This window comes from Cololabis saira, chromosome 5, assembly GCF_033807715.1.
Source record: "Cololabis saira isolate AMF1-May2022 chromosome 5, fColSai1.1, whole genome shotgun sequence".
NCBI classification, from domain to species: domain Eukaryota; kingdom Metazoa; phylum Chordata; class Actinopteri; order Beloniformes; family Belonidae; genus Cololabis; species Cololabis saira.
The window spans coordinates 36,086,142-36,202,818 of NC_084591.1; the positions used below are offsets into that span (position 1 = coordinate 36,086,142).

At 40.3% G+C, this 116,677-nt stretch overlaps 5 protein-coding genes and 1 non-coding gene across 14 annotated transcripts; 4 read left to right on the forward strand and 2 right to left on the reverse strand.

Annotated features, from left to right (window-relative positions):
* Positions 1-2,993: 2,993 nt before the first annotated feature.
* Positions 2,994-10,953, forward strand: slc28a1 (solute carrier family 28 member 1). The gene is made up of 18 exons (XM_061721860.1): positions 2,994-3,198; positions 3,456-3,535; positions 3,635-3,711; positions 4,050-4,141; positions 4,237-4,426; positions 4,508-4,649; positions 4,877-4,990; positions 5,421-5,495; positions 5,577-5,657; positions 5,759-5,839; positions 5,975-6,100; positions 7,612-7,742; positions 7,834-8,002; positions 8,649-8,846; positions 8,966-9,047; positions 9,129-9,227; positions 9,312-9,417; positions 9,541-10,953. Coding segments are annotated over exons 1-18 (1,965 nt in total). The 5' UTR covers positions 2,994-3,197; the 3' UTR covers positions 9,662-10,953.
* Positions 10,954-11,484: 531 nt separating this feature from the next.
* alpk3a (alpha-kinase 3a) lies at positions 11,485-23,373 on the reverse strand. Of its 2 annotated transcripts, XM_061721857.1 has the most exons (15): positions 23,297-23,373; positions 22,715-23,005; positions 22,335-22,367; positions 21,835-21,956; positions 21,332-21,449; positions 19,700-21,194; positions 14,810-17,306; positions 14,463-14,610; positions 13,847-13,974; positions 13,718-13,753; positions 13,359-13,633; positions 13,191-13,279; positions 12,882-13,099; positions 12,744-12,792; positions 11,485-12,655 (listed from the first exon to the last, which is right to left on the reverse strand). In XM_061721857.1, exons 2-15 carry the CDS (start codon positions 22,852-22,854, stop codon positions 12,319-12,321), a joined length of 5,685 nt encoding a protein of 1,894 aa, XP_061577841.1. In that variant the 5' UTR covers positions 22,855-23,005; positions 23,297-23,373; the 3' UTR covers positions 11,485-12,318. The 2 variants fall into 2 exon arrangements, with proteins under 2 accessions (XP_061577841.1, XP_061577842.1); XM_061721858.1 differs by lacking the exon at positions 22,335-22,367.
* A 1,479-nt stretch (positions 23,374-24,852) lies between these two features.
* On the forward strand, positions 24,853-31,808 carry malt3 (MALT paracaspase 3). 4 transcript variants are annotated; one of them, XM_061721862.1, is made up of 15 exons: positions 24,853-24,954; positions 25,136-25,196; positions 25,315-25,439; positions 25,616-25,754; positions 25,846-26,021; positions 26,193-26,289; positions 26,770-26,805; positions 26,937-27,140; positions 27,850-28,027; positions 28,153-28,227; positions 28,388-28,515; positions 29,676-29,825; positions 30,182-30,336; positions 30,942-31,058; positions 31,159-31,808. In XM_061721862.1, exons 2-15 carry the CDS (start codon positions 25,154-25,156, stop codon positions 31,483-31,485), a joined length of 1,950 nt encoding a protein of 649 aa, XP_061577846.1. In that variant the 5' UTR covers positions 24,853-24,954; positions 25,136-25,153; the 3' UTR covers positions 31,486-31,808. The 4 variants fall into 4 exon arrangements, with proteins under 4 accessions (XP_061577846.1, XP_061577848.1, XP_061577845.1 ...); XM_061721864.1 differs by having other exon boundaries at positions 24,864-24,981; XM_061721861.1 differs by having other exon boundaries at positions 24,886-24,970.
* A 726-nt stretch (positions 31,809-32,534) lies between these two features.
* Positions 32,535-32,606, forward strand: trnah-gug (transfer RNA histidin (anticodon GUG)). The gene has a single exon. It is a non-coding gene; the product is annotated as a tRNA-His (tRNA).
* A 2,288-nt stretch (positions 32,607-34,894) lies between these two features.
* Positions 34,895-97,640, forward strand: LOC133444245 (FERM domain-containing protein 5). 3 transcript variants are annotated; one of them, XR_009782708.1, is made up of 16 exons: positions 34,895-35,304; positions 76,873-76,977; positions 79,047-79,089; positions 79,809-79,887; positions 82,624-82,721; positions 83,356-83,479; positions 84,220-84,307; positions 84,516-84,604; positions 85,807-85,870; positions 85,993-86,084; positions 87,786-87,860; positions 88,557-88,625; positions 88,810-88,916; positions 93,160-93,512; positions 96,598-96,740; positions 96,832-97,640. XR_009782708.1 is itself a non-coding variant. In XM_061721866.1 (15 exons), exons 1-15 carry the CDS (start codon positions 35,203-35,205, stop codon positions 96,688-96,690), a joined length of 1,581 nt encoding a protein of 526 aa, XP_061577850.1. In that variant the 5' UTR covers positions 34,895-35,202; the 3' UTR covers positions 96,691-97,640. The 3 variants fall into 3 exon arrangements, 2 of the variants coding, with proteins under 2 accessions (XP_061577850.1, XP_061577849.1); XM_061721866.1 differs by having other exon boundaries at positions 96,598-97,640; XM_061721865.1 differs by lacking the exons at positions 96,598-96,740; positions 96,832-97,640 and having other exon boundaries at positions 93,160-95,004.
* Positions 97,641-97,717: 77 nt separating this feature from the next.
* Positions 97,718-110,180, reverse strand: blm (BLM RecQ like helicase). Of its 3 annotated transcripts, XM_061721870.1 has the most exons (22): positions 109,859-110,180; positions 108,386-108,446; positions 107,692-108,295; positions 107,455-107,590; positions 106,487-106,590; positions 106,232-106,346; positions 105,483-106,138; positions 105,072-105,248; positions 104,446-104,564; positions 104,119-104,232; positions 103,883-103,981; positions 103,640-103,788; positions 103,420-103,526; positions 102,885-103,045; positions 101,609-101,804; positions 101,329-101,519; positions 101,098-101,242; positions 100,801-101,000; positions 98,730-98,922; positions 98,498-98,620; positions 98,231-98,423; positions 97,718-98,148 (listed from the first exon to the last, which is right to left on the reverse strand). In XM_061721870.1, exons 1-22 carry the CDS (start codon positions 109,951-109,953, stop codon positions 97,959-97,961), a joined length of 4,128 nt encoding a protein of 1,375 aa, XP_061577854.1. In that variant the 5' UTR covers positions 109,954-110,180; the 3' UTR covers positions 97,718-97,958. The 3 variants fall into 3 exon arrangements, with proteins under 3 accessions (XP_061577854.1, XP_061577853.1, XP_061577852.1); XM_061721869.1 differs by having other exon boundaries at positions 98,231-98,420; positions 107,692-108,446; XM_061721868.1 differs by having other exon boundaries at positions 107,692-108,446.
* Between the last annotated feature and the right edge of the window lie 6,497 nt (positions 110,181-116,677).

Genomic DNA, 116,677 nt, shown 5'->3' on the forward strand with positions numbered 1-116,677 from the left:
TAAGTATTTAATTTAAGAGTATGCTTTAGTAAACAGTAATGTTTTTAGACCTGATTTAAAGGATCTACAGTTGGAGCAGACCTCAGGTCTACAGGAAGTTTGTTCCACCGGTGAGGAGCAGAATAACTGAACGCTGCCTCACCTTGCTTGGTTCTGTTTTTTTTTTTTAGACTTTGCTCTTGATGTTTTATATGTTCATATGTTTTATTCTTCTTTTATTTTGCTGATTGTATGTTTATTATGTAAAGCACTTTGGTTCACCTGTAGGTCGATGTAAGGTGCTATATAAATAAAGTACATTTACATTTACATTTGTTCTCGGGAACCACAACAAACCAGATCCAGATGAACCTCAGGGGTCTGGGAGCTTCATAGGAACTAACAGATCAACCATGTATTTTGGTCCAAGACCATTCAGTGCTTTGTAGACCAGCAGTAAGATTCTAAACTCTATCCTTTGGAAGCCAGTGTAGCGATTTAATGAATGTAGACAGAATTAGAAATGTTTTACTGTGTCCCCCCACTCCCTGCAACTTTAAAGGTGTACTGTAATTAGGCTGGCGTATATGTTTCAATGTAATATAATATTTAGATGCAGGCCGTTAGATGTTTCACATGGATAGAATTCCAATAAATGAGGAAATTTAAGGCTCCCTAAGGGTAATTTATCCTAGCGCTGCTGGTTTTCAGCATTCTTGATCAAATATGTTTCTTAAAGGTCTTGCACTGCACATATATTGGTTAAAAAAAGAAAAGAAAAGATTAAAAACAAAAATTCACCTGATACGATTCATTAAATGCATTCCCTTCGGGATTAATAAAGTATCTATCTATCTATCTATCTATCTATCTATCTATCTATCTATCTATCTATCTATCTATCTATCTATCTATCTATCTATCTATCTATCTATCTATCTATCTATCTATCTATCTATCTATCTATCTATCTATCTATCTATCTATCTATCTATCTATCTATCTATCTATCTATCTATCTAAAGTATCACAAATTTGCGCTCCAATCCACAGTGGCATTCACTGTTGACCTTATTATACTGTAAACTCATCATTGTCAGTTTATATATAACACAAAGCAAATAAAACAACCAGGCACAAGCTCCTCTGTTTGTTTTCACAGACAGCGTGGATGCATTATATTAGGTATCCCGATAAGATAGGGGGTGTTTGAGTGTTTCTTTTTATTACTGAGGATATCCTGAGAAGCATATCTGAATCAAATTACTCAATGAAATACAGGGTAATATAATGTAAATAAACAAAAATCCGAAGCAGTCACTTTTAGACTAATAAGGAAGTCATGCCTCCTTGTGCAGTCTGGACCAAATTATTACACTTCAAAGACAACCGTGTATGATTTAAACTGTCGTGAATGATTTAACTTCAGCTGTACGAGTCATCACGTATGACACCAGAAACTCTTGTATTTGGACAAAGGTTTAAGTCAAGAGTTTTAAGTTACCTGTAAAACACAGCTGAGGGAGGAAGAGCATCACTGTGTTTCCCGTTAGTTACAGCGGGTTTGTAGTCAAAGAGCAGGAATTCCTGCTAATACAACCCTGTGTGAGGGTTAGTGCCATAACCCTCCTGACTGCTGTCACATACACAAGCGCACAGCCACAATGATGCTGTAAAACAAACATACCCATATTTATATTACATATATGCATACACATATTTATTATAAAACTTTACTTTACCTCAAATCTGCAACTTTTTAAACCAAGGCAGGCAAACCTTTGGCATTAGACCTTAAACATTCTGTTATAACTTGTTTGAAATTAAACGTAATTATTTAGTTTAGATGTTAGTAAATAATCAGAAATCTCAAGATGGTATGGCATATACTCAATTTTATGCTTCTGGATAAATCTATGCTGAATGTTATCATACTACAGAGGCTGAAGCTGGCCTTGCCTCTGGTGCATTTGTGTATAACAAGTGGTGACAACTTTACAACATTTAAACTTACAAACTGTCGTTACACAATATGACGGTGAACATTAGACACGTCTGAGGTTGCTGAGCCAGAGCATTTAACATTCTACTATTCGGTCTTTTATCAGATCATTAATCTCTGCTAATGGATTTCAGTCTGCAAGGATGTGCAAACACTCACCGGACAAAATAGACAGCCATTTCAAGCATGAATGATCATTTTTTAGTCATATTCCTCCAGCCATATTGTGCCCATATTGCGTGTTATGAGCCACAGAATAAAAGCACTTTGAAGACAAAAGGCTTTATGTGGCGTAGGAAAATGTGGATATGAGAAGCAGAAGTAGGGGAAACAGATGGTATTACTGGTACATCAAATCATGAATCATCACCCTGAAAGTCAAGTAGCCTGCAAACTGTGCTATGATATATCTAATTGAGCAACATACATACTGCATCCAATAGGCAATATCCCAGATCTTAATGTTTAAAGAGATAAGATAAGGTTATACAACTTCACATTGATTTAACAATGCTGGCTTATGAAAAGAAGACGTGAATCGGCAGCCTTTCATTCTAATATGACAGTACACTTCTTTTTTAATTGAATTGAATGCCTATTATTGTCATTATACAACGGAATTTTAGAGCTTCTCCTGTGCTCAGTGCCAAAACAATTAAAATTAAAACAACAAGTAAGTAAGTGAAAAAAAGCACAGATATGCAAAATATTACTATAAAAATAAAAAGTATAAAGTTTTTTTTATGGTAACTGTACATCTTGTATTTTGTATTTGTTCAGGATTTTTAGTACAGTCCATGAAAGAACAGAGGAACGACTTTGTTTTATTGTACTGATATAATTTTAGAATTTTATTGCCATTTACGTGGGTGTGTTTTTTTTTATTTATCATGTTATCATATCACCTTTTATGACTTATATGGAGCATGGGTGGATCACACCCTACGCTGGAAGAACTCTTTCCTGATTAATCAGCTATTACTTTAGCAGGAAATCTTATAATTTCTTGTTTAAGACATGTTTTGTCACATGATGCATTAAATCACACCTGATGAATGACACTGATTCATCCCCTCTGTGATATACTTACGGAGAAATCTGAAGCTGTTTAAAAAAAATAGCCTGATAGTTAATAAGGGCAGGGGCAGAGTATATTTCCCTGCTGAGCATTTTACAGCTCAGCATTCGACTGCTGGGTTTGGGAGAACACACAATAAGTAAGCCATTAGCTCTGTTTCTTCTTGAATTAACTCCGCTTCTTCTTGTTTTAAACCTTTTGTTTTGTTGTTATGAATTGGTGTTTCTGTGAGCCTTTTTTTTCTCCTTTCTGAAGATAACAGTTCAGGACTCTGTGGACTTATTTTCAAGTTCTTGTTTTTATCTCACAGAGCACACCGTGTTAACTTGTTTGGCATTCCTGCATGTTCAGGTTGAAACTGTTTTTTTCTGGACTTATTTATTTGTTATTTTTCAGTGGCACAGAATGATGTTGCACTCGAAAATGTAGTCTACGCCAATGGAAATGGAATCGACAACAGGGCTTTTGAAAATGGGGTATGTCTTGCTTTTTTCTTCTTCTTCTCCTTTTCTTTTTACAAAGAAAACAATGCAGTGTGATCTTTTTGTTTTCATAAAATGCCTGTATTTTTTCAGGACGACATTGTCACAGACACTGGCAGCATTAAAAGTCAGACTAGAAAAGCAAAAAAGGGACTGGGCTCCTACTTGAGGTCTGTCAGTGCATGTTTTCCATGTTTTCCAGAACTGATTCATACATGGTTGTGTTGGGGGTGTAGCACTCTTGTTGGAGTGCTTTATTGGGATATTGTAGATACAGAATGTAAGCAATACTGCATTTTTATAATGTACCTACAATACAGATGTTTTCTATGCCCCAATAGCTTTGATGACTGAAGATTTCGTGTGATTTGATAAAAAGAATTAACGGTCTTTTGGATGATTTAACTTAAAAGCAAATCTAAGACATTTCAGTCAAGATACTTTTTAGTCTTTCAAAATCATTTTTTCCTCTCATTTTAATTAACATCTGACTTGTTCTGCACTGCAGCAAAGTTTCCCAGCCAATAAACGCCACAGAAAACTACATCAAGGATCATTCAAAAACCTTCAAATATATCGTCCTGGGCATACTTGGAGCAGGTAATAATTAACGTTTGCTGTCCTACTGGTACTCGTTGATGGAAAAATGGAGAAACTGGAAAGATAATGACCGTTTATTCTTTTCTCCTCTGCAGGTTATGTGGCATACTTCATTGCAGCCTGTGTACTGGATTTCCAGAGGGCCACCGCTCTTGTGGTCCTCACTATTCTCGCTGTTGTTGCCAAATTGTATGAACTTCTTAAGACGCACAAAGGTGAAAGCATCAGCCGTTGTTTTAGACCAGCTGTCAGATGCTTTAAATCCAACTTGAAATGGCTGAAATGGTAAATCCATCTTAAGTTTTCAGTACCACCATCTGTAGCACGTTGACCACCGACAAAGCACCGCTTTCATTTGTTTTACAGGGTTTTTATCGTGGCGGTCTTGGCCCTGCTTGTGGTGTGGCTGGTTTTAGACACCAGTAAGCGCCCCGAACAGCTCATTTCATTCGGAGGTGTGTGCATGTTTGTCGTGCTTTGGTTCCTCCTCTCGGCACACAGGGCAATGGTGAGTTTTACTACGTCACACAGCAACTGCAATCAAGGGATGACTATTTACTTCAGCAGCATTTTGAAACGTTCTTGACCGGTCAGGTTATCTGTTGTATGTTTAGCTGAGACTTTGGATATCATTTTTATTATCTCAGGTTATACCTCAAGTGCTTCCATGGAATATGACAAGACTACATGGAGACTCCCTGATAAAATAAGTGTCAACCATTTTATTTTCTTTAGATATCATGGAGGCCGGTGTTTTGGGGTCTTGGAATGCAGTTCTGTATTGGCCTCTTTATCATAAGAACAGAGCCCGGGCTTATTGCTTTCAACTGGCTTGGAAAACAAGTACAGGTATTACAGTCTTTTAAGTTAATATAAATAGGAAAAAACGCACTTGACAGGAGATGTTCAAATATTTTCAATTACTGGTACAACAATAACACCTTGTTAACTTTATACAGATATAATAATAAAAGCTATTTGTACTTCATAAAAAAAGTTATGTTTATAGATTACAAATAACATTCTGTAAATGAGTGATTCATGCTCTTCTTATCTTTGGAGTAGCTTTATTATGCATATCAAGGCTGAGTCAGCAGAATGTGTGCACAAGCATGCGTCTTTTTAAAGTCTAGTTCAGCCTGCTGTTTGTATGAGCTGTAACTTTGGTTACTGGTGTGTAAAGTCTAAGGTTACATGCCTCATAAACTTGGGGTTATATGAAACTAACAAAAATTAAAAATAATATAACCCCAATGTCTTCTTTGTGTTGTAATCCCAGATATTCCTTGACTACACCAAGGCAGGGTCATCGTTTGTTTTTGGGGATCTGATCAATAACATTTTTGCCTTTCAAGTAAGTGTGTGATTAAATCTAAACATATGAACAATGACTCAGGAAAATACATTTCACTTTATCCTCTTAATCACTCCCTAGGCTCTGCCCATCGTGGTTTTCTTCAGCAGCGTGATGTCAATCCTTTACTTTTTGGGTGTAATGCAGTGGATCATCTTAAAGGTAAAACATGCCTCTCAGAACCATTGGCATGCTGCTGGAGGTCACGGCGTGGATTACTTATTCGTGCAGGGACAAAACGCCATGTGTTTTTCTCCAACTAGATCGCATGGGTAATGGAGATAACGTTGGGAACCTCTCCCACAGAGACCTTGAGTGTGGCAGGCAATATATTTGTTGGGCAGGTACTACCTTGGCAACGCAATTTTCTTTTCTTAGTTTTTTAAATCTTGTTGATGAGATAAAGAAATCCCAACTAACATTTTTTAAATCTACTTGGAATTACTTTTTTCCTGTTTGTGAATGTGTATGTGCGTTAGACCGAAGCTCCGCTGCTGATTCGCCCTTATTTGAATGACATGACCAGATCTGAGATCCATGCTGTCATGACGGGTGGATTTGCCACCATAGCAGGCAGTGTGATGGGGGCATTCATCTCCTTTGGGGTGAGATATAACTCTCTTTACAGGAGCATATTAAACACCTAAACATGGGGAGATTTTACATCCTGCAAGTCAAAGCCTTCTAAGAAAATATTGCCTTACTGGATGATCTAAACTTTTAAGGGAACAAGTAGACCTAAAACCATGCCAGTAACATCTCCCCTTCCCTGCTATAACAATGCTACTGTTCAGTCATTGTTAGTCTACTCATCTAAATCCATCCGTTCACCTTCTGCAGTTATGTACAAACATTTGACCACTTTATTAATGAAATCACACTTGAAAACTCATTTTTTTAAATATGCAATGTAAAGTCATTAAAGAACAAGTGTGACTACAATGGAAAAAAAATATAAGAAATTAATGGTTAATGAATTTAGCTGCTATTGAGGGTTTAAAAGACACTGCAGGTTATCAAGTGATGAAAGGTGAGCCCCTTATCTCATTATTACATGGTGATTGGGATTACAATTTATTTATGGCTTTAAAGAACACTTTAGTGTTGAGGAAAGTTGTAAAGTTATTTTAAAATATTATTATGCACCTTTACAGGTGACTGATAGCCGGGAAGATGATGACAGTATGTACAGACACAGGACAGACCAAGAACAGCTCAGAGCTGTGCCTTCAGTGCAGCACAAGAAATGTTTGTTCTCTCCTCTCGGTATAACCAAGAAGCAGTTAGAGATAAGATCTAAACCTCAACGTGCGTATGTGTTTTTCTTCTTCAAACGGGGCTAATAAAGTCAGATAACTGAAATAAAGGAATATTTCTGGCATACGAAGGAGTTTTACTAAAAAAGGTCGCTTTTTAAAATGTCTGCTCATAAAGTCAGTCAAGTTCTGTTAAAATGTAATCAAAATTACTGCCATAATCCCAAATCAAAAAAAGTGGAAAAAAAATAAAGCAATAAATAAAAAAGTTCATGAATCTATCCATTGTATTTGTATGATGCAAAAATCATTATTTCAAAACTGTTATAAACAAAATTGGGAGTGTTTTTAATTTCGATATATAATAAAGACTTGAAATGATAAAAATTAGGATTTTTTTGTGTATTATTTTACATGTTAGCCATTAAAAGGTTAATAGGCATAATTACTAAGACGTATAGGACTTAAGACTACATATTATTCAAATTTGCAAATCAGCATAAACTATTTTGATTGGTAAAAATGCTGTAAGGTCGAAGGAGATGTTTTACTACTTATCTTATCTTATCTTATCTTATCTTATCTTATCTTATCTTATCTTATCTTATCTTATTATCACATCTTACCTTAGTTCTTCAGTAAGCAGAAATAAGCTAGAAGAGTTTAATATTTAAACAATCAATGCTGATATTAATGGTGACACAACTTGTAAACAAACAAAAGACTATTAGATTAAAACAGTGTGTTAAGCAGTTAAAAAAAACGGCTTGATATGTGATTATTGAGTTCATGAAATTATCATTTTGTGTGTGTCAATGAACCAGTTTTGTCTCAAATCAACAATGAACTTTCCTCTACAGATAGATGCATCTTCATTGATATCGGCCTCCGTGATGGCGGCGCCGTGTGCTTTGGCTATGTCTAAACTCTCTTACCCTGAGACTGAGAAAAGTGCCTTTGATTCAAAGAAGAGTATCAAAGTGGCTTGTGGGTGTGTGTATACCTTTACATTTCATCACATTGCATCACTGACCTTGTCTTAACCCCGTTATTTTACTGGATTTCTTTTCTAATCTCTCTAGTGATGAACAGAACATTTTGGAGGCTGCTAGTAGTGGGGCGTCTGCATCAATAGGTCTTGTTGCTAACATTGCAGCCAATCTGATAGCTTTTCTTGCCATCCTGGCATTCATTAATCAGGCCTTCAGTTGGCTTGGAAGTATGGTGGGATATCCTTCAGTCACATTTGAGGTACGATGTATCAAATGTCAGATAATCTTGTGTTATTTTGTTATTTTTGGTGTACAATTTGGGTTGTTCAATTCAACGATTAAACGACTTTTAGTTTAACATGCATTTGCAAGAAAAAATATATGTAAACCTCTTGCACTAAACCTGTTTTCTGTAATCATTTGCAAAGAAATGTGATCTGATCTTCATGAAAGTTATAGCAAAAGACATACACAATGTGGTTGAGATGATAACACACAATTATAATTTGTTTTTACTGAAAGTGGCCATTAAACATTCACAGTGCAGGTTATAAAAGTAAGTAGATGGTTCTCCTGAGGTCGTTCTATAGCGTCTCCATGATGTTAAGTTCTAGGCTCCGACTGGGCTGCTCCCAAAGGCAGATTTACTTCTTCTGAAGCCATTCTGTGGCTGATTTATTTCAATGCTTCCGGCCAGTGTCGTGGACAACTGGATGCTTAAACACTGCATCGATTTCCAGCCATATGCAGATCAACTTTCGACTGATATCATCAGAGACATTGTGTCTGTCTATTATTAGACTTGCAGGAAACCTAACTAATTCCCAGAGATTCACACACTTGTTCTTGCTACTGTGTCTGTCTGACAAAATCCCTTAAACTGCACATGCTCTTTTCCTTCCTAGTTAATTTGCTCTTATGCATTTATGCCCGTGGCCTTCATGATGGGAATACCATACGATGAGAGCTTCACTGTAGCTCAATTAATCGGCACAAAGCTTTTCCTCAATGAGTTTGTGGCTTACGAAAAACTTGCTGAAATGAAGAGCAACAGAGTCAATGGACTTGATCAAGTAATTGGAGGTGAAATACAGTGGCTATCTGTGAGTAAATACTATTTATATGAGTTTTATTACAGCCTTCATTTATAAAGATAACAACAAGTTTCGGAATAGAAATGATTTTACATTATGTGGATAAAAATATTATTTCCTTGTTTCAGGTCCGATCAGAGGTTATCACCACGTATGCTCTTTGTGGGTTTGCCAATTTTAGCTCGCTGGGCATTGTGCTAGGAGGCCTGTGTGAGTATCTCTTCACAATTCACATTATCTTTGTGTTTTTCCCCCCCTACCTTTCACAATTGTGTAATCTTTTTCTTGTAGCTGCCATAAGTCCATCAAGAAGAAGTGACATCTCATCTATGGTGGTGAGAGCCATGCTCACTGGGACTTCTGTATCTCTCATCAATGCATGTATTGCAGGTACATGTGAAAATATTGATTTTAGCCCATCTCTAGAGCATTTTCTAGAGCAGTTTAATGAAATGGCTCTCACTTTACTTTCAGGGATCCTGTTTGTTCCACCACTCGACTGCGTGGAGCTGTTTAAGCTCTCTGCCTTCAACGCCACAGATGCAAATGTTCAACAATGCTGTCAAGATCTATTTCAAAGGTATGCATTACATATTTGATGGCTGAATTAACAAGACAAAATCATTGTAATGTTACAGTAATAGATGTTTAATCTTTGTGTCATGTTCTTAAAAGCTGACATCTGACGTGAATTCTTTTGCAGCGTTGTGTACAATGGGACCATCTGGTTCGAAGGATCGTGGAGCTCAGTCCCAAACGTCACAGAGTATTACTCCAGATGTTGCCAGTGCTGCGGCCTTATTGATGGAGCGATTTGTGTGTAGAGATGGGTAATGGAAAACAGTAGGCCTCAGGCATGAACATTTCAACAACTTTATGCTGAACTTGTTTTCAAGCTTGCAACTGCAATTGTCCAAGGTTGCCAAAGTTTCGACATAGTTTCAAATCTCTATTAGCATACGATTGCTAACTTTCTGAGGACAAAATCGAAACCTGACAATGTTGAGCAGCTTTTACAGACTTGTGATGAAACTGTCTGAGAGAATGAATGTACAGGCAGTTAAAGTTAGCTTCACGTGCCTTTAAACAGCAGAATGTACTGAGGGGCTACTGACGTAGGCTACTACATGCTCGCAAACCCCCATTTTTTTCCTGACACAAATCAACTGTATATACATGGAAATGCCACTTTGGCTTCAATCACAACACAAAATAGCATAAAACATTTTAAATCAACAAACAGGAAGTTCTGTTCATTTCTGACCATCTGCACTGCCGTCTGCTGTGGCATCAATTCACCCAACTCAGTCTGCATGAATCTGAGTTTAGAGGCTATTTTCATTGTTTCAAGTCATTTTAGTCCCCGACGTTCAGATTACAAACCAATACAGCATTTACACCCCATATCTGGGTGGCTATGGTGTCATGGGTAGTGTTGGTTATCGCAGGATCAATCCCCAGCGCTGTCACAGGCCAAAGCATGCCTGGGCAGGATACTGAGCCGTACTGTTCACTGACACTATGACTGGCTGCAGCACTCATTTGAGTCAGGTTGGACATCCAACCTACTGTATGTCAGATATACAAAACATGGTGAGCTGCTGAGGTGAGTCGTACAAAAGGAAAGGAAAGGAAAGTGTGGAGATGTTAACATATATGCGGAAATTACAGTATGAGGTGCAAATTTCTCACTGTCACTACGATATATGGTGATAAAATGGAAACATACATGACATGTCTTTGTGGTGAGACAAATACTACCTACTGGACCATTTGGAAACTTTCTTTGTAACTCAGTTATAAATACCTTTATATCCCTCATTTATAGTTCCTGCTCATGGGCCAGTGTCTGTTTTTATACATTTGTATATTTCTGTGACACTTTCTGTAAAAATGTAAAGCCTTTATGCATATTGTTAAAAGATGATTGTATCTGCCATGTATTATATTGTAAATTAATTTAAATGTAAGCTTTTATTTAAAGCCAGATGTTATTTCAAGAACTGCAACTATGGAGATATTCAGACACTGACATTTTAATGAATAAATAAAACTGAGGGGTTCTTTTAAGATGTTATTTCTTAAGCGATCTAACTATTAAAATATTTGTTGATGAACATGATTGAATTTGATTTGATACCTTTATTTAAAAAAACATAATGCAACACAGATATACCCCACCCCCAACAAAAATATTTAGTCCTTTCACTATATGAACAGATAAAAACACTGACTGTATTTTATGTACCTAATTCATATTATTTGAAAACCACTTGAAATATTTACCCCTAATTCAGTCCCCCCCCTCCCCTTAACTAGTAAAGCTTCATGCAGTATGGAAAACGATTCAACAGTTGCTAAAGTCTACAACTGACCAATCAGTTGATGAATCTTTAATGTTTAACCAAGAAGCTATTACAGAAATGCCTCAAGAATTCACAGCATCTTCGTGTAAAAAGGTTCCAGGACCTCTGTTGAAATTTAACCACGGAATTTGTGCAAGTCACGAAGCAACAGGGCACATTTGAATCTTTTTCTTGAACTCGTGGTTTCTACAAAAGATTGACCTGGTCACTGGAGACCAACTACACAACTTTTAAAAACTGCTATCTTCTGCTAAATTCTGTCAGTTGAGGTAAAACAGCAATCTGTTTTACTTAATGTGTGTTTACCTGCAAGTCCATGTATTAAGTCACTCCCTCTGACTTACTTTCATCTGACATCGTGTTGCTTTGAACACACTTTGCATGTTTTTGTGAGCTTAAGCTCAACGTAGGTAGTGTTTGTAGGTAATCATCTGCCTTTACCAGTTATAATCCTTTTGCAAGAGTTGTGATTCAATTCAATGGTTCAAGACAGCATTGATATGATCACAAAGTGCTCAAAATCAAGTGGAAGTTATGTCAAAACCTAAACTTGACACTGTTACCCCATAGCATGAGCTCAACCTTGCTGTGCAAAGAAATGCTGCAACGGCTGTTGCAAGTCTAACTGTAAATGTTGTCTCTGCACACAGAAATAATTGTGTATGCATATGTAGATATATTTAGTGACTGTGAATATACATATTTTACATGTCACCTAAATGACGACATTTCCCTTGGATTTAAATCTCGCTTAAAGAGTTTGTCTTTCACAGAGCGGATAAGACTCTTTGGCAAGTGGTTGCGGTGTTTTAGTGATTTTAAGTCAGTTCTAAGAAAATAAAGTATTTCTTTTCATTCTTCAAAGATAAATAGTAAATGCTACTGCGTGTTAACTATGAGCTACAAAAATGAAAAAAAAAACAACAACAAACAATCAATGTGCCTATTATTCCAAACATTCTTAAAAAGGTGGGGTTCCTGCAGAAAGAGATTTTCACAGTAATTGTCGCATAACATTGTATAACTCATAATTCTTTCTGTTCAAGTCCTTGTTGCCTGGGAAGATACAGGTAAAACCAAACCGTAATTGCCAGAATCAAAAGAAGTCTTTTTTTCTACCTTATTTCAACAACAGAAAGACTTTCAGCAGGACTTTTGCCGCCTGATTTGCTGTCCTTTGTCTCCTGAACCTTTCTCTGCACTTTTGGGCTTGAGTTGGCCTTTCTAGACATCTGAGGGCTGTATGCTTTCCGCTGGAGCTGTGGGCTGCCGGAACCCAACTTGCGGTTGAGCAAGGGGCTTCTGGAGCCCTTTATCTTGCTGGGCTGCTGCAGACTATCTGCAGTCTTCAGTGGACGTAGGGCAAGCAGTCCACAGTAGTAGTTGCACTGATGCTGTGTCAGGAACTGCTCAAACACTTCGGGAGAGGCCAATTCGGTTAATCCTTGGTATCTGAAAAATGCAGTAAGCAATTTTTTATTATTTTTTTATCATGACATCATAAAAAGAAACAGTTGCTTGTAGCGACTAAGATACAAACCCTTTTGACTTGGTCACAATTTTAATGTTTGAAATCTTTGTCTCAACACCTAAAGGAAAAAATAAGTTATAATTATAATAATAATATAAAACCTCTTTTTGACAGTCATAAGTCGTACGTTTTGGGCGTGGGGCTTACCTTCCAGCTGAGTGACGAGCAAATTACCGTGTGTCCACTGATGGATCCAGTGCTGGAAAGTGCAGCATTTCTGCTCCAGCTCTGAAGTGTTTTGTGTAATCAACTTTCCTTTGAGATCCATCATACAATATTTGACAAAGACGCCCGCAAGATCAGTCTCCACAGTGGCATATGGCACGGAGTTCCCAGGCCGGTACATCAGATAACGAGGAAGCACTCTGCAGCAGACCAGTTAACGACGGGATGATCAAAATAACTTTTTTTTTTTTAGTAATTGTACAGATACGATGTAAGAGATGTGATACTTACTCTAGTGAGAAACCAAAGTTTTCAACAACTCTTGCTTCAGCCGAAAAGATTTTACAGTATTCTCGGATCATGTTTTGGACTTTTAATTCCTGCCAAAACAAGGATTTTAATGAGGTCGAAACATAGAGAGCAATCATAATTACTAGATAGTTACAGCAAGCTTCTCACCTGCTTGGTAATTTCCATGTTCCTCTCAGTAAGGTTGCGCTCCTCTTTGGTGCCATAGGCAATGGGATTTCGAATCTTCATGATACAGGTGCTTCCAGACTCAAACACAGGATCTAGGCCGTAAATGACCTTGGCCCTGCTGGTTTTGTGAGTGCAGCCCTCCCCAAGTTGCAGTGTGTCAGTTAAAATGCGGCCAAAGTACTTTTCCCCCCAGCTGCCAGAGTCTGCCAGGCCTTTGGTGAACACCATTGGGGTCAACTCGATCTCCTCTCCAACTGTATGGAATGAGAAGAAGAACAACAATAAGAACAGTTGATGAGATACATGACTAACTTAGAAAAAAATAAAATAATAAATACCTTGAAAGTCGTCTTTTAGTAGCATTTCAGACAGAACTGTAAAACAATGAAAAAAAACCCACCAAAATTGGTAATTTTATAAATATAATGTTACCTTTGAAATCAGATTTTTCTATGAACGTTTCCTACTGTCTTCGCTGAGCAGGAAGTCTGTCGTGTCAGTTCCATATTCATTACTAATAGTACAACCATACACAGCACAGTCCTGCCTGGATGCTTGGACAATAGCCAGTGCCACTTGGCTTTCATCGCTTCCACTAGAGGAAAAACAAAGAAAGAAAAACAGATAATAATGAACGAATCAGGTTATAAGGCGAACATCAGATCTGTACCAACTTTCCCCAACGGCCCACACGGTGTCACTGTGAGACAGATGCTCGTGTTCTGAGGTCGCAGTCTGCTGACACAGCTTACATTGGCACATATATAGACTTTTAATGCACCCCGGAGATGGGAAAATGTTTGTGTCAGGTTACAGATTTTGTGTCTAGCCAGAGATTCGCCTCTCTGTGTCACAGCTGTGGGGTTCACAGTCACATGAGTTGGGCATCTCTGTAGTGAAAGTATGAGAATGAGGATCCTGTGATGAATCCTAAGACCCAAATAAATACCTGTTGCTTTATTGTTTTCACTTGAGAGCTGGTGTGAAGAAATCCTGTCACTACTTATAATAATAAAACAATATTTGCATTACATGTAGTTAGATAAGCCTTTGACAGTATTGGGAATCCGTAGGGGGATTTACCTTCTCTTCTCCTGGAGTATTTCCACCTCATCTTTGTACCACTTAATGGTGGAGTCACTGAGCACATTGAAGAACTGGCACCACAGCTTCAGGTGTCCAGAAGCATCCGGGAATGGCTCTCCCCTGATTTTACGGATAACCTGAGGAGCTGGAGGTAAAATAAAGAGAGTGGAGAGGGACTTGGTTATGGCACTCTGTTCAAACATATACTGCCATGGAGAGTAAAGATGTAAAGTTTCCTTCTCCTGAAGCCCGAAGTGATTTTTACCAAGAAAAAGCTAAAAAAAGGAGTTAAACACAATCTACAAATGAGTTGACCCACAGTTCTTACGAGTTAGAATCATCACCTTTCAAAGGGTCTATCTTCTTTTCCGCTGGTTTCTCCTCTTTTTTGGTACTGGCTGGCTCTCCTGCAGAAGTCTCCTCCACAACCTTGGGCACCTCCAGAGTAGCCTTTCTGCGACTCAGCAGTGGAGAGCGCCTCTCCATTGGTGGGGTGGTCTGTCCGGTGGAAGCCTGTAGCAAGGCTGCTCTGCGAGCCTGGCTTGGGGACATGTAAGGGCTGTCCTTCTTGCCCTCTAGCATACCAACCATTGCTGCCTCCGTGTCTTCTTTAGCCCTCGGGATGAAGATTTTGCGCCGAGCTCCGGAGGCCAACTCCTCAGGCGTGGCAGACCGTATGAGTGTCAGACTGTCCCTGCGTTTCAGACGCGGACTGCTCTCACAGGAGAGGGATGATGTTGGTGTCGAGCCTCCGCTGACATCTTCGTCTGGCTTGTCACTCTGACGATCGCTGACAGATATTACAGGGACAGCTGTCGCACTCTCATTGTCTGAGTCTGGAGCCGCTTTGGACATAAACTTGCGGAGACTGGCTGGGCTTAGTGATGGGTATGTTGGGGGTTTGGAGCTGAGTCTCTCCACAGACAGTTTGTTTTTTAGGAAATCTTCAACAGACACAGAACTATCTGCTTTTATCTCTTTTGAGGAGTTTGGCTTCAAGGTTTCAGGGACAGTGTTGTTCTCTACTGGTTTACCGAGTAATGGCACATGACCGCCAACTTTCGGCGTTAGAGGTTCATGAATTGCAGCTGGAGCATTTTCTCTTGTCTTCTTTTCAGATGTTTCCTCAGTGTTCTCTGCTCTTCGTGTCATTTCAGGCTTTGCGGTCATGTCGTGACCAGCACTTCGCATTGTTCCTCTTTGCGTGCCTACTGAAGTTTCTGTTTCTAAACGCTTGCTGTGAGGGGGCAGTTGGAGCTCCACATCACTTTCATGACAAGTGACAGAAATTGGTGGAACCACAAACAGTGGCACCCTTGAAGTTTCTGAATCTGGCTTTGTATTTGAAGCTTCATTACTAACAAATACATCACCCTCCTTGATGTCTGAACCCGAAACATTCATATCAGGAAAAGATACAAAGTCCAGCTGAGGGAGCGCTTCATTGGTTTGCACATTAGGTTGCTGCTGCTCAAGCATTTCCTGAGCAACTTCCTTCACTTTCTGAATATTCTGCACATCTCTCTGTATGGGGAACACCCCTGGAGACTCAGTCATGCTCTCAATTTGGATTCCTATATTTGACTCAAGATTTGCATCATGTTTTAGCAGATTAGTTGGCCCTGGCTTGTCTAGTGCCAAAATAGTTAGTGGCAGAGTGCACTCTTTAACGTCGGGCTCATCTATTTCTATTTTTGGGATTATAAAATGTTCATTTGGGCTCACATCTGAGACAGAAGTTTTAATTTCTGGGATGTCCTCGATCGCAGATATTTTGATTGATGGTGCTTTCTCTGAGGGACTACCAGGTTCAGCAGTCCAACCACTCTCGCTGCTGTTTTGATGTGAAATATCACTGTGTATTTCTTTAAGATTAACATTACTTTCATTGCTTTGCGTCACAGTGTTCGATTCCTTTGACTCCTCTACATTTAAGGGAGTCTTCTCTTCCTTTTGATACTCTAACAACAAACTCTCATCCCTCGTTTCACTGATCACACCCTTTACAGTGGCTTGTTCTTGTGTTTTTAAGCTGTTGCATACATTTTTCTCTACATTTTTCTCTACGACACAATCCAGTGCCTCTTTCAACTCCTCCACACTGCATGTAGAACCTGAGTTTGAACCCTGTATTACTTTATCATTGTGCACATCTGAGAGTTGCTCAACTACAGAAGGAGTGCAATCATGTTGCGTTTTTAGGTCACCTTTTATTAAACCCTCTGGTTCTGCAGTGAGCGGAAGTCCTACAGTCATTTCCTGAATGAGTGAAGTACATTTGGTCTCTTCTTTTAAATGGTTTGCCTCTGACTTGCATCCCACCACAGCATGAAGAGGAGAAAGCACCTGGTACGGTGTAATAGATTCACACGGCTCTATTCCGTCTTCAAGTAACGATGCTGATAATTTAGGAACCTCAGATCTGTTTATATCTGAATGTGGATGTTTGTTCAATTTCACTTCAGTTTTCTCTTCTGCATAAAACTTGTTGGAGAAACAGTCCTCTTCTGTGACAGGCTCTCTTTCTTTGTCCATCTTATCTCCTGTTGTCTTCTCCTTTTGCAAAGTACCACTTAGCACTCTGGGGCTATCTTTTGCTGAGCTGAAACTGGGAGGGGGAGTCCGGCGCTTTTCTAAAGTAGTGAAAGGGAGGTTTAGGGCGCAGTCATCAGCAGCTGGAGCGCTGGCATGTGGCAAGACGGATTTGTTTTCCGTCGTAGGAAACTCTTCTCCTCCAGCCTGTGGTGGAGGCTGCGGTACAAACGCAAGGTGCTCCAACTCCTGCTGCTGCATCAAAACCTCCTTGATAACAGAAACGACCTTAGTGTCCTTGTCTTCAGCCTGTCAGACGATAAATGAATAAAGCATTTCATCATGAGCACTAAATTTGCAGCTGCAGCAGTGGAGGCAGATTTTAGTCATTATGGAATCAAAATTAGTTATATATATTTATTTATGGCAAAGAAGCTGTACATTAAAAAAAAAAAATCAACGCTTCAGTTTGGAGATTTATAGTAATTCTTTTGAAGTTATTTTTAGATAACTTAAACCAGTGGACTTTTATGGTGTGACACATTCAGAGTGAGAGAGATAATACTACTAGTAATCAATACATAATTAATGCAACATGTCCTAGAAAACTTTATATTAATTGTACATCCCCAACAAACTAGAGTCACAAAGCACTAGAGTCAGTAGGCAGGGTTAATCAGACGTAAACAAGCAGTGAATAACTTTAAGATATGCGGAATGGCTTCTGTTAGTCAATATACACATGCTTTATGACCTTTCAACTAATTTTAGGAACCTATTACATGCGCAAGTCACGTGCAAGTTGATGAAACCAAGCATGTACACATACTGTATGCTTAGAGTTCAATACGATGCGTAAGTGTGTCAATGGTTTTGTTCTTTTATATTCATTTTAGTATCAACATTCCTGCTACGTTGAAAGCTTTGTATATTTTCAAAGAAGCCAGAGAAGGGAATACCCCTCTCTGGTCGACCAAGGTGTGTTGTTTACACAAATGCTTATTGAACAGTGAGTGAATGATAAGTCGTCGCTGTGTAGATCAGTTCTGCACGTTATTATCCTGAACTGGTCGGACGCACAAAAGAAGAACATAAATTGACCGGATTGAGGAATATCTCCGCTACGATATCTTCATACTTTGAATTCTACAATACATCAACGCCCTTAAAATGCATGTGCTGCAGGCCTAGTTGATCGATAGTGGTTGTTTTGCTCTTACGGCTTCTACTTTGGTTGCCACATCATTAAATTTAATACATGTGGAGGTGGGGTAGTAGTTCTTTTGATGACGCAGGCTTCTCGTGACATGTTTGGCCAGCAGCAACTGTGCTACGAAAACAAGAAGTTGCTGCTTTCGATGGAAGGGAACTGGTGTCACATTCAGTCTAAAAAAGAAGCTCTGGACCTTTCAACTCCTCTGCATGTAAAAAAGGTGTCAAGCTTATAGGGCAAGATAAAAGGGTTGACTTCCTCCGAAATCTCATCTGTTGTAGTTTTACTTAAACAACATTGAGTCACGTGACACAGCTCACTTATTGATATGATGTTGCTGATGATGATAAAATATGAATACCAATCACTACAGTTCAGTGACCGCTCTCATCTCACATGCTAGTAAATAGCTAACATTCATAATTTAATTTGGCTTAAAATGTCTTAAACTGGGATATATTACAGCTCTCAGGCCTCTAGGGAAACAAATTTAACAAACGATACCATTCAAAGAAGGATTTTTTTATTGAGCATGCTCTTCAGATTTTTTTTACTATTCAAGTGAATATAATTCAATATGGTCATTTTTATATTTCACTGCTACAATGTTGTCAAAAAAGCTCTAGAAATGACAGTTTTATAAATGTTGTATATCTGTCTGCTTCATCATTTAAAACTTAAAAAAAGTGAGACATCTCAATGTAATTGCAAGAAAAAAAGTGTCTAAATGATCCCTTTGTAGAAAGTTTTAAAACAAACCAATGCAGGAAACTAAAACGTTATAAAGTTATGACAGATCCGAAACAATTCTCACACATGGGCAGTGAGATGACAGAAGCGCTACCGCCTACAATCCTCTTCAGATGAGGAAACTGTTTATTTTAAGACGCCGGAGGGGGTTGAGTGGGTGGGTGGACAGAGGAATCTGTTCATTGTGATAAGGCTTTCCTTTCAAGCTGAAACCTGCCCCAGGACTCTTTACCGCCGTTTATCCAGGCTGCACAGCCGCCTGTCATGCAAAACTCGCTTTGTAATGCGAGCTCTAACATTCGAGTTTCATCATGATCTCTGACGCACTGGCGTTCCACTCACCAGAGTCAACATGTGAAATATTTTGCTCTCTGTCTTGCAGTGTGCAGTTTGGGTGCACAATATCCCCCACCCCCACATAAATGTGCAAAATGCTGTCCCTTTTTCTTCCCACATAAACTCTCTCAGCCACTGCAGATTGACTCATTTCACCAGTTGCAAAAATGATTGATATTACACTAAATGTTTTCAACTAGTTGTATGGTTTAAAAGTGTCAAACCACTCTACCAATACAACTAACCATTGGTCATTGTATACTTATTTACCCTGGAGCCCCCGGTACAGGGGGCAAATGCCATAGAAGAACATAGGCATGAGATCAGGAAGGGCGTTACTAGCGTAAGCTCAAAACCGGATGTTATGGTTGTCACAGTAGAGATTGAAGACCAACCTGCTTACCTCGGTGTGAACTTGAAGCCCAGGTAATGATTTGTCTTCACCTGCATTGCTGCTCTCTGGCTCCACAGACACCTCCATGGCCTCCACAGCATCATCAACCTTCGCCACGCTCTTCAGTGCAGATTCCTCTACTGTCTCGGGTGGCACTTTAGAATCTGGTGTTTCATGTGTATGCAGAACATTTTCTTCACACTTAAGTGATGCTGACCGCTGCTCCAAATCCATCGTTTCTGAAGGCTCCTCAGTTTTATCCACGGCCATAGGCATGATGAGGTCCTCAGTGCTTGGTTTGAACACCTCTGGATTATGCTCCATGTTCAGGCAGAATGATGGCGGCATGTCCGAATGAGGGGGCTGATAAGTTATATCTGAATAATTTGATTCCTTCTCACTGTGTTCATGAAAGTCCTTTTTATTCTTGCCAAAAAAGAAATCCTTAACCGTGTGGAGCATAGTTGAGAGGGAAGCCTGGATGTTGTGGTGGTCCTGATCCTTGTGGCCCTTGCTGTGGTGTTTGACTTCTGAACTGTGTCTACTATGAGCTGGTGTATTCACCATCTCCAATTGCTTTTCTGCTTCTTTGGCTCTTTCTGTGGCCAGTTCCTCTTCCTTCCTTTTCTCTCTCTCACGCTCTTCCTGTGATGTTTTTTCCAGTTCTTCTTGATCTTTTTCTTTGTGATCTGGTACAACAGCTGTATCCACCTGTTTAGCTTCCTCCTCTTGAGGTGAGCTCTGGTTCTCATCAGCAGTTTGGGATTGGAGGGTCTCCGCCAAAAACTGTGCTAAACTGATTCCCCCATCATAACAGTTTTCACCCCCATTTCCCATAACATGGCTTCTACTACTGCTGCCGTTATTACTGCTAGTAACCCCATCATCTACGCTGTTAGACATTTTAATTCTCTTTTTGTCCAAGGTTTCCTCTGATGGAGATACTTCATTTTCCAAAGAACTGTTCATGGATATCAAAGTTTCCGTAATTCTTTTTTTGTCTAAGGGTTCCTCTGATAGAGATACTTCATTTTCCAAAGAACTGTTCATGGATGTCAATGTTTCCGTAATTCTTTTTTTGTCTAAGGCTTCCTCTGATGGAGATACTTCATTTTCCAAAGAACTGTTCATGGATGTCAAAGTTTCCGTCTCCCTAACTTCTGAACTAATCCCGTTAGGTACTGCAGCGTCTGCCGGCTGCTCCACAGCCACAGAGCTGTTGACCACCGCCCTCTCCTCTGTTGATGGGACAGGGCGTTTCCTGTGAAGATGATCTGGGCTGCTATGGGGTTTTGCTCTCTGAATGTTTTCTTTATCCTCCTTTTTAGTATGCACATCAAGGTCTTTTTTCTTTTTCTCTCCCTTCTGCTTCAGCTTAGCAAAGAACCGCTGGTGGATCTTGAACTCATTCATGGTGCCAACCTCCAACACTCCAGAGCAGGAGACAATACCTTTGCTATTGGAGGCAGAAACCTGATAGATGGCTGCATCATCCAATGTGCAACTGAAAATAAGTAAGAAAAAAAGGGAAATAAAAACATATGACAGACATTGCATCAGTGTTAAACCAAAATAGATCAAAGTACTTCTATTACTTTAAATTGATGCAATCTATGATTATTATAAGGCTTTCATACATACTTGTAAATATGAAGAGTGTGGGTTTTTCCTTTACGGTGAATTTCATATTTTGGGAGTCCACAGTAGCGGTCCATTTCTACATCATCTTTATACCATTTGAGTTCTGGAGCTGGGTAACCTGTAGATGCAGATATGTAACAATTACACAATTTATTCTGGTCTATAAATATTACACTCCTTGCGTAACAAGGTGCTATCTAGTGTGTATATTAGGTTCTTCTTATAATTAAAAAGAATATTCAAAAACTTGTAAAGTCAAAGAAACAAAGTCTGTGTTTTTATTTCTGTCCTATTTGTAGTAACAGCTTCTTCACAGTAGCCTGCTAATACAATTTCTTCTCTGCTGCCGATTCAAGAAGAGTTAAGTGGTGCCCGCATGCTTCCTTTGAGTTCACAGTGTGTTAGTCACATATTGAGTCTTCACCGCTGTATCTTTTCAATCAGAGAGATTTCAGTTAATCCCACAAACACCAAGCCGAGACACGATGTTGAACTGAGCCTACCTGAAACCACACAGGTGAATTTCACATTACAGTTTTCAGACACCGCCTTTGATTTTAACGTAGTCTCAAAAGTCGGCTGTATATCCTCGGTCAGCTGAGCCATGACGCTGCACAATGTGCTCCTGGAACAAAAAAGCGATGCATTAGAGAGCCACCATCCTGCTTCAAGCTGCATTCTGCTTTGTAACACATCAGTGCATTTGTTTCTGTGACCTCTTCGCCCTCGGTGCAGCACATTCAAGTTACGCTCTTAAATAATATGTTAATGAAAATCTCTGGTAGTGACAACACTGTGAAAAAAAAGGGACACAGAAAGTTGTGAGGTATCAGGCAAAACAGGGTTGTCAATCCAGCACTTAAACCGATGTGAACCATTGAAACGCGGGGGACAGACTAGACACTGACATTTAAGTTAAACTTGCGTTGGCTTCATTCTCGGGGTAAACCAGGTTTCATGGTTAACATGTTAGTTGGAAGGAGTGTTTTAAAATAGGGATTACCTCGTTGGCCTGTAGTGAGAATACCTTGAATAGCTATTTAGAGAGGGGGCAAATGAAGGAGTGTCAGTGATTAATTAAACCTGCATCAATTGAGCCCACCTGCCTAAAATTGTGTCACAGCTGCCCTCCTCTTGGACAAAAGGAGAATTTTGTCACTCTCATAGTTTGTTGATCAGAAACAGACACATATTGCACTTTTAGATCGATGCTTAATAATGCGGTTATAAACTATTTTTATCATTTACTTATCCGGTAATGTTTTTGTATGCATATTGTTTTGACATAATACAGAATATTTTTATTGACCACCATGTGAAGTGAACATTTTTATTTTTAAGCACAAATCTACAACTGCAGGAAATGTAGATGAAGTTCTTTACCTGTTTTCAGGCCTAACATTGGACAGATAAGTATTGCGGCTCTCTGACCGGCTACTGGCAATGCTGCCCTCCTCTTCGCTGAAGCTGCTCGTTCTCCCATTGCCGGAATAAGAGCGAGTCATTGGCCTTCGGGAAGTCATTGTTCACAGAGTGAGTCCACAAGAAATATTAATAAAATCCAAGATATATGTTTCACCCATAGAACAGGCAAAAAAAAGAAGCTCCTTGTTGACATTCACAGCTTTCCAAAGATCAGGGCTCAAAATGAACTGAGCTGTCCATGAAAAGCTCCTGCGGAAGGAAAAAAAAAGAAACTTTATAATGATGACAAGTTAATAAAGAAAGTACATAAAAAACATTGAGTGATTTGTTCAGAAACACAGTTCACATGTAATAGTTGCCCTTTCTGGCCAAGCGAAGCTCTTGCATTGGGGTAAGTTATAAATAGTTTCTGCTATCAGGTTGGGGAAGAGCAGCTAGCTTTCAGACACAAACCTTAGATCTAATAGTCAATTATATGAATTAATAACATATTTAAATTGCTTCATAGTCACCCCAAATGTATTCTATGTTCCAACTTACCATCAAGATGTTGTCGGTGTTGCTTTGGAGCCAGAGTCTGTGAGGAAAATCTGTAACCGCCTATCATAGACATGCATGTGTTGCCAGCAGGGCCCTATTTATAGCAGGCCCACAAATAGGTGCAAGAGCACATCAGATTTTCCGCAACTAGAGTTCAGACTTTATCAAAAAGTTTACTTCAAAAGTGAATCTTTTGACATAGATCACATTCCTTACAATGGTTTATTTTCATTAGTCATGAATTGAAAATGTCCTGGCTTGGTTTTGGTCTAATTTGGTCTCTGGAAAACTTTTTCCCTCCTGTGACAGATGAAATGTTGATTTGCAAAACAAGTCTGTGGATTATGGTTGCCGATGTAGCTGATGACAGCTAATGGTCTATGTCCCAAGATTTGCTCAGAGGTTGTCGGAGGACAGCCCCCTGACTTGATTTTGTAACACAAACGCAACTCTCTGGTTGTTGGTACTTACATGAGTCACAAAATCAGTCTCATATATCAATGCTTTCACTCAGTGATGCAAGTGTCTGTAATACATTCCTTTATCTCCCTGTTTTGAATTGTGCCTTTGTGTTTTTTAAGTCTAGAGTCTTTGGTTTATTGTTTTATGCGGAGGTTTTATTATCTTTGGAATAAAAGTCAGACTCAATTACAATATCGTAAACTACCTTTCTTGACTTTTTGTACTGTATTGTTTGCAGGTAAGTTGCACTTTCTAATTAAACAAATATTTTTCAGGTAGCAAACAAATGCCAATGTAGCAAAAATAAAATCAAACATCAGGAGGAGGATATGTTGAAAAACAATGAACTTGTGAAGAAAGGGAAAATAACCACACTCTCTACAAGGGAGGATGAAATGTGGAATTTTACTATTTACAATTAATTGTGTTTATTTTATATTTTCATATATTCATAATAATACCAGTTCATAAAAACAACCTAGCAAAGGAGCCAGGGGACTGGACTGAATCTTAGCTGTGGTGCAGTCCCATCTAGAGCAAGTATGAGGCAACAGTGGAGAGGGAGGAAATGTAAACCAATTAAGAGAAATTAAAAGAGAGAGAGAGAAATAACCCTCCAGCAGAACCGGAGAGCAATTGAAGGTGTCCAATAACACGAGAAAGACATGTAAACACATAACATACTGTATATTACTACGAGAAAAAAAACAAGAACAATGAGTCGATGGCTATTTAAGGATATATTACCGTGTTGTTTTTTTTTATCTACAAATATGTTATTTTATATTGAAGGTACTCTATATTTAATCTTAGTAAGTTTAGTGTGAGGTTGCGCCAGGTTGTGCTTCACACATAAGAGCCAACTTTGCTTTATACCGTAATATCTACAAAAGCGGATTCGCCTGAGTTTCCCTCACATGCTTTCTTGCCATTAGGGCAGCAGATAGTTTATTTATTCAAAATGTAAGATATATTACTATTTGATAGCTGAAATAACATCTGTGTTAAGTACTCCGTGTGAAAGACATTTCTATTAGTATTTTACCTCCTCCCTTATTACAGACTTTCCGGTAGAGGGTGTTGTTCCGGGAAAAGGGGAGAGTTTTCGGTATAAGTTGAGTTAAAAAAGCTCTTGAGCAGGAAAACAAAACCTGGCTGATCTGACAGCTGCTCGATCTGTGCGAGGCTGGCGGCAGGTATGCCTTAAAACAGGTGTTTATCCAGTACGTCTTTTAAAAAAAACGACCATTCATTATATATTAAAAAAGAGCTATTTCTAACCTAAAAGTATTGTGACAACAAATTATTTATGTTGGGAAGGCTGACTTTATTTTGAAGCTGTAAAATTCTAAACTAGTTATTACGTTATTCTCACAGTCTGCGGAAAATGCACAAATGACTGGATCCCGCACCAATCCCTCTCAAATAATGATCACAGGTATGTTTTTTTCTTATTTTGGTTTTTTATCATTGCAGCGTTACCAGTGTTGAACTTTAACGCGAGTCCTGTGGTGATTTCAGATGAGGAAGATTTTTTTTTACTTGATTTCTTTCAGAAATCGTCATCGTGCGGCATCCTGTGTGCGTGTGCGTACCTGTGAACCACAAGGTGACCCTGCGAGTCCGCGCTGAGGGCACAGCCGCCCTCTGCTACCAGTGGTTCTCTGAAGACAAACAAGAGGTGAGAGGATTTTCAATGATTTCAAAAATATGTGAAAACTCTCCAGGAAAGATATGATCACGAGAACTTGGTTGCTGTGAATTTCTTTAGTTTGTTTTGCAACTTTTTGATCTCAAATACCAAACTATGAAAAACATGATTCAGTCTTGTTCATGTTTTTGTACCACCACTGTCAGATACCTGGAGGTAATCAAGCAGACCTAACCATCACAGCTAGAAAAACCCAACTCTATGTGTGCCGAGTGAATGACCACTACAATAACTACGTATTCAGCGAGTGGGCTAAGGTGAAAGTGTTGGACATTGATAAATCTGGTAAGGCATTCTGACACTGATTTATCTTATTGTCTCACTCTCTCTTTTTTTGTAATTAATATGGGCTTAATCTTCATCTTTACCTTTTCAGGCTTGCCTGTAGATTGGCAGGGTGAGCCACACATTGCTATCAACCCCAAACCGCAGACGGTTCAACTGGGCACCAAGCTCAGCCTCCACTGCGCTGCCTTTGGCGTACCTGCTCCACACTACCAGTGGTACAGAAATGGACAGCCACTGCTGGACAAAAACAGTGACGTGCTGCAGGTAAGGATGCCACTGAGTGTTTGCTTACATTACTGCCGGTAATCCCTGTTTACACTATGAGATCATTCACCTTGCCATTTCTCTTGTCCTGGGTCACGAGCTTGGTTAATATTTAATCAGAACTGTTATTTGCAGTAGAAAGATAAACAATGTGATCATTTATACTTGCAGATCAGCTGTGTAACAGCTGAACATGGAGGATCATACTTGTGTTCAGTGTCTAATGTGCTGGAGGAGAGGTGGACAGATGCAGTAGATGTTGACATCGGTAAGTGCGAAGTAGAATGACTCTTATTTAACCTGTAAAGGGGGAAAAAAAACAACCTGTCTTTTCCCAATTGTACCGTAGTGTTTTCCTTTCAATTTTACTTCCCTCATTTCTAGATAAAATGCTGTGAGGACAATCACATTTTTAAACTCCTTTTATTCCACTGATTTAACCTCAGAAGCTTTGAATCGTTTCCATTGTACGGAAGGTACTTTCCCCATTTCTACACACTAAAAAGGAAGTTGTTAAACCCCAAATAGTTCTTGCTCTGAGCTTTAGACACACAACAGGAAAATGATACAAACTGAAACTAGCTCTTGCTGTGGGTCAGTTTTGTAAAGTAAGTGTTGTAAAGTATGGAGTGGCTATAGGGTCAAATTAACTTTATTTACCTGTACGTGACAACCATATGCAATCAATCCTACTCCTTTTTTTTTTTTTTAACAAACACTGATTCTCATACTTTTTTGTGTTCCTCAGCACAAACTGATCCACTTCCTCCAGCAGCACTCACAGGTACTATTTCTGGAAATTAACACTATTTCTGTTATTCAGAATAGGGGAACTGTTTTTGCATGTTTTAGAATTTCCTTCTGTTGCTGTAAATAGGAATTAACTTTATTTATTCATTTATTTTTTCTTTTCAGCCACAGATAAAGTTGCCCTTCTTATTGGAAACCTAAATTACTCCAACCACCCGGACTTGATGGCGCCCATTATGGACGTACACGAGCTGGCCAACCTGTTGCAGCAGCTCGGATTCAGGGTGGTTTCGTTGCTGGATCTCACCGTCGAAGAGATGCAGGCTGCCATTGACAAGTTCATTCAGCTGTTAGACAGAGGAGTTTACGGTGAGCTCTCCATTGTGTTACGTTCAAAAGTCAGATTTGGCTGAACGGTGTAGATTCGGTATCGCTAAGGAGTGAAGAGCTGATGCCATTTAAAGACACTTGTGGGCTCTGAAAGTCTATGAGTTCCTGTTTTTCTGAATCTGCGGCTATCCTCTTGTCATAAATCCTGAGTCCCTGAGCCGTTATGTTTGTGTAACAGACTGAGCAGATGGTGGGGTAAAGAGGAGTATTTGTGTCTCTTTCTGAATGCATCTAACATTTTAGGAGAGAGGGTTTTTAAAGAAAATATGGAAAAAAACAAACACTGTTAAAAAATGTTTTGATGGAAAATAATGGTCAGTTTACAGCATAGTGGTATAAGAATTGTTATCATGTACAACATCTTTTTAAACAATTAATCACATGGTTCAGGGGAAGTATTTTCTTCTCTATTTGTAAAACCCAGACTGATACACACTGTATGAAATGACTGACCAAACTAAACCAACAAGAACAGCAACTCTACACCTGGATGATCATCTGTTATTATTCTCCAATAAGTTAAAACTAGACACAAATACAGAAATGTACTGTAGGTGTTCTGAACTATCATTGCATATCAGTCATCTCACTCTTGTGGAACTTTTTTAAAATGCTAAATGTACTACTAATACACTCTTACTGTGTTATTTATTAATTTATTAATTTATTTATTTATCACTCCTCACAGGACTTTTCTACTATGCGGGTCATGGGTATGAGCACGCTGGGAGAAATTACTTGGTAGCCGTTGATGCTCCGCAACCGTACCGAACTCAGAACTGTGTGTGTGTCCAGCGGGTCATGCACAAAATGCAGGAGAGGCAGACTGCACTGAGCGTCATCCTGCTGGATACGTGCAGAAAGTGGTGAGTCGGGTGCTCAATTTCTGTTTTTTTCAATAGAGGATAATGATGCATGGTAGTTCAACTACCTTAAATGCTAGGCACTAGGAGTATTTCTTCTAATGACTCTTTCTAAAACTTTTCTGCAGGTACAACCAGCATTGCATACCCTCAGCCATTATGCCATTGGGACCGACTGGCAACACTGTGTATGGTTATGCCACGTATGTTTATTTTCCTTATTGTTTTTCCTCATTTGACATTCTGGTAAAACTCTTAAGTCAAACCGCATTTGAGAACATTTTAGAAAGTAGGTGTAAGTTTTTATTTTATTCTTTTTTTTTTTGTATATCTGTTTGTTGACATTTTCTTTAACTCGTTCAGGTGTGAGGATGCTGAGGCATTCGAGGTGCAGGATGGAGGAAAGAGTACTGGGATTTTCACCAAGTACTTGAACAGGCACATCCTACAGTCGGAGAAAGTCACGCATGTCTTAGAAAAGGTTTCTGAGGGTAAGTATTCAAACAGGCTAATATTATTTTATTTAAAGTCGGGACCGGGTGGTCTGACTTTGGCACATCATTGGTTGACCACAGGATCATTTCTCCTCTAACTTTCATACCAAACACTGTCAGCTTTTCATTTCAGTTGAGATCACTAATGCTGCTCCATATGACAGTTGCACAACTGATGAACGGCATTGAGGGCTGTTCTTTGGTGTGCTGGTTGGAGCACAGAAACTTTTTTTTTTCCTGTGATGGCATCCATACAATTACTGGCATCACTTTTTAACGTTGTTTTATGGTACTTATAAGTAAAACTGTGGCTGATCAGGGATGTTGTCATGTCTTGAGAGTGCTTCTTTTCCTTTTCCCCTTTTTAAATAATGGGGGTATAACTTTCAAAGAACCATTAGAATGTGACCTCATTCTTTGGAAATTTACACTGTTGGCTAAAGAACAGCAAGAAACCTGAGATCTGCAGGGAGCAAGACAGCTGCTCTGCCATTTGGGCACCCCCTTCTTCATCCCTCAAGGCTTGACTCACAAATAAGTGCAAGCAGGACAAGACACCCTGGTGATAGTGCTATGTGTGGGTTTAAATGTAGATGAACGAATGTAATATTGGCCGTAAACATTTTACAACACTTTGTTCACACTTTTCCATGGTCCCTCTTTGTTTCCGACTAAAAACTCATGTAAGGGCAGTAAGTGGCTCATCCGTCTTCGTAAAACAGTTCCTGATGATAATAATAATATACATTCTCAAAAGCGAAGTATAAGTCCACATCAAATCCTTTTGAACTTGATTTTTTTTACCACAGGTCTTTTTAATGACTGCCAGTCCAACATTTTGCTTTAAGAAAAACAAACAACTTATGAACGATTACCCAAAACTAAATTAGTCCAGTCAGTTACTCATAACATTTAAGAAAGAGGAAAATAAACGTGTAAAATTTCCCTTAATGATTCAACAATGTGAGTCTGCTTGACTCTTTGTACATTTCTCAGTCTCCACGTTCTGCTATTGCAAGGCTAATGGAGTCCCAGCAAATAGGCAAACATCTTAATGGTTAATTTAAAGTTTTATTCATTCAAAGTATTCAAAGCAGACTTAAGAATCTAGCTCTGCCATCATATGTACCTGCCATTTCTCCCCCTCTCTACACCAGATCTCGGTAGAGATCCTCTGGTCACCGGCAAGCAGGCTGTGGAGATAAAGCACACGGTTAAGGAACCTCGCTCTCTCACTGATCTGGTTCGAACGAATGGCCATACAAGGGAACTTCATCTGCGTGATGTCTGCTGGAAACAAGCGAATGGTGAGCATGTAGAAATTCCTAGTCTTATTTTCACACCATCTGTAGTGCTACTTTTGACGAGTCATATATAGACATTGTGGTTAAATGTACCATTTTCAGTGTCATTCATGAGAGGCTCATTGTTTTGATGAAAACGGGGAACTGCCTCAAAAAGTTCAGGTTCAGGTTTATTAATTTCTGAAATTAAGTTGAAATTACTGAAGCTAAGAACCCATCTAGATATTGAAGCATAAGCATGTGGCTAAGGTTAATATGTTTAATGAACGCTGCTAATGGAACAGGTCTTTTTGTTATTGACACAATGATTGAAAAAGAAATACAAAGTGAGATCTTGTTGTTTGCATATGTCCTTCTAGCTCTACCACTGAAAAGGCAGCTGATGTTTCTCTGCGGAGTAGAAGTGGAAGTTAGCTTCTCAGCATTGTTTTCAAATGTCTTGGTAGCTTTCGCTGCTGTAAAGACGACAAGCAAACATACCCAGGACTGCACAATCACACTAAGTAGCATACCTGTAAGTATTAATTTCATGTCTCTGACCTTTTTTTTAACTATAATATGCAGCACCTGGATCTAAATAGTTTTTTCATAGAGGCCCTTCATACAACACAGGACAAAAAAAAGTAAAAGATATACATGAATTTTACATAACATCCCAGAGTTTTTGGCACGCTGCTAAAGCCTGGCTTAATTTTTCTTTCCAACACTTCCTGAGCTCATCATGGAGTTGAGTTGTTACTGACATCATAAATTCCATGTTGCTCACGCTGTTGAGTACAACCGCTTTCCATTGGCCAGCAGAAATTTCACAATAATGACAAAACAAACTACATCTCACATGTCTGAGGAAGTCCCCTCCATTTATGGGCTTCCAGTGTGCTGCAACCATTGACAAAGCAGGAAATGCAGGTCTTGTGCTGTAATTCTCTTGTGCAATACTTCCTTTTTGTTTGTTTTTTTTAACCACAAAATATTGGACCATACTGACATCTACTGGCCATATTTAAAAATGTGTTGCAGAGCTTGACTATTTCTAATTCTGACTAAATGTGTATATAAAAGATCATAATATTACTTGTGTAAATGGTACTAATAAACATGTTATTCTTGTCTCCTTAGCCAATGGAAGACATATTCTCCAGGCCGGGCAGATCAGAGGAGATGGATTCACTACTGTTTAATAAATCTTGTGACCCAGACTGCACTCTAAGACTTTGCTCCCTTCAGAAGCTGAAGGTATGTAGTCAGTAAAGTGTCCCCAAAATGCTACTGAGGAGTATTTACTTATGAACAGTAAACTCACTTTGCTTGTATTTATTATACTTGTTTTTTTTAGGAGTCGGTGGTCATCAAGGTGGACCTACACTATACTCACACAGAAAACAAGCGACGCCACATAGAAACTCAACACTTGGACATAGGGAGGCCTCTGGTCGCGTCATGTAAACTGTACAAGGGGAATCGTGCAGCAACAGACAAAAAACAAGGCAGTACCTCAGCTCAAAGTATGGGAGACATTTCAAATGGCAGATCTCAAAAGCCCCAGACTCTGGGAGGTCCACGCCGCCCCTTCACAAGAAAGGCAGAGTGTGCAACGGCACGAAGCAACGAGCCTGAAGAAAATGATGAGAATGAACTGCAAGATTTCTTCTTTCCACCTTAAGCCTTTTGATAATCTATGGAAATGGTAGTTGGTGGTAAAATTGTATGTTTTATAGTTGACCATGCATCTTGTATGTCTGTAATTGATGATAATGAGTCAATAAGTGGGATTTGTGTTTCGTTCATGGTGCCATTCTTCAGTTCTTAGTTACATACTTAGAATGCATTAACACTGTTTTGATTTTAAACTTTATAATATGTGTGAAACATTACTTTTGTACACCCTCCCCCCCCTGAAAAAAAAGAAAAAAAATCAGTGGCAAGCTGGCTGGCCTTATTTATGAAATTGCTTTCAATAACTTATCCAATAAAACAACTACTTTCAACAAATTTTCTGTATTTTTGTAATCATGTCACCTCAACTGTTAAATCAACACTGAATGCTGTATTTCTCACAAATGATTACATAAAGCCTTGCATACCACACTGGATGGAGTCATTTAAGGTAAGTTATGAAGCAATATTTTCAAATATAAAATAATACAGATTCACCATCGTTAAAGATGCATAAGTTTACCATACCAGGAGCAGAAGTCACAAATTCAGCTCATATTGCTGAAGCCACAAAAAATACCTGAGCTTTCCTGCAAAATCTGCACCGCATGAGGCAAATGTTAAATGATATAATATAATTTAAGAAAACTTTCCTATGTGGTTTTAATTCTATTCACGAAGAAACTTGAAAGTATTTTGTATCAAAGTACAATTTCTGCTGCTAAGGCATCTGGAAAACTGACTGAAAGAACGTGTTTATTAAAGTATTAAAGTTATATTGTTTGTCGTGTGAGGAAAAAAGGTCCGACGTTCGGCCATAAACCTTTGTTAATGTTAGATGGTGAGTTATAAACAAAGCTGCCGTCACTTTTACAGGCTGTTTTAATGGCCATCAAAAGAAATAGTTGTCCAACCGAAAACGAATAAAAAAAGTGAACAGAATAGGTGAATAGAAATATTAAGCGATCAATATTAACTAGAATATGAATCAGCAGTGGATAGGTCAGATAGATGTAGTCCGAATCTCCGCCCCGGGATCTCATGGCCCTATAGCTCGCCGTGATCGTATAGTGGTTAGTACTCTGCGTTGTGGCCGCAGCAACCCCGGTTCGAATCCGGGTCACGGCAGACTCCCCGATCATAAGGCATTACATTTTTAGTGCAAGTAGTTCGACACTCAGTATTTTTCTTAATTTGCTTTGTTTGTACATCTTAATGGTGGCTAAAATGTAAATTTTGACAATGTTCACAAAATGATTTAGGCTCCCACTAACCATTTGTGTAAAGTGGGACTCATTCCTTTGTAAAGGCACATAAATATCACCGTCCCAAGCGTGTGTGTTAAAGGTCAATAAAGGTTGAAAATATTGTTTTTCTTTTCTTTTTTTGCCTTTCATGCACCAGTCACCTCTGAGAGCTATTTTAATTCTATTCGCAGAAAGAATAACTTGAGTGTTTACTTTACTACACTGTTTATTTATGTCAGCCACCCATATTAAAGGCAAGGCAACGCAAGTTTATTTGAATAGCACAATAAACACAAGGTCATTCAAAGTGCTTTACATCAATATTAAACGCGGCAAGACACAATTAAACAGTAAATAACAAATAAAATGATAAGAAAAGAGGTAAAATAATAAAAAGCACAAGTTGTTGAAAAGTAAGGGCAGTAGAGTACAGCAGGTAAGCATTTAATTTAAGAGTACGCTTCAGTAAACAGTAATGTTTGTGCCTGATTTAAAGGAGCTGACAGTTGGAGCAGACCTCAGGTCTACAGGGAGTTTGTTCCACCGGTGAGGAGCAGAATAACTGAACGCTGCCTCACCTTGCTTGGTTCTGGTTCTTGGGAATCACAACAAACCAGATCCAGATGAACCTCAGGGGTCTGGGAGCTTCATAGGAACTAACAGATCAAGCATGTATTTTGGTCCAAGACCATTCAGGTCTTTGTAGACCAGCAGTAAGATTTTAAACTCTATCCTTTGACTCACTGGGAGCCAGTGTAGTGATTTCATGACCGATGGAATATGGTCCAGTTTCCTGGCGTTTATTAAATTATACTTAATTTGCACATCAAAGCATCAGAAAACCTGTGATTGATAGATAGATAGATAGATAGATAGATAGATAGATAGATAGATAGATAGATAGATAGATAGATAGATAGATAGATAGATAGATAGATAGATAGATAGATAGATAGATAGATAGATAGATAGATAGATAGATAGATAGATAGATAGATAGATAGATAGATAAACTGCATCATCTTGCAACAGCAACACTTCGCTAAGTTGTGCCCTTTAAATAATGCTCTGTTAATACTTAAAGGCCAATAGTGTGCAAAGAAAATATCCCCCATTGATTTATACCACCGGAATCCTGAACTTTTGATACTAGGTAGGATGAATCCACGCTTTTATGTTGTTGACACCAAATTCAGACCTTACCATGCAGCAGAACAAGACTCAGCAGATCTGCTGATATTTATTCAAGCTTATGTTTTCCACTTTTGGGGAGTCTGTGAAATTTTTTGCTTCCGTGTTCTTGTTCGAGTCAGAACAATGTATGCCACCTGTTTCAAGATTTGACATGTATTTAGAGATGGTCTGGCGATAAAAAGTCATTATGCTTAGAGAACTACCTCTTTCAGGATATTTTATAATTTTTTTAAGAGCCCATCCGTCGATGGGTTTTTGAATGTATTCTTGACTGGATATGTTGGTGGGTATCCACTGAGCTGCTGAGGACTGGAAACATGTACTGTACACGATTACAGTTAATGTAGTTTCCCTATTGAGTGCAATATCAAAACTTGGCCTGTAGGTGGCAGTAAAATATATTAAATTCGCATCCACTGTGACACAGAAACGTGAAGCATTGAGACACCTGACTGAGGCCAGTGGTTTTAGGTCAGTCTGGCTCGGGTTTGGTTTCAAGGGGCTGCCACAAACCTCTGAACAATCGGACTGGTTTACAAGCATTTTTCTTACTTACTTACTTTCTTTTTTTTTTTTTTTAGAACGACACTACAATTTTCTATCGCTCCCTAGTTTTGCAAGATATTAAAAATGAATCATTGCCTTATATTTATATATTATATGGAGGATCATCCATAATCAAACGCCTATTTTAATAAATGTTCCCTCGGTGGATGGCTGTGGGCCAGGAGGAGAAACTGCAACGTGGGAAAAACGACACTGGGGAATGACCCTAAAGGCTGATTTATGGTTCCGCGTTACACCAACGCAGAACCTACGGCGTAGGGTACGCAGAGACCTACGCCGTCGCCGCGTAACCTACGCCGTCGATTTAACGCGGAACCATAAATCAGGCTTAAAACACAGACGGGAAAAAAAAGCCCCACTCTCTCGTTGGCTCAATTTGACGTCAGTTTTCATTGGGACCCACCCGCCTTCTCAAGTGGCAGCGATGAATGGTGCGAGATAATCATCGGCTCCACCACACACACACACACACACACACATCTCTCCGATCCCACTCCGGACCTGGATGCGGGCATCCTTGGATTGTCAGCACGGAGCCAGTCGCTGGGGAAGTTGCCGGGACGAGGATGGTGTTCTTCCCGGGGACTGAATCCGCGGCTGCTGCTCGTCTCACGGAGCGGGGGATGCGCTCAATGTGACATTCACTTGTGCGCTGGTGTTGACTGTATTGTTCTCGTCCCGTGCAGACGCAGAGCCGCGGGTCTTTTTTAGGGAAGATGTTGAGCCGATTCATGAGTGGCAGCATCAGGAATCTTGAACGGGAATACGACTGCACGGTCAGACTGCTGGATGATACGGAATATACGTGCACCATTCAGGTTAGTCACCTGTCGACTGGTTATTCATGCGACTGTCGCTGCAATTGTGTCGGGGCTGTTTGAGACTGTTGTGGCAGAGATCTGAACCCCCATTTCTACCACTACTGGTGTGTCCTACCAACGAAAATCCTCTAAATATAGAAATGTGTTGTGAAATTCCCAAATAATCTGGATCAGAGAAAAATAGCAATTTCTCCACTTTTGCTTCAACCAATAATAATAATACATTTTATTTCTAAGGCGCCTTTCTAGGCACTCAAGGTCGCCGTGCACAACATGTTAAAATAATAGCAGAATACATTTAAAAACAAACATCAAAGCATTAAAAAAAGAGCAGAAGAACATTAAAAGAGATGAATTGTTAGATGGGATAGGCAGTCTTGAACAGATGAGTTTTGAGTTGTAATTTGAAGTCAATGAATGAGTCAATGTTCCTGAGTTGGGGTGGTAGAGAGTTCCAGAGACAAGGAGCACTATTGAGATTAGTGTGAAGATTGTCCCAAAGCCTTAAGTGATTGAATGACCAAAACTGTTTATGATGACTGAATGCTGCATATGCTATTATACATTTTGTCTTAAAGCTTGAAGTTGCTTCTTCCTGGTTTTGCTTGTTTTGCATGGCCATAATCGCTCCTACTTAGTGCTGATGCTCATCCAGTTTACTCTGACATCTGCCATGTGAACAGGCTACCCCAGCCTCTTTACACAAAGCAGCTCTGCGCTGATAGGAGGTCATCCAAAATGTGCCCCGTGATGTTGATCCAGATGTAAACAGCTGGTGAAGACAGGATTTCCTCCATTTTTTTTTAATATAAACAAAACTACAATCAAACACAAACTATTGATATTGTCAGCTGAGGAACTTTAAACGAGCCAGGGCCCTAGTATTCAAATACCTGCCTCAGCCTTTTCCTCTCACTGCTGCCAGCCTTCCTTTGATAATCGTGCAGTTTTATGATCATAAGAAAGTAGGTGAGAGGGCCTGTCACTTCAATTACAAGGAAAATTGTTCACAGTTGTAGGGAAGGGAGGAAAGCCTAAGGGAATTCTCTCACAAGCAACATGTAGACAAACTAAAGACACGGCATAGCAAAGAATAACTGAGCCTGTAATAATAATGACATAAACCATTAAATGTGAGGTGGGTGGGTCTTTTGTTGTCATCAACAAGCTATATTGTTCTTGATCTTCTGTTACTCAATGAACGAGTGTGAAATAGATACAGCGACTGCTGCAAGGTTGTCACTGTGTGCCTGGGTTGTAAACAGATCTGTATTTCAGCTTGTGGAGCTGAGGAAGTGATGGAATTGGGCCAGATGGACTGTGAAGTCAGCAGGTGTGCTGTTTGCAGCAGAGTCAGGTGGCTGACGTCACCAGAGTGGAAGGAAGGAAGGAAGGAAGTGGAGTGGTGTGAAAGAGGAGAATGCTCCAGCTCTGCTGTGACTGTCTGGCAGACTGAGCATCTTAAAAACTGGTCCAGAGACGGCGGGTATTAATCCGCCTGAGTAGCCGCATTGCTTATGTGCATTAGTTGCCCCGCTCATGTCATATATGGACCATTCAAAAGGAAAAAAACGTTTTGATACCAAAACTGTAGAATTGGCCATGCGCTGTCTCTCCCAGTCTCTGTTTTCTTTATATATTTGAAGCTCCTTGTCCTGCTTCTGACGTGTCCTTTCCTATCGTGCAGTAGTTTCACTCACGCTAGACTTATTTCTGTCTCTGATTCTTTCCCTGAACTCTCTGAACTTTTTAACGTCCTCCTCACAATCGCACGTACCCATGAGTCGGAGCAGCTTCATTTCATCCTCTGACTCTCTACCAGGTAGCAGTGGTTCAGTTTCACAGAAAATCCCAGACGTTGGCATCTCAGTACAAATAAAGAAAAAAAAAGAATATCTTAAGCTAGACAGGACACCGAAGGCTTTCACAAGAACGGCAGAAAATGTGTCCATCTTTCTTAATGCACTCGCATCTGCAATGCATGAACTTAAGTTTTGCTTTTATGAATTATGGAGATTCCCACTACGCCGAGGGGCGGAGAACTGAGCGCTCATCATTACTTTAAGCCTGTAGATGTAGTTCTTGTCAAGTTGCAGGTTGATGGAGGAGCCTGAAATCCACTGCTGACCTCAGGCCTCCACTGCTCACTGAGTTTAACGCACCGCTGCAGAGGAGAGTCGACATGGGACTCAGCTGTGTTCACATCTGTCTCACATGTAAAAATAAGAAGTTATTTATAGGTACGTCTACTGTAAATTCAAAATAGGCTACATAACATTTTATACATTTTTAATGAGTTTCTCCTGCCTTTGTAAGTTTTTTTCTTACTTTTAGTTTAGAGTCTAATTCTAATAAATGATACCTTGATCCACGTAACATCTCAGTTACCGTAACTAAGGTGTCTTCAATTTTGAAAATGATAAGTGTTTCAGTGATGTCAGTGGTACTTCTAGTGAATTAGAAACTATTGCTTTTTGTAAACGCTGTTCTGTTTTAGAAGAAATAAATACACATTTTCATGACTTATATGACTTAGTCCACAAAAGAAATAATAATAAAAAAAACCTTAACTTGTCAAGAGTTGGCCACAGGTTTTCATCCTGCAGGAAGACAAACTTGGGGATAAGTTTCCCTCAGATCTGTAGACATTGTGTGAGGAGACAGCCGGGGGGGATGGTGGCCTTCATGGTGTGTGTGTTATGGGGTGCTTCACTTTGAAGAGAGGTGCCTGCCTCTCAGCTGTTGCTACGGTGACTCCACGGTTACACTGACAAAATGTAGTGTCACTCAGTAGTAAGGATTACTAGAAGAGCCCTGAAAGACAGACTGGCAGTGTCCTCCTGGATGCCCTTGAACGTTTCTGGTAGTTAACTGTCTCTGGGCTGTTTCAGTGTTACTTTGACACACATCAGTCTTGTTCCTGTGATTTTATTGTCATACAAATTAGGAATGGGCGATATTTTACCGTTCACGATATACCGTCAAAAAAATTCCTCACGATAAGAATTTGTCATCTCGCGATAAAAACGATAAATTCCCGTTGATGTTTTTGTGTAAAGCAGAAGGAAGGAAGGGAGGAAGGAAGGAAGGAAGGAAGGAAGGAAGGAAGGAAGGAAGGAAGGAAGGAAGGAAGGAAGGAAGGAAGGAAGGAAGGAAGGAAGGAAGGAAGGAAGGAAGGAAGGTAGGAAGGAAGGAAGGAAGGAAGGGAGAAAACAAGGAAAGAAGGAAGGAGAGAGCAGAGGAAAGAAGGAAGGATGGGAAAAAAGAAGGAAGGAAGGGAGAAAACAAGGAAGGAAGGGAGAAAAGAGGAAGGGAAGAAGGAAGGAAGGAAATGAGCCAGAAAGAAAGAAAGAAAGAAAGAAAGAAAGAAAGAAAGAAAGAAAGAAAGAAAGAAAGAAAGAAAGAAAGAAAGAAGGATAAATTCCCGTTGATGACGTTTTTGTGTAACAAACATGGCGGATCTGAGAGCGAGATAGATTTATAGTTACAAAGGTGGAGTTGAATTGGTATTTTTTTTATCGTCATTTTTATCGTTATCAGGATAAATGCCAGAAATTATCGTGATGCATTTTTTAGTCCATACCGCCTATCCCTAATACACATACGTGATAGTCCTTTAGTAACTTAGTTAAGTTTTGGATTTGCTTGATGCATTCTAGCAGGTTATAGCTGATGTCTTTGTGCAGCTCTCCGAGCCAAAACAGGCTAATACTGTTAACATGTTTCATCAGAGTGATTGAAATCTTTGCCATGTCTAAATATCAGGACCTAATCTCAGGACCAAGTCACTTGCAGGTACCATTATCATGACTGGCTGAACCTGCGGATAATGACTGGCAGCGATTAAGAATGACTTCACTGTGTGTCTAAGCAGCATCGGAGGGCAGGATAGCTCAGTCACATATGAGTATTTGAAATGTGGGAGTCCTGCTAGATACACTCTGCTTGTTTATCGTGAAAGAGCCGTTTCATCGTGTCAAGGCTGCCAAAGGTGGTGCTTCATTTGGATGCAGTCTTCAACCTCCATCCCCGTGTTTCATTGCTGCCTCTCACACAGCTCTGATCTCTGGCAGAATATTATATGAACATTTAAGCTCTGCTTGACCTCCATTGGCTTACTGAGATTCCCGAAAGACTGTGGCTGAAGACAAGCATGTTCAATGACTTTTGATATGCACTCGTGGAAACATGAGCTCAAACTCACACTCACACATTCAGTGTGTTTTCCTCTTATAATATCAATTTGTTGTACTGTCACACAGGGATACTCTGACCACTAAACGTGGTTTAGAGTTTGTTTTGCTTAGTCGAACCAAATGTTCCTCTCCTTTTGTGTGTGTGGGCTTGATGAAGAGCAGGGAGGAAGTCTGTCAGTGCATCGGGAGCAGTCTGCTGAGCCATCCATTGTGCTGTCTGGATGTATTGTGTGACAAAGAGAAACAGAGAGGGGGCTGACGTTATGCTCCACCTGAAAGCATGAATATTAACCACCTTCCCAGAGGATGGTATCTGTATTGCACCCAGCTTAACAAGAGGAGTGGACAAGCGCCGAACAACTCTGACGATGGTGTTTCTCTCCCATTGCAAGCGTTACTTTGAAGGAAGTTATAGCCTGCAGCCGTTGTAATGCAAACATTGCACAGCTTGTTGGTTATTTTTACATACTTCAATAGCTTTGTAATTGAGCTTTGAAAGGGAGGGCCTCGGATTTCTTAGCTCACTTAAACTGAAAAAAAAGGAAAAAACTGTGTCAGGTTTAGCTTTAATCTGTTACGCATAATTAAGGGTGTTTGTAACCTGCAGTCATGATGCACACGAGTAGGCCAAACACCTCACAGTTAATCAGATAAGAGCCATGCACAAAAGCTGACCTGAAAATGTTTGCGTCTATTATTTAGCATCAAACAGAATATTCAATTGAATGCTGTCAGGCTAAACACTTACTATCGGAGGACATGCAGCACAGTTTATAATGGGTTTTGCGTTGTGCTTAACAATAAGATGCATTTTTCTTCGCAGAGAAACTTTTGATATGCAACTGTCTTTATGTTTCTGTTTTGGGGTGGGTGCATGCTCAGGCAAGGCTTTGTGAAAGCCTGCTGACAGAAAAATTATAAAAAACATTGTGCGGACCACTGATTTTTGGAAAATGTAAGAACATTAAAAGGAAAACAAGAGAAAGCAGGTCATGTGTTTTCCCTTGTTTTTTTTTCTTCCTGTGACCACTGTTTAGAAAGAATGCAATTAAAAATTGAGATTAGTTGGGATTACGCTGTTTATTATCTCACTTTGCTCTATGATTGGGTCTATATTACTGTTGAGAATTTTATCGGAAGGTTTAGTTAAACAAAGTTCCCTGAGCCGCCTGACTTTAGCCAAGCTCTTTGTCCTCCCCGCTAGACTCCACCGTCATCACCCTGCTCCTGTTTGTCTTTGGGCCTGGGGGCTTTCTGCTGGATGAGAGAATCCAACCTTTGTCTCGCTCTGTACTTCAAGGCTCTGCGCCTCTGCAGACTAATGAGGAAGCACAGGGACAGGGTCGTACTACAATCCGATAGAAACTCAGCCAAAATGTGCAGTTCGTGCAGTTTAGTGTTCTGCAGCCCACGCTAAAGTTATTACATGGTTTATCTTTTGGTACATTTTATTTTTCATGTGTTTTAAGAGAACACATTACGTTTAGTCCGTCACACCAACATGTTTGCATTTGTGAATAATTTTATTTACTTCTTTAATTAATACTGATGTGGGTTCCCTTGCTTATACAGGGCAGGTGCTGAGCTTAGATCACCCATGACAATCCTCTGTTGGGAAAAATAACTCACCAAGTAGAGTGAAAGAGAGCTGCCCTTTTGCTTTCCTAAAGTTTGTTGAGTCATAAAGGAGCATTTCCATCAGTATTTATGAAGTGCATGCCTCTTTTCTTCTTTTTGTCCTCCCACTACTTCCCTCTTCTTATTCTGCTCTCATCTGCTCCTCGGACCACCCTTTCCACTCCATATTATCAGGCTTGTAGTTCAGCTGCATGCAGTCTCACTGCAGGAGTTTTTGAGCTAATGACTGCCATTCCTCGCCTCCTTTCTACATCTTCTCTTCTCCTTTGCCTCAGTATGTTGTGTCTTACTTGTCACCCCAGAAAACTCACTGCACTCAGTGGGACTTTGCTCCTGCAATGTGTTGAGCAAGTCATTGATTTTCTAATTTTTTCGTATGTCAGAATATCAAAATATTCTGATGGATACAGTGAGAACTATTTTCTTGGGCTCACATATGTGTCCCTGATATGTCCACAGTACTTTCAGTAGACATCCCAAAGCCTATTTCAGTATAGCCTCCTGCTTTTCCATGTGCATTTAAATGGACTTGTGGTTCCGCTGCATTTCACAAAACAGAAGAATTCATGGAGCTTGCCCCTTTATCCCCACTAGGCTGGGTTATTACTTGTTTTGGATGAATTTGACTCATATGATGACTTTTTATATGCTGGATAGTGAAAAATACTACACAATATGTTCAGTGAAAGGTAAAAAAGATTCAGATCCATCCATTGCTTGTGTGCCTCACTCTCTACTTATAACTCTCCATAAAAATTATACATATATACTCTACCTATTCCCCCAGAGGATTTTTTTGCATACAAATGCATACAGGGTTGAGAAGTTCAGCAGCACAACAGAAAGTGTGAAAGAATTTAGTTTAATCTTATGTGCAGTGGTGTGATAAAGACATTTTCTAGTGAGTACGCTAGCAGCATAAGGCATGTTCCTGTCCCTGCAGTTAAAACCAGAAATACAACACTAGAGATTATCTACAGTACTGCTGAATGTGAAAAATTGAGGAATGTGCTTATAAAGATTCACATGCTCCCATTTTGGTCAATGTCAAATTTCATTGCTTGGAACTTGATATGATCATGTTTTGTCAGCTATGGCATAAAAAATGAGCTTGATTTTCTGTTGAGACCCCCCCCCCCCATACACACACACAAACTACATACATCTGGATGCATGATTAGAATGTCACATTTAATATTCATGGAGATAAAGGTAGCGCCCGTGAAGCAACTGGAGCTTTAAGAAAGGGATTTATAGGCGTATAAGCTGGTGTTTTTTACCAGGAGGGAGGTGGCTGACTTTGAGCATCATCATGACGGGAGTGGGTCTTAAATGGAGCACCATCTGCATTCTCATCAATGAGTGTGTAGCTGTTGCAGAAATACTGAACCTGGACATGTTAAGGTGTGGCTAAAAGGCTACTCTTCTGAGAGAGTATGAGGTGTGTTCCTTCTACAGTATGTGCATCTCACTCTTTTTTCCCCCCTTTTCCTTTACCTCATTAACTCATTGAGGAGAGGGGGACTCGTTGCTTTGCGGTATTTAGAGTTGAAAAGTTTCCTCTTTGAATGGTAATTCATCTCAGTCTAATTCGCCACCCAATCTGGGTAATTTTCCTTCTGAGGAAGAGTTTCCAGTGGTTCATTAGATGACAGAGTTGCCTTACATGAATCATTAGTTGTGTGTTTGTTCTCTGTGCTGTCATTGTGTGTGCGTATGTGTGTGTGTCCGTCCATCCTTTTGCATATATCTGTTGGTCAATATTTTATTCTGGTTCAAATGAAGGCCTGGGCAGCTCCATTGCTCTGGGCCAGCAGATTGCACTAACAGCTATTAATGCATGCAGTCAGGCTTCTTTTCCTTTGTGTGTGTCAGTGCAGCAATCACAAGAGGCGATAGATGAACACACACAGAAGACAAAGAGGTTGGCCATATGCAAATAGACAGTAGAGCGCAGACACAAAGGTAGCTGTCTATGGTAGATTCCAGCTCAGTCAAATGTCTTTTAATAAAAGGTTACAATAGTGATATACCTTAAAAGCTTGCACTGCTCACTGCTTGTAATGATATTTATTCTTTGAATCCAATAAAGGAAAGAAAATCTTCCACATACACGCTTTAACTTTTAAGTTTTGTCTTCTCTCTTAATAGAAATGCAACAATCTACATGCGATTTATGTTTATTTCTACACTTTTGGTTTTTTTTTATGGTGGCTGGAAAATACATTTTTGTTTCTGCTGCAGCACCGTTTTGCTTCAGATGTTATGAGATTGCTTTCTCTATTTGTTGTTATGCTTTAGCAAATAGATGAAAAAAGGAGAGGTATTTGGGAACAGCCCACTGCTCCTAGAGGAAGCGGATGTGAAGGGGACGTCTGGGGATCTCTGCTTGAGTTTATGCAACGGTTTTATCCTTCACCACCACTGTCTGTCACCATGTGTATCCAAACTGCTCTCATCGCTCTGCTGCTGTAATAGCTATGAAATAAATTAAAAAAACCATTTCATTATTTCTGCTTCATTAGATTGTGTGTCAGGATATATTAGAGAATAAGCCAGCCAAAGAGATGTGTTATGTTGGTGTCCTCTCTTTTCCTCTGCAATCTCCTTCCTCTCTGTGACTTTTGTCCTTGCACTCTATTTCATCCTTTTGGCTCACTAAATGCTTCTCTTGCAATTATCATGAGATACTGTTCCCACATTGAGGACCATGGTAACATTAAGAAGAGCAGTGCTGGTGCTTAAAAGCCTTGCTTCCGTCTTAAATGGGTTTTCAGACCGAGTGGAGACATCAGTTCAAGATTCAGCTCACTGTGCATGCCTTATTCTGGGACATGTGTTTGTGGTTGTGTGCATGTGTATGTGTGTGTGTGTGTGTGTGTGTGTGTGTAGCTTTCCATTATGTAAAACTAGAAACAAGCCTTTTTTATCGACTCACAGGTTCAATGTTCCCAATAACATGTTAAATTGAGACTGTTTTAATGTCAGCATAACATAAATTGAAAGAAATTGATGTGGGATAACAACCCGGGGTGGACTCCAGCCCCCTCCGTACGACTGAGTGGGATGAGGGGGGTTTAGGATATGGATCGATGGATGATGTGGGATAATCATGCTTAAGATTTATAGCTTAACAGGCAAAACAGAGGCAGTGCATACACGCGACAGGATTTCATCCATTAAGTCCAGACTGACTAAGACCTCTGTCGGGCATGTCTGTCCATACAGGCAGGCAGAAGTTGAACACGCTTCAAAAATGCTTGTTGATCAGCCTGTCTAGTGCGCCTAGTATGTAACATGATGTGCCCGACAGGGAAGAGCCATGGAAAGATTGATAGAAGAGTACGGAAACACAATGATGATGCTAATAGGAATCCCATTTCTGTTTTTGGTTTTAAACCAGACTCACCAAAAAGGGCTCTGTCTTTGTTTTATGGCTCCGGGTGCACTCAGAGGTGTGCCATATGGCAGCAAAATTTCAGTCTGGAGGGGATTATTTCACCAGTGGTGCTTCGCTTTTTTATTAATGGTGTTCATGGAGTTTCCCGCTTCCCCGGGGGTGGGAGACAGGTGCCATGGAAGGGAATAAAGGGCTGTTTGCACTGCTTCCCAGCATGTCACTGTCCCTATTCTTTTGGAAGGAAAGAATGTTTGTCCCCAGGCCTTAGGGGAGTAGCTGTCTCTATAGCACTTGATTATATTTGGTATCCAGAAAAGCCTTCTCTGAATCACAAAACCTGCAAATCAGAGTTGCCATTAGGCTGTTTCTGTATAGCAGCCCCTGCCAATCACACAAGTTATTCAAATCAAAATGCAATTAAATGTGAGTTTGCCCAGTCAATACAGATAGACTGTAGCGGAGCCGATGATGCTGTGGTGTGGATTGCAGGGAGCTGAGCTAAATTTAGCAGCAGTGAAGGTGCAGGGAGCGCTCTCTAGAGAGGCGATGGTCTAGGCACCTCTGCCTACATGATGCCTGAACCTAATGATTCATTAACAAAATCAGTGTGACGGTCAGCGTCTGAAAAGTTGAACTTGTTTTGGATCTGTTGTGTAGTTCATAGTATCCTGCAGCTTTATTACCTTTCAACGCAAATGAGTCGCATTGCATTACAGCATTTGCATTTAATGGCCTTCATCTCAGCATGGTGGTGTGTTGGTTAGTGTCATCTCCTCACAGTGAGAAGGTTTGTGGTCTGAATCCCTGCTGGGGCCTCTCTGTGTGGAGCTGACGTGCATGGATTTTCTTCTATACTCCTGCTTACTCCCACAGTTTGAAAACCCTGCATTTTAGGTTTACTATACTTTGTCAGTATAACAATGCATGCTTGTTTGTCTCAATTATCTGTTTGGCCCTGCGATGGACTGGCCTTTCGCCTCTTCCCTGATGATAACTGGCTCCACCTCCCCCCATGACCCTGAATTGGATGAAGCAGAAAGGATGAATCAGTAAGCATTGGTGTCTGATGTATGCAAACATTTTAACAGCTAACAGACTCAGACTCTATGAGATAGGTTTAAACTGCACATAACAGTTTTAAACTGTTGCTGAGTAATGACCTCATAACTGCAGGACTCTATTTGCAGAATTTATTTTGTCAAAGTGACAAAGTTAGGAGGTTTGCATGTTTACATCAGCAAATCTTGACAGCACCTGAGGAGGTTGTTCTTTCAAACATAACAACAGTACCTTTCTTTATAAATCAATACACTAAAAAATGTTTCTAAGCATTTAATGAGGAACCAAGAGCAGTTATTTTTGTGCTGGACCATAACTGCATTGTGGTTTCCCTGAAAATGTCTTTGTGTAGTTGCGTAAATACCATTTCAGACATACAGCATTCTCTATTTACCTCCTGTGTTCTTACAATTTGCATTATTTCTCCACAAGATATGAAAAATGTACTGTTAAAGTTGCGAATAGTTTATTTATTTCACTTAAGTTGCAGTGCCCTTTGCACCGTCTGCCATCATACATAAATACAAACATATAAAGACGTTTACAAGAACAGACAGAATAATGTTTTCACAGGCGAGGGCCAGGCTTTCCTGCAGGGTTTGTGAATATAGTCCTGTGTGATGTTATAAATTGTTGCAAAGAGAACAGCTGCTGCTGGTGTCTCCTCCTATATCATCACCAAATTATAACTACACCGTCCTAATATTAGTAAAACTAAGGATGAAACAAAACCCAGACAATTGGTTTCTCTGTCTGTCCCCTCCGAAGTGGAAACACTCTTAGACTGTTGTTGCTAGGAAATCGTGCGGTGCAGTGGCAGTCAAAGCTGAATGTTGCAGCGTCCTGTAGGAGGTACAGTTAAGCTGAGAATTTCCTCTGTTACGGGTACATTTGTCAGTCGTCCCAGAATCATTAGTTTATATTGTTTTAAATGATGATCATCATATAGAAAACTTGAGATGAACAACAATAAATCATGCGTTAAAGGAACCATCCCAGCGACCAGGTATATCATAATTTTGACGATGTGGTTCCTGTGATGTTATTTTGCATGAATTATATAATTGTATCAGTCTTACGTGGGTAAAAAATGAGATGTAAAAATGATTTTGTACTGATAAGGTAGGATGCTGGTAGGACGTTGGGTATTAAAATATCACTAGATCATTTTACTGCACTGCACTGCTCGTGATCACCACAGCTTTGAGACCGCCCTTGTCAAGGTGTTCAGATACAGACGGGAAGAACCACAGTGCTGGTATTATTGGACCTCAGCACAGCATTTGACACCATCGACCATTGTATATTTCTAGAGCGACTGTAGCATTACAGTAGGTCAGACTTTCTGGCACACTACTTGACTCATTTGAGTCTTACTTAAAGGATAGAGACTATTTTTGTCAATAGGTAAATTTTACATTGGAATTGACAAAAGTTTTATGTGGAGTTCCCCAAATTTCTATCCTAGGACCCTTTGTAATTAACATTAACATGCTTCCTCTAGCTAAAAAAAAACAACAAGATACAGTAAGTTACCATAACGATGCAGATGGCACACAACTTTACATTACAAGGACTAATGTCTCAGCAGGATCTTGAAAAACTCATCCATGCGTTTATCTTCAGTCGACTTTATTACTACCACAGTGTCTTCACAGGTCTGCCTAATAAGTCAATCAGACAGCTACGGCTAATCCAGAAAGTTGGTGCCCGAGTTCTTACTAGAACTAAGAAAGTGGACCACATCACTCCAGTTAGGAGGCCGTTACACTGGCTCCCTGTATCTTAGAGAATAGACTTTAAAACACTTCTTTTATTTTAATTACTGGATGGTTTAGGACCAAAATACATCAGAGACTGTTGCCATATCAATTATCCAGACTACTCAGTTCTTATTGGTTCAGGTGTCCCATGTTTCCCCAGAATCAGAACCAAACATGGAGAAACAGCATTCAGCTTTTATTTTTCCACATATCTGGAACAAACTTCCAGAAAACTGCAGGAATGCTGAAAGCCTCAGTTCCTTTAAATCAAGATTAAAAACTGATTTGTTCCAACCATTCTGAATTTAAACTGTTAATTAATTGTTTAATCAACAGGGGGTTTTATTGTGTAAAGCATTTAAACTTTTGCCTGCTTTTGCCTGCAGACTACACAATAAAGTTTTAGCCTCTTTACATTGGCCAGAATGGACTATTGCTAATTTAGCAGAAATCAACGTATCGCTTATCCAGGACATTCCACCTAATTTCTCCACTAACTTTCATCTATCTTAACGGTGGACTGGGCAAATGAGTAGTTTTTGAACTGTTGCCAAGGCCCAGCTGAAAACGGTGCAGTAATTATCACCCAGCTGTCAGGCCCTGCGTACTCTGAGGCAGTTGGTCAGATTGCGGTCAATACTTCCCTACCCTCTTAATTCACTGAAAACATTGCATTGATTTAATTTATCACCAGCACTGTTTCATCTGAGTCAAAGCTTTAAATACGTGCACAAAGACTTGGTGCCTGCTTTTGTTTTCTGCTCTTCAAATACACCTTTTTTTTATTGCTAGTAGGGGTTATTTCATACCTCAACATTTGTATGCTGCCAGGGATCAGCCCACTTGACACTGGTGGCGGATTGTTTCTCTCTTTCACTAAGCTTCCGATTGTCATCCACCTGATGTCCCTCTGGCTGCGATGGTACACCGGAGTGTTGTAAGTGCATCTCTCTGCAGTTGTCAATATCTCCAGCCCCAATCTTGCTGATTATAGTATCTCAAAATGAAACTTTCTATTAATGTGGGCCTAGCCATATTTTTTCCTCCTGTACTTCATCATTATTGCTAAAAAAATAAATAAAAACACTATTAAGGAAACTGATTTTATTTTTATTTTCAATTTTGTATTGGAAGCTGGAGCTGAAATTTTGTAGTACTTTAAGTAATCTAGAATGGACATATTTTTCCCAGAAACAAGGTCAAAATAATGAAATAATTATTTGGAACACACTTTTTATGCATTAGCTGACAGAGGATTCTGTTAAACACAACCAGAAGTTGTAATTAGGGAAGCAGATATTGTTGCTAGAATCTGCTTCTGTTTATATTTGCAGTATGTGGAGTTACTTTGTTTCACTTAAAAAAAAAAATCCTATTTTACCAAAGTCATAATTTATGTTATCTTGGGGTACTTGGAGGATAGGAAGTCCCAGCCCTTCGTCTCTGAGCAGACTTTGTGACATGGAGCAGGATGTGCAACCTTTTCACCAGAATTAAGAAGAAACTCAGTTCCAAATTCAGCTGGCAATCATATGCCCCAGCTAAATGGAGTGAGAAATTCATGTTGTATTTTTCCTCAGGCTTTCTGCTGCAGAAAATCATAGCTTACCAATGTGCATTATTTTATTACACAAGTAAACAGATGAAAGCTGGGCAGACATTCTCGTTAAAATTAAATGCCCACCACATAGTGACGGCTGAAAGGCTATTTTTTCTTTTTCCTCCAAGTCCATTATGCTTGTGCATGAACATCTTTCGAGATGTTAGTGCATGTACATTAATTTGTGCGCTGTGTAGCGGTGCATTAACACATGTAGCTCTAGCTCTGCAAAGCTGACTGCGAAGTCACATGATTCAATTAGGAAAGTTAAACTGAATGATTTGCACAAAAGATTTTTTTGTTTCATGTGTGTGATGCCACTTCTAACAGTAGAAGAGTGGCAAAGTATCTTTCTAGACACAAAGCTGTTTTGTGATCTGTTTTGTGAATGTCCTTGGTGGCTTGATGTGCACCTGTGTTGCACAAGATAATTTGTCAGTTACCAGTAATGCAACACTTGTTTTTTAACAGTTTCTGCAATAGAAAAATAAGACTAAGGCTTCGTCCTTTTTTACAGTTCTGGCTATTAATCCGTATAGTATATGAGGTATTTATCATAAGCATGCTTCTTTGGCCCTTTTCAAACAGCCACACAGATTTTGGCACAAATACACAGCACATGCTGCACATTGCATTTATCCCACAGGACAGTGCTTGGCATATTTTATTGCTCTACTTTTCCTTCATGCGTACTGTTGAAAGATCCTTATTCATATGCTTTATAATTTATTTCAGCGTTAAGTGACACAAAAGCATTCTTGGTTGGTAACATAATCAGCAACTATTCTTTGCAGCATCACCCATAAGCCAGTATGAGATTTCCTCTAAAGGCCTTTTCAAACATGAGATATGTATCATCAAAAGCTTCTTCAGTCTCTTAATGTGGCGGTATTATTTATTTAATCAGTCAGACAGTGGTAAATTTTCTGTTTATGCTTCTAATGGCTTCATTCATACAGTGTGCATGCTCTATTGCCAACTGGTGCCAGACTGGACATTAAATCTTGTGACGTTTGATAAGAAAGATTTTAAAGAAGCACAGTTTTGTATTACTACAACATTTTACAATATCATACTTAGTGTGCAAGGGTTCAGCAAAACAGCGTTGGCGGATTGAAGCAGCTGGAAATATCATTTATTTTGTAGTTAAAGCTTATTGAGGAGTGTTATCAGGTAAATTGATTTTTGACTGTGTGAATTTAAAGAGATACTTTTATTTTTTGTAGTTAGTGTCTTATATGCAGCAAACAGTGATCACAACGCTCTTAATTTGGAGGATAATTGAGGAAGTCTGATGCAGAACTAAGCTAACAGCTAGGCTAGGAGCTGCTCATACTGATTTGCCATAGAGGAGCAAATTACCATCATCTAAAAGAACTCAGACTTTATGCCATAAATCACATAGCTCTTTGACCAAAAACTATGTTAGATCTATTTGAGCCAAGAGACAACTTGAATGACAATAGATATATAATTAAAATTGAATTGAATTTACACCCTGACGCTTATCAAATAGCATCCATATATGCCATTAACTGCATTTGAGTGATGCAAACCCAGCTGGAACACACCCACTTTATGTCAATCACAGCTTGCCATTTTAGCTTGGCTGACTTAAAGGGGACTTATTATGAAAAACACGTTTTTTCTTGCTTTAACATATATAAAGTGGTCTCCCCTCAGCCTGCCAACTCAGAGAAGGAGGAAAGCAACCAAATTCTGCAGTGTCTGTACAGCCGCCCGGATGAGCCGTCCAGTGTGATGTGGCTTCTACGAGCCGTTCAGATTCTGCTCCCGTCGTTACGTAATGACGGGAGTTGTGAGCGTGAAACCACGCCCACAACTAACTCCGCCGGCCGGAGCTTCTTTTTCGTAGCGGTGTATCACGTCATTCAGGCAGCCAATCAGCACAGAGCCTCATTATCATAGCCCCGCCCACTCAGAATCCTGCATAGATAATGAGGTTAGAGAATGGGAAGATAAAGACATGGCTCAGAGGCTGAATTTCTAATTTATTTAGCAAAAAAATCAAAAGCTTGTTTTTAAGACATTCAAGGCCTGTTTAAAATAGGTATTAGATGCCATAATAAGTCCCCTTTAACTTATGCTAACCTATGATAATAATCAATAAAATGTATTATTATTATTATAAATATTATTATTATACTACATTATATTACTTTACATTCAGTCAAATCTTTCCATAAATTCTTATTTCTAAGTGTTGCTACTAAAATGTCATCTGAAATGAGTGATGAGGACCAGCAGAGTTCTGATGAGGACCAGCAGAGTTCTGATGGGACCCGCAGGGACCTGGCCTGCTGCTGCTGGGGTTAGACCCGTTGTAGTAAGGCAGCCCTAACTTGGAAGGATCCAGAAATAATCCACTGTGACTCCCTGCTCCTTCAGACGATCCTCGCCACAGGAACTGCGGAGCTGCTGCCAAACATTTTGCAGCAGGAACTCCCACTTAAAATGTCATTTCAGTGGTGAAATCAGAAATGACTATGATGCTCAGCTGATGCACAAGCTTCCTACTCTTAACTAAGCTATGTCCTCTGACCCTTTAATCCTGCCCACAACCAATCACAGTGTTCTTTAAAATTAACAGCATGACAAAACATATTCTCTTTAAATTATGAATGACTCTGTAAGGTCTTTATTCACAGCTCAGAAGCTATGCTCAGAAGTCAATACCGTACTTATTTCTAAGTGATGACAGCTAGCCATTGGCTGTCAATCAAAAGTCCAGACCTAACTTTACATACATTTGTTACGTTATATAATTTTACCTGATGTGGTACAAAAGAAAATCACTCTATATCTAGTTGTCATGGATGGGACTCTATACTGTATATGGAGACCAAAACCATCTTTGAACCTGTTGTGAATATGTTTATTTATACTGCAACTCTGAGCATTTTAACATGGGGGTCTTTGGAGGCTGACTTGGTTTTGGAGCCAGTCCCCAGTGGTCACTTGAGGAACTGCAATTTCTCCTACTTATTTGTTGTTCTCAACCTTGCATTTGAATGTTTATGTTTGGTTAAAAGGTATATTACTTTGTGTTTAACAAATGGGAGTGGAGTTAGACATGTTTATATAGACTATTAGCTGATAAACAGTGACAGGTCCAGGGTGGACCCTTGCCTTTCACCCACTGAGTGCTGGATGGATTCTAGTAGACACAATTGATGGCCTCAGTCAGAGAACAGATGTTTCACGTGCAGCTCAAATACTTTTAAACAGTTTTGTTTCATTCATTTGCTCAGATGCTGGACAAAAGCACTCCATCGCTGCAGATGATTATCAAAGGTTTATTTATGTTATTTATCTCCTAACATGATATGTCAGACTGCTCTGAACTGATGATCAGATGCAGTATTAAATCCCCACAGGCGCGCCTGTCCTTCATTGTGACAGCTGTAGTTGGTGTCAAGTTGAAAATGATAGTTACCCTGCAGGTTAGCAGGTTCAGCCTTGCAGACTTTTTCAAATTCTTCTTCTCAGGGGGTCTCAACATTTTTCTCTTCTTCATCGAATCCAGTCTTTTGCATCTTCCTTACCACATCCAGAAAGTTCTTCTTTGGTCCTTTATTTTCTCTCCTACTTGCCAGCTCTATCTCCGAACTAGCCTCCCTTACTTTATCTCCAAGACTGCTGCTGTTATTATATTACGAGGAAGCAGCGGGGCAGTCATACAGACATGACAGCGACACGTTCAGTTGTCATCTGGTTAATGGAAAGCAATGCATGTGTGAAAAGGACTTCATACTGTCTTCAGTCTGCAATAATAATTATCTGTTGTGCCCATAAGTGATTTATGAGTAAATAAATGCTCTGAGATTCACAGAACTGGGAATATGACAGATTGTGGAAAACAGTCCAGTTTTAAAGTGCTTTGTAAATCTTGTCAGTGTTGCTAAGCTGAACGTGGGTGTTGAAGGTTGTTTGTCAAGGTTATTGCCTGATGAGTCAGTGCGGGGAGGCAGTGAGAGAAAGCGAGAGGGGGCCACAGTAGCTTGCCAGCCGAACAATGTAATAATATTGAAGTATAGGTCACAAATTCTTCAGTGTGTCAACAGTAGAGAAAGACAGATGTGTGCCTCACTGCTTCTGCAAAATAAGATCACAGCATGGCAGCAAGAACTTAATTCAGAGACTTTGGAACATAAGTGATAATTATCTATGCTGTATACAACATTGTTTTTAATTTTAATGTTTTGTCAAACACATAAAAGACAAAGCCAATCCCCATTATCGTTTCTCCCGCACAAAGTTTATTTTTTGATTAAATGTTAACATCTAGAGAATTATGAATGATTGACGATAAGGTTGCAGCTGTGCAGGTCTACGCCAGTTTTCTTTCCTGCCTATTCTGTCATCTTCTCCACTTCTTTCTGCACACAGTCTATTATGGTTAGATAGCTACCCACTCTGGAGGGTTGTTTTTTTTTCTCTCTGTGACCCTGTTTTCATATCCAGTAGTGGATTATTTCTCTCAATCAAGATGCCTTATGTAACCGGTAGCCCGCGAGGATTATGGAAAAACATTCTGCTTTTGGAATTCAGTCCAACAAACTATAAAAAAATGACCCTACTATCTGGTGTGTTGTATGCGAGTATGAATCCTCCTGGTGTGGCCTGTGTTAAGATTAATGTTTCACTCTGATTTCTGTGATATTATGTAACATGTATTTAAACATTTCTTTAAATATTGAGGCTTATTGACCCTTTACATTTGTGGACATTTTCATATAGCTTTGGTGTTTTATGGTAGCAGCGATGTCAACATGACTTTTCTTTTCCCTTGTAATTCTGCAATTCTGGAGCACATCATCACTATGGCAACTGTTCCTTTTGCCATCGCTCCCCAGGTGTGCTGTGTAGTATTTGCCCAAACTCTCTCTGCTTCCTGTCCCGTATATTTTACTTTGTACTGCATTCCCTCACACGTCTTGTTTTATAGGCGTTATCTTTGATAAAAAAATCAAAGTTAGATACCAGCACATTTGTTGTTCTCATGATTGTATTTAAACCTATCCTTTTGCCTTTTATTTTACCCAGTTTCAGTTTTCCTAACTCAGTGTACCGGGAAAGACTGGAAAACAAAACCAAGATGCAGTTCATTATAGTGAAAAATAAAGACCGCACATGAAAATCTGCTTGTTCTGGTCCATTAATTAGTGCCTGAAGGTTGCAGCATAGGCACATTCTGCTAATCCAGCCCCAATGTCGGACGCTCCAGTGGGATCCCAGTTTGAAGGGTAGGACTGAATCCCAGGGCAGCAGATGAATGACGTGATCTGAGGGGGACTGAAAAAGGGGCCCCGGTCATTAAAAAGGCTGATTTCATGGTGTTAATGAGATCAGCATTTCGAGCTGAAGGCCGGCGCTTTGCTGAAGATCCAGTTCTCTCAGGGCTGCGAAGTTTAGAGGGCCTTTGTCTTGAAAGGCTTTTTTAAAGTGAATTTGACTCAAGGTCACAGCCGTCTCTGAGGAATTCCTTAACCTCCGTGCATGATGTGATGACACTGCCTTTATTTGGCTCACAGGTTAAAATCCCTGACATCAGTGGAATTAAACCCATCACTTAGTTGTGGGTGAGGTGGGGTTCAGCATCTTTGTAAAAGATGATACATTTGAACAAGTCCAAGAATCAAGAATCCTGCAAGTTAAACTTCTGTAGCTTCTACACAACGTTTGCTTTGTATAATATATAATAATAATATATATGGCCTCGTCAACAAGGCCCCGGACCCCCCTCTCCCCCGTCCACCACAGACTGTCCTCCCACCCCACTCTACGTTACATTAACGTAAAGACTCCACTCCGGACCTTATGCGTCACATTAACGCACATCCTAGGTCAGCTTTGTACAGACTCATTACTCCGGCACTTTAAAACCAACATGTTGTACTTTTTTTCTTTTAATATTATTTGTTCTTTTGTATTGCTCCAATCACCACAACAAGTTCCTTGTGTGTGTTAAACTACTTGGCAATAAAATTAAGTGTATAAAAAAACAGGCTTATAACAATGATCATGTCACAATCATAGTGAGAACCAGTCTCTATTATCTTTTTAAATGACTAGATTTGTTTATCTTTGGAACACATTGAAATCACATTAAAAGTGATTACAATTTCAGTTAAAATAGATAGCAAAATCGTGATATTGTACCTTATTCACCGCCGGTATTGAACCACGCACCAGCTGCAGATGATCCATGTTGGTCTACGTGTGTTTTTGTCTGCTACCGTCTAACCACCGAGTGAAATGTGTAGAAACTACGGGCCTCTGGCTTTTTTCAAAGAAATGCTTCTTGACATCAAATCAAACAATGGGGAAAAAACGGCTGTACACACTGTCATTCATCCCATGAGCAGGGATTACGGTTTGATCACTAGTATTTATTAATTAAAGATAGTCAAAATAAAATAAAGGACATTTTTGACAGGATTAAACCAGTTGTTTGTGTCTGCGTAATGTCTGTTGGACTAAAACAGTTTGGCTTTTTTCACTTTTAGATGCCAAATTTCTTTCTTCAGAAGATGTGAGAGAAAGAAAAAAGTTTGATGCCCCAATATTCACTTTGAAAAGATGTCAAATGTTTGACATTTCTTTGGAAAAAATACTATAGTTTCCGTTGAAGTGAAGCCTGAGGCAGATTTGAAGAAGATGCAGATGGCGTATTAAAAAATGTATTTATTAAAAGGTAGGTAAAAAGTAGTTAAATTTGTCACAGTATTTTATTCCAAGCGACGTAGACTTTAATGCTCATCCCATACATCATTTAATGTAAGAAATCCCTGTTTCCTCAGTCATTTCCACCGTGTGTTGCCCTAATCGCCCAAGAGCCACACACTCTGCTGACTTTTCTATCCACACGCTCCACCACTGCAGTTTTACTTTGCTAACTAAAGCACTTATCTTGTGGCTTGCAAGACTTTTATGTTATCACAGCCCATCAATCCAGGGCAAAGCAGCAGCAGAAGCCCAGTGTGCAAGAGGGATTATGATAGCAGTGAGACACATCTTTTGTTTATCGGACCGCTGTGCTCTGGTCACCTTATTGTGCTGTGATTTATATTTTACACCTCGCTGTCATTTTAAACTCAGCCCTCAGCGGTTATGGTGTGTTGTCTGTGGTGTTATTCAGCTTCTATGAGGATATACTGTATAATCAACAATGTGCAGTGACGCCGGGGACAGATGGAAATCTGCGCTCCTACATCTCATGCTGCAATTTTTTTCTGTTGCTGGCACTTGCTAATTAGTTTTCTTACCCTCCTCCACTGGGATTCAAGGGAAATGTTTATGCATGTGAAAACAACACATAGATCAGAGATTGACGTTGCGGATGACAGGGCAAATTGCTCCCGTTTAATTAATGGAAGATCCCATTTCCGTGAGGCAGAGAACACGGGGAACACATTTTTGAGCCTTTCTTAAAATCTCAGACTTTCCGGATCGTTTTAGCGAGACCCGCCGGGGAGCCTCTCTACTGTCTTCATATTGGATGACATCATTGCTCCCAAAGCTGCATGACTGAGTATACGTTGGAAAGACATGGGTGAAAGGGCTTGCAGCGAAATGCGCAGCCTCCCACACCACCCCTCTCCCAGCCGCAGCAGAGCACATGCCACCCAGCGCCGTCAAGCCATCCCATTCTAGTTTCCCCCCGGGGACAAACAAAGACCCCTTTCAGACCAATCCCTACTGCGATCATGAAGAGCAGAAGCAATCTGTTCCTCTTGGCTGCTCACTGTGAAGTGACCCAGCCTTTTTCCTGCTCAAACAGCCGAGAATGTTGATGCGTGGACCTGTCCATCTTGAAAAGGGCACGGAGGCAGATATTAACCGCTGACTCAAGTGTCTGTGGCATCAGTTTTTTTCAGTGTGAATTTTGATCTGACAGGCAGAGGTTTTCTGGTCCGTGACCTTTCAGACTAAAGAAGGATATGCTTTGTCCCGATCCCCACTGTAGTGTAGTATCTAAACTTAGCACAAAAAGTAAGGACATTTGTGTTTGATAGATTATTTCTTTGTTGTAACAATGCGTCTCGGCGATAAATCTTATACCGTTGAAAAGCTGGTTTATTTCCCTTTTAAATGGTGCCACATTTCTAAGGAACATGCATTTGTAGGATGAGTTGCGCGGATGAAAAAATTACGTCTACCAAACACAAATGTCCTTACTTTTTGTGCTATGTTTATTATAATGTACTGTATGTTTGTGTGCGTACAAAACGTACAAAAATATTAAAGTCATACAGTTGCTGTGACTGCTTTGAAGCCCAGAGGAACGTCTCCACCTAGCTTGTTCTTTTTCATCTAATTGGTTCTTCACATTGCATGCCAATTAGCCATGAAGCCTCTTCTCTGAGTCCTATGGATTTGTTCCACTAAAATTATGTGAAGCATTCAGGCTGTCTAACTTTGCCTTTCTGAAGCCGGAGATGCTTTCAGATTAATAACCGAAACCATTAGCGATAGCGTTTATGGCGATTTTAGTCACGATAAACCTGCTGTAATACATCAAACACACCACACAGAAAAGTTAACGAAGTTTAAAGATGGTCTTTGTCTTTTTATTTGTATGTTTAAGAACAACTCTCAAGAGAGAAATTCAGTGATTGTGTTTATACTGATGTATAAAAGCACAGCTGTATCCAGAGCATTGCTCACATCCTGCAATCCTAACTTGTGAAGAAACAGATTCCCTGTACAAAAAAAGGGACGATACCTGTAAGTATTTTGCAGATTGTGAGTGACTGTCCTCACTCACCTTACTGCTGATGGCTTTGGATGCTCCAGGGCCAGTGTCATTTTTTGAGCTGAAAAGGTTCTAACTCGTCCGACTGGGCCAGTATGAACCTACACTCCCATCAACCCTCTGGTGAGATTTCATATTTCTGCTGTCAGCCATTAGACTCCGATTTCTTTCTGTCTGTAGCATCAATCCAACGGCCTGAATCGGTCAAGATATTCAAAAAGCATCAAGTGTACAAAAAAAAAGAAAGTCTGTCATACCCCAAACATTTCAAGGACATTAGTGGGGTTTTGATAGTTAAAGTAGAACCGGTTTTACTAGAAAGTCAAAGAGGTTTCAGCAAACTGGTCGAATGTTACGATCTCCACGTCTCATTGGGTTAAAATCTTTGTAACTGTTTATGCTTCTTATTACAAAATAAAATCTTACATATTGACAGGTTTAACCAGTTATTGTAATTTCATTTTTTTCATCTCTTAATGTTAAAAAAAATCATCACCAGCTGATTCATCTGATTTATTTGTCATGTTGTTTCATTTCTTCTTCCAACTCTCTACTTTTAAACTAAACTACTTATTCCACTGCAGTTCTTGGTCTAAGAAGGCATTTATGCATATTTCCAATTCTGAAGATGCTGCTATCCTAATTATAATCTCTGTATTTCCTCGCTGAGAATACAAAGGTTCATCACCATGACCTCTACAGTCTTTTACATTTTGTGTTGTTGTTTTTATTTTTTCAGTTAGTCACAACTCTGCTGTTAATTATCACTTTATATTACTGTGTAAACAATATTCTGTGAATTCAATGCGTGGACCTGTCCATCTTGAAAAGGATATTCTGTGAATTTCTATTACATTATAGCATGGCTTTTAGGCATATCTTGTAACACAGTAGTTGTTTTCCAAAAAGTAAAGAAGTTCATGAAGTGTGGAGTTTTAACTGTGACGGGGGCCGGACTGAGAAAACGTTTTCTATGTTACATACACATGCGACTCAGAGTTTCTCCGTTTTTTGTTTGGTGTAAAGAACCTTTTTTAAATACAGATTATAAATTGATTGTAAAACTTCTTCATCTCTTCTTCTGCTCTTCAGTTTTTGAGGTGGGACTGGAAATGCCCAGGTCTTATAGCCGCCTGATCCCCCCCCTGTTGTGATTTTCATTTTTATTTTGATGAAACTTTTTTTTACTTTTCTAGTTTTGAAAAAAATGTAGGTCAGATTCAGCATTTCTGCTTGGCATTTTAAGTTTTACTTTCTGAATTTTGTGTGTGTGTGTGTGTATACTAATATGATTGTATTTGTCAGATGAGCACTATAAAAGCTGAACTTATGTTATCCCTAATTTACAAATTGCATTGATTGACAGTTAATCTCTTGCGTGCTAATCCATTCCTATGTCCTTTGTTGTCTTTGTCTTCATTGTCTTCATTTTCCTTCAAATCTGCTCAAACAGATTGCACGGCTTGTTTTTTTCCCCTTGGCCCATTTTCAAGTAAAGAACTCCCGTTGTGTGCATGCTTATGCCTCCTCTCCCTTATTTTGTTGAGAAAACATTATTTGGAACCAGGTGGTAACTGAATTGCTGTTCAACTGTGCTGCCTGTGACCCTCAGTTACATAATGCTGTTACGTAATGCATAATGAACACCACAGCGACTCTGACTGAAGCGTCGTTTGGTCTGAACAGCAATCAGCTGACGCTGAAAGTCCATTTGAGTCCAGAACTGTTGTAAATATCAAAGCAGGTGCTAATATTTGAAAAAAAAAAGGTGAAAACCAATGTGAGCACATTCCTATTTGTGTAGCTGACTGGTTGCTCATTGTTTTGCTACCAACATATGACTACTGAAGCGCTTTTCCCCCCTAATATGCGTGATTGGTGTCATCATTCTTTGACTTTGAGAGCAACAGATCTTGTCGTGTGTTTTATTTACTGATGCCACTAGTGTCTTCTTTTTTCACGTTATTCCCATTTGAAGTCTGCCTGACTCAAATCAATGCATTACGTAAGCTGTGTGGGAGACAGCTGAGGACGGATTTGGGACTCTGTTACTTAGAAGACTGAGTGCTATCTTTACGTTGCGCAAGACCTGCGAGAAGTTGCCTGCCTTCATTCAAAGGGAGCACAACCATGAGTAAGAGAGGCTTATATGAAGCTCTGCTCATGGATACCGTTGTTGCTATGAGACCGTCTTTGAAGCATATCACCGTTTTGATAAAACTTTAAATATTTTTAACACCTAATGCTTTGGCTGGTGTATGCCAACATTATGCTAAACCTGCTGCTATGAGCATGCGACAATGGGCCTCGTTTTCATTCAAAGTAGAGGGAATGAGGAGCTTTAAAAGCACAGGTTTTGTTCAGTTGGATCTTTTCAAGCAAACTGTCTGAGTTTGTGTAGAACGACAGTTCCCGTCTACATGAAGAGCAAAGACTGAAAAAGCTGCATTTGATACTTTAGGTTAATGTTAATCAAAAAATGTGATGGAGTAAGTGTCTTTACTAAAAGCTTAAAGATGCATTTCATCAGCTTTGTTGCAGTGTGACAGGTTTGTTATACATCCTGCTCTTAAACAGCTCAGAAAACTGAGATTTTATTAAAAGTATCTTTTTTACAACAAGCAGTCGCTGGAAATCCTACAGCATATTATCACGGAGGCTTTTTACCCTCAGGCCTCATGGGCTGTGATACAATCAGCACCATGTCCCTCCTGAGGAGAACAACTTAAGCTGCATGGCGCTGGAACTGAAAGGCAGCCAGGGGTTCTCACGCCTTTGAAAAGAAAAAAAAAAGTTCTATTTTTTGTTCCATTTCTGCAAATTCACCCTAAGAGGCTTAATTTATATTAACTGTGCGATCAGATTGCTCTCAAAATACCAGCTTTTAATTAAGTATGCAGTCCAATTACGTTTTTTCTCCCCTTCATTTCCCCCTTGGTTACGATGTCTGCTGCAGAGATTGAGACTAACAAATCTCTCTATGTAGCTTGAAATTGAACGATTTCGAGGACAGCATGTTGGAAACAGTCAGCTATACATGCAGGTGACTTATACACACACACACACACACATTAATTCTCTCTGTCAAAGCTGGCTGTATCCTGTGACTGCTTTGAAATGCTTGGCAAAACATAACAGGAAATGGTCTGCATCTGCTATATTTACAGCATCAAGGCTGCATATAAACAACTCATCTACATGTACCGGTCTGAAAATGTAGGAACTTAACTATCAGCACTTTCAAGCTGGGACCTTTACACTGATATGCAGCCTGGTTTTTGTGAGGTAGTAATAAAAGGGAGATGAGCGGTGACTATAAAAGCGAGCCAGTGCGGTGCTGCTGATGCTTCTGTCAGATGATGCTGCAGAGCCAGCATGTGTGTAATCACACTGATGATGCTGGGCTGCCTCCATTCAGTCGGTGTTCATTTCCAGAGGGGAAGAGCAGGGTCCTGACCTCCTGCATTTTAAAATTCATGCACACTTTTCCTTTTTTTTTTTGCGAAACTTGAATAGAAACTGAAGTGCCATATTTGTATCTGTGGAAACAGATGCACCATTTAATAAACACTGAGTCCTCAGACTTAAGGTGTACATCAAGCTGACACCCGATGCGCATGTCTCTTGTAAAATCAACTGACGCATTGCTTTAAGCAGATTGTGTGATGTGACGTGAAACATGACGTGAAATAACAGAAGAGTGGAGATGCATCCTGTGCAGGGCGTTGCATAGTGTGGGCTCAGGGGATAGATCAGATTTCAGCAGTCCCCAGTCTTCCTCGTGATTGCTTTCCTTGTTTTTTTGTTGATTATACCTGTGAAATATATGTAGCAGAAACTGTTGGCTGTGCTTTGGGAATGCTGAGTGAGGCGGTGCTGTTGTATCAGATTTCTTGCCCTAACAATGAGGGTTGTTGTTCCTCTGCAACTTTTTTTATCTGCTGTACGAATTACAGTGTTTTCCCCCAAATCACGCAGCACAAAATCTTGCTACTCAAAATAATGTAATCTCTTGGAGCGTTTTAGTAGCATTGAGTCTGAGAGTTATATTTACTTAATATAGACCCAAGCATGAAAATCAAATTAATTTCCTTTTAAATACTTAAAAAAGTTAAATTTGTAATAAATTACATTTTTTTTTTCTTTTGCATTTCAGAAAAGACCCAGCCTAAAGCAAACCACTCTTTAGCATTTTAACTCCAATTGTACCATAATTCAACAAAAGAATAAAATTACGTATTATATAACAATTTAAACTTGCAGATACACAAGAATTGGGGTAAGAGATGGGGTAAAATATGTGCATATGTCTGTATATATATGTCTTCTTTTCCCCATTTGAATCCCCAAGTTTAACTAATCTCTCCTTAGGTTGCAGGCAGGCTGCTCGAGCCGTTGTTGTGTTTACAGTTTCCTTCTCGCTCCTCAAGATCATTGACAAGTGATTGGAGAAACAGAGTGGACATGATTAAATTAGCTCATTCCTGTAATTGTGGATTCCCATGATGACAAAAAACTTAAGAGTACGGGCCAGCATTAATTGGTTAATCCTGGCCTGTACTCTTCAGAAGATCCATGTAACTTTAGAAGAAGTTGGTGAAAGACATAAGGGATGTCTTTGACCAGCTTTAACATCACTTCTGTCTGCTGTTTTGTTGCATTGTGCAGATAGTTTTTGTTTCATTTTTAAACTCTTTAAAGAACATGCGCTCTAAAAAAACGGATTCGAAAGACTTTTCAAGTTCCAGCGATTTATATTTCAAAATACTATTTTAATCCCTGAAGGGAAATTAATTAAATTAGTAATTATTATTATTGTTCTTAATTATTATTATTATTATTATTATTTTTTACTTCTTAAATCCTTAGCTCTTGTTTGGTATACATGTTTACATCTTGTCACTTCAGGGCCCCCGTTGGCCAGAATTAGATATTAAGGAACAGACAACCCAACATTTGATGGATGCCAGGTCTTATTAATGTACTGGAGGCATTTTAGAGGATTTGGAGTGTTGGTGATTAGTTGGAGCCCCAAATGACTTCCTTTGTGCCGCATTACAGATCCCTAGGATGTCTTGACACTCTAAGTATGACGTGAACTCTTTTGAAGTTGGTGAGGAAGGCGTCGCTTTGGACCATCACTCAGACTGGGTTTCTTTTCCACAATCAGCGGAATAAAGTGGGAGAATTTGTTATGCAGAGGAAATAATTGTTATAAAAGCAAACGTCATAAAAACAGTAATCCAAAGGAATAATTTCAAACTACTCTTCGGGGAGATGCTACCCTGAAGCCTCAGTCTATAAGTGACACCACAGTAAATCTCTGAAATAAGCTGTCACTCCAAATCCCCTGCCAACAACTCAACGGCACTTTTTAGCTTGTGCCGTTTCACTGTTTGGCTGGCGAGTATGGACCGGCGGATCGCAGGAAGCAGCAGCCCTCGTTTTCATACGGCAGATAAGCCCTTCATAGCTGTCACACTAAATAATCAGGAGAAATAACCGAGCGTGAAAGAAACTGCTCTGCTCACAGTTGCATATATTTGAGATGGTAAGTAGTTGCTGCGTCTTTCGTCCACCTATATGACTGGTTGGATGACGTATCGTAACAGTGAGGATGGTAATGAAATATATACTACTCTTATTCGAAAATGGCCATCAAACCAGGTTTGGCGAGTCCATGGCTTGTCCTCACTAGTAAGACATGGTGTCTTCTGTGTTTGGTAATAGCTCAGTTTTATGAGTTATATGTGAGACTGCAGAGCTCACAGGCATACGAGGCCCTTTCTGCTTCCCAGTAGGTGAACCGGCTGTGCGTGACCAATAAGATCATTTCTCCCGTTGCAGCAGAGCCTGACTTTGCTTGACTTTTAAAAAGAGTTCATGAGTTTCACCTTGGTGAAATAGTGAGACTTTCATAAATTAGAGAACCTGAACTGTTTTGGAAGGCAGGTACAGTTTTTAGAAATCGCTGGTTGAGCCTGATTTAAGGATTACTTTTCAAATGCATTGATTTGTTTTCTTAGGTATAAACTCGTTGTTATTATTAGTTTTATTTAAAAATGTAATAAATAGATAAGAAAACTGCGGTTTTGAGCTGAGTTATTCCTCTTTATTTAACTAAGCCTGTCTTTACTCCCGCTACATGGTGCTTCATTTCATCAGGGGGGGGGGGGGGACCGCCCTGGGCTGCATTCAGCCTTGCCATAACAAGGAGACGCTGCGTTCTCCGATCAACTTGTGCAGAGGAGTGCATCCTCCCCGGGCCACCATTAGAGCTGTGGCGCATCGGGGCCGCGGCGGGCCTTTCACGCCTCTGTGCGCAGGCAGCCAGTCTTCAGGGCCAAACAGCTCTTTACATTTTCATGGATGGATTCACCTCTAGAAAATGATCTTCCCAGGCGCTCCGGAGACAATGGAGAGGGTGAATTGGTACCACAGAGGGCCACTCTGTCCAGCATTCAGTGTTTAACACAGCTTAAGCTTGTTCATCCTGAGAAATGAACTGAAGCACATCTTTCTTTCATTGAGTAAAACGGCCATAGTGTCAGCCTGTCATGGAGTGTGTGATGCTTACAAAACAGACCTAGATATTCAGATGAATGCAGATATAAGTGCGGCGTTTGGTGTCTTTTTGAGTCTGTTAAGCCCTCCAGAGTTGTGTTAGAGGGTAATGGCCTGTCAAGTGCTGTCAATCAAACAGCTTTTTATATCAATGGGCAGAAATTCCGTTACAACATTTCAGCGTGTTGCAACATAATTAATAGAGACAAACAAAGTTGCTCTCCCTGTCTTTTTTTCAGGATTACATACAGTAAGGTTAGGACATGATGAACCCAAGGCTTTTACTGAAGACGTAGTTTGAGTTTGAACGCTGATATTGATGACCTGTTTATACCACATCTGATGTTTTAGTTTAGTTTAGTTTATTTTGCACATAAAACAGAACAGTAAAAAACAAAGGTCAAATGAAGCATTGTGCAGGAGAGGTGGAAGCCAAAAAGGCTTATGAAAATGCCTCCCCTTTATAAAACAAACATAAACAACAATAACAACAGCAAAAGCAAAAACACAATATAGAAATAGATAATATAAAACAGAAAAAGACAATTTAACACGAAAAAGAAAAACACTACTGAATTATTGAAAGATGGAAAAAATGAAGAAGATGTAGGATAATTGCATGAAAAGAAGTACAATTTAACAACTCCAGATGTGTTTCTGATCTTAACTAAAAAATGATTTTTTCAAGTGTTTTTTGAACAAAGCCAGTGAAGATATTGATTTTAGTGATGTAGGTACATTGTTCCATAGGGATGGTCCTCTGTATTTTAAAGTGCGTTGATTGTGTGAAGTCCGGCATAAAGGAAGGTGAAAGTCCTTTGAGTGTCGTGTCTGATATGAATGGATGTCTGACGAAAACTTAAAGAAATTCTGGAAGCTGAGAGGCAGGTCGTGAGATGAATATACATACCTATACATAAACACACAGGTTTGATAGCTGTTCACATTGAAGACAGATAACAAATTAAATTTTCTAAAAAGAAAAATAGAAGATTCAGTTTTTTTGGCAAAAGTAACCATTCTCAAGAATTTATTTTGGGCTAGCAGGATCTTATTGAGAAAAGTAGGACATGTAGCTGCCCATACAGAATTACAATACACAATATATGGATAAATTAAACTATAATAACAAGTTAAAATACAAGATTGATTCACCAGTGATCGTATTCTACTCAAAATACCGATTGACCTCATCGTTTTTTTACAGACAGTATGGCACTTCCATGTTCATTCTTCATCAACTATGACACCTAAGAATTTAATAGAAGAAACTTGAGTTAATTCAATATTGTCTATGAATATTTTGGCCTCTTCCTTAGTGTATCTTTTATTTTAATTACAAAATATCATTACATTTGATTTGGATGTATTGAGAGATGTATTGAGTGATGAACATGTGCATGCCGATGAATGTCACTTTAAAGACAGACGTCCTCATTTGCATAGTTTATCATCATTTTTCTCAGGCATACAGAGATAGAAAACAAGCTGAATACAACGTTAATAAATAATGTATTATTGCAAAATAAAGGAATTAAAATAAGACTATCAATAAACTAATAAAGGATTGAATCTACAAATAAAATCCCAAATTAACATTTTTAATATTTATATTTATATTAATTATATATTATTAATTAATTATATATTAATAATTTTTAACAAGTTTAATGAATTTGTCAGAATATATCAAACAGGAAGATCAATCTATGTCACATTTTACAACATTAATGCCAAACTTTATTGATAATGTTTCTTTTGTAACAATATAAATAAAGTTATACATAAAGTTTAGCATCTGGAAGTGACTTAACCAACAGACCCAGAAAACTCCCCGTTTCACCTACTCACTACAGCTGTAGTTAACTGAACAAGAACCCTTTTATTTATTCTCTTTTTTGCTCTATTTAGTGGTTTAGCACATATAAAAGTGACCCAGGTGTAATGTGCAAAAAAATGTGATTTTATGTCACTTGAGTTGTTCAGACATCCCAAAAGAAAATCAGATTTGGGGAAAATAAAACAGATCTGGGTGGCTTTTGCCAGCAGTTTTAGATTCATCGACCCTTGGCTGCTTCACAAGTAATCGGTTATCCAGAGGCATTCAAAAGCTATCAGAAAAGAGCTCCCCTAGCCTCACAGTTTTAGATTGTCCCTATACCGCCACCTGCAATGACACACAACTGAAGATGGTCCTATCTTGACTTCAAGCTCTTCTCCAGTTGTGTAATACTGAAAACATCCTGATACAAAACAATATTCAGCCTCCGTAGTAACCCTGAAGCTCCTTGTCTTCCACCAACCCTCCGGTCAGACAAGTTGGCTGTTTTTGGCAAGGTGTCACGTGTCAAGCTAAAACCTTAACCCTGGCTTTGAAGAGCAGATCTAACCTTCACTTGTCTCTAAATACAACAATCATTAGTCTCCATCAACCAGGTGGGTTAGTGGCTAATTTCTGCCAAAGAAAAATCTCACATTTCCTCTGAAAGATTGCTTCACATGCATGTTATGTTATTTCAGATGACATCCTTTACTGGTACACTTGTTATTTGATTGCATCTTTTTTTCTTCTAAAACCTGCTGCTGGGAAATTGAAACACCAATGTGTGTATGTGGTTTTAAATGGTGAAAAATGCACACCAAGAAGGGCAAAGGGTCATTCCTGTCTGATGATTTCTCCTGTGACTTGAGATTCAATCAACCCACTTGGCAAAAATAGGAGAGGCGGCTGGGAAATGTCACTCTTCAGCGATAATTGAAAAGGAACAAGAAATCCACAGGGAAATTGGAGTTTGACAGTAAAAAGATATCTGTACCTGAGTGAATTCTCCTGTTTCACAGAACCCTTTTTTTACTCCTGCCCTCAATCTTGTTCAAATCTGCCGTTTTACGTTTGGAGACCCAATTCTTTAACCAGTTAACCGTTTGTGTTTATACCGATAGATCAGTGATGCAGCAAGTTGAAATTAAAACATCCTGATACAAAACAATATTCAGCCTCCGTAGTAACCCTGAAAAACTAAACCAGCCCTAGAAGGGTGTGACTTTTAGTCGTGAAGACTAGGAAGGCTTTTGTTTTTTTCAAGGGATTCGTTTTGACAGGAGGGTAAAAGTGAACGAGCTGCCATGGTGTTTAAAAAAAAGGTGTAGCATTGAAGTGCTGTGTTGAAATCTAAGTGGTGTTACTGTATGCATGGCAGACAGTGTTGTGCTGCTTCGAGTAATACCTCACAATGAGAATGCATGGAATACTAAAGTTTAAGGTCAGATGTTTCAAACATAATCTGTGGATGCAAAAACGAGAGCAAGTCTTGGCCAGCAACTCAGATGTGCGCGTCTGCTACCATTCATCTAGATGTAGTTGTGCTGCTTGCTGTAAGACTGTTTCTCAATTCATTTAGAGGTTAACAATGCGTGTCAATGTCTGATTTAATCTAAATTATCCACACTGAGTCATTGTCCAACTGCCCTTCACATGATCAGCAAAGACTGAACCCTGGCACATCACCACTAAACTATACAGAAATTCCCGCCAGAATAAAGCATTGTTTATATGTTAATCCCAAGCATTATGCCGCGCGTTTGTTTTTTAGGGGTATTTGTAACATTTGTCACACTTTGCAAATGATGTGTGCTGCGAGAACAACCCCAAGATCAACAAACTATAAAGCATATTAATCAATGATGTAGGCAGTAAAAACAAGACAAATCCATGCTGGTCATTTAAAACTGCTCTGTGTAGTGGTCTGAAGGGTTTCTAAAACGTTCTCTCTAGAAACAGCTGAACAATGTTACGATGGAGATATTAGGGCCACGCTGGGAATGAAATCCATCACTGGTGAGCTCAGCGATTCAGAAACCTGAACGATAATCATTAACTTCCCCTTTCCTGCAGGAAGATTAATGTAGACCCATATGTCAGAAACATCGTTGGATTGAATATCTGCCTGAAGTGTGTTTTCTAGTGGGCATGCTAAATGTTTTTGGAAACCAGAAACTGTTTACCTACACAGAACGGTTACTTACTTTTACTTACTTTTTTTTCATATTTTATTTCTCATTATCTGAATAAACTGCAAACATGAAATTAAAGCTCCTTTAGATGTTAATTTCTTCAGCTTTCACTGTAAGATATTGTCAGTATTTGTGTTTTGAACATGTAGATGTGATATATGTGATGATGGTGTTGCTTTAGACGTGATAGGTAAAAGCTCACATGTGCCATCGTAATGGGCCGATATCATGGGACAGCTGGACGTGGCACACGGGACGTCTTTAATTAAAGAAAGCTGCCTGTTGCAGTTTACTCTGTCAAATTGTATCTTCCCCATTAAGTTTTTTTTTCTGTTAAAACAAATTATACATTTTTCCATTGATAAAAACATGTTAGGATGCTGTTCTGGCTGGAGGATGCGCTTTTTTAATATTTGGTATGAAAACTGAGACAATAGAGTGCTGTTTGTATGCGGAAGCAGCAGATTAACTGTTCAGAGACCAGCTAAAGGTCAGAAAAAGATTCAAATGCAGATACTCTGAAGAGGGGAGGTGAAGGATTTGGAGGCAGAGAAATATGAAGAGCAACAAGAAAGAGGTTTTGACCTTTTTTTCCCATCAATCATCATGTGGACTGTGAAGTTCCTGCTAGGAGACGGGAGTAATGTGTTTTATGAAATGCTGCAGGAGCATGTTCTGGACTCCAGTGTCTCTACATGGATTTCAGACAACACGGGTGGACAACAGACTTCAAACTGCCAGAGGTAAAGGAGGAAGCTTATTGTGGCTGTTAACAGCATACGGTTCAATACTAGACATGCGACTGCAATGAACCACTTCTGCATCCCAGATGTTGCGGATGTAAGTTTCAATCCATGCCTTCAGATTTCACACGTTTTAACTGCAGGTGCTACACGTGACATCATCCCTACGGTTGTTGCCGGATAATCAACGTACACAAAGCTGAATACGGATGTTTCATTACTGTTATAATAAGCCTGACGTGAACCTCAGACCTCAGTTTAAGGCTTTTTTTTCTTTAATGCTTTAAAGAGGATGCTGAGGTGGTGGTGGGATCTTAATAGATCAATGACTTATTGAGTGTTATTGACTGTTACTGACTTCTGTAGTGAGGTGTATGTGAATGGATGTTGCTCAAGTTTACTGTCTGAACTACCTGCAGGTGACACCACATTTGGCACATATTGCTAACAGTAAATCTTTGGCATTGAGTTTGCAGTTTTTTATTTCAGTTAAATGATTGATGTACATTTTTATTAAATGTTCATGTATGTGAGAAATAATTCCTGGTCTGTACCAAAGCTGTTATACACGATCAGAAATGCTCCACAGAAATGTGGAGAGTTTTATTGAGGATAATGATGCATGGCCTTCAGATGTTTGAAATGTTTCTGTGTTGCTTTTAACTTAACCGAAGGTTACCGCGAAGGTTCCTCAGTTCCTGCAGAGGGCTTGCCTAACCCTCAGTGCCTTGTAAGGTTTCAAATACAGTCATTTTGAAATGATGTGTTCAGAGAATTGAGAAGAGTGATGGCATTAAACATGCATAATGATGAATTATTTCACAGTTCTCAATATCTCTATTAGGAATGGGCGATATTTTACCGTTCACGATAAACCGTCAAAAAAAATCAGCACGGTAAGAATTTGTCATCTCGCGGTAAAAAGGATAAATTCCCGTTGATGACGTTTTTGTGTAACAAACATGGCGGATCTGAGAGTGAGATAGATTTATAGTTAAAAAGGTGGAGTTGAATTGTTTTTTTTTTTGTCGTCATTTTTATCGTTATCGGGATAAATGCCAGAAATTATAGGGACAAATTTTTTAGTCCATACCGCCCATCCCTAATCTCTATATATCATTAAATACAGGATTTATTTTCTTGTGTTTTCCATGGCCAACTCCCATTTTACCCATGCAAAGTTCACCATCGAGCACATTAACGTCTCCCAGTCCACAGCTCTTTTGCTTTGCTCTTTTTCATTTGTAACTCCAACTCCACCCATTACTAGGCCCAGTTTCCGCGTGTTCCCATTGTGTTTTGATGGCCCACTTTTTGACTTGTGAGTCTGTTTTACAAATTGCTTCCCAGAGAGTTCTCCCAGTTCACTGAACTGCCTCGGATGAAAAGTCACTTCTGTGCTGCTTCAACACTTTTTTGTTAGTCTTCACTATTGAACAAACCGATCTCTGTTTTTAATTACTTGGGGAAAGAATATGTTCATGTCTTCCAGGTCAGCCTTTGTTTAATCCTATTATCTCTTGGATTATGCTGCATTGACGCTCAATGCTCCTCTGTGATTTGCTGATGACTTTGTCAGTGTTGTCCTGTTACTTTATGTGAAGGATTTGATTACTTAAAATAATCAGGGGAAAAACATTTTAATCAGTCCTGGGCTCTTCTGTCACTATCTATTAGATGATTGATGTATCTCAGAAATGCCTAGGGCTAAGGATGGATGATATAGACTAATAACCCTCTTTAAGAGCTGCTGTTGAACTACTAATGACAGCAAAAGTCAAACCATATGCGGATCAATTGGTTCCCCTCCTCAGGGACATGAGTCATTTCTGTTTAAGCTGTTTTAGGAGAGTTTTTATTCTTCTTTAAACCTTTGCTTTGTGTGATCGTTCACTAATGACGCAAGTCCAGTTCATGAGGAACTGTTTTGTATCTCTGTTGTACCTTGTATTTGTCTCTGTTTTGTGCGAAATAGCTCTATAAATATAATTTCTTGGCATGAATCGTTGAACATATTGCTGGTGGAGGAGGCAGAGAAGAACTGAGCCAACCTGAGTTTCAGAGCGCAAGGCAAGTTTATTTGTATAGCACATTTCATACACGGAGGCAACACAAAGTGCTTTTCACAGGCACATACTAGGCACAGACGAGAGCATCCGCTCAGCCTGGAGACCATCTGAAATATCAACCAGTGCAATCATTCAGGACCCTGGGACAAAAGAAACTTATCTGCTCAAGAAAAAAAGAGATTAAAAACCCCTCAGGGTTCAACATACATTAAGCATTACACTGCTAACACACACACACAGACAGACAGATAGAATGGCATCGTGTTTCCACTCCTCCCACCATAAAGTGATACGATCTTTTATTAATGGTCTGCGCTCCATGCGTTGACATGGAGACCATTTTAATGATTAATCTGAAAGGAAAGTGGCCATTGTATGCTGCCAGAGAATCACTGTGCTTCTTTCAGTTTAGACATGTGAGAAAGATTTTTAATTCCTTTAAGTGCTTCTGAGATGTCCATCAGATGAGCAAGTGAAGTGTGTGACCTAATTAATTCATACATGGAGACAAAGATTAACATGTTATTTAGACCCGAGTGGCTACTGAACACCTGAAGGAAATCCAATTAGATCAAATAATAAAAAAAACGCTAAATAAGGTTAAATATGATTAGAAGACCCATGGATGGATGGATGGATGGATGGATGGATGGATGGATGGATGGATGGATGGATGGATGGATGGAGGATTTTCAGAGGTGCTATTGTTACACAGTGGCTTTAATTTTCTTTATTGATCATTTTGATTGTTTTTATAAATGGTGGACAGTCTAGGGTTCAGTATTCCTACAAATGGGCACATATATATTCTTTTGACACATAAATGTGAATCTTTTGATCAAGATATATATCCTAAAGCTGTTAGATATTTTTTTTTCCTTTTCTGCATATATTAATAGTTATTAAAAAAATAAAAGACCAGACAGTGATGGGTGCAGTTTGGTGACTGTGTGATGTGTTTTAGTGTGTGTGAATGATAGTGTGTAATGTATTGTGTTGTACAACTATGTATACAAACATACATATATACATACATACTCATACACAAAAACTCACAAGAGTAATATTAATGATTTTAATGGTAATTCTAACAATAACAATGGTGGTTATTATCATCATTGGTTACTGCCTAAAACATCCTGGTCATATCAGACCGTCCCAGGCCCCCCGCCCCACACAGCCCAGCACCACACCACCACTCCTGCCGCCCACCTGCCGCCACTAAGGCAGAGGGAGGGGAAGACGACAAAGAATGAGAGACAGAGGGAGAGAGAGAAAGAGAGAGAGGACGGAGGGATCAGAATGATACAACCAACCCCACAAGGGCCGGGACGGCCCCCAACCCCAGCCCACCACCTGCACGCAGCCGTTAAATTATTGGTGAATTTTCAAGTCTGGGCCTTAAACATTCAGCTGAATTCAGACTCTGAACACTGATCTTTTCTTCTTTTAACCGTTGCCACATTGAAGCCAAAATTACAAATTCATAATCTACAAACTAGCATTCTTCTTCACTTATTTTCCTTAGGTCTGGGGGGGATATTTGAGAAATACAGCCCAATAGGACTGGTGTATTGTACAACTGATCAGCTTTTTTCAAATGGTTCTGCTCCAAGTCAAAACTAATACATTTTTAGAAATATGCTGAGGTTCATGTTGGGTTATTGTAAGGTTGCAAGCGAGGAAGTGGTTCATTAGTATTAATTAGAAATTTAAGGGGCATCTTTTCGCTCCTGCAATCACTTCAACCTTGTAATTAGATGGAGTGGAGGCGAATAATTCAGCTGTGCTGCTCAGGGCACGCTGGGGTGTAAGGAAAGGGGGTGGAGTGAACTGAGGTTGATGGGAGTGCTGTTGAATACTAACAAACTTGCTCTTTCCATGCAACAAAAGAACAGATGTCCTTTCTGACTGAGCGTGTCTTCTGCAGCAGAACTGCTTGTAAGGCATTTAGCTTTGTTGCTCTCCGAGTCTCCCTATAGCTAAGCTTTAAAATCAGCTCTAACATTATAGGACAAATTGTTCCTAAATAAAACACATATAGGGAAACAGGGAAACAAAGACATATTATTTGAGGTACATGATAAATGGTATATGATTACATAAGCTTAAAGATTGTTAGGAAAATTACTTTTTCATGTGAGAAATGTGCATTTAACATTCTAAATAAACTGGAAATTTATTTCTTACAACTATTTTAGCTAATGAACTTATTTACCTTTTATCATATACTTTTTCACAATCACAATTCCATGTTTTTTTTAAGTATAATATCTCATGCACTGTAAAAAAAAACTGGAATATTTTCTCTTAAGAGAATAAATGGATTGATGTTTAATAAATGTAATAATTTTTAATGATAAATAAAGTATTTTTTTTAAATATCTTTACATGCAAAATATATCTCAGTTATGTTAGCTTGGATTGTAAAATAAATTGTAAGGAATAATCTTGAAATAAGAGTGAGGAGCCCCCATGAAGCTTCTCCGTCTTGCTACGGGAAGGTCAGATCCCTCCAGTCGAGGAGCTCCAGTCACCTATTGCTTGTGGACAGTCAGGAGAGAAAGACAACAAGCCCAACACTGACAGGTCTTTGTTCTAATGAAGAGCCTGTTTCAGAGGGACATGCTGCCAGGAACACTTCTGCTCACTGTCACAGTGCAAACTAACACAGAATGAGAGGAAGGAGGAACGAGGCACCCCATGCTTGAGTTGTGACTTGTATTTTTTTATATTTTAAAGCCTTGTTTTGAGGAATTGATGACACTATCACTTTACAGTACTTAATTAAGCTCATTATCATATCAAACTTAACAAAAAGCAATCTAGTCTGACAGTCCTGACCGTTACCTGCTTCAGTTTGTTCAGAGTTGCTGGTGGGGTTGAAGCCTATCACAACGGCTGTCATCAGGGACGAAGGGCCAAACATCCTTGACAGGTGGCCAGTCCATCAGAAGATCAGACAGAAATAATCTACCACGCATGCTCACCATCTCTCCTGTTATCAATTTAGAATCACCAATCAGCCTAGCATGCATGGTTTGGGAGTAGATGGAGTATCTAATGAAACCCACTCACAGGGAGGACATTCAAAATCCACACAGAACGACAGATTAGCTTTAATTGAATGTAATTTGTCGTAGGCTCTGGAAGAACATGGCATGACATGACATTAAATTAGCTGACGCTTTTATCCAAAGTGGCTTACAACAGAGGAATGCAATCAAGCTATGGTTACACAGAAGATCACAAAGTAGGTGTAGATAAGTGCCGCTAAAAGGGACATTCAAGTGCAGTTCAAGAAGTTAAGTTGAGAAGACAGTTCATGACAAGAGGTGTTCTTGGAAGATTCTTGAACGTAGGGAGGGATGACTCTGCTCTTGCGGCCACTGCTAACTTCCTCCTCTGTTGAGGAACACGTGGAAGAACAGTCTCGACTGAGATCACCTTGTGGAAGGAGAGAGCAGGGCCAGTTGGTTCTCTTGTGATGAGCGCAGTGCTTGTGAAGGGGTGTAAACCTTTATGATTGCATTCATATAAGCTGCTGTGTACCCCCAGATCCCCTTGTAGGCAAGTGTCAGAGACTTGTGTATAGGTAGCCAGTGAAGGTCAATGAACAGAGGTGTGATGTGTGCCCTCCTGGGTTGAGTAAAGATCAGACGTGCTGCAGCATTCTCGACCTTACGTAGTGGTTTGATTGCACCAGCTGGAAGGCCGACCAGGGTGGCATTGCAGTAATCAAGGCAGTTATTTTTTCCATGTTGTAGAGAACCAGCTTTAAGGCCATGTCGCTCTACTAATGCTAACTCAGATTTCTATACTGGACCCCATCATTTCTCCTTATCCAAATGCACTGACTACATCCAGCTGACATCTAACATTTCTTCCTCAAACTCTCCCCATGTACTCCCAGTTCCCCCGAAAAATGCGACTGCTGTTCTATGAAACCCCGACATCCCACCTCTGCCTGTATTTACCAATCACTATCACTATCACTATGCCTTCAAACATCCAAACTCTGGCTTACCTGATTTGCCACCTCTGAATTTCTCCCTCCCCCACACAAACTGGATTATTGTGCTCTGTTTTTTAACACCTCCTGAATTTTGCCTCCGTCTATTTTCTATAGCTGCAGCTAAGCTTTGCAGCATCTGATTGTTTAGCCACATGTACTGGCCTAGCTAATTTTAAAACTCAACAAGATATGTTTTAACGTTGCGGTAACTGAACACAATGAGCATGATGGGTCCCCACAGACCCAGGAATCTATATGATATAGCACAAATCTAATGCGGCTCTCTTCCATACTCCCAACGTCTCTCCGACTAAGTTTCATCTTCTCTACACTTGCGCAGTTTAACCACTGTCCCTGCTTAGTCTAATGCCTAACCACTCCTGTATAAAGCAAGTAACAAATCTTTGCATTCTCTTCACCGTTGAAATGGGAATTTAGTACATTGAAAATGGCCACATGTACATAGGGAATAACCTAAACTGCAAATACCACAACTAGGGATGGGAACTGTTAAGAATTTAGCAATTCTGGTTGCATTATCGATATCGCTTATCGATTCTGTTCCTTATCGGTTCTCTTATCTATTCTCATCCAGTTATATATCATACAAATTACTTTGGTTGCATTGACACTTTATTTCAAGTGTGCATCAACCACCAACCTATGCACCGGTCATTCTTGATTTCACCGTTGAGTCAATAGATCAATATCCCGCTGTAAAGGTCTGACGGCTGACATGCAGTTCACATTGTAATTTAATCCACCAGTCATGTGTTTGTGGTATGCTGATAATCATCTTTTCCCGAGGTTACACTTACATTGTGAGGCAGAGAGTTCCTCGGCAAATATATCTCCACGTGTTTCCCGTCAATAGTGTGAGTCTAAATGGGTGGTTAAGACTTTGACTGGCTGAGCCATTAAATTGTCCCAATGAGCCGATGTGATACAGTACATATCCTGGAATGTCCTCATATGACAGGAACCATTAAGCAGTCAACATTCTGGAGTGGTGCTTATATCAATGTCTTCTGTCCTGTTAATTAATCCCCTTTTACAAAGCCTCATCACGTTAATTAAGACAGATGTTGCTATGCGCTTTAGTTAAGATTTAAAAATATTGACCGCACCACCGTTTTAAATGTTTCATTAAAAGTATTTAGAGCTTTGTCCAACTCTAGTCTTTTCATGTCTTCCTCGTCAGTCTTAACAGCTAAATGTTTATTGTTAGTTCTCTTCTGGTACCATTTTGTACTGTATAGCATCTCTGCAAGGTTTGTCAGCCAAAGACCTCTACATGTGTCATTGTGGGGTCTGGTGTCCATCCTGTATCTCTAAAGAATATATAAAAAATTCCAAGTAAGAAAACCACAAATTATGTTGACAGTGATATTTGGAATATATTGTCATGGAACAAGGAGAAGTGTATTTGACAGGATACACTGTGAGTAGATGCAGCAGGTTTCTGATCAAAGCACATTTAATCCATCCTACTGTTATTAGCTCCTCATGTCGCTTTGTGACAGGGCTTATTCCTGACACGCCAGATGGATCTGGCTGTGTATTGATCTTAAATGAATTCAGGATATATATTAAAAAAAAACTGCAGCACTTTCCACCAACAGGAATAATTTCCTGTGTTTACACCCAAAGGGTGCTCTATTTTATCTGGACTCTTCAGGGTTGGTTAACCTAAGTTTTTTTTGTTTTTCTTCTCAACTGTTGCAGCGGGATGCAAAGGGACAGTATCTGTTTGACATCATCTGCCACCACCTGAACTTATTGGAGAAAGACTACTTTGGCATCAGATATGTGGATCCAGACAAGCAGCGGGTAAGCTTTTTTTTTTGTTCGCATTCTTTGTGTGTGAACTTGACATGTTCTTGTTTAAAATGTATTAAATATACCCAGGCCTTATATGCCATATTTAACATATACGACAGTATACACGCTGAAAATGTTTTCTTTTCTTTTCCTTTTTCTTTAAGATACATGTCAGAAAATATTTAAAAAGTTTTCTTGCAATCAGTGATGTACAGTATATACATTTTCTGTCTGGAGATGCATTTTTTTTATGTATTTGTTTGTTTGGATTTCTAAGTTGCATATGGCATTGTGGTCTTTAGAAAGAGTAGGAAGCAAGTGGAAGAAAACAGCGGTGGAGATCGAGAGACAATGGAAGGGTCTGAGGGGAAGAAGGTGCAGGAGATTTCTTATGTGGGCCCAACCGTGCAGATTGATGGGAAAAGTGGAAAAGATTTTAAGTTATCTGTGATAAAAGAGTAACAGAGAGTGTAAAGGAAATTGGTGAGATGGGCCCGGACCAACTGACTGACCCAGAGACAGGAAGCAGGGCTGAAAAGGCAGGGTTAGACATGTCTGAGATAAAAGAAGGGAGGCTAGATTGAGATGGCTTAGACACATAAGGGCGAGTGACTGGTGATGCATTGGGAGAATGATGCTGGAGATGGAGCTGTCAGGCAGGAGAAAAAGGGGAAGATTAGAGAGAACAGTGGTGGGTTGGTGTGACAGAGGAAGATGTAGACGACAGGGTAAAATGGCAGCAGTTGATCTGCTGTGGAAAAGCCAGAAGAAGATTTATATTCTCCCACTGACATGGTAGTAGGTATAGTTGGTCCAATCAAGGTATGATTATGAGAGTGATTACATTTTTTGCAGCCATTTAAGGAGTTTTCACAGTAAATAGTAAACCACTGCCTCCAAAAGGAAACCTGGAAGATACAGTTTAGGTTTGCAAAAGTTCTGCGATTTCTTTTTTGGGTGAAATTAACCAACTGATCTAGTCTTTGAGTTGAAATTGTCATCAGTGCCAGCCCTTGCTGACGCTGCATTTCCCATGCTGTCACTCAGGACTATTTTGATGTACGGTTGCTCTGGGTTGGGGACAAGAGAAGAAGACTCACAACCACGCCCGCCGATAGGGTGGGACAAACGGGTCTGTTGTCCCGGGCCCAGGGTAGGTGGGGGGGGCCCAGAACTGAAAAAAAAATTTTTTTTAAATTTATTTATTTATTTTCTCATTAAATTATGGAATCATTTTTCAAAATGTTTCAAAATATGCCTATTAGTGGAAAAAATATGTAGTATTTGAGTTACATAAAAGCTTGTTATTTGTTTTCTTCCTAATTGTCCTTGTGGTAAAGAACCCCCAACACAAAAAAGGTTTGGCCGCTGATCAAAATTTGATGTTATCATTTAATTCAACCATTAGAATGGTCAAAATGTCTGGTCAGCACAAGTCTGGTGCTCAGAAAAGAAGAAAAAAGAGAAGAAGAGAAGAAGAAAATAGAGGCCTCAGAGATTCTCTGCACAAATATTTTAAAAAGGTGGTGACGGTGAAGCTGGAATTAATAAAGTCAGCGTAGAGCAAGGTAAGAAACAGCAGAGCCAACGTTTACCAACCTTGTAACTTAACCTAACTGGCTAGCTCTAATGTTAACGTCCATACGCTTGTATAAAAACCTGAAGAGCAGAGGGAGAGGAGAGGAAGAGGGAGAAGGAGAGATCCGGGCGCAGGGGGGCCCATCTTAGATTATTTTGTCCGGGGACCCGGCAAGACTGTCAGCTGGCCTGCTCACAACAATAAAGAATCTGAATTTGGCCAAAGATGCAAAGAAAGTGGCGTTGTCTCCACAGACTTGCCCTCCGGAGAGCCTTGACGCGTAGAGCTGGAGCTTCTGTGCTTAACATCTCAGTTGGTGCTGTTATAACACCATGTGTGGCATGAAAAGGCCCGTTCAGAAAACCGTCAATAGTGGCAGCTGAGCATCGTGGCAACTGAGCGAACGTGTCGGCTTGATCATGTGATGTGTGGATTTCCCCACGGTGAAGGCTTGTGACACTAAATCATTTGCACTTGTCTGTTTTTGTTTTCAATGCAGCACTGGTTGGAGGTCACAAAATCAATCGCGAAGCAAATTAAATGTAAGTGCTTTCAGTTCCTGGTCATCTCGTACAAGTCTTGCAAACTGAGTTATTAACTTCTTCCCCCTGAAGAGCGGCCCGGTGACGTGGATGGATCACGCAGCCTGCGCGTGTTCGACGTTTCCCTGCTCTGGGTCGTCTAATAATGGCGATCCTCATTTAAATCAGATAAAACAGGAGCAGGGAACGATCGAACGCGTGCCGGGCAGTGGACCGCGAGGACCTGATGTAAACTATTTGAGTGAATATTATGTACAAAGATTGATTTCAGAAAAGAAACTTAAGCAGCACAAACAGATGATTGATGAAAAGCTTTACGTTTTGCATGAGTGCTGCAAAAATACCATCATATATAACCCGAGGCGGACAGTTAATCTAGACCTTTTCTCTGCTTTCTAAACTCATGAGAAAAAAATGTAGAAAGCAATTCAAAGCGGAGAGGAATGTATTAGTTCAGACGAGTGGGATTTGGAACAGAAAACAATATATATTGAGAACTTATCGTTGTCTACCTTTAATCTCACTGGTTATTTTTTCCCTGCTATCTTTTTAACTTATATGCCCTTTAACATGTCCAAGGTAAACACGTAGTGAGCAGCCTTGACTGGGGACCAGGACTCTAGCCTCCTCCTCGTTCTCCTGTATATTAATTATCTCTTAGTGTGAACTGTGTGTCAATCCTGGCCTCCTCCTGAATGTCTCTCTGTTTCTCACTGCAGCTCAGCCTCCCTTCACCATGTGTCTGAGAGTCAAGTTCTACCCTCCCGATCCCGCTGCGCTCAAGGAGGAGATCACTCGGTATATGACCTGGCTTGCCATTCGCTCCTCATGAGTTTTGTCATGTTTCATTTTGACTTTTTCCCCACAGCTAAGATTTGGATTTGTTGGGACTAAAATCAAAGAGAGACATTCTTAACTCTGAGCGATGCTTTTTGTCATCTTCTTTCTTCACATGTGGCCCATGTTGTGCTGTAAATAAGTCCCTCTCTGAAACATTATTTGACAGCACTTCACAATTCAGATGTTTAGAGTGCTTGAGTTTGTACGACATTGTGATAAATAGTACACCAGAACACGGTTTTGCAGCAGAGCTGTGAGGCGGAGAGGAACGTAAAAGCCTTTCCTTGTCGCTCTCTGAGATAATGGAGCATTAACTGGAACACCGTGAGAGATTTTTGATGTTTTAACTTGATCTATTTTCTCCTTCCAAAAGAAGTACCTCCTCAGATTACATGTATATGTACTCGTGCCTTGGTTATACCTTCGTTACTGACCAAAAGGAGAAGCGTCGACCCCTGTATCTCAGGTGTAATGAGATGTATATCCCCCTCAAGTAGCGTGCACATAAAAGTATATGGTCCGCATTTTGCGGCAGCTTTTTAACCTTGAATCGTAGCAACACTCAAACAGCAGTGATTGTTTCTACAATCAGACACAGATGGTCATATTAGGGGGGAAGTCTTGCTCAAGGACCGCCGACCCTCTTGCCGTACGGGCTGATGCACGGCCGCCCCCACATAATGAATGGATAGAGGAGATGGAGGGCAAGGACTGAAGGAAGATGAGGAGTGGGCGGAGAAGAGGACAGAGTGATAGATGATTATGACAGTGGGGAGCTCGGAGCACAGAAGGTGGGAGAGGATAAGTAATCAGTCGCATACAGGAGTCAGCAGCCTGTTCCCTGGAATAGGTAATTAAGCTTCTCTTTTTCTTATATTTAGGAATATTTCAGCAGGTATCATAAATAAAAAGCACATAAAGCCAGAGGAAGTATTGATATCCACTGTGAGAGTTAACGTTTTTTTATCAGATATATTGATAAACATCAATAGCCATCAGCACAAAATGACTGCATACTGAATATTTCACCCTTGGGGGTTGATCTGGTCAAACCTGCCGCTGTATTTATCAACTTGTCTAACAAGCTTTTAAAACAATTTCTCCATAAAAGAAACGTCATAAGTCTCAGTGGAAGTCGGGAACAGAAGGAGGCGGGTGGGCCTGACCTTTTCCTGAAACCGGATGCGTAATTGTCCCGGTTAATGGAGTGTCCTCAATTCTAAAATAGTAACAGGAGCTGCAGCGTTAATGATAATAATTGTTATCGCTGTTGTCGTTATCATTATCCTTGCTGCAAATGTTGGCTCATTAAACTCTGGCTTGAGTAGCCGAGTGTTTGGACGAGTCTGAATCTAGGCCGAAGGCTTGAAGATGAGCGTCACGAGCAGGCTTTCCCTCGGGGTCTTCCCATCCTTCTCTCCTCAAAACGGAAAGCTTCATTCTAGTTAAATCAAAACGAAATATTCAAACCACCCACAGGGAAGGTAAACCCAAGAGGCAGCTTTTGAAATTGATCCAGTTTGTTTTGTTCTTGCAACTGCTTTGTCCCTTTTTAGATGGTTTTCTGCCTCCTGTTTTATAAGTAGACACGTACACACACACACACACACATATATATATATATATATATATATATATATATATATATATATATATATATATATATATACACATATATATATATATATATATATATATATATATATATATATATATATATATATATATATATATATATATATATATATATATATATATATATATATATATATATATATATATATATATACATATATATATATATATACATATATATACAGTACTGGAGTTGAGGGGGGATGAGGGGGGATGGCATCCCCCCTGAAATAAAAATGGTCCAAATCATCCCCCCTGTAAAACTGCCATCCCCCCTTTCCATCCCTTATGTCATTTCATCAATGAATGTGGTTTTACTGCTATTTCAACATTTAGAGTCATCACCAGAAAAATAACTTATTTGACAATTTTCACCTGTTTCAAGTAAATTTTCACTTGAAATAAGTAGAAAAATCTGCCAATGGGACAAGATCTATCTTCTCATTACAAGCAAAAAAATCTTGTTCCACTGGCAGATTTTTCTACTTATTTCAAATGAAAATCTACTTGAAACAGGTGAAAATTGTTGTTTTTTCCAGTGATGAGTCTTGTTTTAAGTGTAATGAGATTTTTTTTACTTAAATTAGACATTTTAACTAGAAATAAGACAAATATTCTTGTTAAGATTGTGAGTTTTTGCAGTGATCCATTTTACTTATCCTGTGAAGGACAGAGTCATATTGATAAGTTCAGAAAAGTGTTTTTTATTGTTGTGTTTTGATGTATTTGATGTAAGCCCAGTGGATATTTAAAGCTTACAGAAGGCTGTATTTAACTGCTGCTATGTCATTCCTGCAGTATTTCTGCAGGTGTTTTTGTCAGTGCTAGTATTTGTAATATATTATATTATTTGTAATCAGCACAAATTATCTGTCCCCATATGATAAAATCCACCATCCCCTGATTGTTTTTTACAACTTGAGTACTGTATATATATATATATATATATATATATATATATATATATATATATATATATATATATATATATATATATATATATATATATATATATATATATATGTATGTACCTTCTAATGTGATGCTTATCCTCTGTAGATATCTTCTCTTCCTTCAAATCAAGAGAGACCTGTACCACGGTCGTCTCCTGTGTAAAACCTCGGATGCTGCCATGCTGGCTGCCCACATCCTTCAAGGTAATTGGACCAGACAGATGGATATGACCTGCACCACTCTCCGCTTCCCACTGCTGTCAACCTCTGTGTTGCTACGCTCTGTAGTCCACCATGCTGAGAGATACAATTAGCCATGCAAACTGATTTCTTGGGCAGTTTTCCGGGAGAATGTAAAAATTATGTGCCCACACTTGTTTTTACACGTTTTGAGACGTGTAATTGGCTTGTCACGTTACATATTGACATTTAAAGGACTCACTCAAAGGTGATTTTTTTCTCTACTGTATGATAATTACTTGTATGTTTTTTTAAAAAGCAAGACGTCAACCTTAAATTAAAATGTATTGTGGAAGGTACAGTAGACGTAGTTATCTGGTATCTCTTAATCTAGTCATCACACAACTGCAGAAACAAACACACACACAAGCGATGTACCGTAAAGAAGCTTCACAGAGGGAAGGCAGGTCGTCTGAAGGAGGGGCTAATAAATTAAACATGGCCCCCCTGGTCAGCTTCCCCTTGCCGAGGGCAATCAGCATCGGGGTCATCTTAGGAGGCGCAATGAGACTTGAAGGACCACGGATGATCATCTCACCAGTGCCAGCTCACCTCTGAACGTGTTTGATACCTAACCTTTTCTGATGCCTCCCTCTAGCTGAGATCGGAAATTATGACCCCGGGAAGCACCCTGAAGGTTACAGCTCCAAATTCCAGTTCTTCCCTAAACAGTCGGAGAAGCTGGAGCGCCGGATCGCAGACATACACAAGACGGAGCTGATGTAAGAGAAAAGGAGCGTCATCAATCTTTCTGCACTTCGCTCACCGGCAGATCTTGCTCTCAGGGCCAAGCAAACACTAGAATTGACTCTAGTGATGAAGTTTTCTTGGTTTATTGTCAATTAAATGACTATATAGCAAAAAAAAAAACATCTTTCCTCCACAGTCCACTCATATAACTTATTTAGGATTGCAGCCTGTCATTTTATGTGCAGTTTTTAGTGATGGGTCCCAGCTCCAGCTTCTAGCATGAAGACAGAGGACTTTTGTTTTCACAAAGAGCATTTGAGCTCAACTGATTAACTAACTATAATTATTACTCATGTCCTCTTTTTGTTCTGAAGAAGCCCCTGTGTTGTCATTGGGTTAGTTAGGAGGTTTTCAATGTTTAACTAGAACATCTTATTATATATTTAGTTTTTTTTAAATGATATGAGACACAATAGATGACAACATCTAGATTTGATGTCACGAGAGCAGAATCACAAACAGTATGACTCTCTGCTGCCCACTAGTGGCGTCTCCGTTCTCCATCCGTTGGGAAGCAGTAAAATAGACATATGTAAACATTTGCCTGATCTTTATTGTTATATTATTTTGGCCTCTTTCAGTCTCTCTTAATTAATAAACCTTTTTTTCTGGAGATTGTCGTATTTTTGCCCTTCTTAAAAGGACAGCATACATTCATTTTTTTAATCCTCTTAACGGGATGACACAAGCAGATGTTTTCTCTCTCTCTCAGAGGACAGACACCTGAAACATCGGAGCGGAATTTCCTGCAGAAAGCCCAGATGCTGGAGACATATGGTGTCGATCCCCATCCATGCAAGGTTGGGTGATATTGTTCATTTTATGGTGTGCTATTTTTACACAGTAAACATTTAAAAAAACACTTCCAGTTGAAGTGCCACTTAGATATTCCCACAAGAGACACAGTTAATACAATTGTGTGTGTGTGTGTGTGTGTGTGTGTGTGTGTGTGTGTGTGTGTGTGTGTTTGTCTCTGTGTGGTTATTTATATTAAAATGTTTCTTTCAGGATGTGTCTGGGAATCCAGCTTTTCTCGCCTTCACGCCGTTTGGTTTTGTGGTGCTTCAGGGAAACAAAAGAGTCCATTTTCTCAAATGGTGAGCCAAATGTTTTCTTCTGTAGGCCAAGGACGGCACGCACAACTAATCCTGACATTGTATGCGAGGCACTCTGCTGCAGATGAAACATCATGCACATTACAGCTAGTGGCAGTCACGATCAACAAAGTCCCTCCATCTGCTTCTACCTGTGTCGGAGCTGGAGGCGTATACGCACATACGCACAGAAGACTGATTACAGCAGTCAGATTTACTGAAGAACGAGGAGCCAGATGCCATGAGTCTCTGCTTCTTTTTCACATTTACTCATTTGAAAAGAGGGGAAATATTGTAATAATTAAATTTAAATTCACAGCAATTATTAAACAACCCGTAGCAATATCATAAAATGTAGGAAATTGGTGCAGACAGTTACACTGCAGGGTCTGACATTGTTATGCCATTACCAAAGGCATTTCTGACGTAATGAGAAGAAAATGAAAAATGAAACGTACACTTGTGTATTTACTTTACAGGTCATAAAAGACAACGCCTCTGGCCTTTTATCAGCCATGCTTTGTCACTGACTGCCATAATATACATGTCTCAACCAGACTCCATGTTGAATTACCTCCACCTAAGAGGAGCTTTTAATCCTTCGCATAATTTCATCTGAAAGCTTTCTTGTTGGAAGCAAGGCTTCCTGTCAATCAGCCAGGTGCATCAGCGCATGAAAGTCGAGTGCAAACCTACTGCAAAATATTTAAAATTGCAAGTTGGTTCAATAATATTTTCCTCACGGTTGATTGACTTTTATTTCTTTCGTTACTTGATCTAACGATCTAACGATCTAACGATGTACCGATCAAGTAAAGGAAGAAATAAATACATCAATTACAGCAACAGATCACTATTCTTGATTTTAAGACTTCATATTTTTTCCCAGGGGTTGCACCTCTGTTTGACATATTTTTTGCTTTAACTGAGGATTTTTGTTACCAGTTCGAGGCCAGACATATTATTCTCTGTGTTTACTCTTTTTCTAATGGCTGTTTTGCCATCAACTGCGCTCAGGTTTCCCTCACGCTGCCGCCCCCGTCTGCAGGGAATATTATTACTAATTTGTTTTGTCAGCCAAACATGGAGCGCCATGACTGTTTATGTGATCTCAAAGTGGTAGTCATGAATATTTAAAGAGGCTCTGGCTTTCCGTTTCTGCTTGCAGTACGCGTAACTGTTACTGCACTTTTTCTCCTGAACAGGAACGAGGTGACCAAGCTCAAGTTTGAAGGCAAGACTTTCCACATATATGCAAATCAGAAGGAGGTGAGAGTACGAACTAGTGGACGCTGGGAAAAGACTTGGACTGGTGACCTGGCTTGTAGAATCCCGCTTTATGTCTCAGTTTGTCATAATGTCCTGCGGGACCTCTCATTTGCAACACGCAGGACAGAAAGATCATCTTGACATACTTTGCGCCCACACTAGAGGCGTGCAAGCACCTTTGGAAGTGTGGAGTCGAGAACCAAGCTTTTTACAAGTGAGTCTACTCCCGTTACATCAGGGGACCTGAGTCTCCTTAGAAATCCTTCCCACCGCAGTGACTCCAGTGCCTTTGTTTACACACATTTCTTTAATCAGCAAGACGACAAGGTGCAAATTGTCGCTGACCTTTTACCGAAGCGTTTGAGCGTCCGCTGGCACGAGACATGCACACACTGTAGCGCCCTGTCTGAGTTATGTCTCTGCTGCCTCAGCTGTGACTAATGGGCTGGGTCCCCTCTGCTCTCTCCGACATAATATGGATGATTAACAAAACCAAGCAGTGTGAATCCAGAGGTTGAGAGTGGCGAGGCGATGATGGCTCAGGTGGCGAACCATGCGTGGAGGGGTTAAACAATAAAAGACTCGGGGACAGAGGAGGCTGCAGGAAGTGGAAGATGATGACTCATCTGGCAATATACTAATAATTCATTGTCTTCCCACTTGTTAAAAGTTTATTGGAAAAGGGAATATAGCAGACTAAAATACACTGCAATGCATATGTATTATATATAAATGGTTAAACATCGCTACGCATCAGTATCTCAGTACGAACACACCAATACAAGGAGATGGTATGAATAATTTATTCATAGCGCTGGCAGATCTAGGGTTTTTTAAAGTAAGGAGTCATCAAGTGGCCACATTCCTCACAGAAAGGCTGTGTATTTGTATTTGTGCAACATTCTTGCACACAAAGTACACAATATATACACATTTTACCAGTCACAACCTGTTCAAACATTATCTAATTAAAAAGAGTGGAACCAGTGACATTTTACATTTATTTTAAATACTGACATGCCAAAACACAAGGAAGTTACTGGTAATTAACGGCTAGCATCTCTCTGTAATGTCTGTCAGGCATCAGCTAAGCGACATCAGTGAGGAGACGTTCTGTCACACATTTATGACAACAGACTTGTGACTTACCAACACACTCCGCAAAACAGTGACTGCCAGCAATCAGCTTCATGTGCAATGATTGTAAAACCTGAGCTAGACCCCAGTCCTGCTGTCATCACAGTATTTGTCTTTTGGGTGCAGTAGTGGAGCGAGCTGCTCCTTTTAACCCGGTAATGCCAGATGTCTCAGGTTCTATACATGAACTTCCGGTGGTCCTAGTTTTAATTTGAGAAAAGAAAGCAAAAGTTAAATGTACTTGCACCAGAACCGCATTACTGACTCCAGTGCCTTTGTTTATACACGTTAGTTTAGTTTAGTTTAGTTTATTAAAGGATCCCCATTAGAAGCACACAAATGTGCCTCTAGTCTTCCTGGGGTCCTGAACATAAAAATACAGTACAGTGCAGTCATACAATAAAAAAACGACAACAAAAACATTTAAAAAAAACAATTAAGCAGGCTGCACGGACCTAAAATGATAAAAACATAAATTTAAGAGTAATACTGATAAACAGTAAAGTAAGTAGAGCCAAATTAAAAATAATCAAGAGAGAACAAAGACAATCAGACAGGCTGATTGTATAACAGACTATACCAGACACAGAACATGCTCAACAGACGGACAGTATAATCCACAGAGTACAAACAAATAAACCAACACAAACAGACAGGCATAGCCACATGTGAGGACATACTTCTCTTAGTTGGTGAGATATTTCTTGGTAAGTTTTTTGAAAGTGATTTTGTTAGACTTCAGTGTTTTGTTTTGTTTCGTTTGTTCTTCTTTCACCAGGCTTGAGAAGTCAAGTCAGGTTCGCACAGTGTCCAGCAGCAACTTGTTCTTCAAGGGCAGCCGTTTCCGCTACAGGTAGAGTACACAGCAAGGTAGTGTGACTGATGACCGGGGGGGGGGGAGGACACTGCGGGAAACAAAAAACAAAAAAAAAACCTGCTGAAAGTGGAGAGGAGTGTCCCCACAAGACGTGGCCTCCTGGTCTCCTCAGAGGAATTGCTTGGAGGACAGAACAGACACTTCACAAAACCGAGGACACAGACAGGGGAAATGAAGGGGAATATATAACATGATGCTCTGCCACTTTTTATCCTCACTGTAGAATAATAAACCATAGCTTTTTTCAGCCATGTATGTTTAGCTTTTATACAAATTCTTTGGAAACAAGAACTATTAACAGTGCATCAAATACAGTCAAAATGTGTTGGGTTTTTTTTCAGGTGAGATGCTGTAAGGTTAAAAAAAAAAGAGGAACAGAATAGGTCATGTAAAGGTTGGGTTTAACGTTGAAGGGGAATTCATGATCATTGTTTTGATATTTTTGCTTGCTGGTCTGTGTGTGCATCTGTCAGACTGGTGCTAATTCAGTTAAACGAGGCTGAATTCACCAACTTAATTCAATCATGACACTCATGCACTGCACTCATCCTCTGCAGTGAGGGTTTTCATAGCAGCGGGTGGGACCGCGGTGCCTGCTCATGTGTGTGTGAGTGTTTGTGTGTGTGTGGAAGTGGAACTCATCCTGAGCATCATCTCTGTGCTTTACAACAGTGGACGAGTGGCAAAAGAGGTGATGGAGCAGAGTGCCAAAATCAAACGCGAACCTCCAGAAATACACAGGTAGAGTTGTAAACTCAGGAGGGGTCAGATTGTTTCATCAGAATTGTGTTTAAATTTAGCTTCACTTTTCTTAGGCCCCAACTTACTGTAGATTTCTTCATATCAGCAGCGCCGACAGGCCGCAGTATGACTTCACGTTCGCTCTGCGCGCAGCTCAGATTTGCACTGTTTTTTGTCTCTGCAGGGCTGGCCTCGTGCCCAGCAGAAGTTGTCCATCCATCACACACGGGCCTCGGCTCAGCAGCGTACCGCGCACGCGCCGGAGAGCCGTGCACATATCTATCATGGAGGGTAAGAACTGAACTCGAGCGCCTTTATGAGCGACGCCACGCTGGTGGGAGCAGGTTGCAGTAGCCCTGCTCATGTTTGGGCTTTTTTCTTTGCAACGTCTTGCCATTTGTTTTCCATTGAGACATTTATTCCTGGAACATATTTTTTATATTGGTTTGAATCCTGTGTGGCTTAAACAAAAACAAAAAAACAGACCCAGACCCCCAGTCCAGTTAGTGAGAATTCCTCACCTTCCTTCTAGGGCTGGGGATCGATTCAAATGTCAAGAATCAATTCGATTCCGATTCTTAAGATTCAGAATCGATTATCAAGATTTGATTCGATCCGATTCGATTCCGATATTGATTTGGGTTAGTGTTATAAAAACAGTTTTTTGAGCTGTTGCATGAATTATATGACTGTAGTTATGCAAAATATTACTACTAGTATTATATTGAGATTCAACAGCAAGTATTGGCAGCTAATGATGCTGTAAGGACCAATCACCTCCCAGAATGCTGATAGAACTGCTTTCAGAAACATCATGTGGGTCAGAATTACCAAACAGATCCAGGGCAGCAAACAGACGGATGAAATCGGTTTTATTTTTTCCAACATTCCGTTTTTTCATACCGTTAAACATATTTAAAGGCAAAAACGTTGTAATGTAATGATGAAAAAAAAAAATACATAAATAAATAAAAGAAAGAAAAAAAAAAAAAGAACCCCCCCCCCAAAAAAAAAAAAAAAAAAAATCGATCTTTAGACATATGAATCGATTTTTAGGAATTAATATGAGAATCGATTTAAAATTGGGAAATCGTTTTTATCAACACAGGCCTATTCCGAGGAGAGTCTGATACACGTGTGCATCCTCTCTCTCTCTCTCTCTCTCTCTCTCTCTCTCTCTCTCTCTACATCTCACTCTCTCTTTCTCACACACTCACACAAGCTGAAACTAGAGCTGTGTGGACCAGGGACACGCTGCATTTGTGCGTGTCAGTCAGCCTACCTCGCCTCAGTGGGTCGTCTCAGAGATGCGCACAAGTGTTCATGTTTTGTCAACACGCTGGCAGCTAAAGCTAACCACTCATTCATCCTGTCGGCCACAGCAGGTGTACGGCTCGGCTTCCCTTTGAGTAAAACTCTAAAACCAGTGGCACGGCCTCTAACATTGATACTCTTGTACAGCAGCATAAGCTGATGTTCGAGGCAGGCGATTGTTATATTTAGGTCTTTTTGAACTGTGCGTTGAAGAAAGCCACAGGTCCTTCCCACCCCCAGTGTGTGCTGACTGAGTGTCTTACAGCAGTATTAATACCCCGGCTGAAAATAACCCGGGCCTTCTACTCCATGTATGTCACTGGCTTGGGTGGGGCCTGTGATCATGGTTGTAGCATTACCTCCAGAAACCTTTTCACCTTTGCGAGGAAGCAACTAAAGCACCAACGTGTGGCCTGGACTCTGAAAGGGGACCATAAGGACAGGGTAGAGGCACGCGCATGCTGCAGCCATGGTGAAGTGTCTGATTCGAATCACCACCCGGGTGAACGTCCACCTGCGTATGATCAATCACTGCTACCGGGATGTGAAGGTTCGTGTGCTGAGCTTGGGGCCTCGTATGCTGGGGAAGGCCCTGGGCGTCCTGCCTCTCTACCCGGCCCTGATGGGGCAGCAGGAGTCGGCCGGCGTCGGCCCGCCGCTCGCCACCCCGCTGCCCTGGGCTCAACCCAGCAACCCTCCAGGTAAACTCATCACAGCGGCAGCAAGGAGTGGGTTATATGGAGGTACCCGGCGCTTTATCTGATTTATTCCAGTCTCTGAATTATTTATTTGAGTAGGGAGAGAGTGTGAGCAAAAAGCAGGGATGCTTTTTAAGTTATGCTTCAGCTTGAGCTCTGAATACGAACCCTGCCTGCATATTAAAACACTGCATTTTTTCTTCTTGTGGTCTTCCTCTCATGAGCAAAATGCTGAGGCAGAGCAGCTCCGAGTAAAGATGGCCACTGACACCCATCCAGTTTTTATACCTCCTTCCTTTCACTCGATGAGAGCTTTATGTCAGCAGAGTATTAGGTGCTGGACATAATCCGCCCTACTTTCACAGAGAATCTAAATAGTCTCTTTCATGTATTCCTCATCAAAAGCCGGACTTTTAATCCCTCCTCTTTATATTGAAGTGGTGATGTTGCTGCTTTGAACCTCTGGAAAATGTGATATACTTGTGTCAGCAAAGTTCTGAGCCGCAGCTCGCGTGCTCGCTGACAGACTGCAGGACGTCTCTGCTGCACGTCTCGGTTTGTACCAGCGTCTCAGCTGGTGCTGAACATGCCTGGATCTTAATGTCATGCATTTACGGGCATTTCCAACATTTAGATGTCTAAAACCAAGAACGTTTTGCTTAGGTACTCCGGGTAGTTAAATGTTGATTGGAAACTGTGGCCTCAGCTTTGAACTGACCATTTCCTGCAAACGTGACAAACATTGTGATTTTGATTAAAAATGAGTCACTATCAGAACCGCCACCAGTTGGTAAAGTGCAATGATTTACTTGACTGTTGAACATTGAGGGTAACCTCAAACTATTGAGCGCATATTGTTCTTTTGATTTAAAGTTACACAGAATAGGAATATAAAGATTTATACAATGCCCGATTCAGTGCTGTTTTGTGAAGACGCACCTGACCAGGTCGTTGTGTATAATTTCAAACCAAGGAGCAGTCAGCAGGTGTTTTAAAGACGATCTTCAACACTGATATCACATGTATAATGGTAAAACAGATTATAAATAAGGAAATTAAAACTATCTGCATGAGAATTGTCAAATATTCTGTAGATTACTGTAAAAGTGTAGTTCATGACTATTTGCAGTGGTGCAAAAGAGAAAGTTGTGGTGGATGCGTTGTTTAGACTTCACCTGCCATATTAACCTGAGCCATGAAGAAGACATGGGGGAGGCCAGGGGGCCATTGGCCCCCCTCACCTCTAAAATGAATCTGGCCGCTGCTATAGTTGCCTCCGAGGCCACATCCCTGCTAAAAGTATTCCTTTGTGTTACTGATTCAACTAATAAATAAGTTAGGTAGAAAAGTGGCAGTTGTACATTAAAAATGACTCAGATCCCTGTGTTACATGTTTAAATATGTATTAATTAACAATTGCATTTCAAAAATGGAACCCAAAGGGCAGATAACAACTCTGAATGAACTTCCACGGAGAATATAATAATTCACTGTGATGAGCACGGCTCACTTTGATCATGACACTGACTCCTTCTGTCATAGATTCATTCATTTCATTACATAACATTCATAATCGAGGAAATTACATGACAAGACCCGCTCATTGTTAGATGCTCTTACGTAACAAACGGGGTCAATCAAGCCTCCTAATTGTGGTGCAAGTTATGGTGAACCCTTTGCTGAAATGTTCTGTTTAAGAGTTACTGAAGTAACTTCAGGGAGTAGCTACTGTTTCTACTCTTCTATAGGGCTGGGAATTGATTCAAATATTAAGAATCGATTCGATTCCGATTCTTAAGATTCAGAATCGATTATCACAATCCGATTTGATCCGATTCGATTCGATCCGATATTGATTTGGGTTACTTTTAATGAGACTGTTTTCAGCTGTTGCATGAATTATATGACTGTCTAGTTATGCAACATATTAATACTAGTATTATATTGAGATTAAACAGCAAGTATTGGCAGCTAATGATGCTGTAAGGACCAATCACCTCCCAGAATGCTGATAGAACTGCTTTCAGAAACATTGTGTGGTTCAGAATTATCAAACAGGTCCAGGGAGGAAACAGAGACGGATGAAATCGGTTTTATTTTTTCCCCATTTATGAGAATTTGGTTTTTAACATTTATGCAAATGTAACCCCGAGACAGTATATAAAGCAAAGAAATATAGACAATGTATGCAATTATAACTGAAATCTTTAATGTTATCATACCTTTAAACATATTTAAAGGCAAAAACATGGCACCAGTTATTCTTGTGTCCAACAAAATATTCCTTTTTTGGGCATAAACAAAAAAGTACCAAAATTTATAATGTAGTGATGAAAAAAAAAATATATATATTTTTTTTTAAATCGATCTTTAGACATATGAATCGATTTTTAGGAATTAATATGAGAATCGATTTAAAATCGGAGAATCGATTTTTTTCAACACAGGCCTACTCTTCTACCGATAATATTGGATCAGTGTGAAACATGGCTCTGCTGTTCTTGTGTGAACCTCTCCACCAGGTCTGGAGTCCCTGCGAGACAGTGCCCACTCCACCCCGGTGCGCTCCGTGTCCCACGGGGATTGCTTCCTGCCTCGCTCCCGGAGCCACGCACCAGAGGCGGGCGAGGGGATGGCGGTCATCTCGGACGAGGCCTACAGTCCCTCCGACAGCGTCCTCCCCACCCCGGTCGCCGAGCACAGCATGGAGCTGGCCGCCGCCCGCCAGACCAACGGGGCGCCCTGTAGCATCGAGGAGGAGAAGGAGTCGGAGGCGGGCACCCCGAAGCAGGGAGAAGGGGGGGATTTAGGTGCGGACGGTAGACGTGTACAGCAGGGTTCAGGGGGGGACTCGGCCCTCAGCGAGGTGGAACAGGTGAATAAATTCGTCTTAAGTGTCCTCCGTTTGCTCCTTGTGACCATTGGACTCCTCTTTGTCCTGCTTCTCCTCCTCATCATCCTCACCGAGTCCGACCTTGACGTTGCATTTTTAAGTGATATCCGCCAGACGCCCGAATTTGAGCAGTTCCATTTCGAATACTTTTGCCCCCTCAGGCGGTGGTTTGCCTGCAAGCTCCGCTGGGTGGGCGGGTTGCTCATTAACGACTGAGAGGCGGCCGTTCAGGGGTCTGAGGAGACGGTTAGGACTCTGGAGGAGTGACGGAGATCAGCCTTGTCCCAACAATGAACCCTGCTTGTCTCATCCTCCTCCTGCAGACGAACAGTTGGGACCACCGCTGGTACCATCACACCAGGATCTCTTTCTCTCCCTCGTTCCACGCTGACTTTGAGTTGTCCCGTCCTCACCAGCCACTTGCTCATTTTCTTTTAGTTCATCCTTTTTCACTTTTTCTTTTGCTCCACCAAGCCTGAACTGTTTTTTCTGCATTTTTTTTCCCCACCTCAAGTCATTTCAGGTATTTTTTATTTTTTAGAAAATAACACAAAGGGGAGAAAAAAAAATCAAGAGTTCATTTAAAACAAATGGAATATTTCATTGCAACTGATTAAAGTTGCCTTTGTTTGTTATTTATTTCATTGCTTGCATCAGAACAGAAGAGTTCATGAATGGTGACCCAGGAAGTTGATTTGTCCTTAAAAAGAAAAGAAAAAGGTTTGTCGAGACTGCTGCAGAGGATGCAAAATAGTGAAATATATTTTCTTATTGGTTCATCCCCTTCAGAAGATGAACAGCAGGTAAAACCTTTTAGAAAACAATCAGAACCACATAAAAGCAGAAAGACAGTGAAACGGACAGGGTGATTACCAAATAAATGCCTTTCTTTGACTAGATATTGATGCTTAAAACCTTTTTGGATTGTTTAAGACAATTAGACTTAAATCTACGGAGGGCACATGAGGTCAGCTGATGAAGATCAACGTTTCTAACATTTTATAAGAATTAGGTGTTATAAACCAGTAGTGTCATGTGACCCAGTAGTGTCCGATGCAGTTAGAGGAATACTCATTATGAGAAAAGACTCACTGGCACCGATAGATAATAGCCTAGATAGATGTGCAATGCTGATATGGTTTCCATTATTAATCACTTTGAATGTGCTCATTTCTTCAGTTATGTTGTTTCTCCAACTGAAATGATTTGCATCTTCTCGCCAAATTGAAATTCAATGAATTTCAATTATTTCTTAGGAGGGGTTTGATCCATTTTGGTTTGAAATCAACCTTGCTTTTAGGTTTATGTATCATATTCTATTATTGTTGTTATTATTACTGCTAGAATAAGCATAATGATGTACTTTTTGTACAAATTAGTTTGTTTCCTAATATATATTGACAGGTTTTCCATGTATATTTTAACAGAACTGAAATATTATTTTGTTATCGAAGATTAAATTATACCTTTTTTAGCGCTGTGTTTCAAGTAGAGTTGGGAGCATTTATGGAAATGTGGAAGGGAAGTTTAAAAAAAAGAAAGAAGTTTTTATCCAGATCCAGTCACCAGTCACCAGCTCCCATCACTCCTCCAGCCATTGGTCAACCTCTGCTTTACGTTCAGTTGTTGACCATTTCCTAAGATGGACTGGCACACAAACATGGATTCATCTTGCATGTACTTATGTTACTCGAAGCGTGAAGGGCGATTGAGTCTGACCGATGTAGAAAGGCCAAACATGCAAGATCCGATCTGGCTCTTCCCCTGATGTGCTTGCTCTTGATCTTATCCATCCTTATCACTCACAGAGAAAATCAAAGCACCATGCTGCAGAAAATAATGCTGCTCCAGCTGTTCCAGGATAAGGAATTGTTGTCCACATAATGTTTGAGGAAATAAGAAAAGTGTTACCAGACTTGGTCAGGCTCTGGACTCTCCAGGATCAGAACCTGTCGCGCTGCTGGATTCTGGGTGAAAAGTTTTTTTTTTTTTTGGTTTTGTATTGTGTCTACCTCCTGCACCAAGTGCTGGAGTAAGTTCCAGTGTATCTGTGTAGGACCGGAAACGTGAACGTTTGAAAAGTTTCAGAGCGAGCGTGGTGGGTGTTTCGACGGAGCACGAGAGAATTCAGAGGGAATTGCAAAGAAGAAAAGTGAAAGGTATTACTTGAAAGGCACAGACGATTGTAGGATTAGAAATAGTTTGGAGTGAAAGGCACTTTGTGACTCATTAATGTAATGACTGTCAAGTTTTTTTTGTCTTTGGTTTGATAACTCCTGCATCCCTCCGCAGCTGCTCCACCTAAGATCCAAAGGTGGTTTTTTTGTTTGTTTTCAATTTTTCTGCCTGCTTCTGTGCAATCTGAGCCCATCATGCCCCGGCTAAGATTTAGTCCTGACCACAGAGTAGCACACACTTTGGCGTGGTGGCTGGACCCACTCCTGCAGCCCATTATCGAGTGTAGATTCAGTTGTGGACGTTACCCATCAGAAACCACAGCTGGAGGCAGCACCATGCCTGAAGACATATCAGACCTTTAGAGCCAACCTGTCATCTATACGGCGTAGATTATTTAACTTGATCCAGTAAAAAGCAGCTTGAACTGAGCAGGACGGTTGGGTTTAGTTTAGTTTAGGTGTACATCTATGCTTCCTATTTATTAATTCCCCGCTACGTTCAGTACGACACATCAGCCCGTACCAGGCTGAGGTGTTGGTCATGTCTTAAAGTTTGTCTGCAGAGGTATTTCTCTGAGATCTATCAGCATTATGTAGCTTCAGCGGCCTCTCTCTGAGCATGCAACAGTTTTTACAAGGCAGCACTATTCATGGAGCAATAACCACCTGCAGGAGCACAAAGATGTGATTTACAAACTTGCGTATAAAATGAACTGATGAGTAATATTTGATAAGTTAAACCTGACCTTTGAGTCACCGTCGTAATCAGTAATAACGTTTTATATTGGAGGGGGGAAATAAAAAGATATGTGGTTTAGTTGTGCTGTTTTCCTTGCTGGTTCGTGACCCGTTGCTCTCTGTGCCTGGATCCCAACCTACAATTACCAAAGTGTGAAAGACGAAGGCATGGACACGCCGCCGCTCTACGCCACAGACCTGTCCACCTGTCCGTCTCCAAGGCCCAGAGGGACAAGAGTGTGTGAATATGTTTGTACTTAACGGGCAGCCCAGATTCCTGGTCTTTGTCTGTCCTGTGAGTTTTCCTGCGACAAACCCCCACATGCACATTTGCTGCGTCATGTTTACATGTTTTACATCTGGTTGCTTTTTGTTTTTCTCAACAGGAGACGGCTGTAGGGTTTTGGCAGATGTGGAACTGTTCATGATCAACTTTGATCGTTGATATAGTAAAGAAAACCAGCCCACTTTACTTGAGGAGGCACAGCTACTGAAACATGTGATGTGACAGATAAAGCACTTGTTTTGGTTTCTAAATGCAGATAAACAGGAACTGAGACGGCCTCAAACAGTTTCATGTGACTCCAGGCTGTACTTTGTGATGTTTTTCTGCGGGACTGGGAGGTGTTCTTGTAACGTAGTCACCTGTATTTTCTCATGTTTCATTAATCATCAAACAGGTTGCCAAATAAACCAGCCTCAGCAACATAACGAGGCGCTAAGTTTCACTGATTTCTATTTATGTGATGGAACGAATCGCATAACCAATTAAATTACTCTCGACGGGTCTCCTGATGGAAAAAACACTTGGGCTACTTAACTTTCCTGAACTGAAGACGTCTTGGCTCAGCTTTTTTCCCTCCATTAGCTCCCAGTAGACAGACGTTCACACAATCCCACGTACACATCAAAAGTGTACGAGCATACTCGCGTCTGTTGGTGTGTTACATAATCTGCCTCGTTTTATACTTGGATTGGACACTGCTCTTTGATTACATTAAATATACAAGTATTTATCAATATAAATCCATGTGCCAAATCCAGTTCTTGTTCAGTCTGATCCATTCCGAGTTCATAATTGTACTGTAGGTAACCATCTGTACAAGTCATGAAATATTGCTTCTCTCCAATAGTTCCTTGTAACTGGTGCCATTAAAGAAAACTATTCAAACTTGAAATAAACATTACATTTTAAAAAAACCTGATAAGACTCCGCCTGTGGTTTTGTGTCGGCATACGGCTGTATTTTTCTTAAAGTACATTAAACAGAAATGAATGCTTAGATTTCTTTAATTTAGTTATAAAAAACAAACAATAACACCCAATTGCTCCAGTGAGCAAGTACATTTTAAACTTTACAACATACATAAGTCAGACTGTTTGTACAGATGTCATATAATAGCAGCAGAGATCCTCAGTTTTAGCAGTCTTGAGGAACAGCTGTGGTTGATACTTGGTGAAAATGTACATCATCTGGGAAATGTAGTGAGTTAGAGGAACTTGAACTCGGCCCTCAGCTCACGTGGGAAAAGCTGGGCTTTAAGAAAGGCCGCTGGCCGTTTCGCGGCACCGGTGCAGCCAGGAATCCCGGCGTCCTGGCGGCGGGCTGCGCTGCCGCTGCGCTCCTGGATCCCCGACCGGCGCTCTGGGAGCCCCCTCTGGAGCTGGACGAGGACCCCGACTTATTGCTGCTGTTGTAACGACTGAGAGAGAAGACGATTTCAGTTAGGAAGTTTGATGTTAGCGCTGTTCCTCAAACTAGTCAAGTAAAATCAAGACACGCACCCTTTATAACCAGAGCTTGCCTGTCCTTTCCTCTTCTTTGAATACTTGAAGAAAGGAGCTTTCTTTCTCTTCTGTCCTTGTGAGCGCTGATTAAAGTAAGAAGAGGACTCTGTGTCGTCGTAATCATCATCATATGTACGACCTCGTGTTGTGTCTATCCAGCCGTCTCCCGCATCCTCAGTCTGCTCTTCTGCTGCAGGGGAAGATAAAAGTTTAATATTGGAGTTGAGAAAATAAATGGTAAAGGAATGCTAAGCGTTTGCTTACCGGGTAGCTGCCACTCCGAGTATTTCTGCAGCACCTGAATCACTTCAGCGCCATATTTCTCCAGTCTGTCCTCCGTCACACCATCAATTTGCAGGAGGACATCAGGATCAGAGGAAAGCCTCTCTATTTGTGCAAACAGAAACGCATAAATATTATAAAATACTCAACGCAGTATCTCTAATCATATGTTAGTTACGAGTCAAAGAAGCTTGAGAATGGTTTCAGAAGTTACCAGAGATCTTTTTTAAAGCGGCCATGGAGAAGATGTTGTAGTAATGAAGGCCAAAAGCTTTGCCCAGCTGCTTGCAGAGCTCTATAAGCTCCTTGAGACATTCCTGGACCATTGTGTCTCTCTGGGAGACGTTCTTGGTGACAGCAGCTTGTTTCCTGATGCTGGACGCACTCTCAGTCTCATAAAAGTCCACCTGGAAACGTCAAGTGACCATTACTGATACATTATAAAATAATATACAAAGCAACCAATAAATGTTAAGTAAAATAAATAAATCAATCAATCATGAAAAACAGTCATCAAACCCTCCCCTTTCCAGTGTGCATGCTGAACCAGCCCCCTGCAGGCCTAAGACTACACACCAAGGTACAGCTCCAACTTCTTTATAAAGTTTGCAGACAACACCTCGGTGGTGGGTTTTATTATCAACAACATATCGACGACCTACAGTACAAAAGGTGAGCCAACTGGCTATGTGGTGCAGGGATAACAATCTCTCTCTAAATGTGGAGAAGCCAGAGAAAATCTCCGTCAACTGCAGGAGAGGACACACCAACCGCTGTCCTCTGAAAATCCAGTGCCGCTGTGAAGAGGCCGAGCAGTACTGAGTTTCTGGGTATTCACATCAACAAACTTCATCTGGAACCAAAAACACATCACTGGCCAAGAAAGCTCAGCTGCACCTCTATTTCATCTCCAAGGAGGGCCAGAGTCCCAGTATCCATCAAGTATCATTGAGAATATCGTCCACAACATCCCCGCACGGTTAGGAAGCTGTATCCTTTATAGGAGGACTTTGCAGTAGGAAAGATCATTTGAGCCTTCAAGATGCCTAACCCACTCAGCACTGCAGGTGACCCCTCCTGCTTCTCACTAGGGATGGCCGGTATGGACTAAAAAGTGTATCACGATAATTTCTGGCATTTATCCCGATAATGATAAAAATGATGATAAAAAAATACCAATTCAACTCCACCTTTTTAACTATAAATCTATCTCGCTCTCAACGTCATCAACAGGAATTTATCTTTCTTTCTTTCTTTCAGGCTCATTTCCTTCCTTCCTCCTTTCCTTGTTTTCTCCCTTCCTTCTCCCCTTTCCTTCCTCCTTTCCTTGTTTTCTCCCTTCCTTCTCCCCTTTCCTTCCTCCTTTCCTTGTTTTCTCCCTTCCTTCTCCCCTTTCCTTCCTCCTTTCCTTGTTTTCTCCCCTTTCCTTGTTTTCTCCCTTTTCCTTCCTCCTTTCCTTGTTTTCTCCCTTCCTTCTCCCCCTTCCTTCCTCCTTTCCTTGTTTTCTCCCTTCCTTCCTCCTTTCCTTGTTTTCTCCCTTCCTTCTCCCCCTTCCTTCCTCCTTTCCTTGTTTTCTCCCTTCCTTCCTCCTTTCCTTGTTTCCTTCCTTCCTTCCTTCCTTCCTTCCTTCCTTCCTTCCTTCCTTCCTTCCTTCCTTCCTTCCTTCCTTCCTTCCTTCCTTCCTTCCTTCCTTCCTTCCTTCCTTCCTTCCTTCCTTCCTTCCTTCCTTCCTTCCTTCCTTCCTTCCTTCCTTCCTTCCTCCCTCCCTTCCTTCCTCCCTCCCTCCCTCCCTCCCTCCCTCCCTCCCTCCCTTCCTCCTTTTCTCCCTTCCTTCTCCCCCTTCCTTCCTCCTTTCCTTGTTTTCTCCCTTCCTTCTCCCCCTTCCTTCCTCCTTTCCTTGTTTTCTCCCTTCCTTCTCCCCCTCCTTTCCTCCCTTCCTCCCTTCCTTCCTTCCTTCCTTCCTTCCTTCCTTCCTTCCTTCCTTGGATTTAACGCAGAACCATAAATCAGCGTTACACAAAAATGGGAATTTATCGTTTTTACCGCGAGATGACAAATTCTTATCGTGAGGAATTTTTTTGACGGTTTATCGTGAACGGTAAAATATCGCCCATTCCTACTTCTCACATGGCTTTTTTAGCTCGTGCCATCTCAGAGGACATTCTGAAGCCTACAAGGATCGGTTCAGGCTGAAAGATTTTCTAAGTTGTTTTTCTAATTATTAACACTCTTTTTCTGACCCCGTTCGTCCAACCACTGGGTAAACCTGACATGTGACCCGTTACCTGCATGTGCCCAGACAGCACGTTCATGGCTTTAGCTCCGGCAGAGATGTAGGAAACAGCCTGGTTGTTGTTGGTTATGTAGAGGTCCTCAACCAGGATGTTTTCCAGAACCAGTTTTTTGAAGAGACGGTCGGCGTTGTGCCGAGAGTAAGCCGTCCCCATCCCAAACATCCCCGTCTGAACCTTGGCAGATTTCGATCCTGATAAAAACAGAAGTTAGCGAACACAAACACGTGTTCAATGAAAACCTGCGCCTACATTTTCATTGTTGGAAAGGATGAAAGCATGTGTTTGTACCTAAAAAGATATCCACGAGCATGTTTAGTGTCAGACGATTCTGCCCAGCCGTCTTGCCAAACCTCGCCCCAACTTTTTCACAGTTCTCCTGGACAAATCTCACAATCCTCTTCACATCTTCAGTCACATCCCTCATCTTGTATTGCTGTTTTATAAAATAATAATATTAAAACATTGTTATGGGTCGAGTAGGTTTTACATGTGTAACTGAATACAGTAAATAAGTCCTACGCTGGGTTTGGCACAGTTGTCACAGGTGACGTCCGGATGGTTTTTACAGAAGCTTCTGTTGAACTTCAGCTCCCCAAAGTATGCGAGCAGTTGGATTCTTCTGCACTCCATCAGGTTCTCACAGAAGTGCACCATGCTGTGTAGGTTGTTGAAATGAGTTCCTTTGGTATGTCGGTCCCCTTCTCTGTCCACTGTGATGATAAAGAAACCATCCGTTTATCAACTAAAGTAACAAAAATTCATTCAGACAACTAAGAAAGTCAATACTCTTGCCACGTACTGCCAATGATCCTCTTGATACGCACGACGTCAGAGTAGGAGTAGAAGAGAATGCAGTGAGAGATCTCTCCATCCCTGCCAGCTCTCCCCGACTCCTGATAGTAACCCTCCACTGACTTAGGCAGGCTGGCGTGGATCACGTAGCGCACATCAGGCTTGTCAATACCCATACCGAACGCTATGGTGGCGCAGATGACCTTGTAAACAAAACACAGTAAAACAGGAAGGAAGGGAGAAAGGATGAATACCAAAACACAGTTGTTTTTAATTTGATCAAAAGCTCACATGTTGATAGTGTTTTGTTGTTTGTGACATTAATCGGGTTAACTGGAAGCACAGTTGGGGATGTAGTTTTGGTAAGGGTAGTTTCAAGAGCGTCGTTGCATCATAAGAAAAGGTTGAGAAAGAAAGGAAAATTAATCATGTGTAAGACATTAAAAAAATTGGGGAAAAAAAGACATGAACCTTCCCAAATTAACTTCATCTTTGGCTATAATTTCCAAGTTCATCGGTTCAAAATATTATACACAAGTATCAACAGCATGGGAGCCTCCAGCTAGTATCAAGTGGATGGCTTGTGTGTCCCAGAGATGAGGATGATGTATGTGAAATGCGCAAATGAACCCAAGACCAAAAACTAAAGACCTTGTAAAGATGCTGAATGTTACCAGGAAATGAGTATCATTAGCCACAGGTGAACCACTTCTGTACCAACATGAGCTTAAAGCTGCAGTCGGGAACTTCCCATAAACTCCACTAACCGTCGAGAAGATTTGACATACCAGATGTCACGCCCCTCCCAACCGCTAAACTGAACTCTTCCAGAGGCTCAGAGGCGCTGCAGCGCTAGACTAGAGCGTGTGCATCTGAGCTGTTGTGCGCGAGCATGAGTAAGTTACATAACTACGGGAACCTGAGGAATCAGAGAACACGTACCCGATAATAAATCAATAACGTCACAGATGGAGGTCAATACGTTCAATGAATGATAAACCTTGTACAGCTGATTCACATACAGTCTGAAGATGTTTATTGGAAATGCCAGGCTGGGTGTGGTTGAGGTTTTTTTTTAACAAAACTAACCAAGTGAATTTTAAGAAAGTAATAAAAGAAAAAAAAATCTCACTATTCTAACAAATTTAAAGAAATGTCAAAAAATAAAATAAGGAATCCTAACTGAATTAACACAACCCTTCCTCTACTTTATTGTCAGACAAAAGCGTGTCTTTCCGTGCTGTATATTCATATCTAATCATCTTCATGAGCTGTAAACTGACCTGGCAACCATCTTGATTGATCCATTTGGTCTGAACACGTTCTCTGTCGCCGTCACCGAGCCCTGCGTGATAGGACAGAGCCAGTATCCTCGCTCTCTGAAGACTCTCTGCCATGGAGTCACAGTCATTACGAGACAGGCAGTACACAATGCCCGAATCACCTTCCGCACAGAGAGAAAAAGGATTTAAAACATGCCAGCCACATAAACTTGTACCGATTAAAACATTGCTTAGAAACGCAGTTAATCATGTCACAAAAACAGATTTAAAAGCTTAAAATGTTGCTTTCATAAAGAAGATTCTTGATACCGCGCAGCACCTTGATGGAATGTTAAAATTTAAATGATTGTGGACCGTCGTAATCAGCGTGTTTTGTTTTCTGCTGACTGTTATGACAGAGTCTCTTCATATACACAGACAGGTCGTAGCTTAAACTGCTCGCATGCGCTTCAGTTTTTAACACAGCAGGAACAACAGTGCTCTGAAAATAGCACACACCAAGATAGAAAAAGAAAAAATACACTGAATTATTTACGAGGGTAGTGCTTCTTGATCCAGTTGATGCAGTCTTCATCAACCTTTTTGGGTTTTTTGGGCAGCACACAGTACTTGAGGTTGGTTCTGTTGAAGCTCATGGTAAATCTGACAAAATTGCAAGCAAAATATTGTTCAGTTACTGTTGCCAGTTTGGGGTAACTATAAACACATGCAGTTATAAATACAGTAAATGACACAGCCCAAAACTGAACACATACACTTGCGGCCGCGTCATATTCAGCTGGTTGAGGATGTCTTTCTGCACTCGAGGGGTGGCGGTGGCTGTCAGAGCCATCATCGGCACGTTGGGGAACTTCTGACGCAGTTCGTGCAACTTCTTGTAATCTGGACGAAAATCATGGCCCCACTGAAATACAGGAAGGGATGGTTCACAATAATTGTTGCAAAAAATGAAAAGCATGGAGTACATTTTGCATAAAATACAAAGTAAAGGAACAGACCTGACTGACACAATGCGCCTCGTCTATGACAAAGCGAGCCAGACAGCCTCTTTCATACAGGTTCTGCAGAGCAGAGATTAACCTGTTGCTTGCACTCAGCTTGAAGGGGTAAAAAAAAGATAAGTCAGTCTTGAGTTGTACAAAGCTCAGTTGTTTCCTTTATGGTTTAAAAAAAAGAAGAAAAAAAAAAAGGAATCTTTCCTTATACGTATGATAAAACCACAAAAAGACCTTACCTTTTCAGGTGTGACATACAGCAGTTTAATTATTGGGTCTTTCCTGGAAAGCTGCATATAAATTCTTCCGGCTTCACTGTCACTTTTATCACCAGACAGACTTGTTGCTGGGATCTGAAACGTGGAATAATATAAAATTAAGTCCTCAAAATGAATGCATTACACAAACATGAATTTATCATTTGTCTATTTATCAAAACATTGTTCTTAATTTTCAGTTTAGTATAATTTAGCAGCATATAACAGCAAAACTGAAATACCCAAGTAACACACTCACTGCTGGTTTTTCTCTAATCAAAACAGACCAAGGGAAAGAAACATACTTACATCTAAGGTGGTGAGTTTCTGGATCTGATCAACAATTAGGGATTTAAGTGGGGAAACAACAACCGTGACTCCAGTTGAGAGACAGGCAGGAAGCTGGTAACATAAGCTTTTACCCCCACCTACAGAAAACAAATACAAATAATCATAAAATGCCTCTATTTGTTGGTCTAACAGGGACACGCTCCTTTTTTTTTGTAAAGAGTAAGCAGCAATAAAAAAATACCCCTAAGCTGCAACGTTTTCAAATCTCATCCTTATTGTGTTCACTTCTATTGCTTTGATTTATGGCTGCAGTATGCTTCCCTTGCTGCTTGAAACTGTCAGCACTCACGACTGTTTGTTACAATCAGTAACCATTCAGGCTCTTCAACGTTAGCCTGTTAATGAATATTACTGCTGTTCTGCTTCTATGGGTCTTACTTCATAGACAAGAAGCTGTTTATGTCCCATTTACACAAACATGGCATTCCCAATATCCCAGAAAGGTTACATGATACCAATTGTTAAAATGAAGGGATGTTTTATATATCAAACATTGCTAGAGCATTTGCCTGGCAAATAATTGGTCTCAATTTTAAAGTTAAACATTATTTGGGTGGATGTAATTAAAGTGTGATTCTACCAACCTGTGGGCATCAAAACAAATGAATCTTCTCCCAGAATTGTAGCATTTATTGCTTCTAGTTGATTAAACCTAAACTGATGAAGTCCAAAACGCTTGTGAAAGATCTTCATCATTTCCTGTGAATGGGGGAAGTTGAACCCTCTGAAGCGATCGTGAGCTGGGTTTTTAAACGTGGGCTCTATGAAAAGAAAAAACAAAACAAAAAAAAACAAGAAAAACTATAGAGGTATCCCATGAATTACATCAAAATACATTATGTGTCCTGTAATAAAACAAAACAACTCCTAGTGAAATGTCTCTTTGAAATTAAAATTGACAACTTGTTGCATTCAGACTAACTGAAATTACAATTTCTAGTTCTAATATGCTCAATGGACAAATGTTCATGTATTCAGAGTGTATACCGACGTGCCTGGGGAGGAAATATTTGAAGGTTTTGTTGCAGAAACTGGAGTTGTTGGGTTCTTTGCCCATGGAGACTTGCTTGGTCCTCCTTCTTTCACTGGAGCAGCCCCAGTGCTGCACCTTTGTGTTGAAACCGATGGAGTCGGGGGTGCGTCAAAGTAGTCAGGGATATCAGAATCATTAATGTCATCTATGTCAAAGTCATCAATGTAAAAGTCGTCGACTTCATTATCTTCTGCAGACATATAAGTTGGAGTTTTAGATTTGCTTTGCAAAGCAGCGGCTGGTTTCTGGCCTGGTGAGAAGAAGAGATCTGAATCATCAAGGTTTACGCTCGCTTCCTCTGGGAGATCAAAAGGCATTGGGAGATTTTGGGCTGACGGAGAGTCACAAATGCTCTCGTTTTCAACACATATTTTTCTGTCACGTAAGGATTTTGAATGACTACTTTCAGTGTGATCAGACTCATAGTTCACAGATAAGACCGATGATCTTTGGTTTCTCTGGGGTTTCTTGGAGTCAGCAGGTAGAGAGCTGTTTGATAAGTTGCTAGATGTCCTACAGCTAGAAGTAGTTTCTTTAAAGCTGGACTCAGACATCACTGTGCTGTCTGGCTGCTGTATCCTCAACAAAGACTCGCCATCAGTAGCAAGAATCCTCTTCCTACAGTAGAAAGAAGACAATTTCAGTCACACTGAGGTAATATTTAACACAATAAAATGTTAGTGAACATGCTTTCAACTCAAATGAACATGCCTATGAGCTCTCTTGAGCAGAAGCTCATCTCCACAGGACAGACCGATTAGTTCGTGTTCAGGGATGGAGTCAACCAGAGCACAAATAGACTCCATGATACTGAGGAGCTGCTCATCTGCAACAAGGATGGGAAAAAACAAAAAACAAACAAAAAGCCAGATATAAAAGGGGAGAATAAACAACGAACAAAGTCATTCAGCATGTTAAAAAAGTAATAAAGCTCTAGACCAAGCAGGGGAAAAAAACAAAACCTACTTGTTCTGACTTTTGAGTGCTGATTGGAAAGTTGAGGTAGAGCTGTAGCAGCGTGCTTCAGTTGAACAGGACTCTCTTTACTTTGGACATCACCTGACCTGGCACTATTTAAAAAAGAAACAAAACTAAATCATGCTGAATTTGCTTCAATGTCAAGTTTACAACACAAATCTGTAACATGTATTCAATTAAAGAGGGTTACCATAAAAATAACAAGGGGTTATTACAGTTGTCCAAATCATTTGAGACATTCAAGAATTCAAGAAAGAAGAATTCAAGAGTAAAGATGTAACCTGATCAATAACTACAAGGTCAGCAGTATTATTGTTAGGACACAACAATGGCTTAAAGGTTAAAATGCAGACCATGAGTATGTGTAGTTCAAAACTGCCTAGGATCTGTTCAGTAGTATGTAAAGATCTGTTACGCAGATGTGGTTTCAGAGCACCAATATAGACTATAAAAGTCTGACTGGACAAAATAATCCACAGTACACTGTAGGAACAGCTAGTCATCATGTTCCAAATATTGACTTGACAGTTTTAAACTTGGATACCCTTCCTGACACAACTGACTCAATTTTTCCAGGCTTGGCACGGGAGAACACTGGCTTGTGACCACTAAAAAGTTGATGGCTTTTAAAACTGCTGCAACTTGATGTGACATAAAGATACCATATTTAATTGTTCCCTATTCAGTATTCACTATTTCATACTTTTATTCAAATATTTTTTTTTTATTTTTTTTTTTATCTTTTTGCTGCCCACAACTTTTTATCTTACTTTTATCTTAGCAGCTAGGTTTTGTCTTAGTTTCTTAGTCTTGTTTTTAGTCTTCTTTGTAAAGCGCTCTGAGATCTGTCGTTTCAGGTGAAAAGCGCTATATAAATTGAAATTATTATTATTATTATTGCACCTTTTATAAGGTTCCTGCAAAGACATAATATACAATTAACTGAAAATACCAACCTTGTCTCCACTGCAGATGCTTTAAAAGAGATTTCATCAGGGACAGGTGAGGGGGGAATGTAATCAAAATCCTCTTCAGGCTCAGAGTTGTCAACAAGCTCTATAACGTTTGGGTCAATCCACATTTTTTTATTGTCTGAAAGGCAAAGAGATGTTCCATAAAAATGTTTTTGTATTTTTACAAGATCTGAATCTGATTTCCAATGTTCAAATTAAATAAACTAACTTGCCATTTACCTGTTGTAACTTTACAAGATTCAGCCTTGACACTGATATCGTCTTCACTATCACTCAAGACCGATGTTATGTGTGGAGGAGGACGTCTTTTCCGACTCCTCACTGGAGAATCCTCTGGTTCACATGCTGCTGGTTCATCACTTAAACTACAACCTGCTGAAACTGCAGTGTTGTTGACGCTGTGCTTTGGCTCATCCGTCTCCAAACAAGATTTGTAGTTTGATTCTGGTTCCTCAAGACAGGAATCTCTGCTTTCTTTTCCTAAAAATTCTGGAAATATTTCTTCTGGAGATTTTTCTTCTGGAGATGACAGGGATGACTTCTTGGTGATCTTACCCGATGTGTCTGAGCAGGGGGAGTCACTTTTTCCTTTGGTGGGCGTTTCAAAGTCATCAAAATCATCCCAGTCATCCATCGGGAAACCAGACGCATTAAGACTTGCAGAATTGGTTTCTTTGCTGGAACAAAGTCCTTTGTCGGATTTAGCTGGAACCTGCGTCGCCTTGACACCAGACACTTCTGAGGCAGAACATGCTGGAGAGTTTGACTTGCATTTTGAACTTTGAAAGAAGTCGCTGATTTGGGTTTTTTGAGGTCTTTCAAGCTTGTTTGAAAATGTTAAAGGAGATTCAGTCACCAAACTGTTCTTAGGGACATTGACATTCCTGTTTGCCAGAGCATTTGAGCTGATTACCTTGGTCGGATATTCTACTTTAGTTGTACCTGATGAGGACTTCTTCTTGAACAAAAAGGCCCTGAAAATGACATATATCAAAAATTAAGTTAAGACCATTCGTATGTGACTTAGTATTTACACATGCAAAGTAACCATTGACAAATTGATGAGTTGCTTAAGCCGTTCACAATTTTATTAAGCTTCATGCATCCTGGCAAAATATGTATACTAGCTACCACAACAAACATGGTTTCACAGGATTTCAACATATTTAAGATGCCTGGTCCTCGGTTACGAGCAGCACTTAACTCTGCACAGTAAGTGATCTTTAATTAACAAATCTCCATTTTATGCTTCTAGTGTTCATATATTTGAGGTGAGGCTGGGGAGCATCACATCCAACACCCCGACCATCAGCACCGACGCCCTCCAGGGGTGTGTCCTCTCGCCACTGCTCTTCTCCCTCTACACCAACGACTGCACCTCAGGGGACTCTTCTGTGAAGCTCCTGAATACGCGGACGACACCACCGTCATCAGCCTGATCCGGGAGGGGGACGAGTCCGCGTACAGACGGGAGGTGGAACAGCTGGTCCATGATGCAGTCAGAACCACCTGGAGCTGAACCCGCTCAAGACTGTGGAGTTGACAGTGGACTTCACAACCCCACAACCCCCCCCACCATCCTCAACAGCACTGTCCCCACCACAGACTCCTTCAGGTTCCTGGGATCCACCATCTCTCGGGACCTGAAGTGGACCACCCACATTAACTCTGTCAGGAAGAAGCTCAGCAGAGGTTGTACTTCCTGCGGCAGCTCAGGAAGTTTAACCTGCCACAGCAGCTGCTGATCACCTTCTACTCTGCCATCATTCAGTCTGTTCTCTGCACGTCCATCACTGTATGGTTTGGATCGGCTACGAAACTAAACAGGCACAGACTGCAACGGACAATGAGGTCTGCGGAGAGGATAATTGGGACTAACCTCCCATCTATCCAGGACCTGTACCGGTCCAGGACCAGGAAACAGGCAGGTATCATCTCTGCAGACCCCTCACACCAAGGACACAGTCTGTTCCAACTCCTCCCCTCTGGACGGCGCTACAGAGCTCTGTACGCTAAAACCTCCAGACTCTGAGACAGTTTCTTCCCCCAAGCTGTTGCTCTGATGAATCTCATCACTCAGAGTCTCAGAGTAATCAATCACCGTGCAATATGCTGTAACAATGCACCTCCCAATAATCTAATCATATCTACCTCATACTGCTGCACCTCTCACTTTTTTAATTGTATATATGTTAATAAGTGACACATTTGTTATATACTGTTGCTACTTTTAAATCTGGGTACAGAGAGCGAAATAAGAGTCAAATTCCTTGTGGGGCAATGTTCAAACTGGGCCAATAAAGCTGATTCTGACTCTGATATTTGCACCTATGACAGATCAAAGCTTCAGTTCTTGCTTCTATACTCGTATTGTGACTGCACTTACCCGGGTTTGGTTTTAGCCAGGGCTGGTCTGGAGTGAGCAGCGCTGCTGTGCCGGGCCAGCTGCTCTTGCAGGTTGTTCTGCGGGAGACCTGACATTATCAGGCCGTGCTGTAGCTAGGATGAGCTAAGTTAACTGAGTACCCAAGTCCTGAGGGTCGACGACAAGAGGAGAGTCGAGCCTTGCTTGTCCCGTCGGGTCGTAACTCGGTTAAATTGGTATAACTTACATATTTTCATTGACGGGTGAAACTGCAAAGATTAATTATCGTTGTACGAACACAAACACTGGAATTTGCGCCCATTCTACACAACAACCTTCTTATTGGCCAGATCTACGCATGCGCAGGAACTCGGGGATTTTTTTTAAAAATTGAAACATACTTTATTGATACAAACAAACAAGGCACATAAAAGTCACATCAGAATTACAAACTTTTGCCTTGGGTTGAGCAACATCAGTATTACAAAATATACACTGAGAATCTAATTATTGTACAACATAAACAAATAAAAAATAACTCACAAGGGCCATCTCATATTTAATAATATCTTTCAAGTAAAGAAAACAGTTTAAGGGCTTTCTTTTCTTTAACAAGACTCAAGGACTCACTCAAGAGCTTTAGCTCATTTCTCCAACGGGTCAAACACGGTTTGGTCTTAAAAAATCTACATTTGTGAATGAAGAACTTTCCAAATTATTAAGGACAAAGTCCAAATTCTTGTCTTCAACAAAAACACCAAATATAACTGTCTTCACTGTTAAATGTAGCTCAATGTTCTTGGACTGTGGCCAGCTCTGCATCTCACTCCAAAAATATTGCACTGAATCACAATGAAAGAAAAGATGTTGCAAAGTTTCAATTTCCCTTTCACAAAAACACAATTATTCAATTCAATATTAAATTTTAATCTCAAAAACTCGTTTGTTGGGTAAATTTCATTTAAAATTTTGAAGTTCTCTTTTATTAAGTAACTCTTTGGAAGAACTCTGGGAAATGTTGTGTTCAAGGATTATGATGTGTTGTCCAATCAGGTTGCTCCGTGGCGTTTCTAGCCCCGCCCCCTCTGAGTCAGCGAGGAGTGCGCTTTCGCTCCAAGCCACGCCCCCGATCCCTCGGTCATGCGGCACATGCGCACAGAGATTTTTTTTTTTATTTATTTATTTTATTGAAAGACAAAATGTAAACAGCACAATCCAACCGCCAGGGGGAGACACAGATTCAGCGGCGGAAAATCAGGACACAATGAACTACAGAAATACATTAAAAAGAGCACACAAACTTAAGCTTGATGGCCTTTGCATTGGTGGAGAGACTATAATGGTTCTAATATATTGTTTGACCTCATTTTCAAAAATGCAAAAAAGAGGCTTTTGATTAATGTAACGTTATTTGTGAATAAACCATTTTGCCAATAGTATAATAAGATTAATGATATGAAATTGTTTATTTTTAACATACAACAGTAAATGAAGCCAAACTACATGTTCAAAGCAAAGGGAGAAATGTGGTTCAACACAAACAAATAGACTCTGTGAATTATTTTAAAATATACTTCTTTCATTTTATTAGTAATTAAGTATTTTGCAGGTAACGACCAAATCTTTTTCCAGTCAAGATTGTTAGCAAAGTTATTCCAATGAGAACCCACATGTGGCTGCAGCAGCCGGCTGCCTCACTAGCCTTGGACATTAAAGTTCTCTGCACGCAGCACATCAACGTCGGAAAGAAAGGTCTGACAACAAAATTCTTGTTTTGTATCTTTTACTCCAAAAAATTTAAAAATTATACAAAATACAGAACCAAATCCTTTTCTAAAACAAAATAAAATATGCTGGTCAAAAGACTGTTTTGCTCCAAGGTCCAGTGACTTCTAAAACTTTCACTGAGGTATATTTATTAAACATGCAGCAGCCAATAGAAACGCAGCACTCTGCTTCGTCACCAGTCACTGACCAAAACAAATACTGTATGAACCAAAGAAATCTTACAAAAGATATTAATCATTTTAAACCTAAATATTGCTTATCCAAAATGGCTACAACACCACATATGGAATTGATACAACATCCTTCTGAAACAATGCACGTAAATGACGATTATTATTGCGTCTTGAGGAGAAACAAATCTCACCAATTTCAATTTTGGTCGGATCAAAAGACAAATTTAAATTCAAGTTCTGTCCCGCCATACTTTTAAATAACATAACGACTCCAGTAGGGATTGCATTTATAATGACATTAAATTCCTTAACGGGGACATTAATATTGAATTTCAACTCAAAAATTCTTGATATGTCAGGAGACATGCGCACAATGCTCACAGAGCTTAGAGAAAATGTTTTTTTTTTTATTTATTTTTGTATTGAAAAATATCTTTAAATACAAACAACAAGGCATCAAACTTTATCAAAATGCTTCAAGGAACAGGTGCATTTGAGAGAAAAAAGAGGGAGAGAAAACAGAAGGAAAAGAAAATAAATAAAATGAAAAGGAAAATAATGAAAGGGGGCTAGGACTTATCCAATAAATTATATTCAACAATTATGTCCAAAAGTTGTATTGCATTTCTTTTTGTCATGAGTTTAAGGGCTTTAGAAAAGTGAAGGAATTCGTTATGGAAAACACAAAATCGAGGTTTCACTTTCATATTCTTGGATTTGTGGATGTGGAATTTACCCAGAATTATGATATTATTAATCAGAAAGTCATCATTGGTATTGTCCATTGAAAGTCCAAAAATAATAGATTTTCGTCAGAAGTCTTGCAGATCAAAAACATTTGGGTGAAGCCAGTCATGTATATCCTGCCAAAGGGTATTAGAATATATGCATTAAAAAAATAAATGATCAGTGGTTTCACATTCATCACAAAATACACAGTTATTAGTTTCAATACCAAATCGCTGTCGCAACAAATCACTGGATGGGTATACATCATTTAAGGTTTTGAAATGGAGTTCTTTTGCTTTGGGAGTAATTGGAAATTTTAAGTATTTTGTTCGTAACATGGTGAGATATGTTCGGGGTAAAACTGTAAGATGGAATTTCTGTAGGATACCGAGGGGTATGAAATGAAATTAAACGTATTTCTAATTAATCTGTTTGGAATTTTAACCTCATTAAAGTCACAGCCACCAACCAAAAGTTATGGAAAATGAGGATTGATTGGAGTAGGATTAGTTAAAACCCCTTTTATCAAATTCAAAACAGATTTGGGGTCATATTAAAATAAACCGTACACAGGTACATTTACAACTGATATTAAATCCCTGTGAATACATCAATGTCAGTTACGTGTATTAAATGGCTGGATGACAACTAAAAGCGTAATTAGACAAGCTTTTCTGTGTTTTTTGTGGGGGAGGGAAAACTTCGCTTCATGGATTGCAGATAAATTAGCATCTGAACTGTAATCTGGTGCAATGCATCTCTTGTGTAGCTACATGACATTAATGTAAGCGATTTATTAATACTCCCTTACATTGGACAATGATAAATTAGGGTTTTCAGTTAAATATTTTATGATCCAGATCTATTGACATCTGTAGTACGATGCTGCAGATGTTTTATCAGTCTGTGGTCAGTGTGTTGTTTTATGCTGCAGTCTGCTGGAGAGGCAGAATCAGACACAAATACAGTTTATTTAAATATATGTATTTAAATGATGAATGTGACAATAAGAGCAAGTGTCTGTCTGTGAGAACAAATAAAATAATTAAAAGACAATATATGAAGGCTCTTAAATCACAGAAAAATATGTTTGGCATTACGGAAGAACAATTTTATTTAACAGAGACTGTCTTCCAGCATTAGGACAGCAGAACAAAGGTGGGGCCACAAAATGTCTTACATTTCTTACAGTGAAACACAAGCTCCTTTTACACACTTACAGAGAATATGAGCATATATTTTATTAGAATACTCTGAAAAGTGCCTGACGCCACGTCCTGCTAAGGGGCAGGACATACCCTTAAACCTTTAATATAATCAGTGTAGTGTTTGACCCACTTTGACTTCTCCAAAGGGGAACAATTTGAAAAAAAGAGGCGTATCTGGTGTAAAAGGCTTTATTACAATATCCTCTAGCAATATCATCTGTGCACATCAACCAAACCTGTGGGAAACAGAAAGAAGAGTGAGAAAAAGTAATCTAGCATCCGAGCATTCACTATCTTAATGTCTATATATTCATCAATGGCAACAAAATAAAAGTGTCAATTAAATATACACACCACTACAAAGTATTCATCTACACTGTGTGCACAATTTATTAGGCAAGTTGTATTTTTGAAGTTTAATTTTATTATTTAACAACTGCAGTGCTCTCAGTCAATCCAAAATGTTAATAATAATCAAGGTGAGGTCTGACAAGCTTTTTTTTTTTTACATTTATTATTGTATGTAGAACAGTGATCATACCATGGTATAATGATGACTAGTTGTGTTAGTGGAGCAGGAAAATAAATTATATTTCCATTTGCAGATCAAGGATGAGGGGGAGCAGGATCTTCGTCTTCCCAAGGAGTATCTGCGGAAACTGACATTTAAATAATCTGTTGATTTTTTTTTCATATATGTCATCATCTGCTTGCCTTGCTTTTATACCATGTACATCCCTCAGAGGATTCAAATGTATTTGCATTAAATTAGTTGTTTTTTCCCCCTCACCAGACCATGTTGAACAATGTTTTTCACCTTCATTTAAGTAACTTGTCAAAGGCCTAACTGGCAAACTTATTTCTATTAAATTCCATATATTTTGATGGGACAGCACGGTGGCTTAGTGGTTAGCACTGTTGCCTCACAGCAAGAAGGTCCCCGGTTCAACTCCCAGGCCCAGCAGGACCTTTCTGTGTGGAGTTTTTATGTTCTCCCCGTGTCAGGGTTTGACACTTCCCCCCAGTTTGTGACTTTCAGTTTCTGTCTTGCCCCGCCTGTGTCCCATCTGCCCTGATTGTGTCTGCACCTGTGTCTCGTCATGTCTCGTTATCCCCTCAGTATATCTTGTCTTGTCATTCCTTGGTTCCCTGTCGGTCCGTACTGTTCCCTCCTCCATGTGCTCCAAGTTTTTGATCCCTGTTCCTTGTGTTTTTGATCCTGCTCTGCAGCGCTTTGTTTTTACCTTTTGTTGGAATAAATCCTTTGTTTTTTGAGAACTCTTGCCTCTGGCCTCCCTCTCTCTCCTGCATTTGGGTCCTAGCAAACCAAACCACAACAGAACGGACCGACCACGATGGACCCAGCGGGAGAGCGCCTCACGCTTAGGGAGTTTTTGCGCCGGGCCGAGGAGGGGGAGTATGGGGACCCCCTTTTGGGAACATGCCAGGCTCGGGGTGGGCCCAGGAGCCTGCAGGCTCAGGGGAGGCAACGGCGACGGCGTCGGCGCCAGCTTGTTCCTGCTCCAGCGGTGGTCCTGGACGCATCGCCCCCTGTTCCTGCTCCGGCGGTGGTCCTGGACGCATCGCCCCCTGTTCCTGCTCCGGCGGTGGTCCTGGACGCATCGCCCCCTGTTCCTGCTCCGGCGGTGGTCCTGGACGCCTCAGCCGGCGCCCCAGACCCGGGTACCCCCGCAGCCGGCGCCTCGGACCCGGGTACCCCCGCAGCCGGCGCCTCGGACCCGGGTACCCCCGCAGCCGGCGCCTCGGACCCGGGTACCCCCGCAGCCCCGTCAAGTCCCCGAGCCCCGTCAAGTCCCCGAGTCCAGCCAAGAATCCCCGTCACGCCCCCCGCCAAGACCCAGGGCCAGGCCTCGGGGGCACCCCCCCGAGCTCTCTCGCCGGCCTGCCCGGCCTCGAGGACGGCCCCCGGAACGCTCTCGCTGGTCTGCTCGGTCCCGAGGGCGGCCCCCGGAGCTTTGGCCGTGTGTGGCCTGGGCCCTCCTCCAGGCCCCCTCCGCCCACCCTTGGTTGGGACTGTTGGGACTTCTGGGATCTGTCCCTTGAGGGGGGGGGGTACTGTCAGGGTTTGACACTCCCCCCCCCCCCCCCAGTTAGTGACTTTCAGTTTCTGTCTTGCGGCAAGACTCTTGCCCCGCCTGTGTCCCATCTGCCCTGATTGTGTCTGCACCTGTGTCTCGTTATCCCCTCAGTATATCTTGTCTTGTCATTCCTTGGTTCCCTGTCGGTCTGTACTGTTCCCTCCTCCATGTGCTCCAAGTTTTTGATCCCTGTTCCTTGTGTTTTTGATCCTGCTCTGCAGCGCTTTGTTTTTACCTTTTGTTGGAATAAATCCTTTGTTTTTTGAGAACTCCTGCCTCTGGCCTCCCTCTCTCTCCTGCATTTGGGTCCTAGCAAACCAAACCACAACACCCCGTGCTTGCATGGGTTTTCTCCGGGTACTCCGGTTTCCTCCGGTTTCCTCCGGTTTCCTCCCACAGTCCAAAAACATGCATGCTAGGTAAATTGATGATTCTAAATTGCCCGTAGGTGTGAGTGTGTGTCTGGTTGTGTGTATATATGTGGCCCTGCGATGGACTGGCGACCTGTCCAGGGTGTAACCCCTGCCTCTTGCCTGAAATTAGCTGGGATAGGCTCCAGCAGACCCCCGTGACCCTGGATAAAAGCGGGTATAGATAATGGATGGATGGATAATTCCCAGAAATTTGAGACCCGTACATCCATAAGCCCCCTGTTTTAATATAGCATGTGAAAAATGACCAAAATATTCTACCACAAAAGCCTAAACACAAACTATAATCATATATTGGACAACTTTGCAAAAAAACATATGATGCCCTATAATGTATAAAAACAGTCATAAAAGCATAGTAGGATGACCCTCAGTATTTAACTTCATACATGCGTAATGCACTGGTTAATAA

What these genes read in the sequence shown, in the direction of transcription:
- LOC133444245 (XM_061721865.1), top strand. Translation starts at nt 35,203, where the DNA reads ATGTTGAGCCGATTCATGAGTGGCAGCATCAGGAATCTTGAACGGGAA. An exon ending in GAACCTCCAGAAATACACAG is followed by an intron (nt 88,626 to 88,809) that starts GTAGAGTTGTAA and finishes TTGTCTCTGCAG; the next exon opens with GGCTGGCCTCGTGCCCAGCA. An exon ending in GCACATATCTATCATGGAGG is followed by an intron (nt 88,917 to 93,159) that starts GTAAGAACTGAA and finishes CCTCTCCACCAG; the next exon opens with GTCTGGAGTCCCTGCGAGAC.
- malt3 (XM_061721862.1), top strand. Translation starts at nt 25,154, where the DNA reads ATGACTGGATCCCGCACCAATCCCTCTCAAATAATGATCACAG. An exon ending in ACTGTGTATGGTTATGCCAC is followed by an intron (nt 28,228 to 28,387) that starts GTATGTTTATTT and finishes TAACTCGTTCAG; the next exon opens with GTGTGAGGATGCTGAGGCAT. An exon ending in TCACACTAAGTAGCATACCT is followed by an intron (nt 30,337 to 30,941) that starts GTAAGTATTAAT and finishes TTGTCTCCTTAG; the next exon opens with CCAATGGAAGACATATTCTC.
- slc28a1 (XM_061721860.1), top strand. An exon ending in TGCAGTGGATCATCTTAAAG is followed by an intron (nt 5,658 to 5,758) that starts GTAAAACATGCC and finishes TTCTCCAACTAG; the next exon opens with ATCGCATGGGTAATGGAGAT. An exon ending in AGTATCAAAGTGGCTTGTGG is followed by an intron (nt 7,743 to 7,833) that starts GTGTGTGTATAC and finishes TAATCTCTCTAG; the next exon opens with TGATGAACAGAACATTTTGG.
- alpk3a (XM_061721857.1), bottom strand. Translation starts at nt 22,854, where the DNA reads ATGACTTCCCGAAGGCCAATGACTCGCTCTTATTCCGGCAATGGGAGA. An exon ending in CACACTCTTCATATTTACAA is followed by an intron (nt 21,195 to 21,331) that starts GTATGTATGAAA and finishes ACTTATTTTCAG; the next exon opens with TTGCACATTGGATGATGCAG. An exon ending in ATTGTGACCAAGTCAAAAGG is followed by an intron (nt 12,656 to 12,743) that starts GTTTGTATCTTA and finishes TGCATTTTTCAG; the next exon opens with ATACCAAGGATTAACCGAAT.
- blm (XM_061721868.1), bottom strand. Translation starts at nt 109,953, where the DNA reads ATGTCAGGTCTCCCGCAGAACAACCTGCAAGAGCAGCTGGCCCGGCAC. An exon ending in CTGGCTAAAACCAAACCCGG is followed by an intron (nt 108,447 to 109,858) that starts GTAAGTGCAGTC and finishes TGTCATTTTCAG; the next exon opens with GGCCTTTTTGTTCAAGAAGA. An exon ending in AGAAACTCACCACCTTAGAT is followed by an intron (nt 104,233 to 104,445) that starts GTAAGTATGTTT and finishes TCCACGTTTCAG; the next exon opens with ATCCCAGCAACAAGTCTGTC.